A 125,000-nucleotide genomic window follows, 5' to 3' on the forward strand; every position below is an offset into this window, starting at 1 on the left:
TTTGTATACTGAGCATGCAGGAACAAAAACTTCTCTGCTCCCGCAGACGACGCTACGTTTCTGGCGTGTAAACGAGGCGACCTGCTGCTGGTAGAAAAAGATGAGGATTATTCTCCCGAGGCGATCTGGATAAGAGCAACCAACCAACGGACCGATATCGGTGGAATGGTCGGCAGGGAAAAAATAGAGTTTCTGCCGACTCTCACTAAGCCCACTGAAGACATGCTGGTAGAGTTTCTCTTTACTCTTTTTTGTAGGATGGAAGTATGCAGGAGGAAATGTGACAGGTGAATGTGTTTTGTATATCAGATACAAGAGTTCCAACAAAAAAAAAACCCATCATAAACACTATACACACATCAAAACTGAGTGAATGTGAACAATATAGTGTTTTTTTTTATGTATTTACAGAAAGATGAGCAGATAAATGATGGAGATTAGATTGTCTGGTCCATATATACCAAATATATATATATATTTCCTATAGATGCAGTTGTTTTTACACAAAGTAATGATATATTTTCAAAAACAATATAAAAGTATGCATGAAATTATTCAAGACCACGCAACTGTGAGTTTTCCAGCTGTATGCAGCAGTGAATCCATGTGCTTGATGATTCACATGAGCCCCCCTTGTGGCGTAACTGGCGAACTGCCTCTGACCCTTCAGGAGCTGCTGGGTTCAGGATCAAGCAACCCTCGGCCACACAGAACGCCCAGCAGAGAGAAGAAACAGTGGCTCCTGTCTCCCTTAAAGAGTTTGCACTTGAGAACTTCAGGTAATAGCATTTCCTTTGTAGCAGCTGGATTCATAAACAGTTGAACATTGATCTCTAGATTGGATTTAGTGCAAATGAAACAGCATTGCATCTGAGGTCATTTCAACAAAGACAATCATAGAATTGTTTTAACCGTTGACTCACACAGGCCTGCAGGTAAAGACGTGGGCGGCATGGTGCATCTAAAGGGGTCAGGAAGGAGAAACTGTGGATTTGCTCCAGAGAACCTCTCAAGCAGCCGATGATGAGAATCTGGTCAGCAACTCTGAACTCAGCTCCCTGGCTTGTAGCGCCTTCACTGATATCCTTTGGGGAAAAAAAATGCTTTCCTGTTTCAGATGGAGCTGTTTCATGGTTTGTTTCACACAGTTGTTTCATTGGATGACAATGACATTCTTCATCTAGATGAGAGCACAGGGTCCAGGCTGTGTGTAATCTGTTCAGAGTCACGGTGTCTTCAATCAGCTCAAAACTGCACAATATTGTTCATCAAGAAACCGTCTGTATGCAATAGGCAGAGTGAGCATGTGTGATAGAAACCCCAGTCTAGATTTAATACACTGCAAAACTCAAAATCTTACCAAGAATATTAGTCTTATTTGTAGTCAAAACAAATCTCATTATACTTAAAATAAGACTCATCACATTAAAAGTAGCTGGTTTTTAGACACTTTTTACGTCTTTCAAGCATATTTTCACTTGAAATAAGTAGAAAAATAGTGGAGCAAGTTTTTCTTTCTCATTACAAGCACAAAAAAACTTGCTTTTACTGGCAGATTTTTCTACTTATTTCAAGTGAAAATTTGTTTGAAACAAGTGAAAATTATCTAAAATAAGTTCATTTTTAGGTGATGAGTCTTTGTAAGCAGAAAGAAATTAGTTTAGAAATAAGACAAATATTCATGGAAAGATTGTGAGTTTTTGCAGTGTACAGTTTGTGTTTGTCCTTGACCCGTTCTTCCACCTATCCTGAAGTACATGGGCGACTACCCCATCAAACACGCTCGCAGCCCCATGGAGCTGACGGACCAGATCTTTGGTCCGGCCACTCAGCATGAAGAACTGCAGGATGAGATCTACTGTCAGATTATGAGACAGATGACCAGCAACAACAACAGGTGCCTCTTCACTCTGCACATTAGTATTCTGAAGAATTTAAAGAAAAGTCCAAAATATTTGACTCCCCTGTGTGAATACCTCTACTCTCTCTCTCAGGTTGAGCATGGAGCGTGGCTGGCAGCTGATGTGGCTGTGTTCAGGCTTGTTCCTGCCCAGTAAGAATTTGATGAGATACACTCTGCGCTTCTTGGAGTCGAGGCCCAGAGACCGCTGGCTTCCGTCTGCCTGCAGAGGCTGCATGGGATGTACAGGTCAGACAACAGTAAAAAAAAAAAAAATCATAGATCACATGGTGATGTCCTAGGCCTTAAAGGGATAGTTCACCCAAATTCAAATTTCACTCATTAACTGCTCACCCCTCATGTCGACTAAGGGCTGTGAGAATTTTCAGAGTCCCTCCGTGCCTTCTCTGAGTTACGTGGGGGGTCCGATGCAGCAGTATTTGTCCATATAATGGTTGTGACTGGATACCGACTTTCTTCGTCCGAAAAGGACACACCAAAAAACATCCAAATACCTCCACACAGCTATCTGTAATGTCCCTCTTGTATTGAAGCCCCGACAAAAAAATTATATAAGTCTATATTTAAGCTTGTTTGTAGCAGAAGCTCCCAGTGTCTCGGTTCACTGCTCTTCCTGTGTGAGATTTGCACTGACCGGCGGAACAATTTCTCATGTCGGGGCTTCAATATAAGAGGGACATTACAGACGAGCTGTGTGAAGAGGTATTTGGGTGATTTTTGGTGTGTCTTTTTGACGAAGATAAGTTGGTATCCATTCACAACCATTATATGGGACAAATACTGCTGCGCGGGCACCCCCCCCGTAACTCAGAGAAGGCACGGAGGACTCTGAAAATTCTCACAGCCCCTTAGTCGACATGAGGGTGAGTAGATAATGAGTGAAATTTGAATTTTGGGTGAACTTCCCTTTAAAATGCTTCAATTAAATGCACAACTCTTTGATGTTTTCTCCGGTTTTTATATGGCCATCATGCTGTACAAGGTGCAGGGCAATGCAGAGAAAAAAAAGCCAGAAAATAGAAAAGGTATCATGGTCACACACTTACTAGTTGCCACAAAAGAATTTGTATTTCGCACGTTTCAGGTGCTATTGGCACCTGAAGAAGACCTGTGATGGAAACGTTGTGCGAAATAAAAATTATTTTGTGGCAACTAGTAAGTGTGTGTGTAGGCATACCTTTTCTTTTCTCTCCTTCAACAGTAACGTGTTTTTGAATGTGATTCTGTCAGGAGACGTTAAACACCTCAAAACTCTAAGTGGGACTGTGTGATAACAAGTTTGTGCTGCAGGAGATGTAGTCAGACCTGCAACTAATACTGTCACTGCTGGATTCAGTAGCTGGAAAACTGTACAGTGTCTTCCAAAGACTAAATGAACTATTCACCATCATTCATTTTTAATCTTCATTCACCCAGGACCAATATATCCAATATTATAAGTAAAACTAGTATTATGCACTTTTTATGTATGCTAACCCTCTGGACTGTCCTAAATGTGACCCTGATATTCTGCTTAGTACCAGCTTTCATCATCGTCATTATACACACACACACACACTCTTCACAGGTGAAGTTGTCACGTTTGTAAACGTTGAAGCGAAGTGAAAGTATCCTCCGAGACTCAGTCAGTGGATTAATAAGATTTTATCAACCTCAAAGTTAGTTCAATGGCGAGAAAAGATCAAATCATTTCTAGTTTGAATCTCATCAGCAGCCGAATCCCTGATGTAATTGATGTCATGCGTGTAATTTAATGATCGCTGAATTAAACAGCACTGAATATTTCAAAAATGAAAACCATCTCTCTGGATTTATTTGGTTTGAATTTCTCTACCTGAATTATTAAATAGTCCCATTTCCAGTTTTACAATTAGAATTTCAGGTGATGTGTAATATTTAGGGAGTGTATGTAATATTCATTTATCTGAATGCTTTGTGTCCTCAGCAAAAAGCCCAGGAAGCTCCCTCCCCATCCGGTAGAGGTGGACGCCATCCAACAGAAACAGCACCCAGGATTCTTCCATAAAATCCATTTCCCAAATGACACGAGTGATGTAAGACACAACACCCTGCTCTTAACACTGAGACAAGATGTCCAATAGTCTTCAGACTCTCAGTGCTGTTTTATCTCCCTGACAATTGATGATGACACTGATATTAGCTGGCATCACTTCTCTGTGCTCACTAATGGAAGGAGCCTGGAGCTGTTTCTCACTTTGCATTCAGTTTTTTCTTTCTTCTTCTTCTCATTTTCACATCCAGTTCCGGTCACTGTGTTGTTGTTATTAGTGTCTGTCTTTCACAAACACAAGAAAACCCTGTTTCCTATAGTTTTTCACTTGAGGATCTATTTTTTTCCTTTTCCAAATTAAAATAACAATTTAATACTTTGGTACCTTGTTTTTTGATGAGAAGCTCAACACCAATCCCAGATATGCTACACTAATATGAACCTGTAGCCAGCAGCATCTTACTTTACCTTAGCTTAGCTTAGCTTAGCTTAGTTTAGTTTAGTTTAGCTTAGCTTGACTAGAAACAGGGGGAACAGCAGGCCGGTCTCTGAGTCCAGCTCCATGTTTACCACACAGACATGAAAGTAGTGTCAGTTTTCTGCTGGACAGGACAGCAGTGAATGTCCCAAAATATCAAACTATTTGTTGTAAGTTGGACCTGTAGACAATATATTCTGATTTCTTCCTTTCCTGTGTTGTGCAGATAATCGAGGTAACGTCGACCACCACCATGAAAGACCTGTGCGAGAGTGTTGCCGATCAGATCTGTCTGAGCTCACCTGAAGGATACGGCCTGTACCTGAAAACAACAACCAAGGTGGGATTAACTGACAGAAACAGTGTGTGTACAGCATTTTAAGCAACATTTCATAGTGTAGTTTCCATGAATAAAAGGAGTCATCTTCATGTGGAGAAAGAAATAGGTCATGCATTTTGATCTCTCGTTCGTATTTCAGCATCATGATGATTATTTTTTCATTCTTAGATCACAAGCTTGGAGGAGCAGAAATATTTCTTTGACAGTTTAAGGCAGACCTCAGAACCGCCTAAGAGAGGAAAAAGAGTGAAAGAAGGTGCCGCATCTTATCAACACATTCAGTTTTTATGTGTCAGTCCATTTTCATATTCATAATTCAGGTTTTGTTTCCCAGGCAACCAGGTCAATGCTCCCTACCTGGTGATCTATAAGAGGAAGCTCTGGTTTAACGTTAGTCCAGGGAAGGACCATGTGGCGGACCTCACCTTCCACTTTCCACAGGTACAGTGTCACAAACCATCACACTCTGCGTCGTGCTGCTGGATTGTTACTCTGTTACCTCAGACTGGTTGTGATGCACGTCGCCTGCTCTGCTTCTGTGCAGGAGCTGCCTAAGTACCTGCGCGGACACCACCAGTGCACCAAAGAGGACATGATCAACCTGGGCGGGCTGCTGTTCAGATGCAACGTAGATTCAGACAGGACGCAGTTTGTCATGATACCCAGGATGCTGAGTGAGCTGGTTCCTGCAGACCAGATACAAATCATGTCCAAAGAAGAATGGAAGAAGGTAGAGGAGGAAGAAACTGGTTTCGTATGATCTGTATAATAATGGAGAGGGATGAGAGCCGGAGGACTGAGAGTGTTGTTTTTTTCTCCTTCTTGCAGCACATCATCTCCTCCTACAACAAACAAAGCGGCATCACGGTGCAGGAGGCCAAACTTGCCTTCCTGAGGGTCATTTCAAGTTGGCCGACCTTCGGCTGCTCCTTCTTTGAAGTTAAAGTGAGTAACCAGGATGACGTGGAAGAAAAGTTGGCAGGAAACACATTTTGAGCAAACTGTTTTGTCATGTCCACCATGATTTCATTCGCAGCAAACATGTGAACCTAGCTACCCAAACCCAATGCGGATCGTCATCAGCAAGCAAGGTGTCAGTTTAATAGACCCAACAAACAAGGTATGTAAAATCATCTCCTTGGAGAATTCTATTTCACACACACTGTTGTTCTAGTCAAATTTCAGTAGCTTTTTTTTATAGGTAACAAATTATTGATGATTCTTAATCATAACATCAATATTATAGGAGCTGCTGGTCATGCACCCGTTCAGCCGCATCCTGGAGTACCACAGCAGAGGGAACTTCTTCCAGATGACCGTAGGTACTCTGGTGAAGGGCTTCAACTTCGTCTGCGAGTCCACACAGGTGAGGGACCGGTGTTTTTTTTATCCAAACTTTCTTTATTGGTTTTCACAGAACAGTCAGGATCTCAGTTCTTACAAATGACAATGGTTCCAGCACAGGTTAAAGATCCAGTTCTTATTTACCCATATCGGCCCACCCACCCGCCCACCCTGAACCTCACACATTCAATCCATTCACACTCACGACATACATGTGCAAGGCACAAGTTATAAACAAGGAAACAGAAAGTAAATAGATATGATACTAAGGAAAAGCATAGATGCATAGTAATTACATAATGGAGCATGGTTACACACAATGGGGAAAAAAAATAGTGATAATAATAGTAAAATAAATAATTAATTCAATAAATAAAATAAATTTTAAAAAAAGAAAAGAAAAAAAAAAGGGGGGGGGGGGGGACTCAGTTGGTTTCTGCTAAAATAGTCAGTGAGTCAATGTATGTGATAAAGGGCTGCCACATCTTATAGAAACTGCTTGAGGACCCTTTTAGGGAAAGCCTAATTTTCTCCAGTGTGATGCACTGCAGTACGTCCTGAATCCATTTATTATGAGTTGGCGGGGAGGAGTGGGACCATTTTAAAAGAATAAGTCTTCGAGCAAGTAATGTGGTGAATGCAATGATTTTTCCGGGACCGGTGTTTTAAGTTCAGTTTTATATGTTGGTGAAATATTTCTTGTAGAAGAGGCAAATATTTGTTATTCTGTAATATATTATAATATATATGTATATATACTATAATAAATACAGTATTTGATCAGTCTGCCCACAAGTGTTAATGACAACATTTGACAGTGGTGGTTTTGAAATGACATGTTTTCTGACAGTGACATCCATTTCCTCCTGTTTCAGGCCGACACAATGGAGGATCTTCTCAGATCGTACGTCAGCATGTACGAGAGGCAGAAACAGGTGTTTCCACAGAGAAGGAACATGTTCTCCTGATTTATGTGCACTTGGTTGATTTCTTTACATTATTTCATTGTATGCTTTAAATTAGTAAATTGTCCCTAATACAGATTATTTGAGTACTTTTTCTCGCTGAGGTATTTATTGATAACTATTGAAGTAGCAGAAAACCATTTGCGCCATCCGGCTTCATCATTTTGTCATTTCAGATGCACCAGATTAAAACTTGTTTTTTTATGTATTCATACATTTGAATGTAATAAGTAACTATTTTCCTTGCACTAATTCTTATTACACATTTTATTACACACAATCTTGTCACATTCTAACTCAATTTCCAAGTTAACAAAACTTTTTGTTGACTTGTTGATGAAAAATGTTTTCATGTGGCAGTACAATATTAGTTTGTCATGTCATTCGGTGGATTTACAGCATATGCATGTAGCTCCATGTATGATGTGTCTGGCCTAAAGATTTAGAATTTACACTTGAAATACATGTGAAAACATAGGCTATTCAATTGTCATGTATAATAAAAATGTTCATCCGGTTATAATTGCTTAGTATGGACACTTGATACGTGATGATAATCATAATCATTTATTTCTAATGTAGTCTGCTAAACAATGTAAATATGTTCATACATATTTCTGAAAAGGACATGTAGGCCCTGTGCTGTATGTATTTTGGTCTATGTGTACATACAATGTATCATCTAATAAAATACAGTAATTCTAAGTAATGAGCAAAAACAACTTTTGATGTTTGGTATATGATTGGACAGTGGATGATTGGACAGGGGCTGGTGCGTAATGTAACTTAAGTTTTCCAACAGGCACAGTAACTTACTGTTACTGTTTGTAATATTGTGATGTGCAGTTTTACACAGTGGAGCTGTTGCCTTCCCACTGAAATGTTCAGGCAGCCTCAGCAAACAAAGGAATGAGTCCAGTGGAGTGAAAGTGATTTTCACAGCGGCCATTTGACATGTTATGCAGGAACCACACAGGTGTGATTTATAACATGAATTATGGCTGCGCTCCACTTAGCTGTGACTCCTCCAGGTTCTGTAGATACAGCACTGGCATGGCTTACTGAATGGAGCTGTAATTACTGTGCGGATGGTTAAGGAAGGAAGGTTAATCATTTAGATGACAGACAAATGTAGCTAAAACATAAATTGATACTTACATTCATAGTATTGAGATCGGTATTCAGTAACGTGCTGCTGCAGAGACACAGTGAGAGTTCTGATCTAACAGACATATTGTTGCTGATGTGCCTGTCAACTTCCATTAGATCAGCAATGACTCCTTGTAGTTAGGTTTTTGCACTGAATCAGACACTTTTGACTCTGAATAAAGGATGACTAATTGTGTGTTTTCTCACTTGCACTTGAATGTGCTTTCGTCTTGCACTTAAATTTTTTTTTTTCCAACATCCGAACTGTCAGGTTTGTTGTTTTTTGTATAACAAAGGAATCATATTAAGTGCCTCATTCATCATGATTTGAACGTTCAGTTACATCGGACCTACTATCACATACTTTATAGATTTAACAAAATTAAATTTAATAGTATGATTTAGTTGATTTATTATAATGATATAATTGCATAATTATGACGACAAAAGGGTAATATAAAACTGCTTAGAGCATCCATATGATTTGGTATTTGTAATCTCGCACCACATCAAAGTGACTGGATTATTTTTTTGTATTTCACGAAATACTTCTGTAAAACTGTTTATATGTAAAATACAGTCTCCACTTGTGTAGGCTATTCAACTTGCAGAGTTAGAGAGCAATTACCTGCCAAAAAAAAAACCCACTGCCAAATGCTGTATTTTCTGCAAATGTACATCCAATATTTTTTACTGATTTTCTTTCAATTTATTTTCAGACTTTTTGGTTTTCAAAAGACCATTATTGTTGTAGCCCACAGTTGTGTGTCTTATACACAAGCTGGAGGCAGTTTTCAAAATGTCAGCCAACACTCCTGGTTTTCCGTCAGACATCTGATGCTCCAGGAATGTCCTGACTGCTGCTTGGATATCAGGCACCTGTCACCTCTTTCCTCATAACACAACTCCAATTTCATACCTGAAATGACATCACAAACTGTGTGTGCGTGTGTGTAGTAGTGTAATGTCGTAGACTGCTTATACAGCCCTCCTCATTGCCTGTCAAGAAGACTATTGCTGTTACCATGGAAACCATGTGACCAAAAAAATCAGGTTACCATGGGCAGGTGCATATGAGGTGCAGTATGACCGCTTGTGCCTCAGTCTGGTTCCTGATGCAATCTGACTGCAAGTGGAGCAGGGGGTTGACAGACAAAGGAGCCTTTACACACTGCTTTCTATTACTTTGAATGCTCATCTGAACCAATCTAATTACAGTAGAATTAACTTTTCAAATATTAGAGATTAAACATGTTTTCAGTCCTTGGAAATGTCTTCACTCTCAGTGCAGTCTCCGTATTGGTCCATGTAATCTAGTGCAAAACAAATCTGTTATATTTAAAATAAATTGGCAAGGAATGGAAGAATAGGATGTAGGCCAAACAGTTGAATGTTTGGCCTACTCTCTCTGTCTGTTTCTCTCTCTCGCTGTGTGTGTGTGAGTGTGTGTGTGTGTTGTGTTTTGTGTATGCTGCCCTACAAGAAGGCAAAGGCATTTTGATGCACTGCACCAAATTTGGAACAAAAGACCCTATAGCCCAGACCACATAACTATCCTCCCACCTGCGCTCCCCTCCCTGCAACTTGTATTTCAAGACTGAAAAACAGCATCAAGACCACAGCCCTGCCTAACACACACTCTCTCACACACGCTCTCTGTTACACATAGTAACGTAGTGTACACAGTGCAGTAGTCTGATACAATCCAATATTACATTACTTACACACATACACACACGTGTTCATATATGACGATCTATAAATAGACTACACATACCATGCACGAGTGCACACTACTGTATTTAAATATATAAATATAAAAAATAAGCAAATAAATTAATGATATGATATAAATATGACACAATATGTGCACATACATAGCCTATGTATATAGTATATATAGGCCTATATATATTCACATATAATGACATGATATATATAAATTATATATATATAATTTATTAATTATATCATATGTTATTAATTAATTAATTAGTTTATTTTTAACATGTCATTAATTTATGTTTGTTAATTTTTTGACATATACACATATAGCCTATATATATGCATATATGTGCATATATATATATGTATATATATATATATGCATATATATATATATATGTATATATATGTATATATATATGCATATATATATATATATATGTATATATATGTATATATATATATGCATATATGCACATATGCATACATATATGTGTGTGTAGATATACACGTATGTGTATGTATACTATGCATAGTACACATAGCCTACACATATACACATTCACACCGGACACACACACACACACACACACACACACACACACACACACACACACACACACACACACACACACACACAAACATTGGTGTGTGTGTGTGTGTCTCTCTGTTTTCCTACGTGTTCTCCTCAGACAGGAACTTTCGGCCATTTTTTCGGGGTGTTTGTTGTTTTCGCCAAAACAAGAGGCTGCTCTCAGGTCGAAGAGAGTTGCGCTTTCCAGTGAACCTAAGGCTAGTTTGGAGGAGGGTAAAATGATCCCAGATCAGTGTCTGTTTCGGTGTCATGCCATCCCCCATCGTACTGCTAGGTGCGCGCCAGCCTCGCGATAGCCTCGCCTACCAGAATCAAAGCTCCGCTCGCTCACTGGATGCTGACAGCGCGGTGCGGTCATCATGCAAAGGTTACTCTGGAGCCGTCTCGAGTCTCTGAAGAAGCCGCTGCTCCGCACGACCCGCGCGGGTCGCAACATGCGAGACGTCTAGCGACGCACACACGGACTACCCGTCGTTTGTGGCCTTGTCGGCGACAGCAGGTGTCGATGGACGCAAGTTTGGGATTTCCGCGAACGGCAGAGTGAACGCTGGCTCCTCTCGGTGGTAAAGTGGCTTCATGAGTGTCCAAAGTAACAGTGGAAGTGGTGGTGGAAGTTTGGAGGCGACGCCATCTTGGTCGCAGCTCTCCTCGTCCCCAACGATTTCTCAACAACATATAACGGCGACCGCAAAGAGCAAGGAAGGTACATGAGCCCACCAAGTGCTCGGCCGACTCTATTTCTCCCGAAAGTGTGTTGTTTGCAGGACAAGCGGATGGTTTCGGCCGAGTCCAGCCGCCGTCCGTGGAAGTAAAAATGGATGTCAAGTTCACTGATGCCGTGAATTGGAAGCCAAACGTCAGCTGTCAGTTCAGTTGACGGCCAGTCTGAGTAGCAGCGAGCTATCATGTTTGCACAGCGGCGGCGTTAGCTTGTTGTTTTGTTTGTGAGCTCGTCACTCACACGGTTTGTGGCGACTCGTCGACGCGTTACCAGTGTTTTTGTAGCAGTTTGTAACAATCGCCTCCTTCCAGCAGCATCAAGTTGTGTATTAAACAACGCAGCAGTGCATGTATCCATGAATGCATTGTAATGCATTTCCCTGCTGCTGCTGCTGCTGCTGCTGCTGCTGCTGACAACTTGAGGACAGGCCCCGTTTTATGTCACTTTTTGGACAGTTTTGGACCATCTGTCCGTCCACATTGTTCTCTGCGTGCTGTGGAGATGTTATTTGCACCGATGTGGCTGCGCTGCTGCTTGTGATGTGACCAAACACTGTTCATAAGTCGGAGCATTTTGGTCCTAATGTTCCAGCTGGGTGTAGTAGTTTATGTAATAATATACGTATAACCACACGTAGACAGCCACGGTGCTAACAAGTCGTTGAAAGCGTCGTTATAACGACTGTGCGCAGGATCTTGTTTATGAAATCATTTCTTAACTTCACAGTCGTAACACGATCGCAGTAAGAAAGCAGTAATTACGCTGTAATATAAAGCTGTACTATGTAGATTAATTAACCCAAATCACTCTCTGCCCTGTCCTTAGATAACCTCACAAAGGCCTTGTTGTTGTGTGTGCTCTCTGTTTCACTGCACAGGGGTTGTTTCATAATGTCCATTATGCCTTTTAGGGCTTGCCCCTGTGCCAGAAGAAGCTATGTAAAGATGACAGCCAGGAAATGTCCAATAAGGAAACAAACACTTGCAGCAGCCGGCAGGGAGCAGAGGACCTGTGCCTCGTCTCTCCCTGGAAACTGGTTGTCATAGACAGCCGGCGTATACGTTAGCCCGCTGCACGTAACAACAATCACTTCATATGTACTGTTGTGGTGATACACAAGTTGTTAATGGTTTTTCCATTCTGGCATCTGTGAATGTGGCTACACCGAGGAAATGTAAACGTAGAACTGTAAGGCTTTTCTGCGAAGCCTGTAAAACTAAAAGCTGTGTCCTGTTTCAACAGTCTAAGGAGCATTGTTAAACATGTGTAGCATTTAAATTAGACTGAAACACCCTGCTCTATTTTTCACTGACATTGCAGCATGTCAAAAGATTTTTACTTCGGGGACAAAACTCCCAGTGTCCTTATCTCAGATGTTATTGTGTTCTGTCCGCAAGGCCTCCGAGATACGGAGATCCCTAAATGTCAGAGACTAGTTTAGCTCCGTGCAAAGAGGCCATTGTGGCAGCCCTGCTAATGAGAACATGGAGGGGGCCGCTTGAAGATTTCAGTAGTGACAAACTGGCGGACTCGCTACGCCCCGGCCTTGACTCCTCTCCCTCCTGTCTCCCCGGTGGCAGGATGACCTTCCTGCTCAAGTTAGAAATGCAGTGTCACTCATCCAGAAGTGTCTCCCATCATCGGATGAAAGTGCATCTTTTACAGAGCTACCTAACTGCACCTACAGTTAAATCCATTTTCTATTTTTATCCTCTAATCACTCCAATTTTCTCTAATCCTCCCCCAGATACCGTCCTCCGCTCTTTCTCATCCAGCTCATTTTTTTATATTCTTTTCGAGTAATTTTGTTACAGGGATGTTTTCTGCTCTGATTCCTTGTGCTGCTATTTGCTACTGTTTCTTTGAGGACAATATAAATGTGTAACCTTACTCCTCACCCCCCCCCCCCCCCCCTCCTTCTCTCTGCCTCACGCCAGGCCCCATGGAGGAGCTGCACAGTCTGGACCCCAGGAGACAGGAGCTGCTGGAGGCCAGGTTCACAGGAGCTGTCAGTGGCAACACAGTAGGCAGCACTGGGAGCACCAGCGGAGGTGCTAAGGTAACAGCAGCACAGACAAAAGACACCTTTATTTATTCATTCATTCATTTCGGACATGTAAGTTAAATCAGACTTCATCACACATCATCTCAGTTTAAAGCAGAAGTGAGTGATCCGGTCGTTTTCGCTAATGCTGCGTTCGAGGCAGGCTTTTGAAACCGTAAATTACAGCTTCAAGTCACAACTTACGACTTTGTAGCGTTCCAGGCAACCCACTCGTGTTTTTCCGACCTGTTTTACCTGTGAAAGTCACTATAACGGCCACTCGTAACTTCCGACCCGTGAACTCGTACCAGATCGAACTGGTACGACTTCACAGGTCGGAAAAACACGAGTTACGAGTTTCCTTGAACGCACCATAACAGTCCTCGTCCCTACGTCACCACATTCACGGCGTCCCTTGGCTGCACACACAGCCCTGCATGCCGTTCTCTCTCCTCATTGGATAAAAACTGTAGGATACGAGAAAAGTTTTCTCCTCGGCTCAGAGCAGAGGGACTGGGAGACCCGTGTTTCGGTCCAAACACTCTATGTAAGTGATTGCTGTCGGAAGATATAACTATTTAAGACTTATATTAACACAAATATATCACTTACTTCTGCTTTAAGTAATACAGCAACATGGCCCGAAAGGGAAAGCGGCCCCGGTACCCTCAGAATATATTCTCTTCATCAAAACTTTCTCTTTTGACATTCCAACATAACATGATACAACAGCAGATAGTAGTACAGAGCTGCAGTCCAGTTCCAGACAGTCAAAACAGATCACATGTGTGTCTGTACACGTGTCCATATTGGTCCATCTTAAAGGGACAACGAGGAGTTTTGGAAAAGCAAAGCGTTTTCACACTACATTTATGAGCCTCCGCACCGTGAAATTCTTTGACCGGCGCAAGACGGACTCATGTTTTCATTCATCAAGAATTAAAGTCAGAGGTTCGAAGACGATCACATACCGTCGTAGTTCCGACCATAAACGGCGATTCGGCTGCGTTATTCTCATGACCCGCCGCGAAACCGAAAGTAAGGAAACGCTGGTCGGCTCACCCAGCGTTTCCACCACCACTAATAATAACAAAATAACGATAGAGACAAAACGATATATTTATCAAAAATGGGCCCATTAACAAGTGTGGGTAGCGTAGATTCATCCACATTAACATGAGACTTTTTTATTGTCGCGGAATTTTTCGTTCTGCCGATGGAGAAACTCCTCGTTGTCCCTTTAAGTGAGCAACAGCCTCGTCTTCATGTGGTCCAACGGCAGAGATCGATTGCAGTGATTTAATTGATTGGCTGAGATAGTGTGGACGCCCGTTCTTGCCGTTGTTCTTTTATTCATCCCTCTCCGCTTTGAGATGTGTCACACACACACACACACACACACACACACACACACACACACACACACACACTTGACCCAGCAACTATACAGCAACAATACGATATCAACCACAACAATAACAACAACCAGTGTTTCCGTGCTGGCAGCAGTCAAAGAAGCTGTACGCAGGTTGAAGCAGTCTGGAGGGTTGAGTGTTCATAAGTGACTAACTCCAGTGACTAACTCTTGCTTGATAGCTCATAGACGACTATATCGGGGGGGGGGGGGTGTTGAAAGCCGAACCCGCAGGTAGAGGTTCCCATTTTCCTTAAAAGGACTCCTCACTTCCTGGAAATGCTCATGAGATGGAAAAAGGCCAAGTGACACACCTTCTAACTGAAGATCTGGATTCCTATCAGACGTGGCAGACTAGAGGCCTTGCCCCGTAGGCTGTGTTTCATTAGGTCACCACACACACCTGCGCTGACTGACTCTGTTCGTGTTGTGTGTTCAGGTATTTGAATGATTTGCGTGTTGTGTGTGCAGGGTCTGGCCAATGAGTCGTCCAACCACAGCTACGGCAGCCTGGGCTCGTCCAGTGACAAGGAGTCGGAGGTAAAAAACACACAGATGCGGTTTTGCTGCGTCGTCGCCGGCGAAATTAAATTGGACACATTTTATTACACAGGCACAGATACATGTTGTCAGTAGTCAAGTTTTTTTTTTTTTTTTTTTTGCGCTCGTCTCTCTGTCTCTCCCACTACCTCCACCTCTGCCTCTCCTCTCTTCCTAGAACTCTGATTTGAAAAGAGGGAGCTCCCCTGCCTACTCAGTATGTACTTCTTCCTGCTGCTCTTTCCTGCTGAACATCACCACTGAATCCAGCTTTATTAGGTTAAACACAAGGGATTTATGCTTTTTTTTTTTTTTTTTTCCCCGCTCTCTCCTTCCTCTGTTTCATATCGATTTACAGACCCCGGAGAAGAAGCACTCTGAAACGTCCAGAGGGAGGAAAAGGAAAGCTGACACCTATTCAGAGAGCAGTCAAGGTATGACTAATACCTGGCGAAAATCAGTGTAATGCATCATGTATCCCTGCTGGGTTGCATTAAAACCTTTATTCAAATTTCCGTGCAGGTAAAACCTCCACACGTGGGCCCAAGATCAGCGACTACTTTGATGTGAGTTATTCCAACAACCAGTGTTACTACATGTTCTGTCATCTTGAAGCGGTTTTCTTAACATCTGTCGGTTCGTTTTTCTCTCCGTCAACAGTTCCAGGGTGGAAACGGCTCCAGTCCAGTCAGAGGGCTCCCGTCGGCTCGCCGCTCTCCACAGAACTCGCACTCTGCTCCCGGCTCAATTGTAAGTGATTGACAAGCAACAGAAAGGGTTTTTTTTTTTCCAGATGAGTTTTATGCAAATGACGTGGATGTGAGTCTTATGTTCTGTGTGTGTCATCACAGTGTTTAACAAAACCTCTTTGTCCGTAGATCCGGCAGAATAGCTCCTCTCCTACAAGCCTGTGTTTTGGGGAACACAATCCCAAAGCCTCCTCCAGCAAGTTTGTCCAGGTAATATGATGCAAACAGAGAGACACACTCATTTGACACACTGTTTATACATACAGTGAACTCTTATTAATAATACACGGCTGACTGGAACATCTCTGTCTGGCTCGCAGACGGAGTTAACGGGGCTGAAACTGGCTGCTCTGGAGAGCAACAAGAGTCTGGACCTGGAGAAGAAAGAGGGGCGGATAGATGACCTGCTCAGGGTGAGTTGTGTGTTTTCACCAAGTCCTGGATAGGAGGATCACATCTGACGTTATAACTGTGTTGTGTTTTATCATACACAACCAGACTGAACACTCTACCTGTCTTCACCAGGCTAACTGCGACCTGCGGAGACAGATCGACGAACAGCAGAAACTCCTGGAGAAATACAAGGAGAGGCTCAACAAGTGCATCACCATGAGCAAAAAACTGCTGATAGAAAAGGTTTGTGTCCATCTTCACACCAAAGCACGGCCCGTTTAACACCTGAAAGAGGAAAAAACTAACAGCGACGCAGTTGAAACGTTTTTGTGGCTAATGTGTTAACAACACGTAGAAGAACTGAAGCTCACTGCTTATAAAGGGAGTTTAAAAAAAAAAGCAGCGGGTTTAGAATTGCAACTGAAAAGGAGCAACACAGGCATCCTGATAACAAGTCCAATATCTTCTGGTGTTTTAGCTTTGCTTTTGTCCACGACTAATGAAGGGAGAAAGTCTCCTGTGGTTCGTGGAGCTTTGAATCTCTTCCCTCGCCACCTGTTTCCTTTAACTCACCACCACGGAGCTGCTCAGCTCAGCACAGCACAGCACAGCACAGCAGCAGAGTGCTGGTGTTGGGAATTAGTGCAGAATATTCCCTAAACTGTGATTTAATATATCCAGGGCTTTCAGTTTTTGTAATTAAAAAAATAAATATACCTATTACATTTTTATTCTGCACAGGGATCTGCGTTGATCTGCTGTGGCCTGGGTTGTGCCTCGTTTGTGTGAATGAATAAATGTAATGTAAATGGAGCGTACAGGTGAAGGCCTGCGGTGGATGTAATTTGCAAGTTTGACTCCTAAACTAAAATGGATTTCAACTGTTATCTTCCTTCCTTCAGCACTAATCTCCATCATATCTGATCATGTGTGTGTGCGCGTGTGTGTGTTTTGTGCACAGAGCACCCAGGAGAAGCAGTCTTGTCGTGAGAAGAGCATGCAGGATCGCCTCCGTCTCGGTCACTTCACCACCGTCAGACACGGAGCGTCCTACACAGAGCAGTGGACTGACGGATATGCATTCCAGAACCTGATCAAGTGAGAGAGACGGCAGTCGTGCTCGTTTTTTAAATCCTAGATGTTTATATTTTGTATAAGATATTAAATTAGAAACTGTGTTTTTCCTCTTGACATCCAGGAGAAAACATGCAAACACAACACAGTTCCCTTCTATCTCCCATCTGACCCGTCTTCTTCACCCTCCTCTGTCCACAGGCAACAGGAGGGAATCAACCAGCAGAGGGAGGACATAGAGAGACAGAGGAAGCTGCTGGCCAAGAGGAAGCCTCCTAACCCTGCGTCTCCCTCCCTCTCTGTGGCCTCCACCTCCGAACCCAAGCAGCGCAAAACCAAGGTGGTCAACGGCAACGACTCGGACCCCTTCCTCAAGCCCTCCTTGCCCCAGCTGTGAGTTTCCTGGAATAAATACAGACCGTCATCAGTGAAGGATGTAACGGATGTTCAGACTCTATTGTTTTTAGCTATTTTCTTTGTAGTAAACTGACAACTGTGCTCTAACATGAAAGCTTGTAATATATAGAGACTTAATATAGAGACTTGTCATAAAGATGATCCAAATCCCAGGTGTCAGATACACACACTACTTAAAGGGATAGTTCAACATTTTGGCAAATTGGCCCATTGCCGTAATCCCTATAGTTTTAGGAATAGGTTCGTTACCTTTTAATTTTCGGTGCAAGCTATTTTTAGAACGGTGGAGCGTAACATTGTGAGACAGGGTTGTTTTCGAGGTAAATTCACGCAAAATTGCTGATACGCATTCCCGTCGGGGGCAGTTTTTCGGCATTTGCCTTGAAAACAACTCTGTCTCATAACGTTCTGTTATTATCTCATAGCGTGGTGAATGTGCAGGTCACAACTTGTCCACCAGAGCGTTGTGGAGTTGTTGGATTGTGTGTTTGATGAGTTTGATGAGGGAAACCAAGAAACTCCATTAGCCTCCGTAGCGTAGCTCTGAGCAGCTCACGGCTCTGCTCCGCCGTTCTAAAAATAACTTGCACCGACAATTAAAGGTAACAAACCTACTGCTATGACTATAGGGATTATGGCAATGGGCCAATTTGCCAAAATGTTGAACTATCCCTTTAATAACACAGGTTTAAATATAACACTTCCTTTTATCTGTCTGAAATTGTTGGACTTTCACTGTGGGGTGAAGAAGAATTGAATTTATTGTGACAGAGTGTCTGTAGTGCATCACGTTGGCTCCTGCAGGACTTTGACTTTCTCTGTGTTTTGGCAGACTGACCCTCGCCGAGTACCACGAGCAGGAAGAGATCTTCAAGCTCCGTCTGGGACACCTGAAGAAGGTCAGCTGGAAAAATATATACACTTAGTTAATCAGTCAACCAATCTACCAATACATGAATAAAAAGACATTACTAAGCACAAAGGACATTTAATTTACTGAAAGCATGCAAAAGGACATGTTCAAGAAAAGGCTCCAATTCTAAAACGTGATTGACAGCGTGCACCAAAAGTACTGGGTGTTTATTACATAACACTCCGTTTACATCAAAACAGTGAAGGAGTAACTTCAGCTCCCACACTCAGCTTTATTTGTTGACAAAGTGTTTAATTGCATAAATGAGATTCCTTTACACGCATATTTTAACACCAACATAACCGAAATGTAAAAAAATTATGCATTTCATAACGTGTGTGTGTGTGTGTGTGTGTGTGTGTGTGTGTGTGTGTGTGTGTGTGTGTGTGTGTGTGTGTGTGTGTGTGTGTAGGAGGAGGCTGAGATTCAGGCAGAGCTGGAGCGGCTGGAGCGGGTGAGGAACCTCCACATCAGAGAGCTGAAGAGGATAAACAACGAGGACAGCTCGGCGTAAGTCCACTCGCCACACGGCTAGGCCCCCCCAAGTAATGAATGTAAATCCTCAAACATATGACGATGTTAAAGGCACTTCAAACAAGAAACGTTTCATCAGCCCAAGAATGTCTGTTTGATGTCATTTAAATTCGTCGATGTAATTATCCAGAGACAGCAGCACAATCATCCATATTTGCAAATCACTCGTTTGAAAGGCGACGGTAAATTAGTCAGATCAGTTCACCGCATCGAAACGCTGCACATTTTCTCTTCATGTTACGTGATTATACTTATTATTAACATTTCTGTTCTGTTCCTCCGCATGAAGGTTTAAAGACCATCCCACTCTGAATGAGAGGTACCTGCTGCTGCACTTGCTGGGCAGGGGCGGCTTCAGTGAAGTCTATAAGGTGACGTCCGTAACGCTGCGCTGGCTGTTTCCTACTCTCACTCTCTCTGCCTGTGTCCAGTATTTAAAGGCAAATGTGTCTTTTCTTGTCACGCGCAGGCTTTTGACCTGTTTGAGCAGCGTTATGCAGCCGTTAAAATCCACCAACTCAACAAGAACTGGAGAGAGGAGAAGAAGGAGAACTACCACAAGTAGGTCTCATTCACACAGACACATGCAGCTTCAGACAAAGATTTTCTGCAGTAACACACATGTTACATTGACGTTTATTTCCTTCTAGGCATGCATGCAGGGAGTACCGGATACACAAGCAGCTGGACCATCCCAGAATAGTCAAACTGTATGACTACTTCTCCCTGGACACTGACACGTGAGTCACCTCTGACCTCTGACCTCTGACCTCTGCCAGCTGCAGCCCTGCTGGGTCCACATATCCTCAGGTTGTTTATTGCACAGCACAGGGTTAAAACAGCGTTCCTAGCTGCAGTTTGTAACCAGCAAGTCAGAGTCCGGCCTCTGTGAGGGCACCGCTCGGTGAATATTCAAAAAATGCACAAGCTGTAATCTGCCAGGAGGCTCCACGTCAGAGCTGCAAGTGAGAGCAAACATCACAGGGGTGTTATCAGATTGAGAAAGAGCAAATTATAAAGCAAGTGACAGAAAAATGCATGAATCAGCACCAACATGTCCTGACAATGGAAGCTATTTTTAAAGCTGGTACTGTAGTTCAGGGCATGTCTTGCCCACCCAATCAAAAGTTAAGAAAAATCATTTTTTTCTTTTCTTTAACTTCCACTAAAGGGAATGGCAGGATACCATCTCTCACTTGTGATTGGGTGGGCAGCGCTCAGCCCGCCTACTGAACTCACACACACCCCTTCTCATCTTGTTCAGGCACAAACACACACACAGCGCTCTAAATGATACCCGTCCACTGCATGGAGCGTGTGTCACCGAGGGCGGGCGTGGAACGCCAGAATTAGCCCGGTTTTAGCACCATAAGGCGTTACATAAGAACCATCAGGTGTTAAATAAAGCCTGTGGAGGGAGGTATACTGTATAAGTGCATTGATATTAGTGTATTTAATAAACACTGTTGGGATTTATATAACCACCTTATCTTGTAAACATCAACTTGGCTCCGTGGAGTAATGAGTGAAGGCAGCTACTGGTTCAAAGAAAAACTGAAAGATGAGACTTTCAGTCGATTGAGGGAATTATCGTTTCTAAACAAATTGTTTTAATGATTTTACTTCAAATTTTCTTTTATCCTTTTTCATGAATACGAACTGCACTCGTGACCTGTAGGAGTTCAAACACTGCAGTGTTTCCTCTAGGACCCTGAACCACACACACGCACAGTCGCACACACACCAAAGCAATAAGAAAACACATCCATGAAACGTGGGATAATTTGACGTGCAGCGTCAGTCGCCACCGCCGCGTGATATTGTCAACAGACCAGCGTGTAGTGAGAATGTCGGTACTGAAGAACCTTGTTGACGTTGTTTAATGATAAACTGAGCACCGTCCAGTGGATCGAGACTTTTGAGGAAGTTTACAAAGTACCGGTAAACGGTAGATTATTATTGTGCAACTGCTCCGACCTGATTATGAAGTAGTGACGGCGCTAATTAAGGAGCGGCGAGCTGGGACAACTAAATGTATATAGTGGAAACCCTGCACTGATCTCATATGGAGTTAGATGGATTTGTCACCCCCCGTTTATTCTAGTGCAAACTCTTCTCTTTTCATAATTTATTTTGACACTTCATGGATGGATGGATGGATGCTGTGCATGAATTAGCTTCAAGTGTTGGTGAAGCATGTGTGGTAGAAGGGGTGAAGACACTGGTAGTCTCTGTTATTGGTGACCCTATTAACTCTCTATTCAGGGATCAATAAATGATCAGTAGTGTTCTAATCTTGTGTTGACACCAGCTCTGTTCAGTTCATCAGTGTTGTTTCTTGTGTGTAACTGTGTGTGTCCTCTCAGGTTCTGTACAGTGCTGGAGTTCTGTGAAGGCAACGACCTGGACTTCTACCTGAAACAAAACAAGCTGATGTCAGAGAAGGAGGCCCGCTCCATCGTCATGCAGATCGTCAGCGCCCTGCGCTACCTCAACGAGATCAAACCTCCCATCATCCACTACGACCTCAAACCCGGTGGGTCACACACTACTTTCTACCTGAATTATACTTAGTTAAGAGTTCATTATAGGTCATTTAACCTTGTTAACCCGGGGTCAGACGCTCTTGACTCAGTCTTATGGTGTGTTTGTGTGTGTGTGGGGAACAGGTAACATCTTGTTGGTGGATGGCACCGCATGTGGAGAAATCAAAATCACAGACTTTGGCCTGTCAAAGATCATGGATGATGATAACTATGGTGTGGATGGGATGGACCTCACATCACAGGGGGCCGGCACCTACTGGTAAGACACACAGACACACACACGCAATTACTCCCCTCAGACTGACACAGGAGAATCTTCTACCTTGTGCTACTATGAAATGTGTTGTTTGTGTTCTTCAGGTATCTCCCTCCTGAGTGTTTTGTGGTGGGGAAGGAGCCGCCTAAGATTTCCAACAAGGTGGACGTCTGGTCTGTGGGAGTGATCTTCTTCCAGTGCCTCTACGGACGCAAGGTACGACTCGTCACATGACCAATGAGTTTAACAATGTGCACGTCAGCAGAGAGTAAAGATGAACTCATACACAGGTGGATTGTTAGTTAGAGGTGTTGCTTTGATATGTGGAAGGAGCAGTTTGCAGACACCAGCGGTGTGTTTCATAGATGTTTGTGGTGCATCACTGACCATAAAACGGCTGCAGGGCTTTAATGGTGGAAGTGATGGATTGTGGTCCGTTGACTGTCTGTTTGTCTTCTCCAGCCGTTTGGTCACAACCAGTCTCAGCAAGACATTCTCCAGGAAAACACCATCCTTAAAGCCACAGAGGTCCAGTTTCCTGCGAAACCACAGGCTAGCACAGAGGCCAAGGTAACACACACACACACACACACACACACACACACACACACGATTTGACATTATGCTAAAAATGCTTTTGTTCCTATGAAAACTGAAGAAGATGAAGTTGTGTGTAAAAACCTTGCAAATATCTTCTCATGACCTTTAACATTGTCATAGTTGGAGTTAAAGCCCCAGTATGTAACTGATTTGGCTTTTTATTAACAAAAATCAAATATTTCTTTCATAAATCCGTATTTCACTGAAGTGGAATCACAGCTGCATACAAATGAAAGCTTTCTCGTACCTTAGAATGAGTTGTTACAAGTCGTTACAAATACATAAGTGGGCGACGCACCGAACCGAGGCGGCCATGTTGCATCGCCATTTTTTTTACGTTGAGTGGCAGCGTGACCGTAGGTAACCATAGAAACTCAGCGGAGCTGTCGGCTCGTGGAGAAAGTTTTCCAGGTAGCGCCTGTTAAAACTGTCACCACTGTGTAGTGTGAGGAAGGACGGAGGCACTGGTGTTGCATTCAGGTGCAGTCAGGCAGACGGCCGTCGGCAAACCAACCGGATGTCATTTTACTCCACCAGAGAAAGACGGTAAAACGTGGGTCAGGTAAACAATACGTCATCACCATGAAAACATATTGTCAGGCCTGTATTGTTTTGCCTCGTGCTGGCGGACCACTTGTTTACATAGACGCTTGTTTATCCTGTTACAGGCAGCGTGTTGTCTGTCTGACATCTGCCCCATTTCACCTGAATGCAACGTCAAGAATCCGTTCCGATATGCAACCGCACCGCTAGATGGGGGGAATTCCTACATATTATACCTTTAATGTTGGGCAATATGGAGAGATTAACAACATTAAGTAACCACATTGACAGACATGTTTTTGGTTAGAGTCAATTAACAACTGAAACATCAGGTTTCTTCACATTGCTGTGAGCGAATTGCAACATATTGGCTTCATACAGCTGAAGATATTAAAATGATTGTCTCCTCAATCAAAACAATAAACAACAAAGCCATATGTCTCTCAATCCTCTTCAGATGTCGTCAAATGGCTTCACTGTTCAGCATAAATGAGTTGAGACATGTGTGCTGTAAATATAGTTGGTTAATTAAGACACCTGTACACACGATGATTAAAGTATTATTGTTCGAGAGTCTGACAATCCACTGACATGTTGATACATGTTTCACCATCTGAAGCAGCTCTGATTCATTTGCCACCAGATAGATGAAAAGCGCACACACACACACACTCACAGCCTGATGCTCATTTTCTAAAATGTCCTCCTCCGCTCTGCAGGCGTTTATCCGGCGCTGTCTGGCGTACCGCAAGGAGGACCGGTTCGACGTTCACCAGCTGTGCTCGGACTCCTACCTCCTCCCTCACATGAGACGCTCCAACTCCTCCGGCTCCCTGCAGCCGTCCGCCTCCTCTCTGCCCACCTACTGACTGGCTCCCCTCACATGACTGACAGCCTCCTCTGGCCAATCCTCAAGCAGGATTGTTGGAATTGAAGGAAAACATGGACATGGATCTTCTTCTTTTTTTCTTTCCCTGAGCTGTTCCCAAACTGGATAGATTAGCAACAGAAGAGAATGGAAATGGACGGATGGAAGTGAGAGAAGAAGAAGAAGGATGGATTGGTTGGATTCTCCCTCTGAATCTGTTTGTACAGCGTTGTGTCCTTGAACTCGACTGTGTGAAGACAGGAGGAGGGGGGGGAGGAGCCTGAAAAACAGAAGGGAAGTGGAAAGAGAAGCAGGGGAACAGCTCAACACCGTGTGCAGCAGGAAAAGACAACGATGAAGCCAGTGCATCTGTTTATGGACTTTATTAAATCACCCTCTAAGGAGACATTTCAACAGCTACAGGAGCTGCTCTATGTCCTCCATGTCCTCCTGACCACTCCCACCTCTCTTAGCTGCACACACACACACATCACAGTATACACTTTCAGAGTGGCTGAGAATTGTAACATAAAGCCACGGCTGCAGACGACGGGGTGGGGTGTGTGTGTTGTGGTTGTGGTTCAAGTGTCTGTGAATCAAATCCGGACCCTCGGTTTAACCACCGCCTGTGGACTGGAGGCATAAAACAAAGTGACATCTCATGGGGTCTTCTCCCTCGTAGCCCCCCCCACACACACACACACACACACACAACAGGGGCTGACTTCAGCGTCATGATGTAACCTTATAAGGACTTGACTTTAAGAAAAAAAAAACGTCCCAGATGAAATTATCTGGGGTTGATTTGCACTTCCGATCCAGATCATGGTCGTCTGGTCTCACAGATTTGGCATGAAGTACTTAGAGCGTGGGCTCGCCCTGGACTTCTCCGTGGTCAAATCCTCCGTTCGCATTTTTCAATGTGTTGCGAAGCAGTTCAGATCTACACAAAGTGGATGTGTGAATGTGTCTTAATCCATTTTTTTTGTTTTTATTTTTATTTTATTTTTTTGCTGTTCAGGTAAAAGGTTCAAACTGTTTCAAAGGGCAGAGCATATTACAGTACATGTCGTCATAGATGTCCCCATCCACCTGCCTGAAGACAAGCCGGACTGGACTTGAGGGACTTTGGAGCGACCGTCACTGTATCTCAACAGACTCGGGCACAGTATTTAGTGTACATTTCATGTGCGGGCGACATTACTCACTAGCAAATATATAGTAATGAGGCTTCCCCCCCCTTTGCTTCCCAGTGTCTTCACTTTGCTAAGTTTATTTGTGTTTCCCTCTGAAAGCTGTTTCTCAGTTGGCTGCTATAAATGTCGCTTTTAGTTTGGTAACGTGTGAATGGTCCGCCTGGCGTCCGTGCGTACTTGAACTGTGTTTAGAGGAACACTCTCCAGAGCCTCTTCTTTTTTTTCTGAAACGGACACACACTGTGCTGCGACACATTCTTCTGCCACCAAACATCAATGTCCACGTGGGTTCTTTCTTTTTTTTTTTTATTCTTTTGATTTGGTTAACTTTAATGTGAGAGTCCAACAGACATTATATGGAGCAAAAATCCCAGTATGCTGTGTAGTGAGGAACGGTCACACCTGTTCGTGTCAAGTAGAGTTGGGCACGCGCTCCAGGTTTGGCCCTGTGTTGCAGCATGTTTTTACTGCAGCTAGAAAACCCCCCAGTGGATATATCCAAATGTTGTCGTTCTGTAAATAAAAACACTTACCTGTATGTTGTCATGGCATTTGAAGCTCTGTCTCGATAAAAAACGCAGGCGACCAGGACTCACTCGGGCCCAGAGCTCGTCCTCAGAAAGACAGAAAAAAGCGGGGGATGTTGTTGGAAGAAGTCAGATAAAAAGACAAGTGGGAGCCGTTAACAGCGAGCTGTGGGTGTCTCATCTTCCCTCTGAGCTCTCGCCTCCTTTTAGAAGAAGTCTTAATTGATTTTCTATATGTGAAGCTGTTGGGTAAACAAAGACAGTCGTAGCTCCAGTGACATGACAGGTGCATTAAACTGCAGGAAGTAGCTTGTGCTCCCAAATGAAAGCAAGTGATGAAATGCAATGAAAGAGGTGAAGTCTGTTTCCACTTTAATTCAGTTGTACTTTCATCCACTGGACAAACTAACAGTGGAACACACACACACACACCATGTGATTAATGAAGAGCCATGTGTAGACAGATGTAAAGCGCAGCCATTAGTGAGCTACATGTCAGATCACATTAGTGGTGTGGGGGTGCAACGCTACCATATGCAATAAAGATTGCCTTACAAGTCTTAATTCCTGCAGTGTGACCAATATTTCCTGTGGAGAGGTTACGCAACCTCAGCAGCAGCAGCTCCTGACACAAGATGGAGCAGAGGAAGGTGACGAGTCCTGTGTGAAGAGACACTGGAATATTCACGTCATGTGTCCGTGGCTCCACAGGCGCCGCGACTCAGTGTTAATGCAGAGAGAGATCTGATAAAAGCACGTGGCAATCGTTAAACAGGAATTTATTAAAATCTCACTTTCCTGACATCCTGGACTGACAGCATCGTGTATGGAAGACAATTAAACAGACAACATGAATGGGTCTGATTAGTTTTTAACGTAAATATCCAAAATACATAGTGAGGAATAGGCTTTATACACAGCTCCACTACTTCCTGAACTTAAACAAGCTCCTTTATTTCCTGTCTAACATTATTGGACAAACTGATGAATCCAGGTGTGTGTCTGACTCTGACCTCAGTAGTCACAATGGTCAGACACGACTGGATTAATCAGTTTGTCTAATAAGACAGGAAATAAAGGAGCTTGTTTAAGTTCAGGAAGTAGTGGAGCTGTGCATAAAGCCTATTCACAAAAATGTTGGAAATTGTAATTCTCACAATAAAGAAGGAAATTCACAGGTGAAAACATGACCTATGTTGAGGTAATAATTTGAATCTGTGTAGAAGCTGAAAACATGATTAATTTAAATTTACAATATCTAAATATTTCGGCTATATTATAGCCGCCCCCCCCCCCCCCCCCCCCCTCCTTTAAAGATCAAGTGGATTCATTTCAAAACTGGTTTTCCTGGTGTTCATTCACAAGTCCATTTTTGGGGAAGTGAAGCTGAGATGGAAATTTTAAACTTTAACATCAGGAATATTCACTTCTGTTTTGATCAGTTCATCTGACTGAAATTCAAGAGGAAGAACTCTGGGTTTGTTCAAGTTTCAATGTTATCCCAAATTTTGGTTTCTGGAATAAAGCTGAATTTAACTTGAACCTGAGCAACAAATATTTTTAATGCTTTCTCTTCATTAGACAACACAAACAAATTACTTAAAACTGACCCATGATCTTAACTTACTTATAAAACAGAATCCATACTAAACGTTTATTTTCAGGTCAGTTTTATGTATCAGAAGTGGTTCATTTAACACATTAAAGCCTACATTTGAAATTGCAGACAAGTCCTGTCCAGTCTTTCACAGGTGTTTTTCAAATTTATTTCTCAGATATAAATTTTCATATTTTCAGCTAAATTCTGTCACTTGATGGATTTTTAATGTCACTTTTGACTTTTCTCTCCACGTAGTCTGTCCATTTCACACCTGAATTTTGCAGGTGTTAAAATGTTTTTTGCCTTTTTACCCAAATGTTTTTTGGAATCTGTGTGTTAGTGAGTGTTTTTGGTTGGTGTACCTTCTCTTTTTTCCTGTAAGATGATCCTGAAACCAACACCTGCCTCTTTCACCAGTGGGTGGTTAGAATGAAGCCTTTCAGTTTCCATAGAGGAGCTTTACTGTCTCATCACAGCTTTGTCTTCTTCTTAAGTCGTTGATTTGTGACTGTCAAGGAACAGCAACAAACACTGTGTATGAACACACACAGAGGCATCATGTAAAATTTATTTGGCTTTATTGCTCGCACTGTGCATACTGCAGATGTTTTCAGAAACCTCAGTTACAGCGACTCCTTGTGGCTGTTCTGCATCACTACAACTCTCTCACCAACGCACTTCGGCCATGCCAGGAGACGTGCTGTGTATCTAAGACATCTACACCCACTAAATGATCACCCAACAGCAAACACACACACACACACACACACTGCTCAGTAGCTCTTGTCACTGTAAACCTTGTGTCGTCTGGCATGGCCGCCGCGCTGTAACGTTCTCCGTGTGGTAGAGACGGCGTGTACTGTAGAGCTCTGGGTATACATGGAGACATACAAAAAGGGACAGACTAATAATTTCAAAACACAAATGTGGTGCAAAATAATGCAGATTCATTCATTGGGTGGAAACACTCGTACAGAAATTTCAACAAAAATTAATACGTAAATCAAATTAATCTACTGGTCAGGGCGTCTATTGACTAATAATAAGAGATTATATGTTAGGGCTGGACGATTAGAACCAAAATCTATAAGATGATAAATTCATACTCTTCTAGTATTTATTACAACAGTGCATGATCGTCCTCTGTGTCGGCCCACATCTGATATCTTTGTCCTGGTTTATTCCAGTACGACCAGTTAGACGGCTGGTCACTCTGCTGAACTTCCAGTTACAGGTCAGTGGCGGTTGTAGCTATTCTCAGTTTATTTATTAAGGAGTAATGATGGTGGGTTGTCACTGAGTGAATTTGATGCATCATCCAGCCCCATGGGCACACACTGTTTATATAGAAAATCTAAATTGTGAAACAGAGGATTGCCAGATCAGAAAGGGAGGGGGAGGGGGAGGGGGGGGTCCTAAGGTACAGTAGTTCTTTGCCTGGATGTAACTGCGCAAGTGCAAACTACAAACGAAGAGCGCACCTCGTCCTCCTCATACAGTAGCTCCGTGACAATCTGGCAATAAAGACATGTTGGTGAGAGCAGTCTACATCTGTCCTCCAATCTTCATATCCATCCATCCTTCATCGCTCCACACAAGCTTCCTCACTCATAACCGGAGCATGCTGACCTCTGAGCTCTGTGACTGCCTGTCCCTCTTGGCCAAATAAATAGAAAAACACAGAGAAAGACAGACAGGGAGGGAGGGGGGGGGCGAGGGGGGGGTAAGAGAGAAACCGGGTGTGTGTTTTGGTTTGATGGCAAGTGGGGTCTTGTTTTTCCCAGGTTATGACGACGTTAGTGTTGTTTCCGTGGGGGCCGGTGCTTCCGTGGCGTTCGTGGAGGCGGTTTCCGTGGTCGCCGTGGAGTCGGCGGGGTCGGTAGCCGGAGCTGCCGTGACTGTGACCGAGGCGGGAGGGGCGGCGGTGGATGTAGGTAAGAGGGGGGCCACTCCCTGAGGCAGGAGGGGGGGCAGCTGGGAGGGAAGCACTGTGGGGAGAGGGGGGAACGGAGCCAGACCCGGCAGGTTGAGGGGTGGGAGAGCGGCCAGGGACGGGACTGAAAGATAAAACACGTGTTACAGTCACATAACGATGGAATCATTTACCATGCTACATACTTTTAAGGGATAGTAGCATTTTCCAAATAAAAACTGCGTTTTTCCTGCACTTTGAAGGGCTGGAAAAAATTACATTACAGCGAACAATGGAACTGTGTATTTTTTTTCAGGTAAAACCTCTTTTAGGCCGCGAAAATAGGCCATTTCGTTGGGTCTGTTCACAACACTGTATGTTGTAAATCTCTGGGCAGGGCTATGGGCTGGCGTTGCTAACGGGAGGAGTGCAGAGAGTCTTCTACTGCAATTAAAGTACTTAGGGGCTATTTGTAGATCATACAACCCCACTTTAAAAAAAATGCTACTATCCCTTTAACACAGCATAAAGCCTGAATTCATTCATTTATAGAAAGCCTAAGTGGAAGTGGAAGTGAAGCTTGCCATGGGACCTCAATTCAGAAAAAATCTCCATGTAAGTGAACGGAAATCAAAATTTTATTTCGTGACCCGATTTAATTGTGTCATGAGAAAAATATATGACTTTAACCTACTTAAAGGTACATTGTGTAGGAATTACTCCCATCTAGTGGTGCGGTTGTAGATCGCAAGCAACTCAATCGTATTTTTCATGCTGCATTCACATGAAATTGGGCAGACGGCAGACGGACGACAGCCGAGGTAGCCGGAGCGATCAGTGTAACACGAGGCAAAACAATACACCTGACCCACGTTTTACCGGCTTTCTCTCGACTTCTGTGACTAAAATGACATCTGGTTTGTTACCGACGGCCGTCTGCCCGACTGCAGGTGAATGCAGCATCAGTGTAACGCTCCATTCCTCCTCACTGCGTTACCGCGGTGACTTTTCACAGACGCCACCTCCACCTGAGCCGACAGCTCCGGTGTCTCCGCTGAGTTTCCGTGGTTTCCTACCGTCATGCTGCCACTGAACGTAAAAATATGGCGACACCACATGGCAGCAGCTCCGAGCTTACCCGCTCCATGTAGATATGAACGATATGAACGGCTCATTCAGAGCTGAAAGGAACACTTCAGTTTGTTGATGGGGGGGATTACTGATTAATGAAAAACATACTTTTGAACCAAATAATCCATTTTCGTGAATAGATAACAGGAGAACTTACACAATGTCCCTTTAAAACATCGCGTTTCATGCCAAAAAATCTGCAGTTTGTCATAAAACGGCAACAGAAGAATGTATTTTGTATTTTTTCGTCACCTACGCCACCTGTAGTCTTTCTGGTTACGGATTTTGGGGAATTTTGATGTTTTAAACAGGTAGAGGTCATATATTTTTCTCATGACAATTCAATCAGATCACGAAATAAAAGTTTGACTCCCGTTCACTACATTTTTTTCTGAATTGAGGTCCCATGGTGAGCCTTACTTCCTGCTTCCGCTTAGGCTCTCTATATATGTAAGAGCAAATGAATGAATGGAGAATGAGACGATGTAAGCACCTTTCCAACCCACAGTGCATTGTGGGAGAAATTGTTTCGATCACAACTACATTCAAACACTTTTTATAATTATATGCAATGCTGCTTGAAAGTTTGTGAGTCCTCCAAACGTGGTGTCTGTGATTGTGACCAAATAATTCAATGTGGGACTCTCAACTGTCCAGAGAGTGGAAGTCCACACGGCCTCTGGTTTGTCCACATAATCTCTGGCTGAGTTTAAACAGGCAACTCTGTTTTCTTTAGAGTAGACGCTGCCACAATTTACATATCTATTCATTTTTCACTTGATGTGCATTAATCCCAGCTGCTGCCAGAGAGATCTGCATCTCTCTGGAGGTGATGTGTGGGTCGGCCTTTACCTGATTTATTCTTCTTCTGGTGCTTCTGATGCCGAGTTTCCTCCATTTGTAAATGATTTGTCTTACAGATCTGACCAAACCTCTCCTAAGGAATTGATTATTTAATAACTTCAGCACCCACATGAGTCCATTTACCTCCTTGACTTTACCAATGCAGCTGCGGTTCACTTACTTTCGCACATACTCTGATTCCATGTTTCACTTTCTCTGCTGGCTACACCCACTTCCCTCAAAACATTTACATGGAATTGATGAACATAAACCCGTCATTTTGTATATTAAAAAAAGAAAAAAAAGAAAAATCCAAACTACTCCAGGGGTTCACAAACTTTCAGGCAGCATTGTATGTTCTCCATTCATTTACAGCAGTGCTTTAAATATGTTGTGTTACAACGCCTGAAAACAAATCAGTGTGTACTGGTACTTGTCATCATCCTGCAGCCTCTGGTCAAAACAGTGTATAATGAGCGTGACTTGTTTGTTTACCTGTGGTCCCCGGTAAGATGCCGGTGCCTGCTAGCTGCACCGCGCTGAGGTCTGGGAGTGGCAGGTTGAGGTTGGGAAGGTTAGGGAGCGGAGGTAGGCCACCTGGGAGGGGCATCAGACCTACACACAAACACACAATGCCATGGAAGTGCAAACAAATCATTATTCATGCACATGTCTAATCACAGCCATTGTCACTCTGTACATCTGAAGTGAGGTAATGCTGAAACTGAACAGCCCTGTACATGAGGCCGAGCTACAGAATATTCAACTCATTTGACGGTTCGTGGTACAAAACCAGAGGAGACGTGAGAGCTTGTTGGTGGCTGATGGGAAAGAAGTTAATCCATTCTTCCTCTCAAATGTCCTACTCCCTATCCACCTTTTTCCAAATGTCAAAAACGTAAGTGGGTTTTGCTCTTCCAGTGGAATTGAATGTTTACGTTTCCATGGTTTCAGTTCTTTGGATCTTCTGTGGATCTTTTTTTCATTGAAAATATGTAAGACACATGGATCATGACACCAGCTTTTAACAATGGATGTCACACAAATGGACATCCTTTGTTAAAAGCCAGTGTTACTAGATCCATGCATTTACAGCAACTAGTGAAACCATGGAAGCGTAGACATACAATTCCACCAGAAGAGCAAAACCGGCTTACATTTTTGACGTTCGGAAACTTGTGGAAATGTATTTAGCCACATTGTATTTTCTTTGTCATTGTATATGTATTTCCTGTGCTTTTGTATTTTATGTCTGTTTTTTGCTGTTGTTTTTTATATGTAAGGTGACCAGGGTGTTGAGAATGGCGCCAACAAATAAAATGATTTATCATTATTCACTATTTTATTACTAATGGCAACTTGTCCTTAAGAAAACAAACTGAGCCTTGCAGTTGACTCTGACCTTTGTCTTTATTTTCCTACAGGGGTGTGAACACAGCTGTATGAATCTACACACGGAGCTGTAACACCTCTGCCACGTGTTTTGTGCTGCAAGTTCACAGCTGACTGAGCAAACTGATGACGTGGAGGCTGGACTGTCTGAGAAATCACCCACCTGGTAGCGTGGTGGCAGGGTTGAAGTTGGTGGTGGCGGGATTGAGTGGAGTGAGGGGGCTGAGGGCGGGGCTGCTGGAGGAGGGGAGCAGAGGGACCGTGGGCAAACCTGGCAGGAGGAACACAACACACCGGATTAGACAAGAGTATGACGTGGGTAGGGATGGGCATTTCGAATAATTTTCTAACCGAGTATCCTAACCTTGTCGTACCCGGGTAACCGAATACTGTAATAAAAAATAAAATGACGTCATGTCTGACGGACAGAGAGCATTTATGCCCCGGCTGCGCTCTGTCCGTCAGACATGACGTCATTTTATTTTTTATTACAGTATTCGGTTACCCAGGTACGACAAGGTTAGGATACTCGGTTAGAAAATTATTCGAATGCCCATCCCTACCCACGTCATACTCTTGTCTAATCCGGTGTGTTGTGTTCCTCCTGCCAGGTTTGCCCACGGTCCCTCTGCTCCCCTCCTCCACCAGCCCCGCCCTCAGCCCCCTCACTCCACTCAATCCCGCCACCACCAACTTCAACCCTGCCACCACGCTACCAGGGGGTGATTTCTCAGACAGTCCAGCCTCCACGTCATCAGTTTGCTCAGTCAGCTGTGAACTTGCAGCACAAAACACGTGGCAGAGGTGTTACAGCTCCGTGTGTAGATTCATACAGCTGTGTTTCACACCCCTGTAGGGAAAATAAAGACAAAGGTCAAGTCAACTGCAAGGCTCAGTTTGTTTTCTTAAGGACAAGTTGCCATTAGTAATAAAATAGTGAATAATGATAAATCATTTTATTTGTTGGTGCCATTCTCAACACCCTGGTCACCTTACATATAAAAAACAACAGCAAAAAACAGACATAAAATACAAAAGCACAGGAAATACATATACAATGAAAAAGAAAATACAATGTGGCTAAATAAATTTCCACAAGTTTCCGAACGTCAAACATGTAAGCCGGTTTTGCTCTTCTGGTGGAATTGTATGTCTACGCTTCCATGGTTTCACTAGTTGCCATAGTTGCTGTAAATGCATGGATCTAGTAACACTGGCTTTTAACAAAGGATGTCCATTTGTGTGACATCCATTGTTAAAAGCTGGCGTCATGATCCATGTGTCTTACATATTTTCAATGAAAAAAAGATCCACAGAAGATCCAAAGAACTGAAACCATGGAAACGTAAACATCAATTCCACTGGAAGAGCAAAACCCACTTACGTTTTTGACATTTGGAAAAAGGTGGATAGGGAGTAGGACATTTGAGAGGAAGAATGGATTAACTTCTTTCCCAGCAGCCACCAACAAGCTCTCACGTCTCCTCTGGTTTTGTACCACGAACCGTCAAATGAGTTGAATATTCTGTAGCTCGGCCTCATGTACAGGGCTGTTCAGTCTCAGCATTACCTCACTTCAGATGTACAAAGTGACAATGGCTGTGATTAGACATGTGCATGAATAATGATTTGTTTGCACTTCCATGGCATTGTGTGTTTGTGTGTAGGTCTGATGCCCCTCCCAGGTGGCCTACCTCCGCTCCCTAACCTTCCCAACCTCAACCTGCCACTCCCAGACCTCAGCGCGGTGCAGCTAGCAGGCACCGGCATCTTACCGGGGACCACAGGTAAACAAACAGTCACGCTCATTATACACCTGTTGACCAGAGGCTGCAGGATGATGACAAGTACCAGTACACACTGATTTGTTTTCAGGCGTTGTAACACAACATATTTAAAGCACTGCTGTAAATGAATGGAGAACATACAATGCTGCCTGAAAGTTTGTGAACCCTGGAGTAGTTTGGATTTTTCTTTTTTCTTTTTTTTAATATACAAAATGACGGGTTTATGTTCATCAATTCCATGTAAATGTTTGTGGGAAGTGGGTGTAGCCAGCAGAGAAAGTGAAACATGGAATCAGAGTATGTGCGAAAGTAAGTAAACCGCAGCTGCATTGGTAAAGTCAAGTAGGTAAATGGACTCATGTGGGTGCTGAAGTTATTAAATAATCAATTCCTTAGGAGAGGTTTGGTCAGATCTGTAAGACAAATAATTTACAAATGGAGGAAACTCGGCATCAGAAGCACCAGAAGAAGAATAAATCAGGTAAAGGCCGACCCACACATCACCTCCAGAGAGATGCAGATCTCTCTGCAGCAGCTGGGATTAATGCACATCAAGTGAAAAATGAATAGATATGTAAATTGTGGCAGCGTCTACTCTAAAGAAAACAGAGTTGCCTGTTTAAACTCAGCCAGAGATTATGTGGACAAACCAGAGGCCGTGTGGACTTCCACTCTCTGGACAGTTGAGAGTCCCACATTGAATTACTTGGTCACAATCACAGACACCACGTTTGGAGGACTCACAAACTTTCAAGCAGCATTGCATATAATTATAAAAAGTGTTTGAATGTAGTTGTGATCGAAACAATTTCTCCCACAATGCACTGTGGGTTGGAAAGGTGCTTACATCGTCTCATTCTCCATTCATTCATTTGCTCTTACATATATAGAGAGCCTAAGCGGAAGCAGGAAGTAAGGCTCACCATGGGACCTCATTCAGAAAAAATCTCCATGTAGTGAACGGGAGTCAAACTTTTATTTCGTGATCTGATTGAATTGTCATGAGAAAAATATATGACCTCTACTTGTTTAAAACATCAAAATTCCCCAAAATCCGTAACCAGAAAGACTACAGGTGGCGTAGGTGACGAAAAATACAAAATACATTCTTCTGTTGCCGTTTTATGACAAACTGCAGATTTTTTGGCATGAAACGCGATGTTTTAAAGGACATTGTGTAAGTTCTCCTGTTATCTATTCACGAAAATCGATTATTTGGTTCGAAAGTCTGTTTTTCATTAATCAGTAATCCCCCCCATCAACAAATCTGAAGTGTTCCTTTCAGCTCTGAATTTTGCCGTTCATATCATTCATATCTCCATGGAGCGGGTAAGCTCGGTGCTGCTGCCATGTGGTGTCGCCATGTTTTTACGTTCAGTGGCAGCGTGACGGTAGGAAACCACGGAAACTCACCGGAGACACCGGAGCTGTCGGCTCAGGTCGAGGTGCGTCTGTGAAAAGTCACCGCGGTAACGCAGTGAGGAGGAATGGAGCGTTACACTGATGCTGCATTCACCTGCAGTGCGGGCAAGACGGCCGTCGCTAACAAACCAGATGTCATTTTAGTCACAGAAGTTGAGAGAAAGCCGGTAAAACGTGGGTCACGTGTATTGTTTTGCCTCGTGCTGACGGACCACTTGTTTACATAGAGCTTGTTTATGCCGTTACGTGCAGCGGCTGTCGTCCGTCTGCCGTCTGCCCAATTTCATGTGAATGCAGCATGAAAAATACGATTGAGTTGCTTGCGATCTACAACCGCACCACTAGATGGAGTAATTCCTACACAATGTACCTTTAAGTAGGTTAAAGTCATATATTTTTCTCATGACACAATTAAATCGGGTCACGAAATAAAATTTTGATTTCCGTTCACTTACATGGAGATTTTTTCTGAATTGAGGTCCCATGGCAAGCTTCACTTCCACTTCCACTTAGGCTTTCTATAAATGAATGAATTCAGGCTTTATGCTGTGTTAAAGGGATAGTAGCATTTTTTTAAGTGGGGCTGTATGATCTACAAGTACTTTAATTGCAGTAGAAGACTCTCTGCACTCCTCCCGTTAGCAACGCCAGCCCATAGCCCTGCCCAGAGATTTACAACATACAATGTTGTGAACAGACCCAACGAAATGGCCTATTTTCGCGGCCTAAAAGAGGTTTTACCTGAAAAAAAATACACAGTTCCATTGTTCGCTGTAATGTAATTTTTCCAGCCCTTCAAAGTGCAGGAAAAACGCAGTTTTTATTTGGAAATGCTACTATCCCTTAAAAGTATGTAGCATGGTAAATGATTCCATCGTTATGTGACTGTAACACGTGTTTTATCTTTCAGTCCCGTCCCTGGCCGCTCTCCCACCCCTCAACCCTGCCGGGTCTGGCTCCGTTCCCCCCTCTCCCCACAGTGCTTCCCTCCCACCTGCCCCCCCTCCTGCCTCAGGGAGTGGCCCCCCTCTTACCTACATCCACCGCCGCCCCTCCCGCCTCGGTCACAGTCACGGCAGCTCCGGCTACCGACCCCGCCGACTCCACGGCGACCACGGAAACCGCCTCCACGAACGCCACGGAAGCACCGGCCCCCACGGAAACAACACTAACGTCGTCATAACCTGGGAAAAACAAGACCCCACTTGCCATCAAACCAAAACACACACCCGGTTTCTCTCTTACCCCCCCCTCGCCCCCCTCCCTCCCTCCCTGGCTGTCTTTCTCTGTGTTTTCTATTTATTTGGCCAAGAGGGACAGGAAGTCACAGAGCTCAGAGGTCAGATGCTCCGGTTATGAGTGAGGAAGCTTGTGTGGAGCGATGAAGGATGGATGGATATGAAGATTGGAGGACAGATGTAGACTGCTCTCACCAACATGTCTTTATTACCAGATTGTCACGGAGCTACTGTATGAGAGGACGAGGTGCGCTTCTTCGTTTGTAGTTTGCACTTGGCAGTTACATCCAGGCAAAGAACTACTGTACCTTAGGACCCCCCCCGCCCCCCCTCCCTCCCTTTCTGATCTGGCAAGTCCTCTGTTTCACAATTTAGATTTCTATATAAACAGTGTGTGCCATGGGGCGGATGATGCATCAAATTCACTCAGTGACAACCCACCATCATTACGCCTTAATAAATAACTGAGAATAGCTACAACCGCCACTGACCTGTAACTGGAAGTTCAGCAGAGTGACCAGCCGTCTAACTGGTCGTACTGGAATAAACCAGGACAAAGATATCAGATGTGGGGCCGACACAGAGGACGATCATGCACTGTTGTAATAAATACTAGAAGAGTATGAATTTATCATCTTATAGATTTTGGTTCTAATCGTCCAGCCCTAACATATAATCTCTTATTATTAGTCAATAGACGCCCTGACCAGTAGATTAATTTGATTTACGTATTAATTTTTGTTGAAATTTCTGTACGAGTGTTTCCACCCAATGAATGAATCTGCATTATTTTGCACCACATTTGTGTTTTGAAATTATTAGTCTGTCCCTTTTTGTATGTCTCCATGTATACCCAGAGCTCTACAGTACACGCCGTCTCTACCACACGGAGAACGTTACAGCGCGGCGGCCATGCCAGACGACACAAGGTTTACAGTGACAAGAGCTACTGAGCAGTGTGTGTGTGTGTGTGTTTGCTGTTGGGTGATCATTTAGTGGGTGTAGATGTCGATGTAGATACACAGCACGTCTCCTGGCATGGCCGAAGCGCGTTGGTGAGAGAGTTGTAGTGATGCAGAACAGCCACAAGGAGTCGCTGTAACTGAGGTTTCTGCAAACATCTGCAGTATGCACAGTGCGAGCAATAAAGCCAAATAAATTTTACATGATGCCTCTGTGTGTGTTCATACACAGTGTTTGTTGCTGTTCCTTGACAGTCACAAATCAACGACTTAAGAAGAAGACAAAGCTGTGATGAGACAGTAAAGCTCCTCTATGGAAACTGAAAGGCTTCATTCTAACCACCACTGGTGAAAGAGGCAGGTGTTGGTTTCAGGATCATCTTACAGGAAAAAAGAGAAGGTACACCAACCAAAAACACTCACTAACACACAGATTCCAAAAACATTTGGGTAAAAAGGCAAAAAACATTTTCACACCTGCAAAATTCAGGTGTGAAATGGACATACTACGTGGAGAGAAAAGTCAAAAGTGACATTAAAAATCCATCAAGTGACAGAATTTAGCTGAAAATATGAAAATTTATATCTGAGAAATAAATTTGAAAAACACCTGTGAAAGACTGGACAGGACTTGTCTGCAATTTCAAATGTAGGCTTTAATGTGTTAAATGAACCACTTCTGATACATAAAACTGACCTGGAAATAAACGTTTAGTATGGATTCTGTTTTATTAGTAAGTTAAGATCATGGGTCAGTTTTAAGTAATTTTTTTGTGTTGTCTAATGAAGAGAAAGCATTAAAAATATTTGTTGCTCAGGTTCAAGTTAAATTCAGCTTTATTCCAGAAACCAAAATTTGGGATAACATTGAAACTTGAACAAACCCAGAGTTCTTCCTCTTGAATTTCAGTCAGATGAATTGATCAAAACAGAAGTGAATATTCCTGATGTTAAAGTTTAAAATTTCCATCTCAGCTTCACTTCCCCAAAAATGGACTTGTGAATGAACACCAGGAAAACCAGTTTTGAAATGAATCCACTTGATCTTTAAAGGAGGGGGGGGGGGGGGGGGGGGGGGGGGGGGGGGTGGCAGCCAAAGTGAAATATTTAGATATTGTAAATTTAAATTAATCAGGTTTTCAGCTTCTACACAGATTCAAATTATTACCTCAACATAGGAGGTCATGTTTTCACCTGTGAATTTCCTTCTTTATTGTGAGAATTACAATTTCCAACATTTTTGTGAATAGGCTTTATGCACAGCTCCACTACTTCCTGAACGTAAACAAGCTCCTTTATTTCCTGTCTTATTAGACAAACTGATTAATCCAGTCGTGTCTGACCATTGTGACTACTGAGGTCAGAGTCAGACACACCTGGATTCATCAGTTTGTCCAATAATGTTAGACAGGAAATAAAGGAGCTTGTTTAAGTTCAGGAAGTAGTGGAGCTGTGTATAAAGCCTATTCCTCACTATGTATTTTGGATCTTTACGTTAAAAACTAATCAGAGCCATTCATGTTGTTTGTTTAACTGTCTTCCATACATGATGCTGTCAGTCCAGGATGTAAGGAAAGTGAGATTTTAATAAATTCCTGTTTAACGATTGCCACGTGTTTTTATCAGATCTCTCTCTGCATTAACACTGAGTCGCGGCGCCTGTGGAGCCACGGACACATGACGTGAATATTCCAGTGTCTTCACACAGGACTCGTCACCTTCCTCTGCTCCATCTTGTGTCAGGAGCTGCTGCTGATGCTGATGCTGAGGTTGCGTAACCTCTCCACAGGAAATATTGGTCACACTGCAGGAATTAAGACTTGTAAGGCAATCTTTATTGCATATGGTAGCGTTGCACCCCCACACCACTAATGTGATCTGACATGTAGCTCACTAATGGCTGCGCTTTACATCTGTCTACACATGGCTCTTCATTAATCACATGGTGTGTGTGTGTGTGTGTGTGTTCCACTGTTAGTTTGTCCAGTGGATGAAAGTACAACTGAATTAAAGTGGAAACAGACTTCACCTCTTTCATTGCATTTCATCACTTGCTTTCATTTGGGAGCACAAGCTACTTCCTGCAGTTAATGCACCTGTCATGTCACTGGAGCTACGACTGTCTTTGTTTACCCGACAGCTTCACATATAGAAAATCAATTAAGACTTCTTCTAAAAGGAGGCGAGAGCTCAGAGGGAAGATGAGACACCCACAGCTCGCTGTTAACGGCTCCCACTTGTCTTTTTATCTGACTTCTTCCAACAACATCCCCCGCTTTTTTCTGTCTTTCTGAGGACGAGCTCTGGGCCCGAGTGAGTCCTGGTCGCCTGCGTTTTTTTTTGAGACGGAGCTTCAAATGCCATGACAACATACAGGTAAGTGTTTTTATTTACAGAACGACAACATTTGGATATATCCACTGGGGGGTTTTCTAGCTGCAGTAAAAACATGCTGCAACACAGGGCCAAACCTGGAGCGCGTGCCCAACTCTACTTGACACGAACAGGTGTGACCGTTCCTCACTACACAGCATACTGGGATTTTTGCTCCATATAATGTCTGTTGGACTCTCACATTAAGTTAACCAAATCAAAATAATAAAAAAAAAAAAGAAAGAACCCACGTGGACATTGATGTTTGGTGGCAGAAGAATGTGTCGCAGCACAGTGTGTGTCCGTTTCAGAAAAAAAAGAAGAGGCTCTGGAGAGTGTTCCTCTAAACACAGTTCAAGTACGCACGGACGCCAGGCGGACCATTCACACGTTACCAAACTAAAAGCGACATTTATAGCAGCCAACTGAGAAACAGCTTTCAGAGGGAAACACAAATAAACTTAGCAAAGTGAAGACACTGGGAAGCAAAGGGGGGGGAAGCCTCATTACTATATATTTGCTAGTGAGTAATGTCGCCCGCACATGAAATGTACACTAAATACTGTGCCCGAGTCTGTTGAGATACAGTGACGGTCGCTCCAAAGTCCCTCAAGTCCAGTCCGGCTTGTCTTCAGGCAGGTGGATGGGGACATCTATGACGACATGTACTGTAATATGCTCTGCCCTTTGAAACAGTTTGAACCTTTTACCTGAACAGCAAAAAAATAAAATAAAAATAAAACAAAAAAATGGATTAAGACACATTCACACATCCACTTTGTGTAGATCTGAACTGCTTCGCAACACATTGAAAAATGCGAACGGAGGATTTGACCACAGAGAAGTCCAGGGCGAGCCCACGCTCTAAGTACTTCATGCCAAATCTGTGAGACCAGACGACCATGATCCGGATCGGAAGTGCAAATCAACCCCAGATAATTTCATCTGGGACGTTTTTTTTTTCTTCTTAAAGTCAAGTCCTTATAAGGTTACATCATGACGCTGAAGTCAGCCCCTGTTGTGTGTGTGTGTGTGTGTGTGTGTGTGGGGGGCTACGAGGGAGAAGACCCCATGAGATGTCACTTTGTTTTATGCCTCCAGTCCACAGGCGGTGGTTAAACCGAGGGTCCGGATTTGATTCACAGACACTTGAACCACAACCACAACACACACACCCCACCCCGTCGTCTGCAGCCGTGGCTTTATGTTACAATTCTCAGCCACTCTGAAAGTGTATACTGTGATGTGTGTGTGTGTGTGCAGCTAAGAGAGGTGGGAGTGGTCAGGAGGACATGGAGGACATGGAGGACATAGAGCAGCTCCTGTAGCTGTTGAAATGTCTCCTTAGAGGGTGATTTAATAAAGTCCATAAACAGATGCACTGGCTTCATCGTTGTCTTTTCCTGCTGCACACGGTGTTGAGCTGTTCCCCTGCTTCTCTTTCCACTTCCCTTCTGTTTTTCAGGCCGCCCCCCCCCCCTCCTCCTGTCTTCACACAGTCGAGTTCAAGGACACAACGCTGTACAAACAGATTCAGAGGGAGAATCCAACCAATCCATCCTTCTTCTTCTCTCACTTCCATCTGTCCATTTCCATTCTCTTCTGTTGCTAATCTATCCAGTTTGGGAACAGCTCAGGGAAAGAAAAAAAGAAGAAGATCCATGTCCATGTTTTCCTTCAATTCCAACAATCCTGCTTGAGGATTGGCCAGAGGAGGCTGTCAGTCATGTGAGGGGAGCCAGTCAGTAGGTGGGCAGAGAGGAGGCGGAGGGCTGCAGGGAGCCGGAGGAGTTGGAGCGTCTCATGTGAGGGAGGAGGTAGGAGTCCGAGCACAGCTGGTGAACGTCGAACCGGTCCTCCTTGCGGTACGCCAGACAGCGCCGGATAAACGCCTGCAGAGCGGAGGAGGACATTTTAGAAAATGAGCATCAGGCTGTGAGTGTGTGTGTGTGTGCGCGCTTTTCATCTATCTGGTGGCAAATGAACACTCTAAGCTGGTTTTTTTTTCAGTTACACATCAGAGCTGCTTCAGATGGTGAAACATGTATCAACATGTCAGTGGATTGTCAGACTCTCGAACAATAATACTTTAATCATCGTGTGTACAGGTGTCTTAATTAACCAACTATATTTACAGCACACATGTCTCAACTCATTTATGCTGAACAACAGTGAAGCCATTTGACGACATCTTAAGAGGATTGAGAGACATATGGCTTTGTTGTTTATTGTTTTGATTGAGGAGACAATCATTTTAATATCTTCAGCTGCTGTATGAAGCCAATATGTTGCAATTCGCTCACAGCAATGTGAAGAAACCTGATGTTTCAGTTGTTAATTGACTCTAACCAAAAACATGTCTGTCAATGTGGTTACTTAAAGCAGAAGTAAGTGATATATTTGTGTTAATATAAGTCTTAAATAGTTATATCTTCCGACAGCAATCACTTACATAGAGTGTTTGGACTGAAACACGGGTCTCTCAGTCCCTCTGCTCTGCTCTGAGCCGAAGAGAAAACATTTATCGTATCCTACAGTTTTTATCCAATGAGGAGAGAGAACGGCATGCAGGGCTGTGTGTGCAGCCAAGGAACGCCGTGAATGTGGTGACGTAGGGACGAGGACTGTTATGGTGCGTTCAAGGAAACTCGTATTTTTCCGACCGTGAAGTGGTACCAGTTCGATCTGGTACGACTTCACCGGTCGGAAGTTACGAGTGGCCGTTATAGTGACTTTCACCGGTAAAACAGGTCGGAAAAACATGAGTGGGTTGCCTGGAACGCTACAAAGTCGTAAGTTGTGACTTGAAGCTGTAATTTACGATTTCAAAAGCCTGCCTGGAACGCAGCATTAGCGAAAACGACCAGACCACTTACTTCTGCTTTAATGTTGTTAATCTCTCCATATTGCCCAACATTAAAGGTCTAGTATGTAGGAATTCCCCCCATCTAGCGGTGCGGTTGCATATCGGACTCTCTTTTTACTCTCATCGAGTAAAATGACATCCGGTTGGTTTGCCGACGGCCGTCTGCCTGACTGCACCTGAATGCAACATCAGTGCCTCCGTCCTTCCTCACACTACACAGTGGTGACAGTTTTAACAGGCCGAGCCCACAGCTCCGCTGAGTTTCTATGGTTACCTACGGTCACGCTGCCACTCAACGTAAAAAATGGCGATGCAACATGGCCGCCTCGGTTCGGTGCGTCGCCCACTCATGTATTTGTAACGACTTGTAACAACTCATTCTAAGGTACGAGAAAGCTTTCATTTGTATGCAGGTGTGATTCAACTTCAGTGAAATACGGATTTATGAAAGAAATATTAGATTTTTGTTAATAAAAAGCCAAATAAGTTACAAACTGGGGCTTTAACTCCAACTATGACAATGTTTAAGGTCATGAGAAGATATTTGCAAGGTTTTTACACACAACTTCATCTTCTTCAGTTTTCATAGGAACAAAAGCATTTTTAGCATAATGTAAAATCGTGTGTGTGTGTGTGTGTTACCTTGGCCTCTGTGCTAGCCTGTGGTTTCGCAGGAAACTGGACCTCTGTGGCTTTAAGGATGGTGTTTTCCTGGAGAATGTCTTGCTGAGACTGGTTGTGACCAAACGGCTGGAGAAGACAAACAGACAGTCAACGGACCACAATCCATCACTTCCACCATTAAAGCCCTGCAGCCGTTTTATGGTCAGTGATGCACCACAAACATCTATGAAACACACCGCTGGTGTCTGCAAACTGCTCCTTCCACATATCAAAGCAACACCTCTAACTAACAATCCACCTGTGTATGAGTTCATCTTTACTCTCTGCTGACGTGCACATTGTTCAACTCATTGGTCATGTGATGAGTCGTACCTTGCGTCCGTAGAGGCACTGGAAGAAGATCACTCCACAGACCAGACGTCCACCTTGTTGGAAATCTTAGGCGGCTCCTTCCCCACCACAAAACACTCAGGAGGGAGATACCTGAAGAACACAAACAACACATTTCATAGTAGCACAAGGTAGAAGATTCTCCTGTGTCAGTCTGAGGGGAGTAATTGTGTGTGTGTGTCTGTGTGTGTGGGTCTTACCAGTAGGTGCCGGCCCCCTGTGATGTGAGGTCCATCCCATCCACACCATAGTTATCATCATCCATGATCTTCGACAGGCCAAAGTCTGTGATTTTGATTTCTCCACATGCGGTGCCATCCACCAACAAGATGTTACCTGTTCCCCCCACACACACACAAACACAGCATAAGACTGAGTCAAGAGCGTCTGACCCCGGGTTAACAAGGTTAAATGACCTATAATGAACTCTTAACTAAGTATAATTCAGGTAGAAAGTAGTGTGACCCACCGGGTTTGAGGTCGTAGTGGATGATGGGAGGTTTGATCTCGTTGAGGTAGCGCAGGGCGCTGACGATCTGCATGACGATGGAGCGGGCCTCCTTCTCTGACATCAGCTTGTTTTGTTTCAGGTAGAAGTCCAGGTCGTTGCCTTCACAGAACTCCAGCACTGTACAGAACCTGAGAGGACACACACAGTTACACACAAGAAACAACACTGATGAACTGAACAGAGCTGGTGTCAACACAAGATTAGAACACTACTGATCATTTATTGATCCCTGAATAGAGAGTTAATAGGGTCACCAATAACAGAGACTACCAGTGTCTTCACCCCTTCTACCACACATGCTTCACCAACACTTGAAGCTAATTCATGCACAGCATCCATCCATCCATCCATGAAGTGTCAAAATAAATGATGAAAAGAGAAGAGTTTGCACTAGAATAAACGGGGGGTGACAAATCCATCTAACTCCATATGAGATCAGTGCAGGGTTTCCACTATATACATTTAGTTGTCCCAGCTCGCCGCTCCTTAATTAGCGCCGTCACTACTTCATAATCAGGTCGGAGCAGTTGCACAATAATAATCTACCGTTTACCAGTACTTTGTAAACTTCCTCAAAAGTCTCGATCCACTGGACGGTGCTCAGTTTATCATTAAACAACGTCAACAAGGTTCTTCAGTACCGACATTCTCACTACACGCTGGTCTGTCAGTTGACAATATCACGCGGCGGTGGCGACTGACGCTGCACGTCAAATTATCCCACGTGTCATGGATGTGTTTTCTTATTGCTTTGGTGTGTGTGCGTGTGTGTGGTTCAGGGTCCTAGAGGAAACACTGCAGTGTTTGAACTCCTACAGGTCACGAGTGCAGTTCGTATTCATGAAAAAGGATAAACGAAAATTTGAAGTAAAATCATTAAAACAATTTGTTTAGAAACGATAATTCCCTCAATCGACTGAAAGTCTCATCTTTCAGTTTTTCTTTGAACCAGTAGCTGCCTTCACTCATTACTCCACGGAGCCAAGTTGATGTTTACAAGATAAGGTGGTTATATAAATCCCAACAGTGTTTATTAAATACACTAATATCAATGCACTTATACAGTATACCTCCCTCCACAGGCTTTATTTAACACCTGATGGTTCTTATGTAACGCCTTATGGTGCTAAAACCGGGCTAATTCTGGCGTTCCACGCCCGCCCTCGGTGACACACGCTCCATGCAGTGGACGGGTATCATTTAGAGCGCTGTGTGTGTGTTTGTGCCTGAACAAGATGAGAAGGGGTGTGTGTGAGTTCAGTAGGCGGGCTGAGCGCTGCCCACCCAATCACAAGTGAGAGATGGTATCCTGCCATTCCCTTTAGTGGAAGTTAAAGAAAAGAAAAAAATGATTTTTCTTAACTTTTGATTGGGTGGGCAAGACATGCCCTGAACTACCAGCTTTAAAAATAGCTTCCATTGTCAGGACATGTTGGTGCTGATTCATGCATTTTTCTGTCACTTGCTTTATAATTTGCTCTTTCTCAATCTGATAACACCCCTGTGATGTTTGCTCTCACTTGCGGCTCTGACGTGGAGCCTCCTGGCAGATTACAGCTTGTGCATTTTTTGAATATTCACCGAGCGGTGCCCTCACAGAGGCCGGACTCTGACTTGCTGGTTACAAACTGCAGCTAGGAACGCTGTTTTAACCCTGTGCTGTGCAATAAACAACCTGAGGATATGTGGACCCAGCAGGGCTGCAGCTGGCAGAGGCCAGAGGTCAAAGGTCAGAGGTGACTCACGTGTCAGTGTCCAGGGAGAAGTAGTCATACAGTTTGACTATTCTGGGATGGTCCAGCTGCTTGTGTATCCGGTACTCCCTGCATGCATGCCTAGAAGGAAATAAACGTCAATGTAACATGTGTGTTACTGCAGAAAATCTTTGTCTGAAGCTGCATGTGTCTGTGTGAATGAGACCTACTTGTGGTAGTTCTCCTTCTTCTCCTCTCTCCAGTTCTTGTTGAGTTGGTGGATTTTAACGGCTGCATAACGCTGCTCAAACAGGTCAAAAGCCTGCGTGTGACAAGAAAAGACACATTTGCCTTTAAATACTGGACACAGGCAGAGAGAGTGAGAGTAGGGAACAGCCAGCGCAGCGTTACGGACGTCACCTTATAGACTTCACTGAAGCCGCCCCTGCCCAGCAAGTGCAGCAGCAGGTACCTCTCATTCAGAGTGGGATGGTCTTTAAACCTTCATGCGGAGGAACAGAACAGAAATGTTAATAATAAGTATAATCACGTAACATGAAGAGAAAATGTGCAGCGTTTCGATGCGGTGAACTGATCTGACTAATTTACCGTCGCCTTTCAAACGAGTGATTTGCAAATATGGATGATTGTGCTGCTGTCTCTGGATAATTACATCGACGAATTTAAATGACATCAAACAGACGTTCTTGGGCTGATGAAACGTTTCTTGTTTGAAGTGCCTTTAACGTCGTCATATGTTTGAGGATTTACATTCATTACTTGGGGGGACCTAGCCGTGTGGCGAGTGGACTTACGCCGAGCTGTCCTCGTTGTTTATCCTCTTCAGCTCTCTGATGTGGAGGTTCCTCACCCGCTCCAGCCGCTCCAGCTCTGCCTGAATCTCAGCCTCCTCCTACACACACACACACACACACACACGTTATGAAATGCATAATTCTTTTACATTTCGGTTATGTTGGTGTTAAAATATGCGTGTAAAGGAATCTCATTTATGCAATTAAACACTTTGTCAACAAATAAAGCTGAGTGTGGGAGCTGAAGTTACTCCTTCACTGTTTTGATGTAAACGGAGTGTTATGTAATAAACACCCAGTACTTTTGGTGCACGCTGTCAATCACATTTTAGAATTGGAGCCTTTTCTTGAACATGTCCTTTTGCATGCTTTCAGTAAATTAAATGTCCTTTGTGCTTAGTAATGTCTTTTTATTCATGTATTGGTAGATTGGTTGACTGATTAACTAAGTGTATATATTTTTCCAGCTGACCTTCTTCAGGTGGCCCAGACGGAGCTTGAAGATCTCTTCCTGCTCGTGGTACTCGGCGAGGGTCAGTCTGCCAAAACACAGAGAAAGTCAAAGTCCTGCAGGAGCCAACGTGATGCACTACAGACACTCTGTCACAATAAATTCAATTCTTCTTCACCCCACAGTGAAAGTCCAACAATTTCAGACGGATAAAAGGAAGTGTTATATTTAAACCTATGTTATTAAAGGGATAGTTCAACATTTTGGCAAATTGGCCCATTGCCATAATCCCTATAGTCACAGCAGTAGGTTTGTTACCTTTAATTGTCGGTGCAAGTTATTTTTAGAACGGCGGAACAGAGCCGTGAGCTGCTCAGAGCTACGCTACAGAGGCTAATGGAGTTTCTTGGTTTCCCTCATCAAACTCATCAAACACACAATCCAACAACTCCAAAACGCTCTGGTGGACAAGTTGTGACCTGCACATTCACCACGCTATGAGATAATAACAGAACGTTATGAGACAGAGTTGTTTTCAAGGCAAATGCCGAAAAACTGCCCCCGACGGGAATGCGTATCAGCGATTTTGCGTGAATTTACCTCGAAAACAACCCTGTCTCACAATGTTACGCTCCACCGTTCTAAAAATAGCTTGCACCGAAAATTAAAAGGTAACGAACCTATTCCTAAAACTATAGGGATTACGGCAATGGGCCAATTTGCCAAAATGTTGAACGATCCCTTTAAGTAGTGTGTGTATCTGACACCTGGGATTTGGATCATCTTTATGACAAGTCTCTATATTAAGTCTCTATATATTACAAGCTTTCATGTTAGAGCACAGTTGTCAGTTTACTACAAAGAAAATAGCTAAAAACAATAGAGTCTGAACATCCGTTACATCCTTCACTGATGACGGTATGTATTTATTTCAGGAAACTCACAGCTGGGGCAAGGAGGGCTTGAGGAAGGGGTCCGAGTCGTTGCCGTTGACCACCTTGGTTTTGCGCTGCTTGGGTTCAGAGGTGGAGGCCACCGAGAGGGAGGGAGACGCAGGGTTAGGAGGCTTCCTCTTGGCCAGCAGCTTCCTCTGTCTCTCTATGTCCTCCCTCTGCTGGTTGATTCCCTCCTGTTGCCTGTGGACAGAGGAGGGTGAAGAAGACGGGTCAGATGGGAGATAGAAGGGAACTGTGTTGTGTTTGCATGTTTTCTCCTGGATGTCAAGAGGAAAAAACACAGTTTCTAATTGAATATCTTATACAAAATATAAACATCTAGGATTTAAAAACGAGCACGACTGCCGTCTCTCTCACTTGATCAGGTTCTGGAATGCATATCCGTCAGTCCACTGCTCTGTGTAGGACGCTCCGTGTCTGACGGTGGTGAAGTGACCGAGACGGAGGCGATCCTGCATGCTCTTCTCACGACAAGACTGCTTCTCCTGGGTGCTCTGTGCACAAAACACACACGCGCACGCACACATGATCAGATATGATGGAGATTAGTGCTGAAGGAAGGAAGATAACAGTTGAAATCCATTTTAGTTTAGGAGTCAAACTTGCAAATTACATCCACCGCAGGCCTTCACCTGTACGCTCCATTTACATTACATTTATTCATTCACACAAACGAGGCACAACCCAGGCCACAGCAGATCAACGCAGATCCCTGTGCAGAATAAAAATGTAATAGGTATATTTATTTTTTTAATTACAAAAACTGAAAGCCCTGGATATATTAAATCACAGTTTAGGGAATATTCTGCACTAATTCCCAACACCAGCACTCTGCTGCTGTGCTGTGCTGTGCTGTGCCGAGCAGCTCCGTGGTGGTGAGTTAAAGGAAACAGGTGGCGAGGGAAGAGATTCAAAGCTCCACGAACCACAGGAGACTTTCTCCCTTCATTAGTCGTGGACAAAAGCAAAGCTAAAACACCAGAAGATATTGGACTTGTTATCAGGATGCCTGTGTTGCTCCTTTTCAGTTGCAATTCTAAACCTGCTGCTTTTTTTTTAACTCCCTTTATAAGCAGTGAGCTTCAATTCTTCTACGTGTTGTTAACACATTAGCCACAAAAACGTTTCAACTGCGTCGCTGTTAGTTTTTTCCTCTTTCAGGTGTTAAACGGGCCGTGCTTTGGTGTGAAGATGGACACAAACCTTTTCTATCAGCAGTTTTTTGCTCATGGTGATGCACTTGTTGAGCCTCTCCTTGTATTTCTCCAGGAGTTTCTGCTGTTCGTCGATCTGTCTCCGCAGGTCGCAGTTAGCCTGGTAAAGACAGGTAGAGTGTTCAGTCTGGTTGTGTATGATAAAATACAACACAGTTATAACGTCAGATGTGATCCTCCTATCCAGGACTTGGTGAAAACACACAACTCACCCTGAGCAGGTCATCTATCCGCCCCTCTTTCTTCTCCAGGTCCAGACTCTTGTTGCTCTCCAGAGCAGCCAGTTTCAGCCCCGTTAACTCCGTCTGCGAGCCGGACAGAGATGTTCCAGTCAGCCGTGTATTATTAATAAGAGTTCACTGTATGTATAAACAGTGTGTCAAATGAGTGTGTCTCCTGTTTGCATCATGTTACCTGGACAAACTTGCTGGAGGAGGCTTTGGGATTGTGTTCCCCAAAACACAGGCTTGTAGGAGAGGAGCTATTCTGCCGGATCTACGGACAAAGAGGTTTTGTTAAACACTGTGATGACACACACAGAACATAAGACTCACATCCACGTCATTTGCATAAAACTCATCTGGAAAAAAAAAAAACCCTTTCTGTTGCTTGTCAATCACTTACAATTGAGCCGGGAGCAGAGTGCGAGTTCTGTGGAGAGCGGCGAGCCGACGGGAGCCCTCTGACTGGACTGGAGCCGTTTCCACCCTGGAACTGTTGACGGAGAGAAAAACGAACCGACAGATGTTAAGAAAACCGCTTCAAGATGACAGAACATGTAGTAACACTGGTTGTTGGAATAACTCACATCAAAGTAGTCGCTGATCTTGGGCCCACGTGTGGAGGTTTTACCTGCACGGAAATTTGAATAAAGGTTTTAATGCAACCCAGCAGTGATACATGATGCATTACACTGATTTTCGCCAGGTATTAGTCATACCTTGACTGCTCTCTGAATAGGTGTCAGCTTTCCTTTTCCTCCCTCTGGACGTTTCAGAGTGCTTCTTCTCCGGGGTCTGTAAATCGATATGAAACAGAGGAAGGAGAGAGGGGAAAAAAAAAATAAAATAAGCATAAATCCCTTGTGTTTAACCTAATAAAGCTGGATTCAGTGGTGATGTTCAGCAGGAAAGAGCAGCAGGAAGGAGAAGTACATACTGAGTAGGCAGGGGAGCTCCCTCTTTTCAAATCAGAGTTCTAGGAAGAGAGGAGAGGCAGAGGTGGAGGTAGTGGGAGAGACAGAGAGACGAGCGCAAAAAAAAAAAAACATGTATCTGTGCCTGTGTAATAAAATGTGTCCAATTTAATTTCACCGGCGACGACGCAGCAAAACTGCATCTGTGTGTTTTTTACCTCCGACTCCTTGTCACTGGACGAGCCCAGGCTGCCGTAGCTGTGGTTGGACGACTCATTGGCCAGACCCTGCACACACAACACGCAAATCATTCAAATACCTGAACACACAACACGAACAGAGTCAGTCAGCGCAGGTGTGTGTGGTGACCTAATGAAACACAGCCTACGGGGCAAGGCCTCTAGTCTGCCACGTCTGATAGGAATCCAGATCTTCAGTTAGAAGGTGTGTCACTTGGCCTTTTTCCATCTCATGAGCATTTCCAGGAAGTGAGGAGTCCTTTTAAGGAAAATGGGAACCTCTACCTGCGGGTTCGGCTTTCAACACTTGTGCTCAAAAAGTCCCTGTTGCTCACTTAAAGGGACAACGAGGAGTTTCTCCATCGGCAGAACGAAAAATTCCGCGACAATAAAAAAGTCTCATATTAATGTGGATGAATCTCCGCTACCCACACTTGTTAATGGGCCCATTTTCGATAAATATATCGTTTTGTCTCTATCGTTACTTTGTTATTATTAGTGGTGGTGGAAACGCTGGGTGAGCCGACCAGCGTTTCCTTACTTTCGGTTTCGTGGCGAGTCATGAGAATAACGCCGCCGAATCGCCGTTTATGGTCGGAACTACGACGGTATGTGATCGTCTTCCAACCTCTGACTTTAATTCTTGATGAATGAAAACATGAGTCTGTCTTGCGCCGGTCAAAGAATTTCACGGTGCGCGCGGAGGCTCATAAATGTAGTGTGAAAACACTTTTCCAAAACTCCTCGTTGTCCCTTTAAGATGGACCAATATGGACACGTGTACAGACACACATGTGATCTGTTTTGACTGTCTGGACCTGGACTGCAGCTCTGTACTACTATCTGCTGTTGTATCATGTTATGTTGGGATGTCAAAAGAGAAAGTTTTGATGAAGAGAATATATTCTGAGGGTACCGGGGCCGCTTTCCCTTTCGGGCCATGTTGCTGTATTACTTAAACTGAGATGATGTGTGAGGAAGTCTGATTTAACTTACATGTCCGAAATGAATGAATGAATAAATAAAGGTGTCTTTTGTCTGTGCTGCTGTTACCTTAGCACCTCCGCTGGTGCTCCCAGTGCTGCCTACTGTGTTGCCACTGACAGCTCCTGTGAACCTGGCCTCCAGCAGCTCCTGTCTCCTGGGGTCCAGACTGTGCAGCTCCTCCATGGGGCCTGGCGTGAGGCAGAGAGAAGGGGGGGGGGGGGTGAGGAGTAAGGTTACACATTTATATTGTCCTCAAAGAAACAGTAGCAAATAGCAGCACAAGGAATCAGAGCAGAAAACATCCCTGTAACAAAATTACTCGAAAAGAATATAAAAAAATGAGCTGGATGAGAAAGAGCGGAGGACGGTATCTGGGGGAGGATTAGAGAAAATTGGAGTGATTAGAGGATAAAAATAGAAAATGGATTTAACTGTAGGTGCAGTTAGGTAGCTCTGTAAAAGATGCACTTTCATCCGATGATGGGAGACACTTCTGGATGAGTGACACTGCATTTCTAACTTGAGCAGGAAGGTCATCCTGCCACCGGGGAGACAGGAGGGAGAGGAGTCAAGGCCGGGGCGTAGCGAGTCCGCCAGTTTGTCACTACTGAAATCTTCAAGCGGCCCCCTCCATGTTCTCATTAGCAGGGCTGCCACAATGGCCTCTTTGCACGGAGCTAAACTAGTCTCTGACATTTAGGGATCTCCGTATCTCGGAGGCCTTGCGGACAGAACACAATAACATCTGAGATAAGGACACTGGGAGTTTTGTCCCCGAAGTAAAAATCTTTTGACATGCTGCAATGTCAGTGAAAAATAGAGCAGGGTGTTTCAGTCTAATTTAAATGCTACACATGTTTAACAATGCTCCTTAGACTGTTGAAACAGGACACAGCTTTTAGTTTTACAGGCTTCTCAGAAAAGCCTTACAGTTCTACGTTTACATTTCCTCAGTGTGGCCACATTCACAGATGCCAGAATGGAAAAACCATTAACAACTTGTGTATCACCACAACAGTACATATGAAGTGATTGTTGTTACGTGCAGCGGGCTAACGTATACGCCGGCTGTCTATGACAACCAGTTTCCAGGGAGAGACGAGGCACAGGTCCTCTGCTCCCTGCCGGCTGCTGCAAGTGTTTGTTTCCTTATTGGACATTTCCTGGCTGTCATCTTTACATAGCTTCTTCTGGCACAGGGGCAAGCCCTAAAAGGCATAATGGACATTATGAAACAACCCCCTGTGCAGTGAAACAGAGAGCACACACAACAACAAGGCCTTTGTGAGGTTATCTAAGGACAGGGCAGAGAGTGATTTGGGTTAATTAATCTACATAGTACAGCTTTATATTACAGCGTAATTACTGCTTTCTTACTGCGATCGTGTTACGACTGTGAAGTTAAGAAATGATTTCATAAACAAGATCCTGCGCACAGTCGTTATAACGACGCTTTCAACGACTTGTTAGCACCGTGGCTGTCTACGTGTGGTTATACGTATATTATTACATAAACTACTACACCCAGCTGGAACATTAGGACCAAAATGCTCCGACTTATGAACAGTGTTTGGTCACATCACAAGCAGCAGCGCAGCCACATCGGTGCAAATAACATCTCCACAGCACGCAGAGAACAATGTGGACGGACAGATGGTCCAAAACTGTCCAAAAAGTGACATAAAACGGGGCCTGTCCTCAAGTTGTCAGCAGCAGCAGCAGCAGCAGCAGCAGCAGCAGCAGGGAAATGCATTACAATGCATTCATGGATACATGCACTGCTGCGTTGTTTAATACACAACTTGATGCTGCTGGAAGGAGGCGATTGTTACAAACTGCTACAAAAACACTGGTAACGCGTCGACGAGTCGCCACAAACCGTGTGAGTGACGAGCTCACAAACAAAACAACAAGCTAACGCCGCCGCTGTGCAAACATGATAGCTCGCTGCTACTCAGACTGGCCGTCAACTGAACTGACAGCTGACGTTTGGCTTCCAATTCACGGCATCAGTGAACTTGACATCCATTTTTACTTCCACGGACGGCGGCTCGACTCGGCCGAAACCATCCGCTTGTCCTGCAAACAACACACTTTCGGGAGAAATAGAGTCGGCCGAGCACTTGGTGGGCTCATGTACCTTCCTTGCTCTTTGCGGTCGCCGTTATATGTTGTTGAGAAATCGTTGGGGACGAGGAGAGCTGCGACCAAGATGGCGTCGCCTCCAAACTTCCACCACCACTTCCACTGTTACTTTGGACACTCATGAAGCCACTTTACCACCGAGAGGAGCCAGCGTTCACTCTGCCGTTCGCGGAAATCCCAAACTTGCGTCCATCGACACCTGCTGTCGCCGACAAGGCCACAAACGACGGTTAGTCCGTGTGTGCGTCGCTAGACGTCTCGCATGTTGCGACCCGCGCGGGTCGTGCGGAGCAGCGGCTTCTTCAGAGACTCGAGGCGGCTCCAGAGTAACCTTTGCATGATGACCGCACCGCGCTGTCAGCATCCAGTGAGCGAGCGGAGCTTTGATTCTGGTAGGCGAGGCTATCGCGAGGCTGGCGCGCACCTAGCAGTACGATGGGGGATGGCATGACACCGAAACAGACACTGATCTGGGATCATTTTACCCTCCTCCAAACTAGCCTTAGGTTCACTGGAAAGCGCAACTCTCTTCGACCTGAGAGCAGCCTCTTGTTTTGGCGAAAACAACAAACACCCCGAAAAAATGGCCGAAAGTTCCTGTCTGAGGAGAACACGTAGGAAAACAGAGACACACACGCACACACCAATGTTTGTGTGTGTGTGTGTGTGTGTGTGTGTGTGTGTGTGTGTCCGGTGTGTGTGTGTGTGTGTGTGTGTGTGTGTGTGTGTGTGTGTGTGTGTGTGTGTGTGTGTGTGTGTGTGTGTGAATATGTATGCTATGTGTACTATGCATATACATATACATACGTGTATATCTACACGCACATATATGTATGCATATATGCACATATATGCATATATATATATATATATATATATATATATATATATATATATATATATATATATATATATATATATATATATATATATATATGCATATATATATATATATATGTGTATATGTCAAAAAATTAACAAACATAAATTAATGACATGTTAAAAATAAACAAATTAATTAATTAATAACATATGATATAATGAATAAATTATATATATATAATTTATATATATCATATGTCATTATATGTGAATATATATAGGCCTATATACTATATAGATAGGCTATGTATGTGCACATATTGTGTCATATTTATATCATATCATTAATTTATTTGCTTATTTTTGATATTTATATATTTAAATACAGTAGTGTGCACTCGTGCATGGTATGTGTAGCCTATTTATAGATCGTCATATATGAACACGTGTGTGTATGTGTGTAAGTAATGTAATATTGGATTGTATCAGACTACTGCACTGTGTACACTACGTTACTATGTGTAACAGAGAGCGTGTGTGAGAGAGTGTGTGTTAGGCAGGGCTGTGGTCTTGATGCTGTTTTTCAGTCTTGAAATACAAGTTGCAGGGAGGGGAGCGCAGGTGGGAGGATAGTTATGTGGTCTGGGCTATAGGGTCTTTTGTTCCAAATTTGGTGCAGTGCATCAAAATGCCTTTGCCTTCTTGTAGGGCAGCATACACAAAACACAACACACACACACACTCACACACACACACAGCGAGAGAGAGAAACAGACAGAGAGAGTAGGCCAAACATTCAACTGTTTGGCCTACATCCTATTCTTCCATTCCTTGCCAATTTATTTTAAATATAACAGATTTGTTTTGCACTAGATTACATGTACCAATACGGAGACTGCACTGAGAGTGAAGACATTTCCAAGGACTGAAAACATGTTTAATCTCTAATATTTGAAAAGTTAATTCTACTGTAATTAGATTGGTTCAGATGAGCATTCAAAGTAATAGAAAGCAGAGTGTAAAGGCTCCTTTGTCTGTCAACCCCCTGCTCCACTTGCAGTCAGATTGCATCAGGAACCAGACTGAGGCACAAGCGGTCATACTGCACCTCATATGCACCTGCCCATGGTAACCTGATTTTTTTGGTCACATGGTTTCCATGGTAACAGCAATAGTCTTCTTGACAGGCAATGAGGAGGGCTGTATAAGCAGTCTACGACATTACACTACTACACACACGCACACACAGTTTGTGATGTCATTTCAGGTATGAAATTGGAGTTGTGTTATGAGGAAAGAGGTGACAGGTGCCTGATATCCAAGCAGCAGTCAGGACATTCCTGGAGCATCAGATGTCTGACGGAAAACCAGGAGTGTTGGCTGACATTTTGAAAACTGCCTCCAGCTTGTGTATAAGACACACAACTGTGGGCTACAACAATAATGGTCTTTTGAAAACCAAAAAGTTTGAAAATAAATTGAAAGAAAATCGGTAAAAATATTGGATGTACATTTGCAGAAAATACAGCATTTGGCAGTGGGGGTTTTTTTTGGCAGGTAATTGCTCTCTAACTCTGCAAGTTGAATAGCCTACACAAGTGGAGACTGTATTTTACATATAAACAGTTTTACAGAAGTATTTCGTGAAATACAAAAAAATAATCCAGTCACTTTGATGTGGTGCGAGATTACAAATACCAAATCATATGGATGCTCTAAGCAGTTTTATATTACCCTTTTGTCGTCATAATTATGCAATTATATCATTATAATAAATCAACTAAATCATACTATTAAATTTAATTTTGTTAAATCTAAAAAGTATGTGAAAGTAGTAGGTCCTATGTAACTGAACGTTCAAATCATGATGAATGAGGCACTTAATATGATTCCTTTGTTATACAAAAAACAACAACCCAAAAACCTGACAGTTCGGATGTTGGAAAAAAAAAATTTAAGTGCAAGACGAAAGCACATTCAAGTGCAAGTGAGAAAACACACAATTAGTCATCCTTTATTCAGAGTCAAAAGTGTCTGATTCAGTGCAAAAACCTAACTACAAGGAGTCATTGCTGATCTAATGGAAGTTGACAGGCACATCAGCAACAATATGTCTGTTAGATCAGAACTCTCACTGTGTCTCTGCAGCAGCACGTTACTGAATGCCGATTTCAATACTATGAATGTAAGTATCAATTTATGTTTTAGCTACATTTGTCTGTCATCTAAATGATTAACCTTCCTTCCTTAACCGTCCTCACAGTAATTACAGCTCCATTCAGTAAGCCACGCCAGTACTGTATCTACAGAACCTGGAGGAGTCACAGCTAAGTGGAGCGCAGCCATAATTCATGTTATAAATCACACCTGTGTGGTTCCTGCATAACATGTCAAATGGCCGCTGTGAAAATCACTTTCACTCCACTGGACTCATTCCTTTGTTTGCTGAGGCTGCCTGAACATTTCAGTGGGAAGGCAACAGCTCCACTGTGTAAAACTGCACATCACAATATTACAAACAGTAACAGTAAGTTACTGTGCCTGTTGGAAAACTTAAGTTACATTACGCACCAGCCCCTGTCAATCATCCACTGTCCAATCATATACCAAACATCAAAAGTAGTTTTTGCTCATTACTTAGAATTACTGTATTTTATTAGATGATACATTGTATGTACACATAGACCAAAATACATACAGCACAGGGCCTACATGTCCTTTTCAGAAATATGTATGAACATATTTACATTGTTTAGCAGACTACATTAGAAATCAATGATTATGATTATCATCACGTATCAAGTGTCCATACTAAGCAATTATAACCGGATGAACATTTTTATTATACATGACAATTGAATAGCCTATGTTCTCACATGTATTTCAAGTGTAAATTCTAAATCTTTAGGCCAGACACATCATACATGGAGCTACATGCATATGCTGTAAATCCACCGAATGACATGACAAACTAATATTGTACTGCCACATGAAAACATTTTTCATCAACAAGTCAACAAAAAGTTTTGTTACCTCGGAAATTGAGTTAGAATGTGACAAGATTGTGTGTAATAAAATGTGTAATAAGAATTAGTGCAAGGAAAATAGTTACTTATTACATTCAAATGTATGAATACATAAAAAACAAGTTTTAATCTGGTGCATCTGAAATGACAAAATGATGAAGCCGGATGGCGCAAATGGTTTTCTGCTACTGCAATAGTTATCAATAAATACCTCAGCGAGAAAAAGTACTCAAATAATCTGTATTAGGGACAATTTACTAATTTAAAGCATACAATGAAATAATGTAAAGAAATCAACCAAGTGCACATAAATCAGGAGAACATGTTCCTTCTCTGTGGAAACACCTGTTTCTGCCTCTCGTACATGCTGACGTACGATCTGAGAAGATCCTCCATTGTGTCGGCCTGAAACAGGAGGAAATGGATGTCACTGTCAGAAAACATGTCATTTCAAAACCACCACTGTCAAATGTTGTCATTAACACTTGTGGGCAGACTGATCAAATACTGTATTTATTATAGTATATATACATATATATTATAATATATTACAGAATAACAAATATTTGCCTCTTCTACAAGAAATATTTCACCAACATATAAAACTGAACTTAAAACACCGGTCCCGGAAAAATCATTGCATTCACCACATTACTTGCTCGAAGACTTATTCTTTTAAAATGGTCCCACTCCTCCCTGCCAACTCATAATAAATGGATTCAGGACGTACTGCAGTGCATCACACTGGAGAAAATTAGGCTTTCCCTAAAAGGGTCCTCAAGCAGTTTCTATAAGATGTGGCAGCCCTTTATCACATATACATTGACTCACTGACTATTGTAGCAGAAACCAACTGAGCCCCCCCCCCTTTTTTTTTTTTCTTTCTTTTTTTTAAATGTATTTTATTTATTGAATTAATTATTTATTTTACTATTATTATCACTATTTTTTTTTTCCCCATTGTGTGTAACCATGCTCCATTATGTAATTACTATGCATCTATGCTTTTCCTTAGTATCATATCTATTTACTTTCTGTTTCCTTGTTTATAACTTGTGTGTATGTCGTGAGTGTGAATGGATTGAATGTGTGAGGTTCAGGGTGGGCGGGTGGGTGGGCCGATATGGGTAAATAAGAACTGGATCTTTAACCTGTGCTGGAACCATTGTCATTTGTAAGAACTGAGATCCTGACTGTTCTGTGAAAACCAATAAAGAAAGTTTGGATAAAAAAAACACCGGCCCCTCACCTGTGTGGACTCGCAGACGAAGTTGAAGCCCTTCACCAGAGTACCTACGGTCATCTGGAAGAAGTTCCCTCTGCTGTGGTACTCCAGGATGCGGCTGAACGGGTGCATGACCAGCAGCTCCTATAATATTGATGTTATGATTAAGAATCATCAATAATTTGTTACCTATAAAAAAAAGCTACTGAAATTTGACTAGAACAACAGTGTGTGTGAAATTACATACCTTGTTTGTTGGGTCTATTAAACTGACACCTTGCTTGCTGATGACGATCCGCATTGGGTTTGGGTAGCTAGGTTCACATGTTTGCTGCGAATGAAATCATGGATGACATGACAAAACAGTTTGCTCAAAATGTGTTTCCTGCCAACTTTTCTTCCACGTCGTCCTGGTTACTCACTTTAACTTCAAAGAAGGAGCAGCCGAAGGTCGGCCAACTTGAAATGACCCTCAGGAAGGCAAGTTTGGCCTCCTGCACCGTGATGCCGCTTTGTTTGTTGTAGGAGGAGATGATGTGCTGCAAGAAGGAGAAAAAACAACACTTTCAGTCCTCCGGCTCTCATCCCTCTCTATTATTATACAGATCATACGAAACCAGTTTCTTCCTCCTCTACCTTCTTCCACTCTTCTTTGGACATGATTTGTGTCTGGTCTGCAGGAACCAGCTCACTCAGCATCCTGGGTATCATGACAAACTGCGTCCTGTCTGAATCTACGTTGCATCTGAACAGCAGCCCGCCCAGGTTGATCATGTCCTCTTTGGTGCACTGGTGGTGTCCGCGCAGGTACTTAGGCAGCTCCTACACAGAAGCAGAGCAGACGACGTGCATCACAACCAGTCTGAGGTAACAGAGTAACAATCCAGCAGCACAACGCAGAGTGTGATGGTTTGTGACACTGTACCTGTGGAAAGTGGAAGGTGAGGTCCGCCACATGGTCCTTCCCTGGACTAACGTTAAACCAGAGCTTCCTCTTATAGATCACCAGGTAGGGAGCATTGACCTGGTTGCCTGGGAAACAAAACCTGAATTATGAATATGAAAATGGACTGACACATAAAAACTGAATGTGTTGATAAGATGCGGCACCTTCTTTCACTCTTTTTCCTCTCTTAGGCGGTTCTGAGGTCTGCCTTAAACTGTCAAAGAAATATTTCTGCTCCTCCAAGCTTGTGATCTAAGAATGAAAAAATAATCATCATGATGCTGAAATACGAACGAGAGATCAAAATGCATGACCTATTTCTTTCTCCACATGAAGATGACTCCTTTTATTCATGGAAACTACACTATGAAATGTTGCTTAAAATGCTGCACACACACTGTTCCTGTCAGTTAATCCCACCTTGGTTGTTGTTTTCAGGTACAGGCCGTATCCTTCAGGTGAGCTCAGACAGATCTGATCGGCAACACTCTCGCACAGGTCTTTCATGGTGGTGGTCGACGTTACCTCGATTATCTGCACAACACAGGAAAGGAAGAAATCAGAATATATTGTCTACAGGTCCAACTTACAACAAATAGTTTGATATTTTGGGACATTCACTGACACTACTTTCATGTCTGTGTGGTAAACATGGAGCTGGACTCAGAGACCGGCCTGCTGTTCCCCCTGTTTCTAGTCAAGCTAAACTAAACTAAACTAAGCTAAGCTAAGGTAAAGTGAGATGCTGCTGGCTACAGGTTCATATTAGTGTAGCATATCTGGGATTGGTGTTGAGCTTCTCATCAAAAAACAAGGTACCAAAGTATTAAATTGTTATTTTAATTTGGAAAAGGAAAAAAATAGATCCTCAAGTTAACTAAACTATAGGAAACAGGGTTTTCTTGTGTTTGTGAAAGACAGACACTAATAACAACAACACAGTGACCGGAACTGGATGTGAAAATGAGAAGAAGAAGAAAAAAAAAAACTGAATGCAAAGTGAGAAACAGCTCCAGGCTCCTTCCATTAGTGAGCACAGAGAAGTGATGCCAGCTAATATCAGTGTCATCATCAATTGTCAGGGAGATAAAACAGCACTGAGAGTCTGGAGACTAATGGACATCTTGTCTCAGTGTTAAGAGCAGGGTGTTGTGTCTTACATCACTCGTGTCATTTGGGAAATGGATTTTATGGAAGATCCTGGTGCTGTTCTGTTGGATGGCGTCCACCTCTACCGGATGGGGAGGGAGCTTCCTGGGCTTTTTGCTGAGGACACAAAGCATTCAGATAAATGAATATTACATACACTCCCTAAAATATTACACATCACCTGAAATTCTAATTGTAAAACTGGAAATGGACTATTTAATATTTCAGGTAGAGAAATTCAATCCAAATAAATCCAGAGAGATGGTTTTCATTTTGAAATATTCCAGTGCTGTTAATTCAGCGATCATTAAATTACACGCATGACATCAATTACATCAGGGATTCGGCTGCTGATGAGGTTCAAACTAGAAATGATTTGATTCTTTTCTCGCCCATTGAACTAACTTTGAGGTTGATAAAATCATATTAATCCACTGACTGACTGTGTCTCGGAGGATACTTTCACTTCGCTTCAACGTTTAAAACGTGACAACTTCACCTGTGAAGAGTGTGTGTGTGTGTATAATGACGATGATGAAAGCTGGTACTAAGCAGAATTATCAGGGTCACATTTAGGACAGTCCAGAGGGTTAGCATACATAAAAAGTGCATAATACTAGTTTTTACTTATAATATTGGATATATTGGTCCTGGGTGAATGAAGATTAAAAATGAATGATGGTGAATAGTTCATTTAGTCTTTGGAGACACTGTACAGTTTTCCAGCTACTGAATCCACAGTGATAGTATTAGTTGCAGGTCTGACTACATCTCCTGCAGCACAAACTTGTTATCACACAGTCCCACTTAGAGTTTTGAGGTGTTTAACGTCTCCTGACAGAATCACATTCAAAAACACGTTACTGTTGAAGGAGAGAAAAGAAAAGGTATGCCTACACACGCTTACTAGTTGCCACAAAATAATTTTTATTTCGCACAACGTTTCCATCACAGGTCTTCTTCAGGTGCCAATAGCACCTGAAACGTGCGAAATAAAAATTCTTTTGTGGCAACTAGTAAGTGTGTGACCATACCTTTTCTATTTTCTGGCTTTTTTTTTCTGCATTGCCCTGCACCTTGTACAGCGTGATGGCCATATAAAAACCTTCTTTTTCTCAAAAAGTGAAGCTACTGTTGAAGGAGAAAACATCAAAGAGTTTGTGCATTTAATTGAAGCATTTTAAAGGGATAGTTCACCCAAAATTCAAATTTCACTCATTATCTACTCACCCTCATGTCGACTAAGGGCTGTGAGAATTTTCAGAGTCCTCCGTGCCTTCTCTGAGTTACGGGGGGGGTTGTCCGCGCAGCAGTATTTGTCCATATAATGGTTGTCAATGGATACCAACTTTCTTCGTCCAAAAAGACACACCAAAAATCATCCAAATACATCCATACTGCTGGTCTGTAATGTCCCTCTTATATTGAAGCCCCGACATGAGAAATTGTTCCGCCGGTCAGTGCAAATAACACGAGATTTGCACTGACACAGGAAGAGTAGTGAACTGAGACACTGGGAGCTTCTGCAACAAACAAGCTTAAAATATAGACTTATTTAATTTTTTTGTCGGGGCTTCAATACAAGAGGGACATTACAGATGAGCTGTGTGGAGGTATTTGGATGTTTTTTGGTGTGTCTTTTTGGACGAAGAAAGTCGGTATCCATTCACAACCATTATATGGACAAATACTGCTGCACGGCCCCCCCCCCCCCCCGTAACTCAGAGAAGGCATGGAGGACTCTGAAAATTCTCACAGCTCTTAGTTGACATGAGCGTGAGTAGATAATGAGTGAAATTTGAATTTTGGGTGAACTATCCCTTTAAGGCCTAGGACATCACCATGTGATCTATGATTTTTTTTTTTTTACTGTTGTCTGACCTGTACATCCCATGCAGCCTCTGCAGGCAGACGGAAGCCAGCAGGTCTCTGGGCCTCGACTCCAAGAAGCGCAGAGTGTATCTCATCAAATTCTTACTGGGCAGGAACAAGCCTGAACACAGCCACATCAGCTGCCAGCCACGCTCCATGCTCAACCTGAGAGAGAGAGTAGAGGTATTCACACAGGGGAGTCAAATATTTTGGACTTTTCTTTAAATTCTTCAGAATACTAATGTGCAGAGTGAAGAGGCACCTGTTGTTGTTGCTGGTCATCTGTCTCATAATCTGACAGTAGATCTCATCCTGCAGTTCTTCATGCTGAGTGGCCGGACCAAAGATCTGGTCCGTCAGCTCCATGGGGCTGCGAGCGTGTTTGATGGGGTAGTCGCCCATGTACTTCAGGATAGGTGGAAGAACGGGTCAAGGACAAACACAAACTGTACACTGCAAAAACTCACAATCTTTCCATGAATATTTGTCTTATTTCTAAACTAATCTCTTTCTGCTTACATAAGACTCATCACCTAAAAATGAACTTATTTTAGATAATTTCCACTTGTTTCAAACAAATTTTCACTTGAAATAAGTAGAAAAATCTGCCAGTAAAAGCAAGTTTTTTTGTGCTTGTAATGAGAAAGAAAAACTTGCTCCACTATTTTTCTACTTATTTCAAGTGAAAATATGCTTGAAAGACATAAAAAGTGTCTAAAAACCAGCTACTTTTAATGTGATGAGTCTTATTTTAAGTATAATGAGATTTGTTTTGACTACAAATAAGACTAATATTCTTGGTAAGATTTTGAGTTTTGCAGTGTATTAAATCTAGACTGGGGTTTCTATCACACATGCTCACTCTGCCTATTGCATACAGACGGTTTCTTGATGAACAATATTGTGCAGTTTTGAGCTGATTGAAGACACCGTGACTCTGAACAGATTACACATCAGCCTGGACCCTGTGCTCTCATCTAGATGAAGAATTTAATTGTCATCCAATGAAACAACTGTGTGAAACAAACCATGAAACAGCTCCATCTGAAACAGGAAAGAATTTTTTTTCCTCAAAGGATATCAGTGAAGGCGCTACAAGCCAGGGAGCTGAGTTCAGAGTTGCTGACCAGATTCTTCATCATCGGCTGCTTGAGAGGTTCTCTGGAGCAAATCCACAGTTTCTCCTTCCTGACCCCTTTAGATGCGCCATGCCAGCCCACGTCTTTACCTGCAGGCCTGTGTGAGTCAACGGTTAAAACAATTCTATGATTGTCTTTGTTGAAATGACCTCAGATGCAATGCTGTTTCATTTGCACTAAATCCGAATCTAGAGATCAATGTTCAACTGTTTATGAATCCAGCTGCTACAAAGGAAATGCTATTACCTGAAGTTCTCAAGTGCAAACTCTTTAAGGGAGACAGGGGCCACTGTTTCTTCTCTCTGCTGGGCGTTCTGTGTGGCCGAGGGTCTGCTTGATCCTGAACCCAGCAGCTCCTGAAGGGTCAGAGGCAGTTCGCCAGTTACGCCACAAGGGGGGCTCATGTGAATCATCATGCACATGGATTCACTGCTGCATACAGCTGGAAAACTCACAGTTGCGTGGTCTTGAATAATTTCATGCATACTTTTATATTGTTTTTGAAAATATATCATTACTTTGTGTAAAAACAACTGCATCTATAGGAAATTATATATATATATTTGGTGTATATATGGACCAGACAATCTAATCTCCATCATTTACCTGCTCATCTTTCTGTAAATACATTTTAAAAAAAAACACTATATTGTTCACATTCACTCAGTTTTGATGTGTGTATAGTGTTTATGATGGGGTTTTTTTTGTTGGAACTCTTGTATCTGATATACAAAACACATTCACCTGTCACATTTCCTCCTGCATACTGTACTTCCATCCTACAAAAAAGAGTAAAGAGAAACTCTACCAGCATGTCTTCAGTGGGCTTAGTGAGAGTTGGCAGAAACTCTATTTTTTCCCTGCCGACCATTCCACCGATATCGGTCCGTTGGTTGGTTGCTCTTATCCAGATCGCCTCGGGAGAATAATCCTCATCTTTTTCTACCAGCAGCAGGTCGCCTCGTTTACACGCCAGAAACGTAGCGTCGTCTGCGGGAGCAGAGAAGTTTTTGTTCCTGCATGCTCAGTATACAAAAGATGGTGTTTATGAGATCTGATACTCTGTGAACTCGCACCTTGTTTACCGGTGTCCTGCAGAGCCACTGCGTACACAGAGTGCTGTCTCAGTCCTTCCAGGTTATACTCTATTAGTGCAGCCATGTCCTCTGCTTCACCACACTTCAGAACATACTGTCCTTGGACTGTGACCAAAGTCACTGATTGGTCACTGAAAATGCTGCCACCGGACAAAGTCAGTCAATCAGTTTTATTTATACAATTAACAATTCAAAATGCTTTTCAGGGGAGTACATTTGTATAAATGAGAAACTATCCATACCTCGTCTTGTCGGTTTTCTTCACCTCTAGGTAAGAAAGCTCAAGAAGTCTCTTTTCTCTTCCATCCATGAAGAAGATGCCGCTCCAGTTGACTGCCACAAAAAACCTGCTTTTGGGCAAAGGAGGTCCTGTGGACAGATGTGGGAGAACCAGAGGTTCAGGGTGATGGTCTTTCACTTCTCAAACTCTAATTGGAAATCTGAGTTTATACACAGGTACTTTAGGAATCAAACACAAAAACAGCCGCACATACATATTCCACACATGTAGTTCATGACAATAAGTAATTAGGGATAATTTCAGATGTGTAAACAATAATTACAAAGCATTCATACCAATAAAGAGAAATATGGCCATCCAGAAGCCCCTGCCCTGTGTACTGAGGACATTTGGAAATGAAGCTGGGTGTTGACTGACCTGACATCATTGTAACTTCGTAAAACTTGGAGAAGTGGAGCGGCCATTTCTGTCGGCCGATGTCCACCAGCTCTGCTTTGACAATTTCTGTCTTCAGCCTCCCTTTGACCTCTGGATCCTGCATGAGATGGACATTCAGTACACATCTTTAGCTGCCTCACCTTCACTGCGTTCATATGACACGGACGAATTACAAAGTTTCAGACTCTTTTCGGCCCTTTTGTTTGACCGCATGGCTCCGTACCTGTGAAAGCGCTGTGCTGATGAGTTCGATCCATTTGTTCATAGATTTGCTCTCTATGAGCGGGGTGGCGATGCACTCCTCCACCACCCTCTGGACGTTCTCTCTGCTGTATGCAGAGCCAAACCTGGTGTAGTAGTGCTTTGTCGCCAGCTCGACGTATTCATCTTGCTGCAATGTGAAATACATGTTGATTAGATCTACTTCATATTGGTTTATTTCGTTTTGCTGTTTTGGGTTGGAAATGGATATCCTTTAAAAAGATGGACCAGGAACCAGCGATATCTACAAGGTAGTGACGGATACTAACTATGATGAACAGGGGAAATGTTCAAGAACAAGTTCGGAACAAGACTCATTAAGTTCATTTTCTGTAGCTCCAGAAACAAGCTGTAAACACTTCACTCTCATATTTCCTCCATGTTGGCAGACAGTTGCTCATCTACACATCCAATAGATAAGGAGCAGCATTAGCATTCATTTGGAGTTATATTTCTCACCACCTGTTAAACTTTTCATTTTATTTTTAGCGTTGTGCTGAGAGGGAAAACATCTGTCTCCTGCTAAATGTTCCACTGTGTTTGTTGCAAACATTGTCGATTTGTAATTTAAATAGGAGCTGCTCGTGTACAGAGGGATTATCAGAGCTGTTCACACTGAAAACAGCTGCCTACAGCTGTTGGAAACAACGCTGAGGACAGTGAAAGACACAGAAAACAGCAAAGTTATAGGACAATAAACAAAACAATGATGATAAAAAAAGAGAAGGTGATAATTCTCAGTTCGTCATTGTCAGTGATTGTGTTCTCATTACACATAATTAATTTGACCCATGGTTGACAAAAAAAAAAATAGATTGATTATGGCAGCTTTAAGGTTCAAATTGCACAAATAAAAAAATTAATTACTGTACCCATGAGCCACTGCTCAGATTTACCATTCACTTTTTCTGACCTCAGCTAACCTGCTAAATTCATTTAAAATGCTTATTGGCACAGTTAGATTAGATTTAACATAATCCAGTAGACTCTTTAGAGCTGCAGCTTCACCATTTAGAAATGTTTCTATAACCGGAAGTAGTACCAGCTTTGTAGCCTACTTTCACTAACTATTTTAAAATGAAATGAGAGCAAGACAGAATTTATTGTGTTTGACTCCCCGCTGTCATTGGGGGATGAACCCATCCTCGGGCCAATCTCCTCAAATACGCTCAACTCTGTGAAAAGTCTGGGAGTGCACCTCGATAACTCTTCTAAATTTAGAAAACAAATTTCATCTGTGGTCAGCTCAAGCTTCTTCCAATTGAGATTAATAAGCAAAATAAAAGCCTACATTCCCCCGGGTGACTTAGAGAAAGTGGTGCATGCCTTTATTACAAACCGGCTGGACTACTGCAATGCCCTGTATGTGGGCCTAGACCAGTCCTCTATCCAGCGTCTCCAGCTAGTCCAAAATGCGGCCGCTCGCCTTTTAACAAGTACTAGGAAAACCGAGCACATAACCCCAGTGTTAAGGTCTCTCCACTGGCTTCCTGTTTGCCAGAGGATACATTTTAAAATGTTATTGTTGACCTTCAAAGCCATGAATGGCTTGGCTCCCCTTTATTTAGGTGACCTGCTTGTTCCCCACACTCTATGTAGAACATCACGGTCAGCTGACCAATTCCTCCTCAGCATACCGAAGTCAAGACTAAAAACAAGAAGCGATCGAGCTTTTACGGTCGCCGCTCCTAAACTTTGGAATAGCCTACCATTCCCAATCAGAACAGCTCCAAATTTAGTACATTTTAAATCTCTATTGAAAACCCACCTCTTCTCCCTGGCTTTTAACCCTTGACCGATTGTTTTATCATTACAGTTTTATTGTATGTTGTGCTTTTATTCAATGTTTTATTCAATGTTTATTTTATTTTATTGTGCTTTTATTATTGTGTTTTTATCTGATGTTTAAACTGTAATTGAAATTGTTTTAATTGTAAAGCACTTTGGTTCAAGGTGCTATATAAATAATAAACTTGACCTTGACCTAACTAACTAATTTACCCATATACAGTAAATGGTCAAATGTTTTCACAAGTAAACTGAACTGTTTCACTGCTTTAGGCCTCACCTTCTCACTGACGTACTCCGCCGACTTGATTCCCTTAATGAACTGCTTGTAGATCAGATCTGTGCTGTTTGGGTCCAGTGAGCAGTCATGCCACGGTGTGAACAGCTCCTTGCGGATAGAGAGACTCCAGGGGGCGTCCTTCTCCTGTTTGCCCTGGCGCTTCATCTCTTGCTCACACTGAGATACTGCATCCAACACGTGCTTCCCACAGCTGCCCAGAGACCACATCTGGAGGTGAAAAAACCAACAAGATTCAAATGAATGTGGCTTTCCACAATCATTTCACTACTTACTATCAGTTCTGCATTTTTTTTAAGTGCAGGAGTAAAGCTGACCTTTTCATAGAGGCTGATGTACAGGGAGAATCCATACATGTCTTTGAGATCCAGCTTGTCAGCCACAGTTTGACAGATTTCTGCAGAAGTGCTGGCTGAGTCCAGATGTAGACTGACTGTACGGTCGTCCGTCAGAATCACAGACTTCTCTATGGGCTTCTTAGTCTTTGCAGCCTGTCAGCAGAGAGAAAGATGAGACTGGATTGAAATCAAGGAAAACGACCTAATAAGCAGTGAATCTCCCTGCTTTCTGCAGTGAGGGATTCTGCTCTTTTGTCACAACACTTGAAAATCAGATTTTCAATGATCACAGGCAATGCAACAATGAACCTGACTGGGAAATGACTGTCAGTGCCGAGCAGAGGAGATACTGACAGACAAAACATCATAACAAAACCAAAATAGTTTCAGGTATTTTCTTACCTCTAGTTCTATCCAACAAGGCAACTCTTTTCTTTCTCCATTGTCTACTGTACGATGCAGGCGCTCCACACAATATGCAGCATAAACTCTTGGCCCTCTGTGGAGAAAACCCTCCAAATACTGTGGAGCGGAGTGGAAAAGAAAAGGGTAAACATGGCTGTTTGTATATGTACATCATGAAACATACAGGCCCTGTTTTTTTTCTACAACTGATAAACAGATTAACATAACAGTGATTCTCCTATTCGTCCATACACCAGGGGGCGGGGCCTCCTGCATGAAGCACCAGTGTTTTTCAGCATCTCAAAACACCAGAGTCTTCACTACTGGGTAAGCTGCTGCAGACTGACCTTCATGAAGTGGTCTGTTGGAGGGAAGATCCCCAGACAGATGGAGAGCAGGGTCCAACCAAGTACACGACTCTTTCTGTTCTTGTTGTTTACCAGCTGCTTGCAGATCTGACAGTAGATCTCATCACTAGTAAGAACAATGAGTGATTCACAAAGTGTGGAAGAAGTGGTAGAAGGTATTTACAGACAAATTAAAGTGAACGTACAGAGAAATACTGGAATAAAACAATAAAAATGTTTCAAAGCTACATTCAAACACTTTATTTACAATAATAAACATTTTAGCATAGCTTCTTTTTAATGTTTTCAAGTGTTTTTGTGTTTTCTCTCTAACACAAATATATCTCCCCTGTACACACACATTGCATAATGTGCAACTGTGTACAATGACATAGCGTTTTACCGTATGTCTCGCCTGGATAGACCGTATCCTGTGATGATGTGCACTTTCTCCAGGGCTGAAAGAGGCCGATCCAGCGTCGGACCTTCTCCAATCAAAATGTCCTCATCTTCTGTCAAGTTCTCAGGCTGTTAACATGACGACAATGAGAAGGATTAGCGTACAACACACAGGCGGAATAATAACACACCGTAGCAACGTTGGTGCTGACCTCCTCTGGGATCGCAGACGCTCTTCTGTTTCCACCTCCGTGCTTTTTCTTGTTCTTCCTCAGTATTTTCTGTCAGTTGAGACATGATGATTAGAGGGAAGACTGATGACTCATATTTGACTTTCAAGCTGATCTTATGATATGATATTATGCAGCAGCTGTTTGCAGTGAAACTAGGAGAGCGTATTTGGTTCGCTACTATACTGAAGCACTGGATCTCTGCAAGTAGCTTTTAATGGTGCTAATTTTAAGGGGGGACACTACAGGTGAATAGGGTAAAAAAAAGTTTAACTAACAGATATCACCATGAAACATCCCAAGTTTATCACTTACATTAAGACAAAACATTTTTGTATTACAAGTTTTGTCAAATTTTATGTTTAAATGAGGCAATATCTAATAAAATATGCACTAATTTGCATACATTTCCAGAACCAAAATCTGAAAAATGAATAAAGCCCTTTTCAAAATTCTTGTTTTATTTTGTTGACACATTAGAGTCAGACGTTTTTACAGAGGGGATCTTGGATATCTCTTTTTATCACTCTGTAAATGAGAAAATACTGTCATCACCAGCGCTAAAAAAAATCTAATTTCGCCATGTTTTTAGGAATAAAATGTTGTATAAATCAGGCTTTGAATGATATATCAACAATCCCCTCTGTAAAAACCTATAGACAGGAACAAAACTGGAAGGTTTGGTGTCTGTAGGTGAATGAAAGTGATCAGTGAATGAAAAAACAGTGTTTTTGCCTGTAGTGTCTCGCCTTAATGCTACTCTGAAGGGTTTCTACCTAATAAGACACAAACATTTAGATAAAGGCAAAAACACTCATTGAATTTAAATGTTCAGCACAGATTTATTACTTATCATGGCATCTATTGTTAATCAACTTTAATCCTGAGGCAGCGAAATGTGTGTAATTGTCTTTTCTGACTCTTTACCTGGTCAAGTCCCACCAGGTTGCTCAGCCTCCTGCCTTGCTTTTGAGGCAGCAGACGAAACATAGTGCTGGACGCTTGAGACACTGTATCCAGAGACTTTGGCTCTGGTAGGTCCTCCATGAACCGCAGAATAATCCACCACACAGTCAGACATGCCTGTGGGGAGAACGAGCGGAGAGGAACTTGTGAGATAGAAGGTGTTGGAGGTGACGGTGAGAAGAGAGCTGCCTGTCCTCTTACCAGCGCATCGCCCTCATCGTCATGTTGCAGAAGGGGCTGCTTGAGTCTCTGGGTGATGTGCGCATGAGTAGCGTTGCCCTGGAAGTTCAAGCTGCTGAACCTGGAGAATGAATACACGCTGGTGTCGCCATCAAACTCGTCCTCCTCTTCTTCATCTTCATCTTCATCTTCCCGCAATGAGGTAGGGGTGCTTGACTTTGGGACCATGATTTCTGAATTGGAGCTTGAGTTGAAAAAAGAGGTTTCCTCTACTGGTTCTGGTGTGATCTGCCTCTTCTTGATAGTATAAAACAAACAACATAGATTAGCTGAGTAAAGTAAAAATAGGCCTATTATATATATTTTAGGATTTTTTTTATATATATTCTTTTAATCAATAATGGCGCAGATTAAAAAACAGAAGTATCATCTAACCCTGAAGTCTAATTCTGCTTTTTGTTCCACCACTTCCACAACAGGCGGCAGATCAAACGAGTTCTCCTCTGAATCATGTTCAGACAGTGGCTCGGGCTCCGACTCGGGCTCCGACTCGGGCTCCGACTCCTTGTTGGACTGTGAGTCGAGTCCTTGCAGTCCCCTCTGAAGCGCCAAGGCTATTTGCTCCTGCTCTTCTCTCCTCAGCTGTGAAGTGGCCTGTGGTGAGTTTGTGAGGTGAGAGAAAGACCCAGAGAAAAAGTGTTCATTTTTATTCAGAATACACCTCTTTCTTGACATTCATCACTGCAAGGCGTTTCTCGTTTCAGCGCTCACATCATTCATCATCTTCTGAGCTGCCTTTCTGGCCAGCAGTCCTCTGGTGTGGGCCTGCAGCAGTATGGCCGCCTGTCTCTTCCGCTTGAAGCTCCTTCTCATCAAGTGGCGTCGCACCTGCAGTTAATCAGCACTCATTCATTATCTTATCATGAATCTTTTTGTGATGCAAATCAACTTAATGAAAAAGTTGTTTTCTCTGGAAGAAAAAGCAGAACGGGTGTAACATACATTTAATATAATTTAATAATTTAATATTTAAGAAAATATTAGTAATATTGATTTCAATAAAAGAAAAAGCAAATATAAAATGCATTTAAACATGTGGAATGCATCGGAAAGGAATCATTTTTAATTATTATTAATCTTTAACGAGTTCCCATGAATTGTAATAAATGTAAAGTATATTACATGCATACTACAATATCTACTACATTGAAAAATGTCATATGTTCACTCTAAGTCAGTGCCCAGAGTACATGCCTGTGTCTGTATGGTGACTGCTGCTGCTCTCTGTTGTTGAAACAGTAACCGCTGCTTCCGACCGCGGATCTTTGATACCAGCCGGTCAAAGCCACGCATGTGCTAGATGGAGCAAGAGTGAAAACAATGACAAAGGTCAACTGACCTGAGATACTGTAAGTCTCTTATGAGTTATGACAGATGAACATGTTGTGTTTAATGTAACATTGTGAAGCATCAATCACTTTTCTTTCCTTCACCTTTCTTGCCTTGTGAGCTCTCCAGTGCTTCTGCAGCACCACAACAGCTGCCCGCTTCTTCAGAAAAGACTTCCTAGAAAAGAGGTTCAACAAAGCCTTTAAGGAATAAACAACCACATATGCCACTAATGACAAATCATTTTCGGTTTTATGATCTCATTTCCTCTCGACTCATCTCAGAAACTGCACCTGTCTTTGTGTCCAAGCATGACCCTCTGGATCACCACGGCTACCCTGCTGAGCTCTTGCTCCCTCAGTCGTTCCAGGATGGCGTCATGGGCATCCTGCAGCAACATGATAAAAGACTAATTCATATTTCTTGATTTGTGAAGGAAAATCCTGACAATCGGATGTCATAATGTTCCAGGATTAAGTCATCCAAGGCTCATAAGCAGCGACATGATCAAAGTCAGCTGCAGCGCAGAGTAATAACTGAACAGTGCATAAATCACAAAAAGAGAGAACGTAATGTCAACAACAGATGTTAGAATCTGCTCTGCTTCATAACGCTGATATTTCTTCACAGTGCCAGTGAATACTGTTTCAGCAGTGACGATCTGCTGAGTCATTACATCTTTCGAACATGGTTTGAGTTATACGTTTTCTTCACCTTCAGGAAAATCTTGGTGCTGCCTATTTTCCACTCATCCTCCCCTGTAATCACCGTCTTGCAGATGGCTTCACAACAGGCAGCAGCTTTCTCCTGCAGAAACAATAAAGTCTTTATCTGAGTGCTGAAACAAGTCTAACAACAGTCCAAATTCCTCCACGGTAAAAGACAGGAGGAAGTTATCAATCTGGCCATCACAGTGTCGCCATCCTGTAGCAATAACCCATTAAATTCCACAAATATGACAGATACATATTATGAAACATTCATGTCACGTGTGATCATCAACGAGGCGACATAACGACTAACTCTTTTGGGGTCACAGACGGTCGTCTTCAGCAGCACTCGGTAGCGCTTCAGGAATTCCTTAAATGTGTGGCGAACTGGGAATCCCAGTTTCCTGATGCAGATGGTGTCCATCATGCCGGAGTATCTGAGCTGACGCATGCACAGCTCTCTGTCGAACACCTGCAGGAGAAATGATTAAAGAGGCTGTGAATATTAAACCTGTGCATTCACAGCAGCAGCACCACTGCTTCAAGTCAACCACCTGCATCACTAACGCTGCTTATTATTTCAAAGAGGAGATATCAGAGGTGGGAGAAAGTCCCTATGTTGCAAGTCCAAGTAGAGTCTCAAGTCTTTGCTCTCAAGTCTCGAGTAGAGTCTCAAGTCTTTGCTCTCAAGTCCCAAGTCAAGTCCAAGTCCTAAGATTTTTGTTTCGAGTCCCAACCAAGTCCTAAGATTTTAGTTTCGAGTCCCAACCAAGTCCTAAGATTTTTTTTCGAGTCCCAACCAAGTCCAAAGATTTTTGTTTCGAGTCCCAAACAAATCGATTATAATTAATGATACATAAAGATCATGACCACGCCTCAATTGTTAAGTTGTTATTATGCTATTTAAAATTGACGTAGGCCTACAGTAACACGCCAGAAATCTTGCGTGATCGAATGTGATCTAACGTAGCTTCTCTGTTGATGCTAGCCATCAAAGATACTCTATTAAACCGTCTTTGGTAGCCATGGAGCTTTAGCCACGCTGGTTTGTTATGCTACGTGTTCTGCAGTCAGATCGCTTATTTATTGGTTACATTCAATTTCACATCACATTCCGCGGAGCCGGTGACTCAGGATTGTCGAGTTCCCCCACACACAAGCCGACTTTTGATCCAAACGGTCACGATTATCGGAGCCGACAATTGTAAATATTGAACATGTTTAATATTTACGATTGTCGGCGCCGACCGTTTTACGAGCCGATTGTCGGGAGAATTTAAATCTTAAAACACCACAATCCAGAACCAGAATCTCATAAATTAATCTTAAAAGCCTAAGATAATTGGGCGACTTTTGTCTTTGGTCTGAAGGGGGAAAATCGGGGCAAAATCAGCCAGATTATCTTTATGTGTGTGGTAGGCTTTGGTGTGTTGGCATTAATTATACAGCCAAGACTGATAACAGGAGTGGGTTCCATATAGAACGTCTCTGACTGGCTGCTACAGTATAACATTGATGTGATTATTTTAATATTTGTGCTTGCTTCATGTGACTTGACTTGAATTCAAGTCAAGAGGGTTAAGTCCAAGTAGAGTCTCAAGTCTTTGCTCTCAAGTCCAAGTAGAGTCTCAAGTCTTTGGCATCAAGTCCCAAGCGAGTCCAAGTCTTTTTTTGATTTGATCAAGCAAGTCTTAAGTCATCAAAATCGGGACTCGAGTCCAAGTCAAGTCTCAAGTCCCGAGTCCAAGTCCACACCTCTGGGAGATATACAACTTCATCTAAATCTCTGGTTCAAACCAGACATGGTGAAGCAGCATTTAGCTGTGATGTTGCACACAACTGGAACAAACTACCAGCAGAACTGAGATCAGCCCCAATTGTGAGCACTTTTAAATCCAAGTTAAAAACATTTCTCTTTTCATGTGCTTATAGCTGAGCTCTTTTTAAGAACTTTAAACTTTATCTATTTTCTTTTCTTTTACTTTTTTATTCTTCTTTGCACCTGCTTTTAACTCTGTGTTTTTTGTTTTTATGCTGTTCTTTAAAAAAAAAAAGTTTTGTCTCTTGTGCTGTAAAGCACATTGAGTTGCCTTGGTATGAAACCCGCTATATAAATAAAGATGCCTTGCGTTGCCTAAACATCATGCTAATGTGGCAGCGCTAACATGCCATGTTTGCTTATTATTTAGCATGAGGTTTGACAATTAGCATTTAACAACAAGTGAGGCCTGAATGTAATTAGTTTTACAGATATTTGGTCATGAAAAGTTAAGGGGGGCAGGTCCCAATATTTAAGTTCATCCTGGGGACAGCATGAATGTGTTCCAGATTTGATCAATTCATCCAATAACTGTGACCACAAAAGAGAATTAAATCATGGTGACAGTCAAGGACAGCCATAAGGATTCCTCTCTGGGTGGCATAATATCAACCTGTTGGTTGTGCAATAGGAAACACAGGATTATAGTGGTAGAAGTAGCGTTCATCCTCTGGGACCACAGGTGTATAGATTTCATGGTGATCAATCTGAGATTTTTTAAAATCCAGACTGTAATTTGTGAAGTGATGGACTGACTGATACTGTATCACTAGAGTCTACTATGGGTAAAAAAAAAGAAAAAAAGTCAATAAATATTTACTACCGTTAACTTCAAAGGGTGACTGAAGCCTTGCTGCCATTACACCAACATTGTACTTTACACTGGTGTTTACAGATTATACCCCAGGAAATGTCTTCTATTGGTTTATGACACACAACAGGAAGATTGTGTTGTTTATTCAGTGCGAGGGCAGATGGTGAGAGGATGATTGGAAAATGTACTTTATCGTCCTCAATTGCAGGCGTAACCATAGCGACATTATCACTGTTTCAGGAAACAACAGGATTCAAATCTTAATTTGTGTGCAGAGGCTATACAGTCCTTGCTGCAGCCGGCCCCGGTTCGATTCCCGAATCTGGTGGCCCTTTGCTGCAAGTCTTTCCCCCTCTCTCTGCCTCCCCGTTTCCTGTCTCTCTCAACTAGCCTATCAAAGCCCCAAAAAAAGGACATCTAAATTTGTATGAGTCTTCTTTCACATTTAAAGGGACAACAAGGAGTTTCTATTTGGTTATAAAAAAGTCTCATATTAATGTGGATGAATCTACGTTACCCACACTTGTTAATGGGCCCATTTTCGATAAATATATTGTTTTGTCTCTATCGTTATTTTGTTATTATTAGTGGTGGCGGAAATGCTGGTCGAGCCGACCAGCATTTCTTTACTTGCGGTTTCACGGCGAGTCATGAGAATAACGCAGCCGAATCGCCGTTTCGGAACTACGATGGTATGTGATCGTCTTCGAACCTCTATGACTTTAATTCTTGATGAATGAAAACATGAGTCCGTCTTGCGCCGGTCAAAGAATTTCACGGTGCGCGCGGAGGCTCATAAATGTAGTGTGAAAACGCTTCGCTTTTCCAAAACTCCTTGTTGTCCCTTTAATCAGGTTTATCTCCATCTAATTTGTTTATTGTACGTAATCGCCAGTAAACCTATAATACAATAATAAGCTTAAATTTAACCATGTGATACAGTTCAGTTTAAAAATGTTAAACATAACCAGCACTGTGCGTTACTGTGCAATAGCCACACTGCAGTGGTTGCTCTTCTGTCACTCACCTCAGACTGCTTGTCATTGTTGGGTTTGAAGCAGCGGATGAAGAAGGGCTGGCAGGCAGACAGGGCCTTCATCAGGGAGTCCAGAGACTGACGGAACTGGCCGCTCAGCGTCGGTATCTGTTTACGTTTGTCAGCCTGGGCCTGCACGGATGACAGAGAGAAGACCAAACCTCAGCATGGACAAGCAGCAGCACAGTGACAACTCTGACACCAGCGCATATCCACTGTATCCCACAGTGGACAGGAAATAAATCTTGAATTACATCTTAAAATGTGGTTTTCTGTATGAAAACATTTGAAACAGGTAAAATAACTTTCCCGTTTACATGATAGTTTCATTTGAGAAAAGAAGACATAGCAACGTGAAACTGAATGAGATTCATACTGTACCCGTAGAGAGCTCTTGGGTGTCATGATGACCCTCTTGTTCTTCGCCATCTTCACCCCATTGTTTGAAAGCTCTCCCTGAAATATCTGATGAAGCAGCTTATTGTTGGACATTTCAACCGCCTTGATCATGTCAAAACTGACGGCGTCTCTGTTCTTTTCCAGGAACCCTTGACAAAAAGAAAAGAAACATAACTGAGCATCTGACGGCACAGTGTTCAGTCTTTAGTCGGGGCAAAGTGCAAGTCGTCAGCGTACCACTGGACTCATAGTAGACCACGCCTGCAAAGTGCCGGATCCCAAAGTTTGTGTCGTATTCTCCCTTTGAGGCGACGTAGGCCTTGTCTCCACCGTGCTGCTGGTTCATCTTGTTCAGCATGGTGATATCTGAGCCCTGCAACCCAACACGTTTCAGTCAGAAGAGTTTACAGGAGAAAGGATAGACCGACACATGTGAAAACAAAGCAACAACGCCACAACCTTTGGGAAATGGCTCTCCTCGTCGATCAGAGCCAGCAGGTTGCAGGGTTTCCCCGCCAGGAGCTCCAGGATGTTCTGATTGTTGCTGAAGTTGATGTTATTCCACACCACGCCCTGTTTCAGGTACTCCTCCTGCTCCAGCTTGAAGATGTGACTCACAAAGAACTGCTGGAGCTTCTCATTGGCAAAGTTAATGCACAGCTGCTCAAAACTGTGAAACAACAAGTTGATATTTGTTGAGATTAAAGCAGTTGAGCTGTGGAGATGTGATACACTCAGAGTGTGAAGAAGAAGTGTCCTCACCTGTTACTGGTGAAGTTCTCAAAGCCAAAGATGTCGAGCAGGCCGATGGACAGGTAGGAGGACTTGGGCCGCTGAGCTAAGTTCTTATAGATGACACTGTTGATTTTCTCAACGATCCATATGAACAGCTTGTTGTAGATCGCCTAAGAGTTGGAAACAGTTCATAGCTGAGGTGGGGGATTTTTTTTTTTTTTTTTACAATATTTTTTATTGATTTTTAACTTTTACAAGAAAAGGATGGATACATAATATGGTCCACAGGAATGAAAAGCAAAACAAGTAGACAAATAATAATAATAATAAAAAAAAACAACAACAACAACAACAACCGTCAGCTCAGATCTATATAATTAGGGTTTACAGTAAAAAAAAATATATACAGTATGAGCATTCAAGAAAATCCCTGCAACATTATACAAGAGACACCAGGCTCTACATACTTCAAATAGGGTTCCCAAACTTTATGGAATTGGTCTTTCAGATACATTAGACCAATACATTTGCAGTTTTGGACATGACCAGAAACAGTGAGTTAGGGTACCAATTTCAATCTTGCATTTAAGGCAAGTGGGTGAGAGAGTCGGATTGAAATAATGTCTACGGTTGGGAGATATGTGCATTCTGTGTATAACTTTTACAGTAACTGCATTGCTTGGGCACGATTACAAACTGAAATTGACTTAGCATATTTCCAGACATTCTTCCATTCTTCATCATCAATTATGATATTTAGCTCCTTCTCCCACGTGCCTTTAAGCTTCTGCAACTTATTTGGGGTCGTGAGATACATAGCTTTATACAGTAAACTTACAGATATCTCTCTCCCATAGTGCCTTATCTGCAAATAATGAAAAAAGTCACATCTGGGGATAGAATATTTGAGGTGGGGGATTAACTGTAGTCTTGTGAATGGTTGCCTCTGATTCCTGGATCTTGTGCGGTTGGAATACTTCCTTATCGAGTGTAATACAGCAATTGACATTTATAAGGTATGAGCTCTTTAATCTAGGGTCAGCATCCAATAAGGAAATGATAACATGTTGATTTATTGTCAGTAGCTGGGTTTCATTACCTTGACGAAGGCGTCTCTGCAGTCGGCGGCCTGGTCAGAGCTCAGGGGTTTGGTCACCCTCTCCTTGTTGGTCATGAAGCTCCGGTGGGTCAGACTGGTGGACAGACCAGACTTCTCTACCTGCACAGAGCAGACACACCAACAAAACTATTTAATGTTGTTTACCGCTGAAGAAGTTAATACCGGTAGATGACAGATGAAGAGACCGACCTCCAGGAGAGACGCCGCCATGTTGAAATGTTCCGACTTGCTGACAGCACTGGTTTCCAGGTTGTCTTGAGTGGTGGCTGATGGGGACAGAAGATTAGGATCAATAATAATCAATTATAGTTCATTTTGTTAGAGAACTCAACCAAGAAATGATATCATAATGAGAGTTTTATCTTAAACTAAAGTGTATTTGGATGAGTGGTAGAAATGCAATTCAGCAATGTACAATTTTGAGGTACTTCATTAATTTTTTTTTATTTTACTTTTTATTTTTCCATTAATTTTGAATTAATATATATACAGCTCTGGAAAAAAGACTACTCCACAATTTTCTTAATAAATCAGCTCCTCTACAGCCGTTTATATCAACACAAGCGTCACCTCAGCTACCTAATGAGGCACTGATCAGGTGACCAACTGAACCAAGTCATATTTAATGAAGAAGATAATAAAAAACACTGCTGCCATTAAAAAATGGGTGTTATTCCTCCAATGTTGATTTCTGGACTCTTCCCAAGTGTTGTTTTAAATGAATAACTTGTTTTCTTTGCATTATTATTATTTCAGGTCTGAAGTCACTGCATCTTTTTTGTTATTTTGACTGGTTGCCATTTTCTGCAAATAAATATATATATATATTTCAAATGTGAGAGAAATGTTGTCAGTAGTTTATAGAATAAAACAAAAAATGTTAATTTTACTCAAACAAATGCCTGTAAATAGTAAAACCAGAGAAACTGATCATTTTGAAGTGGTCTCTTAATTTTTTCCAGAGCTGTATACATATAAATATATTTTTTATCTATATTTTTTTTTACATATAATCTATATTTACATTTCATTCTAAAGCCCTAGACTGAGCATCATACTGATACTGTGTATTAGTACCATGTCCTTTTACTGAATTCAGATGTGTGACCCCTGAGGTTCAGAGCAGAGGAACCTGAGGTGATGCTCTGCTGTTGTAGCTCATCCACTTCAGTCTTCATTGTGTTAGTGAACAAAAGATGTTTTTTTTTTCTTTACAACAGAGTGGTTATCTGAGTTATTGTACATCCCTCCAGTGTGGCTGCTCACCTCTGACCTCTCTTATCAACAAGGTCTTTCTGTCCTCAGAGCCAATGATCTCTAGATGAGTTCTTTCTCAGTAAAACTCAGTTGGAGCTTTTGTGGGTGATCTCAACATATTTAAAGCGAACATATTAACTGAGGCTTTGACCTGTATTCACATAGTTAGGTGAATTTCAGTGGTGATTGGCTGAGCAGGTAGCACAGGTGCCCAGTAGGTAGGTGTACTACTACTCCACTACACTTCACTTTTTACTCCATTACACAGATGTAACAGTTGGGTTGTGTACTTTATCATTATATACAAGACCTCTGCAGAGCTTGTAAAACACAGCCCATTACAACACACATTAAGCCCCTCCCCCCTCCACAACCAGCTGCAACTCAGACATTCTGCTGATACATTAATACATTACCAATTCATGTATAAATGAATTGCAATATAACAATTATAGGAGCCATTTTTAGTATGGTTTACTGCTAATAATTAACTTGAACATGTTGTAGATGTATTTTACATTGTGGAGGCTGATTACTTCCTCCAGTACTACTTAAACTTTTTGAATAAATGAAATAATTAACTGAATTTTACTGAAATAAAACATACATGCAAACAATAATAAAAAAAAATGCACATGCTGACCCTCGAAGCAGACGTTTCCCAGGTGTAACATGGCTGCCAGCAGCTTGAGGATTTCCTGGCGCTGGGTTTCTGAGAAGGTCAGGATTTTCATGGCCGAGCAAATGCGGCTGTAGTCTTTGGCATCGTCCCTGCCGTCACAAACGATACAGTCGCCCTGCGGCAGATGAAGGGGGAATTATTAACAGTATGAACAGGATATGTTAATTTGTTCAATGTGACAAAAAGGAGCTATACTGACAGTTATTTTAATACCTGAGTAAGAAATGTGTATTCCTGTGTGTTCCCAAGCCTCAGAGCTTTTCTCTCCTCTGCCGTGATGCCTGCCAGCATGCAGTAGAAGATGTGGTAGTTTCTCTCCTCCACTGCCTGAGGTGGTGGATTAAGAATGAAATGTTATATTAATTAATTATTATTATTATTATTATTATTATTATTATTATTATTATTATTATTATTATTATTATTATTATTATTATTATTATTATATTCAGAGATGGACAGAGTACTCGACCCCAGTACTTGAGTAAGAGTACAAATACTACTAGTCAAAATTTACTCCGTTACAAGTAAAAGTAGCTCAGTCGACATGTTACTTGAGTAAGAGTAAAAAAGTACTTGCTTTTAAAGGTACTTAAGTATCCAAAAGTACATGCTTTTAAATTTACTTTAAGTAAAAGTAAGAGTAAGAGTACATTTCTTATTTTTCACATCAATGAATTACTATATATTTTTTCTAAATTAATTTAAGGACCTTTTAACTCTTGTTTCTGAGAATTAACTCTTTGAAACCAGCTGCACTGATGTGCTGCTTTTAGAACCACAATGTTATAAATCTGCAGAAACACAAATAAAATGAATGGGATCATAAGAGGACAGCAATTGTCATTTTCACGTTTTACACCCCCCCCCCCCCCCCCCCCCCCTCACTGGATGACGTATTTCCGCTTTTACATAGATCCCAGTGGCGTGCACTGTGATAGGTTTCCTTCTTTAACAAACACAGCTTGTGTCCAATAGTATTTTAGAAAAAAAAAAAGAGCAGACCTGAAAGTAATGAGTACTTTTCAGCCTTTCTAGAAATTAACTCGAGTAAAAGTAAAAATATTCATCTTGGAAATGTATTCAAGTAAGAGTAATAAGTACCAAAGAAATCTAATACTCAAGTAAATTGACTCTGTTACTGTCCACCACTGGTTATATTATAAACTGAAGGTGCTTGAAAGAGATCATCTCTGTCAAATGAGTGAACACGGTCAATGGGCCGGTGAGAATCTGCTGCCCTTGTTGACACTGATAGCCTGTTTATATAACATGGTCTGCTATAGATAATGTTTTTACAAGTTTACAGTAAAGATCGGCCCTGTGGACAGATAAAAGGGAGGTTTGTTTGGACAGAGCTGCCTCACCTGATGGCACACACGAGACTTCTCCAGAAGATACTGCTCCACACGAGCTCCCTCGATCACTCCGTCCTTATTGAAGAATATCTCCAGGTATTTACCAAAGCGACTGGAGTTGTCGTTGCGGATGGTTTTAGCATTCCCAAAAGCTGAAATAGGACAGGACAGAGATCAGTACATGTGTGTCAAATAAATGTCTTTGTTTCTATTGTATGTATATATGGGGCGTTTATGGAATAGGATACTAGGATTAAATCGTAACAGCATTGCAAGAAAAATCTTTGAGTAGGACACCGACACTCTGACTAATGAGACATGGGATAGGGACATATATGACATCTTGCTGAGAGCTGGATATGAAGACCGTTATTATAACAAAGAGAAAGTTGAGATTAATGTATTAAAAGACATTATTTTTCAACAAAATAAAGATAGATGGGCATTAGATATTTGGGGTAAACCAAAGCTGTGTACTTACTGTGAAATAAAACAGGTATTTGGTCCAGAAAACTATGTTTTGTATAATTTGTCTAAAAAGAAAAGATCCCTGTGTGCTCAATTGAGAGCTGGTATATATGTTGGCACAGCAGAAGATGATAGAATTTGTAATTTATGTGACATCCAAGAGGTGGAGAATGAAATTCATTTTGTGTTCTACTGTCCTTTCTGACTCTATAAGACAAAAATTGTTTAGTAACGGAGATCCAAATAATGAATTTGTGTGGTTAGACGAAGGTAAAACATCTTTTTCATTTGAATATTTTAGCATTTTCTTTATTTCTTCAAAAGGCTTGGGCAACGAGATGAAGAGCGATATGTAGTTGAATACTGAAAGTAATCTGAAATTATTTATTTATGTCACACCTGTGTGGCAGGTAACACCAACAGGGAGGTTGTTATTGTGTCTTGTAATCTCATATGGGATGGGCCACAGTGGTGGCATGACACGAAAATAAAAAATTCCCTTCATTCATTCATTCATTCATTCATTCATTGTATGGGCTCATTTCTGAGTGTGTTTTCTCTACATTTCAGTACAGTCTCACCTTCTAGTATTGGGTTGGACTCGAGGATCTGTTGTTCAGTCCTCTGCTCAGACAGCTCCCCGCTGATAGCTACCAGGTACTGCAGGATCAGCTTAGTGCTCTCCGTCTTCCCTGCTCCTGACTCCCCGCTGAGATGAAAGCACAGTGAATGATTTATAGTGATTGAAAGGTAACGTCCAACATCATTCCCTAACCCGGGGAGGCGGGCTACAGTTAAAGAGGCACATCCTGACTGCCTGAATGAGATATTCCTTCCTGACCTGATGATGCAGCACTGGTTCCTGAGGTGGCGTGTCATGTTGAAGTAGCAGGACTCAGCGATGGCGAAGATGTGCGGCGGGAGCTCCCCGAGCTTTCTACCATGGTACAGCCTCACCTGAAGGACGTCAGAGCAGACACATGAAGCACAGCACGGCCAGAGATTCAGCTGCTGCTCGTATGACTCAAGTTAATTCAAGCAGGTCTCACCTGGTCAGCTGAATATAGAGGAAAGTCCTGATACGGGTTCACCGCAACCAGAACAGAGCCTGTGTAGGTCTAAAAACACAACACTGAAGTTAAAAGACTGAATCAATAAATAAAAAAAAGACTGGTTAAAATCTGTCTGCTTTTAATTTATTCCCTATTCTATCTGGATGTGCCGTTAGTTTTGTTTTTATGACTCTGGCTGTGAAATATAGGTCTCTGAGATGGGCAAAGTGAGTATAAGACACCTTTAACACATTAAAATGCAATATGTTCAGGTTATAATGTCTTAGGTAAGAGTGAAAGTCATTTCAGAAAAACATTATCTTAACCCCAAAGGTCCATTAACCATTTTCTCTCCAGAGATTTCAACTGCATCTCTCAGCATTGCCCATCTAATGGGGTTTCAGCCACATGCTCCAATGATTGAAGATAAATCACAACACAACAAATAAGATAAGAAATTTTAGTTCAAGGTAAATGATGGTATAAATAAAAACTGAGGTCTCTAAAGCAGGAGAAGCTCTAAAAAATGATTCCGACTTTAAATTTCATGTAAGAAATGGCAGCAAAGGGGAATTGTGGACAAGAAGACAAGATTTAGATGAATAAAAGATAAAGCTGCTGCACATCTTCTGGGCAGAGAGGCAAAAATAAATGCTCCCATGTGACTGCAGAGGGGCTGCAGTCATTCTGAAAGCAAGACAGATGAAGTTAAATATGAGCTCCTTTTGGCCACATCACCAAAAAATACAGAGCTGCTTTCGGGTTGTGTGGCAGCCAGCAGCAAAAAAAACAAAAACAAAAGAATACATCTCACAAAATATGAGAAAACTCTTGATGCAAATGTCGAAAAGTTCTATGACAGGACAGAAAACCGCACAGCAAAGACCTGGATTTAAAATATCTCAGAACTTTAAAAAATGATCTGCAAGGAGAGCCGAGTGAGAATCCCTAAATCAAGAACAGACAGACTCTTTGCTGTAACAAAAAAAAAAAAAACATTTGCAAGCTGTGATATTTGCCAAACAGATGGTCAATGAGCACTGAGAAATGTGCCAACACTTTTGTGCACACCTCATTTATTTTTGATTTGTCTCTTTTTATAAATTGGTGAAATAAAAAGTAGTGGATCAGAGCGAGGGTATTTCGGTGTGCCTCACGTAGATGAGTCCTTGTTTGTGTCGGAGCAGCAGGTTTCTCAGCAGACCGGCCTCGGTCATGTCCACCAGCTTGATCATGTCGTCCACACCCTCCACTGACGTAGGGTGCATGATCTTGAGAGAAGCTTCCTGCTCCGGGGACAGACTCTGCTCCTAGGACAGGACAAGTTGTTCAGACCAGAAATAAAATCAGTGTTGATCCCAGACTCAAGCTGTTACTTTGATGCTCAGTACAAACAAGGCAGCAGAAGGCCTTTACCTTTCCCTCATCGTCCACCAGTAACCGCCGACCACTTGGTGTTACTTTGACCCTGGCACCGATGGGCACCCCGACATCCGAGTCCACCCACACCCACTCCCCCTGAAACATGAACATACAATTTTTAATAAAACCACTTCGTTTTTCTTTACATTGTCTTTGAGGATACAGGATTTACGATGGGATTACTTTTATTAGTTTACAGTATTTCCTTGAACAGACAGCTACTCAGGGCAACGTGACATTCGTTCCAGGAACAAATACATAACTTGGGGATTTCTGGTTAGTAATATTCTGATCAATACAAAGACAATCCTTGTAAAATCCACAGCAGGTACCGAGGGACTTCTCTTCAGCCTTACCTTTCTCAGCATCACCGATTTTCAGCTTTCTTACTGCCTAAACACAGAAATCCATATGAGTTGTAGTTTCCATCACAAAAGAGGGAATGACTCACAATGACACTTTTTTTGCTCATCAGCATTGTAACATTATAAATTATTCTTATAAAAATAACACTTTTCTCTTAATTGGCTGGGTTCACTCAACCGGTGCGACTGGTTAAGGTGAACAAAGGTCACACGAAAAATAAATAAATAAATAAATAAAAATATTTGATGTAACATCGACAAAACAGTTAAGAGATCAGTCAAACAAACCTTTTAACAGTGATCTTCATTCATTCCAGTCTCTTCCAGTCTTGACGTCGCCTTCTTGCTCCTGGCTCGGTGTGAAGGAGGAAACACTGATCTGCTCCAACCAACACTCTGATTTTATGGCACTTTGAACTTTGAACTGAATGGGAAGAGAAACTGATCAACACGCAAGGTGAATATCTGTCTTCTCATTGTGGGAGTGTCTTCTTGGCCCCACTGGTTATAATAACATGATTATTTATAATAATCATGTAAGTATAATTTAAGTATTAGGTTATCTGTAGTGCTGGGAAAAATCTATATTACAAGTCCTCTAGAGAAGCTTGATATGTGCTGTCAGTGTTAGACTTGTTGATCAGAAATGATTCTGAAACTAGTTTCGAGCATAATCAGCACATCCACATGTATTAATCAACATTTTACATAAATGACCTTGGGTGAGTCAGTCATTGGCTGTTGTAATATTCATATTCAGCCTTTGGACCCTGGCTGTCAGGCTGAGGAGACACTGCGGAGCATCCCGCAGACTCTCACTGCAATAAAGATGGAAATGCAAGATTGAATCAAGAAAGGACCAGATTTACTCCCTGAGAGACTTAATCATCTCTGTGTGGCCCTTATCATTTAAGCCAAGGTCTGTGTAATATACCATAGGGGTTCCTTAGTTGCGGATCAGTCAGTAAATGAACTATAATAACATTTTCCACACTGCAAATTTCTCTTCTGTGACGGTTAAAAATTGGACTTGAAACCACAAAGGGAAACCTTCCTAACAGGAAAATGTGAGTTATCTGTGCCACTATAAAATTAAAGTCATTAGGCTGTAAGAGTTTAAAGTCAAAACGGTGCACGTGGCTGAGCTGGGAGTCGCCGCTGCTCGCTCACTTGCGTCAGTGTGTTGGGCACTGATAAGGAATTCCCTCAGACACCCAACGCTTCATCACTCCTGCTGCATCGCTATCGGTGACGTCCTGCAGCTAAGTCAGTCCAGCAGCACTGGCTCTGGTGATGAAGAGTGGTGATGATGATAATCAATGAGACTGGATACAGAGATTAACTTCTTAACGGCCTCTTCAGGTTGTTGCCTTCATCCACCACTGATCTGACTCATCCTTAATCACACACTGAATTTTGATGACAGTTTTTTGTGACAGTGTAACATTAAAAAGACATAGAATTAACACATTTTTCTCCATAAATGAAAAGTTGAGTTTGTAAGCAAAATATTAAACAGTTTGATTCAGTACACTCGAGATACAGATGGTTGTTTTAAAGAAAATGAGAATGAACGAATTTGAGAAACCCTGAATACCGACAGATTATCCACTTAATTCAACAGTAAAAATGGAGCAATTCTATGTCCACGTGATGAACTCATGAATTTTAATTGTTTACACCCGTCCTGCTCAACTGGAGCTTTATTGTCATTCTTCTATTTATATACACAGAGCCGGCCCAAGGCATAAGCAAACTAAGAACCTGCTTGGGGCCCCCTGACTATGGTGGTGGGGGTGGGGGGGGGGGGGGCAAAAGGGCAAGTAACTTTTTTAAATTGTAGTGCGTAACTTTTGTTGATCCTTAGAGAAACACTGCGTAATTACAAAAAACTCTAATTATTGTTGCATTTCAAATTGTTGTTGCAGTATATTTAAAACCAAAACATTTAAAGAGCAGATGATGTGTTTACAGTAAATGCATTGTCTGTTGATTTATTTTGTTACTTTTAGTCGACCTAGGTGACATTCAGTATCCCAGTATATCAATTTGAAAATTAAATGTAAATCAACTCCAGGCTGCACTTTTAGCTGAATTTGGCACCATTTCAGAATAAAAACCATAGATGGGTAAAAACCTGCCAGGATATGATGATCCGAGTAAAAAAAAAATAGTATTATTGGCAGTAATAGAGGGCACCAAAATAAAGATTTAGTGTAGGGCCCCATGGAGGCTTGGGCTGGCCCTGTATATACAGCGTACACTGTAGAACGAAATGTTGTTACATGTGGTCTAAGGTGCAAGACCTGTGCAAAGACACAGGTGTTGTGCAGAGAGCCACTGCTCTCCAGCTGCTGGGGGGAAACATCTGGCTCTTCAGCAGCTGGCTTATAGCTAAGTGTCTGTGTTATGTGGAGCTGGACAGGAGGAGAAATACCACATCCTCAAGCATGAGGACAAAAAGCTTGACCTAGTACCATTTCACTGAACGTGACACATACGGCACGTGGATTAAGGAGGTGGAGTCACCAGCTGTGACATAACTCACAGGCCCAATCAACGATACGCTCTTACACTGGGTTACAGGTGATTATTACTAGACACTCCTTGGTAATAAATGAACACACTATCTGTGTTTATACAAGCTATCAACCACACAGAAGGGCAGAGCCACAGATGAGTTCGCTGCAAGTCATCAGTAGCAGGGGTCACTCACTGATTTGGGTATGGTTAACTTATGATGCGTATTCCCCGCCTCATCTTCAGGGACTACACTGCCCCCACTAGAGTTTACTTACACTAAAGCTGCTGCCAAGAGAAAAATAAATCCACAATCTGAGTCAATATTTTCCCAGTGTGTGTTTTTATTTACCTAGAGATAAAGGCAACTGCCTGTTGCTGTGTATACTGGCTAAGCAGGGGACAAATGCACTTTTGAGTATTGACCAGAAAGGGAGTTACAGTAGTAGACAGTATACTTGACTTTACTAGACTCATAGACAAAGGTGGACTCTTTTTTTTTCATCCCTAATCACAAAAAGACACATTTAAACAGTACAACTACTTTCTGGTTTAAAAATACATTTAAAGCTCATGTCACATTCCCTTTGTTCATGTAACACAAAAATAAGAAGTATTAGCTGGTTATCTTTCAAAAATAATCTGGCAGACAAGAATTAAAACAAATAATTGTGCAGATGTAGCAGCTAATTTCTATGAGCACATGGCACTATTCGATCAGAATCAGACTAAAGAGGCGTACTGACCGACTCCGGTAAAGCAAAGGTGGAAACCACATCTGTTTTTTTTAAATGTGCAGCTGCACTGAAAATATGTCCAAAGTTTGTTAGATTTAAAGTAAGGCTGAAAAATCACAGACGTTATTAATGAGGTTTAGGCATTTTAAATAATGGACAAACAGTTGGAAGCACTTGAACCAACATAAAATTAATGAGGATCTTAAGGCCACAGCCCATTTTCAGCAGCAAGTCACATTCAAGTCATTCCTATGTTTTAAATTAAAAACAAAAACAATGAGTTGATAAATGATTTCTTGGCCTCATTCGCACAATTCAGCTTAGACCAGAAACATGTGTCAGTTCCTCCATGACCTCCTCATTTTAAGAATTTAAATCAAAGTTGTCTGGGAGCTCGACTGTGACATGAAGGGCCTGAAGCGACCGTCCATGTGTCAAACAACCCAGAGAATCACTAAAGAAAACTCCTCCAGCTTAAAACACTATAAATACACTCTGGCAATTATAAAAACTCCTGGGTGACACATGGCCGGTGCTATTTTGTTCCTATGTTACTATACTTGTTCTGTGAAACCTTTTACTTTCCTATTGCTGCTACATGAGAAGTGTTTTAGCTCGGCTGTGATCACCACAGGTTACATCACAATCACCACACCCAAACATAGGCCAGTTAGTTAAATACTCTAGTATGGATTTTCACTATCGTTTGCAAACTCAAGCTAACCAGGAAACCAGGTATTCATATTAAACTGAAAACAGTTATCTAAAAAATAAGTTTTCACACATTAGACTGTGTAACAATTATATCACATTAAAACTGACCTCATTAGGTCAATAAATCAACAGCAAAATAAAACTGATTGCTGCCTTAGTTGTTTCACAGTCAGACCTGAGGCCACATTCAGTTTGAAATCCACACTGGGTTCAATAAAAACTGCAAAGTCTGTTCATGAGTGGCTTCATTAAGGCCTAAATTGATTATATTTTATAATTAAGTTTAATTTGATAGTTTTAACCACATTTTTGCTTTAAACCACTTACTACGAAATCCATACATGTGATTTAGCTTATTTAGCTAGTAATGGTAGAGCAACCAATACAGCCCTGATTGCTGTGATGGATAAATGTTGACTGTATTTAATGTCAGTGAATAAAAGAAAAACTGGGAGGTCAGACTTTCACAGCAAATCAAAGAAATACTGGAGAATGAGCAGCAGTTGTGTATGTATGGGGTTTTTTTTTGTAGTAAGTGGCTAAAACATGAAAAATCACTGTAGAGATCCTAGATCAGCCTCAGCAGGATTTACAAATGAAATCTGACCCTGATCTGATCAGTGACGTCCTGCATACCACACTAACACTACATGTCAAGTCTATCGCTTAACAAAAGAAAAATGTGCAATTCCAGATTTCCCTACATAAGTGTTTGTGTGCTCATGTCAGTATTTATGATGCGGTGTCGTCAGGCCTCTTGAGCACTGCGCTGTATTTCATGGGAGCGCCGTCGGCTTTGAGCTGCACCTCCACCAATGTGAAGATGGAAATGACCTGTAGAGGAAACAACAGATGATGAACATGGCAGCAAACACTGACGCATTCAAACCTGCTGATAACAATCACAAAACACAGCTAGCTAGTCAAATTAGCAACCTTAGCTTGAGTCCTAATGATTTCCTGTTGTGTTTTTTTTTTTATCTTGCAATGCATTTACATTTTCTTCGTTTATCCTGGGGTGCACGGTGGCTCTGTGGGAACACCCTCAATTTCATTGTACCTTGTGCAATGACAATAAAGGCTCTATCTATTTTAAGAACAATCAAAGGTCTGATTCTTAGAGTATAATACATGGGTAGTTTAATAGAGATGTTTATCTGTGCCCAATAATTTCCATGTATTATCAAACCAATGATTAAAGAATTGGGTTTTATTATTACAGGACTACCATATCTGGGATCATCACCCACTACAAAACCCTTCCATCTCTCTGCATTTTCATTTCTACTTCTATTTTTGATTTCATTTCCAGCGGTTGTTTCTCTCACCTGCTCCACTGGAGCCATCTCTGCGTCCTCTGGTATCCAGACCAGAGTCAGCTCTGATTTCTTCCCCACCTTACGATGGTGAAATGAGTTCAGGCCCGCGACAGACTGAAGGTGGAAACAGACGGGTTCAAACGAGATTGTCACTCTGAACTAACATTGCTCTGTCAACTTGTTGGACGGTTTCGTTTCATACTGTCGACCATCGCCTTCACCTCCTCGACAGTTTTCTCAGAGTGAGAGACTTATTTTTTAGTAAATTAAGTCAAATTTCGGAAGATGAACTGCTATGATGCACTGAAAGCCAATAACATCTCTTATTATGTTACCTGCATGAGTTTGGGTTTTCAGATCATAAAAGGATACATTTCAAATCCCTAAACTACATTATAAAGAAAATGTATGCACATGTTTATATATAACTATAACTGAACTTGCTTTCTGCAAACCTAGTTCTGTCTCTGAAAAACTTAAAAGCAGTACTGGTATGTACAAATGTATACATTTATAACTTTGTGAGGGGCAGCTGACCTTGCAGTAGATGCGTTTCTGCACTCCGTAGCGGAGAACCAGCACATCAAAGGACTGATCCAACACTCCCATCACCATGGCCTCAGAGTCCAGGGGGCCGCACTCCTGTGGAGAACAGACTTTTGAGTTACATTACAGGCATCAGGCTGGATTTCTGGACACACTTTCTTTAGCTGAGCAGACTGGACAAGCTCCAACTGCATCCTCACCCAGTGTCAGAGCCATAACAAAGAATTTTTTAAATGAAGAAACTATGGATACAGCAGAAATGTATGTTTTCATGTTGTTTTCTGGTTACTCACCTTTACAAACACTCCAAAGAAGAGCTCAGAGCTGAGCTCCTGCACTCTCTTGGACACCGTCTTCTTGTCGTTACAGTGTGATGCCTGTTTTTGGACTTGTTTTGTTGACAGCCCGAGGTGAGGCCCACACTCTGTATGCAAGCAATGAGTGGACAGGCATGAACATAACGAGCATGAGCCACAACACATAAATAATTCACACCGATTTTTGACACATATGGTGGGAGCAGACAAGAGTGCAGAAACAACGGCAGAGGAAACAGGACGAACAAAACATCAACATCAGGTCTGAGGCTGCTCTGTTCTTCTCTGCATTAAAAACAAGTTGTGTCCTGCAACAGTCAAATCATTGTTGGTAACAAACAACATGTTCTGTTTTTCATTTCAGTGTGTGTGTGTCTACAAGAGCCTCTTTATAAAGAGGGTACTCACTGAGGGAAGAAGCCAGCAGCCGGTGCACAACGATGTCAGCGTAGCGTCTGATGGGCGACGTGAAGTGTGTGTAGAAGGGAACGTTGAGGGCGTAGTGCTTAAAAAGTGCCTCGTCTGTCACTTCACCTGTGCAGAAGTACAACGCCATCTGGAAAACACCAACAACCCAGGTTAAGTATGGAAACTCATCCAATATATAACTGTATATATTCTAGGAATTAATTATCATCAGTATATAAATACTAAAATTTGACGTTAAAGGGCCAGTGTGTGGGATTTAGTGCCATCTAGAGGTGAGACTGCGGATTGCAACTAACTAAATAACACTACGCTTGGTGTGGAGGAGAACTATGGAGGCCTTAAGGTGCCAAAAAGTGAGGAAAGTTCTCTACAACAATTGTTAGTTTGTCATTTCAGGGCTACTGTAGAATTATAGCAGCAACCCAACACCTATGTAGATATGAGGGGCTTGTTGTAAGACAACAAAAACAGAAGAGTTAAGTTTCAGGTGATAATACACCAGTGAAAACACAATTGTTATATCCTATTCCATTTGTGCCATAGATCGCTGTAAATACTACACACTGGTCCTTTAAAGTTTGTAAATCTCTCAATCCCACACAGCTTAAAGCTTCAGGAAAACACTACACTAAGTGGACCAAGCTACTAACCTGCATGGGTCTGGAGCACATGTGGGTGAGGACTTCTTTCCTGGCACTGGAGTACTCATCATCACCAATTGTAGTGTTGAGACTCTTCTGCAAGTTGGACACAAGGAGGAAAAACAGTATTTCAATCATTATACTTTCAGTTATGCATTTACACGACTTTGAATACGGCAGTAAAAGGTTTCTTCAATTACTGGGAAATGAAAATGTTCACATAAACCACAAAAAAAAAAGTATGGCTGAGAGGTTCCACTAAAACCTCAACTACTGGTTTTCATCTCCTCTCTGTGATCATACTAAAGCTGGCAAACATTAGGAGAAGCAACTGAAACCGTATCACATTGACAATTTAAATGTTAAACGTAATAAATTGTTGAATTAATTTGCTTGAAGACAGTCTTAAAGCTCAGCAGAGTGAACACAACACTTGCGCCTTTTAATATTTGGATTCAGGGCAAAACAGACAGTTTGGACACTGGACTATGTCTTCATTATGGGTACTGACATGCAACGCTCCTGCAGACGACAGGTCGATGTTGATACCCAACTGGTCACACAGCTCCTGCAGCTCGTCCACCATCTTGGTTTTTGGTGGAGGGTGACGTCTGAGCAGGGCCAGCTGAGGGAATTTGCGGTAGATGTGGTTGGCGGTGGCGATGTTAGCCAGCAGCATGAACTCCTCCACCAACCTAGAAAACAGAGTTATGGGCGGTGGTGAAATGGCCAGAGGATGAAAATAAGGAATGGGAACAGAGGAAGCCTGATATTTGCTCACTCCAGATTGATCGAAAAACACAGGTCAGTAACACCTCTGCTTTGTTAAATACGTGTTCATTTGGGAAGAGAAAAGCTACAGATACATGTACATGTGAGGAGGGTTTGTTACTCACTTGTTACTGTCTCTGTACTGGTAAATATAGCAGCCTTGAGGCATCATCGTCTCTTTGTCCAGAGTGAAAGACAGTTTCAACTGAAAAAAGAAAACACACAATTCATGTAGAGAAAATAATGTTAAAAATCTAAAAACTGAACAATCTGAGTTAAGTTGGCTGCTAGATTTTTTCATTTGGTCACCTCAAGCAAGCTTGTTTAATCTCTTTCAGTCCACTGTTAAGTTTTCTTTGATAATTGTGAATTTGTTTGAACACTGCACGCTGCACAGAATTAGTTTCCCACGTCCTATTTCTTAACCGTGACAGGAAACTTAACCTAAACCAGATGAACAGAGATCATAAAAAATATGAAACAGAAGATGAGCTAAAATGAAAATTACAAATCCACTCTACTCTGTGTCACATTATTGCAATACGTTACAATGACAGACAATTGTGTGATTAAATCGGAGACAATTCACTTGATTTCAGGCCACATTTTATATATTTTACTAATGACTAAATGACAGTTTTCCTACTTAGATTCTTCCAATAATAAACTTTTCCTTTAGTTCATCACAGCCCCCTAAAATTTTAACTGAAATGAGGAAGTCTTTTCTTATAAGACAAGTTATGAAAATTCCAAACTTTTCCAGATCCACACATGATTACATTTGGATTTGTTGATTGGATAAGAGTTATGGATCATCGCTTTCTGACATTTCTGTCATGCACCACTGTACATTGCTTACATAAGACAGGCAGCACAAAATCAACAATTACCAGACATGTGGGACTCACCTGGTCCAGTCTGAGCGCTCCACCTGAGAAGCGCTGAGCTCGAAGGTTCTTGGCAATAGAGTGCAGGTTGAGCACGGCCTGGTGGATCTCATCAATGGGATGCACGGGGTCCACGGGCGGCAGCTCCTCAGCTGAGAACATCTTCTCGGGGGCCTTGATCATGCTCTGAGCGTGGTCGTAACTCAGCTTCACACAGGAGCGGATCACTGAGCGGCCAAACCACTCGCTCAGAATCTGCAGGGCCGGGGCAAATCGAGTGACATCCGATGAAACGAATCGGAAAAACAGAGAATACGGCATCAATTTCAGCTCAATCAATCATCCGTCAGTTACTGCTCTTCTGACAGGTCCATGAATTTTTAATGATCGTACCTTCCCCTCGGGTGTGATTTTCCAAATGACTGAGAAAGTGAGTCTGTCTGTGAGCGGGTTGAGACTGCACAGCTCCTCACAGAGCAGCCGAGGTAACATAGGAATCACCTGGACGATGAGGAAATATATGAAAAAGATGAGTACTCCATCACACCACAACATCTGTATGTTCAACTAGCGGGTTGAAACATGAACACATATGAAGCAGACCATTATTTCTGAAAACAGTGTTAGGGAGTATTCACCTTTTGAACCATGTACACGCTGGTTGCTCTTTGGCTAGCAACGGCATCCAGAGTGTTGTTCTCCTCCACAAAATAACTCACATCAGCAATGTGGACTCCAACCTCAAAGTTGCCTGTGATGAAAATATTTATTAGTGAAAAATGCTGTAACCAATACCTCCTTAAAAGGATAGTTCAACATTTTGGCAAATTGGGCCATTGCAAAACTCAGGTAAATTCATGCAAAACGGCTGATGCGCCCTCCCGTCAGAGGCAGTTTTTCAGCAAGCAGTCTCTGAATTTCCCTCTAAAACAACTCTGTCTGGTAACGTTCCATTATTATCTCATAGCGTGGTGAATGGTCACAACTTGTCCACCAGAGCGTTGTGGAGTTGTTGGATTGTGTATTTGATGAGTTTGATGAGGGAAACCAAGAAATCCCATTAGCCTCCATAGCGTAGCTCTGAGCAGCTCACGGCTCTGCTCCACTGTTCTAAAAATAGCTTGCACCGACAATTAAAGGTAACGAACCTACTGCTATGACTATAGGGATTATGGCAAATGGGCCAATTTGGCAAAATGTTGAACTATCCCTTTAAACATCATCAACATCATCGTCATCAGGCTGCGGTTCTTACCATCTGGGAGTTGTTTACATGACAGGGCATCGTCAAGATCTCTGGCCGTCGCTGGATCGATAGTGAAGATACACTCATTCCTGCATGATATAAAACAGGACTCTGTTAATGATAGGAATATTTGGCCTGAATTTATAAACTCGTATCAATAGTCTGGTTGTACACTATAAATAAATGTGTAAATATCTTCACCTCAGGTCCTTCCTCTGGCTCATCTCCTCGGGGGGGATGGTCCACGGCAGGTTCTTGGGGAGGCAGTCCAACACCTCATCAGAGAACTCAGAAAAATCGACATCGTACTCAGTGAGGATGCCCTCCGTCTCCGGCTCGATTTCCCCAGCCTGACCCAGGGTCTTGGCAAGTCGACTGGAGGGGGGGGGGGGGGGGGGGGGGGGGGGGGCAATTAGAGGCAATCAGGACAGTTGTCGAACTGGAGTCATACTGTTAACTGTACTGTGCGTCTATACACACCCTTCTGCAAAGTTGTTGTCAGCTGGCCAGTCCGTGATGCGACAGATGAACAGGGTGCTGGCGTAGTCCCCTGGGCGGGAAGTGAAGTCTTCGGGACAGTCGGGCAGGGGGACGTTGATCCGTGGGACCCGGTGGTCCACGGGGGAGAACATGGCAAAGGGCTTGTCTGGTAGGAACTTCAGGAAGCCTGTCGCAGCTCTGGAGTGTTTCCTCTCAACGATGTACACCACCTTTAATTTATTAGAAGAATGACCCGTTAAGTTATGGCCAAAAACATGTTTCGTTAACATTGACCTTTAACTTTAATCAACAACATCTAATCACTTCGTCCTTGAGTCCAAGTGAACATACTGCCAAACGTTAGGTATTGCAACAACATAATTGCTTCTGAACATAGCTAGCCACTTTATTATAAGTCACTTAATGTTCTTAGTGGTAGCACTGAGTGGTTACACTTTATATTAACTATGCAAGTCAGAGTCAGAGTCATTTATTTGCCATTTGCAGAAAATCTGCATGGGAAAGCACTTGCGAGAGGACAGGACTATAAAACAGACATAGGTGATAAAACAGTAAGTTACATAAAACCTAAAATAAGGTAAGTTAAGATAGAAGGACACTGCCCCCAGATATAGGCGCCGTAGACATCTCAGTAGAAATACAATGTGGAAAACATTCATCCTAACAAAAATAAAAGAAGAAGACAGAGCTTCTTAGAAGTGCACAGTGGAGGTATCCATGTTTCAGCACCTCTTTCAATAGAAAAATAAAAATAAAAATAATAATAATAATAATGATAAAGATAATAATAGTAGTTAAAAGCTTCTATTTGACCCCGAGTCTGGTTGCTTTTCCTCTGTGCTGCAAGCCGTCCGCCTGGCCATGTGCATTTGTTTACAACAAAGCCGGCAAAAAATCAACACATGGAGCAGTGTCTGCCTGCTCTGCAATCCTGAGTTGGTTTGTTTTTTCTGTCTAGGATGAATACAAAATAAATGAATAAATAAAAAAGGAGAGGAGAGGAGAAGAAAAGGTTGAAAGGCAGAAAGAGTGACAGAAAAGCAGGAAGCTCACTTTAGCAGTCTTTTGCAGTATTTCACCATTGGGCCGTGGGGCTGGGGGGTCCTCCAGTTGCCCCCCTGTTTTCAGATGAGAGGAAACATGAAGATGGAATAGCTGATGTATTATTCTTATTTTCTCTGTACATGGACACTCATCAGAAAAATAAATAAACATCCCAATACAGTGTTTATATTGCCCAATAACAAGTATTCCGGACCCCACACCTTGTGTATTTCCTGAGATTTATGATTTATTCACTATGTCTTCCTGTGTCAGTGAGGGCGGTTTTCTAAAATGTGCTGCAAACCTCACCTTGCTCAGTACAGTGGTCCTCCACAATGACATCAGGCTTAGCAGCATGCTCTGCTTTCTTTTGCATCTTTTGTACCATGTGCTCTTTCTGGGCCTCGGACTCACTGGCACCTTCACAGTCAGTATCTGACCTCACAACCTGGACACACAAAAACATCAATCACACGCTGTCTGATCATTACTGGTGTGTTTTACTGTGTCATACTTAAATTACACTAGACAGAGATAAGCATGTCTATTTTACCTTCCACTGCTCCTGAGGTAGGACTTGCACCACCACAACGTCTCCATTCAGTGCTCTGTTGCGAGATACAATCCCATCCAGGAATATATCCCACGTGTCATCCTGCAAACACACATGAGGTCATTCATTTGCTTTCTTTGTTATTTTTGACCTAAACATTTCAAAATGGTTGTTAAGGTGATTGTTAATATACTGAATTCATATCCCATGCCACAAATGTATTCACCAAGTGATACACAGCGTTTTTACAGACAGGATGTTGAGGGAAGAAATCATGATATGTCAAATTTATAATCAAATCAAGATACTAAAAAACTTACAGGAGATGGGATGAAAGCTTCATGGTACTTCTTAGGGTTGATTCTTAGTTGTCCCTGCAGAGAAAATATGCAGACTATGACAGTGAACTTGACCTTAAACAAGATAACCTCAAGGCTAAATGATTGAGGTATACAGCTGCCGCAGGCTTCAACCCTACTCATATCAATTCACTGCTAATTTACTTGAAACAACAAGGACATCAATATGGGTCCTGTTTTGAAAAGCTGACCCTGAACCTTTATTTAAACTCTGTCCCAAAGTCAAATTCAAAGTTCTATATATTTACGAAGGTTTGACAGTGTGTGTTAAGATACGTAAAGCTTATTTTAAAGGGACAACAAGGAGTTTCTATTTGGTTATAAAAAAGTCTCACGTTAATGTGGATGAATCTACGCTACCCACACTTGTTAATGGGCCCATTTTCGATAAATATATCGTTCTGTCTCTATCGTTATTTTGTTATTATTAGTGGTGGCGGAAATGCTGGTCGAGCCGACCAGCATTTCTTTACTTGCGGTTTCACGGCGAGTCATGAGAATAACACCACCGAATCGCCGTTTATGGTCGGAACTACGACGGTATGTGAACCTCTTTGAACCTCTGACTTGAATTCTTAATGAATGAAAACATGAGTCTGTCTTGCGCCGGTCAAATAATTTCACGGTGCGCGCGGAGGCTCATAAATGTAGTGTGAAAACGCTTCGCTTTTCCAAAACTCCTCGTTGTTCCTTTAACGTTTCATACAATTACATTACAGCAGTAAGTATTCCACCTTGTAAGAACTATGAACATGGAAAAGGCTGGGAAGAACAGAGGTTAAAAAGGACACAAGATACAGAGCGTCATGATCCAGTTTGCCATTGATAAATTTATAATTACATATGAAAGTGAAGTGAATACTCAATAAGCATGTCTATATACAGTATATATAGTACCTGGATGAGCTCTCCTCTTTTAAGGCCATGGGAAACCTCCTCAGATGTCATGTAGGGTTCAAACACTTGCTTCCTCGGCCCCCTGCCGCCTTTGTTCTTACGCTTGTCAGCAGGAGAATTGGTAGTTGAGGCTGGGAAAGAAAAAACTTGTGGATTTACTCTCTCATAGTGCATTGCATGTATTAAGCACATTATCATGAATACAATCTTGTCTATACCTGCTGAGAATTAATATCTCAAAACTAACCTACAATTTACCTCGAGGCTGCTGCATTTTTTTGTCTTTACCATGAGGAGACATGGGCCTTGACAACTGAATGTCAACCTTAGTCCCTTCTCTGCTTTTCTCCTCCTCTGGATGCTTTGGCAGATTCTTTTTCTTCGATTTGGCCGCCTTGTCTTGATCCTGTCCACTTGCACCGGCTTTCTTTGGAGACTGGGGACGACCGACTAACATGTCGGCCCCCTTTGAGTCCTTGTTTTTCTTCTGCTGCTTCTGGGATTTATTCATTTCATTAGGCGCTAAGCCGGCGAGCTCCTCTCCAGACTCTACGTCTCCATCGTGGCTGGTGGCGGTGTCCCTCCTCTGTCCCCGTCGCTGCCTGTCAGGCATACCTTGCTTCCTTTCACAGTCCTGGAGAGTGTTGCGGCTGCTTAGTTTCTCCATGTACAAGGACAGTGAAGTTTCCTCCGCTTTATTTCTCAAGGAAGAGGGGGAGAAGTCACTGGAATCAGAGAAATCATTAGGCACTTGGTCCCGTTTTCGCTGTGGTATGTTCAGCCTGTCACTCTGGGCTTTGAGCAGCGTGCTTGGCCCATTTCCCTCCCTTTGACATGACAAGTCCTTGGCATATTGTTCCAGATACAGACTGAACTTGCTGCTGCGGTGCTGGCTGAGAAGTCTGGCATAGGCATCTTTCTGAGGAGGAGTGCTTGACTGATTCTGGCTGCGCTTCGGCTCTCGACTCTGATTAGCCTTCTTGGACTGCCGAGGAGAATCCATATGGCAACCTTTACTAGATGCAGCCTGTAAAAGAGACAGTCATACTCCATGAGTGTTGACATTAGGATCTGAAATAATGAACATAACTTTCAGACCAGCTGGCTGTAACTGAGCATCAATGCATATAATTCAGTACAGTCATAAATGAGAAGAAAAAGAAGAAAGGCTCAACATCTGAAATTAATCTGGTGAGATGAAAGCAGCTCTTCAGCAGCTGGCATGTTGCTGACTACTCCACTCACCTTACATCATCTAGATTAGTCACAAACACAAACAAACGTGACTGAAAGTTAACCACGTTTGTGTTAGCTAAGTCTTAATTCTGTGGTATTGAAATAACGCGACAGAACAAACGCTTTATTATATATTTGTTATCCTGTTTTGTTTAGGGCTCAACCACCTCAGATTGCCTTTATCTCAGCTAACAGCTAACAGCTACCTAACGTTACAGATGTTAGCATTAGCTGGCAACTTACAACGCCAAGTGTTGGTTTAACGTTAAATAACTACCTGTACGTAACACAGACCACAACCCTGACCACGACAAACCACTCCACAGTACACGGACAGGCTGTCAAACGCCAAGTGTCACACATTACCTCACTTACCCCGGTGGAAGTTGTGTAACTTAGCTGTCGCTCAGAGCTAAATGCTAGCCCACTAACTGCTGCGTTCACTTCCTCCGTTGTCAAGAATGGCTACAGTGATGATGCGTTTGGGTGCTGTGGGAAATGTTGCAATGGGTCGACTCGACAGTAGCTACAGAAACGGCCCGGTGGGAGAAAAGATTATTTACAGTTTGTCATATATTAATCATACAATACGCATTGTTTTGTTGTATTTCTGTTTGTTTTTCTTTTTTGCCGTCTGTGCAGTATTCTCCTGTCCTTTTTTTTTTTTTTTTTAGCCTAGGTAGCCCAGTGTGATTCTTTTAGACGGCACATATTTACCAGTGTTGTTGTCAGTTCCAGTGCTCACTGTGGATGGAGCAGCTGTTCGTCTCCTCTGAAGAATCCTTTGTTATAGAGTCTATATGGTAGAAACACCGGGCTGAGCTGGTGTGGACTGTTAGGGGCCACAAGCAACCTTTAGAGGGCAGCAATGACCAAATATTTCATTTATTTGCCCATCTACTGAAGTTGTGTGTGTGTGTGTGTGTGTGTGTGTGTGTGTGTGTGTGTGTGTGTGTGTGTGTGTGTGTGTGTGTGTGTGTGTGTGTGTGTGTGTGTGTGTGTGTGTGTGTGTCAGTTATGCAAACATACAGATGTTACTGGTTCAAATTTGCGGACTTCACGCGTGGTCCACGCGAGACGGCACAAGACTCACGCATTTTTTTTCTTTGGCGAGACAAGAGGTTTTAATGAAAAGCCTCAATGTGCCAAAACAACCGCCAGGTGGCATCTGTGAGAACGGAGGACGACAGGCGGATGACTCAGTGATCTGTGCAGTAATCCACAGCTTAAACTCTAGGCTATTAAACTAGAACTAACTACTGTATACACTGCCTAAATCACAGAAACTATTGTAATATGATAAAGCCTGTCTTGCTTTATGACTTGATGATTATGTATCACATATCGCCGCGATTAGGAGTGGCGCTGTTTGTAAATGACCTTTAATATGAGCATAGTATTTTTATAAATGTGTTTTTATGTTTACTTAGTAACATTCTTTAAAGCCAGGCTTTTATTTTTTATACATTAAGCAGACGGATATTCAGGGCTTTTATTTTGAAAGCGTCTCGCTGAGACCTCGTACATATCCGGGGCTTCGGAGTTTACCGGCAGAAGGAAATGTGTGTCTGCATGACTCTGCAAGGCTAAAAGAGTGTCTTCAATGCTAAAAGCAAGCAAAGTGTGCCTAACTCACATGGAACGCCCTAGCACCTGGCTAATAAGGGGCACAAGGTTTGTTTTGTTACCATTTCATGCTATATTTATGTCCGGCTCGAGTTTGGTTGCCGTGGATATTTTCATGCATAAAGCGTATTGTGGTTAGCGGTAGCTACTATTAGCATCGGCGAGCTGCCGTGTCGGTCTGTATTGAAGTGAGATGAAGCTATAAGCTAACTCGTAGGTTGTTTTGGTAATGCAACAGGACGTATTTTGTCTGTTTTATATAAGGTCTGCTAAGGTTAAAAACTGTTTATTGGGTTAAAAACGAACGGTTAAAAATGCTAATTTCATGTCAAATATTGTTTTATATTGCACTCTATGTGAGGTTGTCTTTCAGTTAAAATGTGAATTTTCCCTCATGACTGTAACATCAATCGTAGCAGTTAAAATATATATTTAAATTCATGGAGTAAAACCTGTGAGTCTACAATAAGTTTATTAGATAAAAGGTCAACTTACATGATTGTTATGTGATAAGGGCAGTTAAAGGGTAATTTCAAGTAAGAGTAAAGGTAACTGTATTTTGTTTTCTTCTTTTCATAGCTCTTACGGTGTGTTTGCATTGAATACGGTCCAAGGAATAAAACATTGTGAACCATCAGTTTGAGAGTCCGACCATCATTTAGCCGGGGATGCTACAGTAAGAGCTTCACCTCATCCGTCACATCACGCCGCTGACCAAGGACAACTGTAGAGGGACCTGATGTGATGGTCAAGGATTGTGGTACCTGCTCACAACATGGAAGCATCAGTAAAGACGCCTCCAGACGACAGAGACTCCGAACAGATGAAGGATAAGGATACTGAAGAGGAGGATCTCCGTCGCTCTGGTCGCCTACGGAATCCCACGGAAAAGATGCTTGCATTTCATGAGGAGGAGGCCCACAAAAAGGAGAAAAGGTTGACTCACATTTATGAACAATGGAAGATCCAGGCACGTAAGGCTAGAGAACAGTTAAAGTTAAACATTCCTGAAAGTGACATTGCAACTCTTATAGACACACTAGAAGAAGGAAAAAACTGTGTTATAAACCTGTACATAGACATCAGAGCTCACCTCACTCCATCTAATGAGACAAGACGTTGTATTGATGCCTGTGAGGCAGTTACAAGGGACATTGTTAAAATTGCTCTTGAAAGGATATCAGGCATAGATGGAGAATTTGATAGTGAAGCTGTAAGGCAACGTCTTCATGAGCTTCTTAACAGAGACTACGCTCGCTCCATCTACGGATCCACAGCTTCACCTCCAAGTCAACACTCAAGTAAAGGTTCCAGTCAACACTCTGTCATAGCAGCAAAAAGAGCAGACGCTGCAGCAGAATTAGCAGCAAAGGAAGCAGAGTATGAAGTGTTATTGAAGGAGGAGAAACAAAAAGAAAAGATGCAAGTCTTAGAACGTGAGTTGGAAAGATTAAAGGCAGAGAAGGACATTAAAGCTGCACGAGCTAGGTTCACAACTTATGATCAGGAAGTAAAGCAGGAAGCAAGTGTTCATTCTGTAGATCAGATGAGAACGAGAGAACATCAGTTTGTGTATCCTCCTCCTTCAGCTCTCATACAGCAGCCCACTGATATCACAGTGACAGCATCACCTGCAAGGACAGATGTAAGTTATCTGGCTCAGGCAGTCCAAGATAGCATAGCTCTGAACAGGCTCCCAATGCCAGAACCGTCTGTATTTACTGGTGACCCTATCCAGTTCATTGAGTGGAAGGCTTCCTTCACATCCCTCATAGACAAAAAGAACATTGCTTCAGCTGACAAATTACATTATTTGAAAAAATATGTAGGAGGTCCAGCTCGAAAGACACTTGATGGCATATTTTATAGAAATGATGATGACGCCTACAAAGATGGATGGAACCGTCTCAACCACAGGTATGGTCAGCCGTTTGTTATACAAAAGGCATTCAGGGAAAAACTAACAAACTGGCCAAAGGTCCATCCAAGAGATGCTGAGGGACTTAGAGCATTCGCTGATTTCTTACACTCATGTCTGGAAGCCATGCCTTACGTTAAAGGTCTGAACATTTTGAACGATTGTGAAGAAAACCAGAAATTGGTTCAAAAGCTACCTGATTGGGCAGCATCACAGTGGAACCGCAAAGTCACTCAAGTCATGAGAGTTGACCAGGAGTTTCCCAGCTTCCAAGAGTTTGTCTTCTTCATTGTAATGGAGGCAGAAATTGCATGTAATCCTATTACTTCATTCCACGCTCTCCACTCATCAGAGGCTAACTCATCACGTCATCTGAAAGAAAAGAAATGTAAATCCAGTGTTTATCACACACAGACAGTTACAGAGAATGAAACACAAGGACAGTTAAGAACAGGTTTAAAGCCACCATGTGTGTTTTGTCAAGACAGTAAACATCAACTTCATCGCTGTCCTGAGTTTAAAGGGAAAGCTCTGGAGGAACGACGGAAATATGTGAAAGAAAAGAAGCTTTGCTATGGCTGCTTGAGGACGGGCCATAACGCCAAGGACTGCCGCAATAGACATTCATGCGACAAATGTAAAGCAAGACATCCTACGCTTCTCCATGATGACACCTACACCAAGGCCAAGCCCACGTCAGTCTCAAATCAAAGTAACACAGAGGAAACAGCAACCACATTGGCTCTCAGTGTGGCAACTAAGGAGCCATCTACCAACACTTCAATGATAGTGCCAGTGTGGGTTTCTTCTGTCAGCAATCCAGGTACGGAAAGACTTGTTTATGCGCTGCTTGATACCCAAAGCGATACAGTCTTCATTGACCAAGAAGTCAGCAATAGTTTACAGACTGAAACTCATCCTGTAAGACTGAAACTAACAACCATGACAGGAAAGGATGCATTAATGCATAGTCAAAGAGTGTCAGGTTTGAGAGTGAGAGGTTACTGCTCTGCTATCCACATTGATCTCCCCCCTGCTTACACCAAGGACTGTATACCAGTGAATCGAACACACATTCCTACCTGTGACACGGCACGGAACTGGAATCATCTCATCAAAATAGCAGATGAAATCCCACCACAGCTGGAATGTGAAGTCGGTCTGCTGATCGGCTACAATTGCTCAAGGGCACTGGCACCACGGCAGGTAATCCTTGGAGGAGATAGCGAACCATATGCAGTTCAGACGGATTTGGGGTGGAGTATCGTAGGCTGTTCACCTCACCACGACTCACCAAGCATCACCAACATGTGTCACAGAGTTTCAGTCAGAGAGCTTCCTCCAGTGACCCCAGCTGAGGCACTCAGGGTTCTCGAGTCTGACTTTAAAGATGCCAATAAGGACGGAAAGACTGTGTCTCAGGATGACATCCGCTTCCTGGATGTGTTAAAGGAAGGGATCAAGAGGAACATTCATGGACATTACGAGATGCCACTCCCCTTTAAAGAGAGACCCTATCTCCCTGACAACAAACAACTGGCGATGGTACGGCTCAGTCACCTTAAAAGAAAGCTGGCGAAGGATGACAAGTACAAAGAACATTATGTGAAGTTTATGGATGAAATCATCATAAGAGACTTACAGAGACACGCGTATCCAGAGGAGTTAAAGTTGCTCAGTAAGGTAACTCAACTTCCCTCTCAGAGTAAACTGTTTCAGATGGATGCTTTTCTTGATCAGGATGGACTCCTCAAGGTGGGAGGAAGACTGAAAAATGCATCACTCCCTACCTCACTGAAGCATCCAGTGATCATACCAAAGAGTCATCCCATCACCAAGGCAATAATTGCTCACTGTCACGAGAAAGTCCAACATCAAGGAAAAGGCTTGACTATTAATGAGATCAGATCAAATGGATTCTGGATTCCAGGAATCAACAGAGCTGTGGCAACGCATCTGCATCAATGTGTTACATGTCGAAAACTCAGAAGATTCACAGAGGAGCAGCGAATGGCAGATTTGCCGTCTGAGCGTGTGGATCCATCACCACCTTTCACCTATTGTGGAATGGATTGTTTTGGTCCGTTTTTCACCAAACAAGGACGCAAGGTACAAAAGAGATACGGACTGCTTTTCACCTGCCTTTGCTGTCGAGCTATCCACATTGAAATGTTAGACGACATGTCGACAGATGCTTTCATAAATGGACTTCGTTGTTTCATTGCAATAAGAGGAGCAGTACGTGACATAAAATGTGACCAAGGAACGAACTTCGTTGGAGCTAAAAATGAACTGAATGAAGCTCTCAAGCAATTGGATGCTGATCGTCTGACTACGTTTTTGGCTGAGAAACAGTGTGACTTCAGCATGAACGCTCCGCATGCAAGCCATGCTGGAGGCGTATGGGAGAGACAGATCCGAACGGTGAGGAATGTTCTTCGTTTAACTCTTTCACCCTCATCAGGCAGGCTGGACGATGCCTCTCTACGGACATTCTTTTATGAGGCAGCAGCTATTGTGAACAGTCGTCCACTCACCGTTGACAACTTAAATGATCCAGATAGTCCAGAGCCGCTAACGCCCAATCACCTACTCACCATGAAACCCACTGCAGCCTTACCACCTCCTGGCAGATTCATCAGAGAGGATATGTATGCTCGTAAGAGGTGGCGCCGTGTTCAGTACCTTGCAGAGCAGTTCTGGGGCCGGTGGAGAAGAGAGTATGTGTACAACATCGCCACCAGACAACGCTGGCATACTCCAAGGAGAAACCTCAAAGTCGGTGACATTGTGATGGAAAAGACAGAAGATCAACCTCGCAACGAGTGGAAATTGGCTAAAGTTGTAGAGACAGTGACTGATAAAGATGGACTAGTGAGGAGAGTGAAGATTCGTGTTGGAGACCAGAAGATGGGAAAGGAGGGACAGCGTTCTGGCAAGCCATCCATCGTTGAACGTCCAGTGCAGAAGCTGATCCTGCTCCTAGAGACTGTTTAATCACCCCCTTCACTCCACAACCTATCCTTTACAGTATGAAGAGTTTATGGACATTTTTGACTCAAGCACTAAGGGTTAAAGGTCACATGGTTTAGAAATCATTCATGCTTTACATCTAATAAGGGGATGAAAAACCAGTAATGATTTGGTGGGAGTGTAAATGACCTTTAATATGAGCATAGTATTTTTATAAATGTGTTTTTATGTTTACTTAGTAACATTCTTTAAAGCCAGGCTTTTATTTTTTATACATTAAGCAGACGGATATTCAGGGCTTTTATTTTGAAAGCGTCTCGCTGAGACCTCGTACATATCCGGGGCTTCGGAGTTTACCGGCAGAAGGAAATGTGTGTCTGCATGACTCTGCAAGGCTAAAAGAGTGTCTTCAATGCTAAAAGCAAGCAAAGTGTGCCTAACTCACATGGAACGCCCTAGCACCTGGCTAATAAGGGGCACAAGGTTTGTTTTGTTACCATTTCATGCTATATTTATGTCCGGCTCGAGTTTGGTTGCCGTGGATATTTTCATGCATAAAGCGTATTGTGGTTAGCGGTAGCTACTATTAGCATCGGCGAGCTGCCGTGTCGGTCTGTATTGAAGTGAGATGAAGCTATAAGCTAACTCGTAGGTTGTTTTGGTAATGCAACAGGACGTATTTTGTCTGTTTTATATAAGGTCTGCTAAGGTTAAAAACTGTTTATTGGGTTAAAAACGAACGGTTAAAAATGCTAATTTCATGTCAAATATTGTTTTATATTGCACTCTATGTGAGGTTGTCTTTCAGTTAAAATGTGAATTTTCCCTCATGACTGTAACATCAATCGTAGCAGTTAAAATATATATTTAAATTCATGGAGTAAAACCTGTGAGTCTACAATAAGTTTATTAGATAAAAGGTCAACTTACATGATTGTTATGTGATAAAGGCAGTTAAAGGGTAATTTCAAGTAAGAGTAAAGGTAACTGTATTTTGTTTTCTTCTTTTCATAGCTCTTACGGTGTGTTTGCATTGAATACGGTCCAAGGAATAAAACATTGTGAACCATCAGTTTGAGAGTCCGACCATCATTTAGCCGGGGATGCTACACTGTTCATGATACAGAATACAAGAGGATGAAAGGAGAACTAGCTGCAGACAGTAAATAATATAGTAGCCTAGTTTTTCAATGACAAAATGTAACGACGGCAGCTACAGTAGACTATAGCCCACGTCTCACTCTCTTTTTTCGGTCATCTGTCTCGTCATCTCCAAAATGTGTTTTTAAAATGAGCCAACTACAGTACTGTGCAGTAGTGCCGCAGATTTCTCACTCCGCACCTTGTTTGAGAGTGCAGCTGGATGATTTCTTGTGAATGAACGGGTCTGTGTCACTTTGGGGCTGGGCGATAAAACATAGGATAAATAACTTTCCCTCGATAGAAGACGCGGCCGATACAAAGTGACACCGTCAGCCATGCAGCCGGCCTGGACTTTTTATTTTTAATTATGAAGGATCATCTGCGCAAGGCAAAGATGATAGCATCAACAAAACACGGCGTAACACACGCGGCTGTATGGGACAGGCTTTTATTTAATTCAGAACAAACCGCTTAGCAAAAATGGAAAATATAGTCTATAATAATTAATTGATCTGTTGTTTGGCCACTGTTTGAAAATAACCCGAATTATGAGCAAATAATCTGATCCAGAACAGCAGTCATAATCAGACTTCTTCTAAATAAACCTAAACATTAAATAACTGGGTCAGGTCGGACCATGGGGTTATTTTTTCTCTTCTTCTTCACAGGAGAAAATGAGGTGCGCTGCGCTCACGGACGCGTTGATGTTTTGTGATTTATCTGCTGCCTTGACTCTGCCCTTTATACATGTGCGTTCAGATTAACAATAAGACAAGCCATGTGTGACCAGGGGAAGTGGGAGGAGGTGATTAAGACCAGGTGTGTCTGATTCCAATCTCTCACACCAGTAGGAGCTGTGTTGCCAGACAGCAAGGTGCTGGGAGCTTTGTTTGCTTGTGTGCAGAAAAGCCACGAAAAAGGGGTATGTACAGCAGGATACTTGAATTGCATTAAAATAATCTAATAGGGATTTAAACATTGTTTTATGCAACCACAGTGACGGAGGCCTATCGCACCGTCAGGCAGAGAACAGAGCAAACGGCAGGTCACAATCAATCAGGGTAATGATGTTTTTTAAATGTTTGTTTAAATGCTTGTAACCCTGTTTACGTGAATTCTCAGAGAGTAACTTATATTTTGTCATTCCAGGAGATTGGTGCATGGTGTTGTCAGCCGTTGTTTTAGTTTGGATTTCTTTGATTTTATTGATTTTATTTACTGACTTTTAACCTAAGCCAAAGCATTCTTTGTAGTGGTTGATTTATAGAAAGACAGAGACTGGGCATATGAAGCTTTTACTCGCATGGTTTTATTAGTGTGTTTTAATTGCATGAAGTGTCCTCCTTATTTTATTTTCATATTGCCCAGTTGAATTGTTCTGTCCTCCACCTACAGTACTGAATGTGATCTCTATTGACATTAAAAAAAGGAAAGTGTTACTCTCTAACAGTTGTCTTAATTATTATGGGCCTTACCAAGTGGTTCTAACTACTACATTTTGGCGTTGTCGGCAGGATCCATGTAGCACTAGGGGTGGGTCCATGGATTCCTAATGTGTGGCAGCCTGCGCGGAAGCACGAGGACGTGCTTGTGAAAAGAGGGGGAGAGATGTGACAGTGGTGGTCCTGTCACTATGCCTCCAATTGATCATGTGCCCTGGCTAGTTGGCCAAGGGGATGTCCCTTTGGGTGACTGGCAAGCGCGCATGACTATTACCCGGGAGGTGTGGGTTCAATCCTCGCCCGGGCCCTCTTCACCTTGCCACACATGGTTGAGTTTATTGAGTTTTAGCTGCTCAATCTCATTGTTTCAAAGAAAAGGGATTGATTTTTATAACGAAATGAAACGAAAACAATATTATATTGATACATTGTTGTAAAAAAAATCCAAAAGAAACGAAAATGAACTAAAGAAAATAACTTTCACACACACACATTAAAACAGTGCGATTGGTTGAAAGCTGATAATTAGCCATGTGCTTATAAGCTGATTGGCCGAAACCAAGAACAAAGCCGCGTGAATGGCCAATCGCCATGTGTTAACATTTCCATATTCCGCACATTCTGTGACAAACTGTAAACTGTTTTCTTGTCTGTAACAACATCTATTGCACGTCTGTCCGTCCTGGGTGAGGGATCCCTCCTCTGTTGCTCACCCTGAGGTTTCTCCTGTTTTTCCCTGTTAAAAGGGTTTCCATGGAGTTTTTCCTCAGTCGATGTGAGGGTCTAAGGACAGAGGATGTTGCTACGATGCCATGTAAAGCCCTTTGAGACAAACTGTTTGTAAAAACGGGCTATACAAATAAAATTGCCTTGCCTTGCCTTGCCTTAACGGCCGACATGTAAATCAGCTGTTTCGATGGGCGTTATATGAATAGAGATGTTAATGTGGTACTTTGCACATAGGCTATTTTCTGTAACTGGAAGAAAAACAGCCAGCTGGAAGAATGTGTTGCCTAAATCTTTTACTGTGTGGGAGATCTCCACCAACGTAGCCGGGGAGAAAGTGATCAAAAGTTGTATTGTGTGTTTAATGCAATAATAATATGACCTAACAACAGATGAATTCGTACATAAACAGGTCCTAAATTATGAAATGTCATAGTTTTGAAGTTTAGAGGCAAAACAGGTTTTATTGTCAGTAGTCGCTGGAGGGACGATTGATACAGCTGTTTCAAATGTCCCTCACGCCACCGTGCGTAGTGATTGTGGTCACACTGCGCGATCAATATCTGTATATAAATCACCAAATTAATAGCCTAACTGTTTTGCAATGAACAACAACCGATTTGAATGAACAACATGTATTTTTAATAAACACCACATATTTTTAATGTTCGTGTTTATGACGTGAATCAACAGATATTCAGCAAAGTGAGGGGAAAATGCCGAGGGAAAAATGACAATATGTTCAACTGTGTATCCATAAACATGACTTAGGACAGGGAAATAAGTAAATTAAATGAAAATGCAGTTGTCCAACAACTCGTACAAAAGAAGAAAGGCGAGTTTAATCGAAATGCGGATCTTGACAATTGCGCACGGGACAAAAATATTTATTTGACCTATTTATATTGTGAGAAATTATGTGACATTTTGGCAATAACAAGTACACTAGTATGTTGTCCGATATGCTTCATAAAAACGAGAGTAATGTCAGTAGTTTCTGTTTAAAACATGCTGTTTCAACCGTCCCTCCTCTGCGCAGATGATCCTTCATAATTAAAAATAAAAAGTCCAGGCCGGCTGCATGGCTGACGGTGTCACCACTCTCATTATCACTGGCTGTTTGTGTTGTCTGTCAAAAAATGGATGAATTAAACCTATAGACTTTGTATCGGCCGCGTCTTCTATCGAGGGAAAGTTATTTATCCTATGTTTTATCGCCCAGCCCCAAAGTGACACAGACCCGTTCATTCACAAGAAATCATCCAGCTGCACTCTCAAACAAGGTGCGGAGTGAGAAATCTGCGGCACTACTGCACAGTACTGTAGTTGGCTCATTTTAAAAACACATTTTGGAGATGACGAGACAGATGACCGAAAAAAGAGAGTGAGACGTGGGCTATAGTCTACTGTAGCTGCCGTCGTTACATTTTGTCATTGAAAAACTAGGCTACTATATTATTTACTGTCTGCAGCTAGTTCTCCTTTCATCCTCTTGTATTCTGTATCATGAACAGCGCCACTCCTAATCGCGGCTATCAGGCTGTCAGCATTGTCCCCAAAACGTCTGAGCAGTATTTAGTACGGTGCTGCCACCTAGAGGAAAACAGTTGTGGTGAAAAGTCACGCGATCACGCGATCCTGCAGTGCAGGAAAAACCCCGCAATTTTGAACCAGTAACATCTGTACTGATGAGGAGGATAAGAAGAAAGTAAATCACTAAAGCAAACATTCAGACATTCAGTCAGAGAGTTAGTGTGTATTATCTTCTTTTTCCTGCTTTCCTGACAAGCTGATTTCACACCTGTCGGTTTACACTTACATCCCTTGCACAGCAGAAGACAACTCCTCCAAATGCACTAGGCTACACGTTTTTCTACTTTTTTTTGAGACACAGGCAACTATTCAGACATTAAGAGGATATAAATCATTAAACACACATAATTGCATACACATGCATGACAGTTGCCTTGTGAAAGTAAAGTATTTCAAATGATCTATGAGAGAACATATTATGTCTTAGCAGGTGTAGGTCATCTCGTGTCATGAGCTTGTGACCCTGTAGTTGGATTCATTCATAATATCACATCACTTCCTGACACTTTAATAAGCCCACAGCCACTTACACTGTCTCTATTGTAGCCGTGCTCTTTGTAAAATGGAGATGACATGATGAGGCTTTAACTGGGTTAAATTATGATTTAATTGAGCTGCACCTACTGTTACAGTATTAGACTGTATAGTGCCTGTGTCTGGTTAAGAGAGTGCTTTTAAAAAAAGACAGTTAGTGTAGAAACCAGGTGAGGATCTGAGCACTGGGCACCAATATGTTTTATGACAGAAATAGGAGGAAGATTATTTTGACCTGCATGTCTTTGGTCTATGATAGGAGGATTTTTTCCACCTGCATTGGTTGATAAATTCTTCTGCCTTTGGCAGATGACTTAGGGTCGGAAAATTAACGCAGTTACAGTTTTCAGCAGCCTTTTTCATCTTCATCTGGCAGCTGCAATTGACGTGTCAGCCAGAACATTGGAATTAAACCTGTTTTTCACCTCCACAAAACTGGATTATTGGCCACAGATTTGGTTTGGACGAGCAACAGAGCTGGAACTTCTTTGCAACAAAATGAAGCTTTAAAAAAAAAAATCACGTCACGCTTTTTTCTTATTTTGACATTTTATCACATACAGTAATTCACCACCTTCTTCTCTTTGACAACTTTCTGGCTCGTCTAAGCTGAACTGGACTGAAGCTGGATCGAAATTTAGAGACATAACAGGTCATTTCCATCATCGAACCTGACATCAAACAGGTTGGTAACCATATGTTTCAGTAAGCAGACTCTAGCTCTGTGTGAGCTGTGTGAGAATATTTCCCACAGACAGAGGTTTGATACAGCTGAGACACATTAGCACTTCTACTGACATGAAGATCAGATGCTGTTCAGACAGAAAACTACATGTGAAGGGAGCACCACAATTCATACCTTCAAATATACAAATTACCCCAGTGTGTTAAGGATCAAGGCGCTCAATATAATTTTACATTTTCAGCGTCTGAAAATCAGCTTCTGTTTTCCTCACTGCAAAAAACCCATTCACACATTAAAGGGTTGGTTATTGGTGCCTTTCCATTTCCTCTTAAGTTAGTGTTTGACTGTAGATCTTTGGGAAAAAACAAAACAACAAACAACAACTCAACCTTGAAAGTACAACATCATAAACTTTCCTTACATAAAACATCCATTGAGCCCCGTTCACTTTCTGGCAGCTTTCAACTTCTCTTCTTTTTTAGTTCAGATTCTCTCTGCATGGGTGCAGTGTGTGTGTGTGTGTGTGTGTGTGTGTGTGTGTGTGTGTGTGTGTGTGTGTGTGTGTGTGTGTGTGTGTGTGTGTGTGTGTGTGTCCTTATGACATTTTTTTCCCTTCCTTTGCCATGTTGTGGGGTTATCTACAGGAACCTCTGGGACGACAGATAGCGTGGGTAGAGCAGCCTCTACCACTATAGCGGTTGTACAGACCCAAGTTGTAAAGCATGCAGATGAAGCAGCAAATAACTATCAAATATTAATGAGGCCAGGGGAGGCAGTGCAGCTTGTAGGGAAGATGAAATAGAGGGGGCAGTAGCAGTCTGTCCCCTTTCCTCTGATGCTCCCTCTCCCATTGGTACTTTCTTCTCATCTCATTCACATCCACGACTGAATATGAAAATGAATCAAAGTGTTTGTAGTAATATGTGATTTAAAAGCACTTTCTTGTCAGTAGTATTTGTTATTAGTATCTGTCTGTCTTTTACTTGTCAAACTATGACGGTGAATGGTGAGTGTGTGAATGTAAATGTGTGTGACAGGTGTAAACTGCAGGTGTGGTTGGACATCCTATAGCGAACAGATTGGTGAGGTCTCTGCCGGTCGTCACCTTCCACTGCCATGGCAACGGCCTGCGAGTCACCCCGGGCGAGCTGCACACCGCAACGCCCATTTACACTCTGGGGCTGACTCCTCAGCATCGGAGAATGTCAGAGTCGATTTTCATGATCAACAACAGATGGACTGGACTAGTATCTGAACACAGGCAGCACCGACCGGAGAGCGCACTCTGTTATTTGTTCACTGTGAGTGAGAGTGGGATGTGACATGGAAATGACAGCTCACCTTTCTGGCTTCCATTGTCCACATTTATATGTATGAATCATGTTTGTATAACTGTGTCTGTAGCCAAAGGTATGTTGATACCATACACTTCCCACAGCTCTTTGTGTGCTGCTGGTTTGTGTCTGTTAAACTTTAGACTTTGTGATATACAATATGGTGCTTCAGGCTCAGTGGCAGCAGTTTAGAATTTAAAAAAAAAACTGCTGTTGCCTCCCAGATTCATAAAGAAATTACTTCACCAGTCTGGTGTTGAAGGATCGCAAACCCAGGGCTCCTCGCTCAGCATCACTGATGCCCATGTTGCTGAATGGGAACAAATCTCTGCAGCCAGATTCCGAAAATTTAAGGGAAAGTCATCCATAAAGTGGCGGCCACATACTTTTGGCCGTGAAGCATGCTTATAAATGTATAGGCTATTTTGTTCCACTGTATTACAGTGTGTTTAGTCTAATTGCCAAGTTGCTTCTCCATCTTTATAACTGGGTGCCCTTTGCCACTGCTGCCACCACATTGTTCCTCGTGCCTTTGGTTTGGAGCTGTTTTTATGAGCTGGAGCCTTGGTTCCATTCAAGAAACACTTGACGAAGCATTGAAGCTTTGAAACATCAGTTGTGGTGAAGGACAACTCCTGCTTCAAAGATACGACAAGATGCCCCCATTGACAGTGACAATGCATAAAGTCAGGACCAAACTCACTGATGCAGTTGTGGGCACATCAGCCCATAGAAAATCTATTGGACTGAGCTAGGGGTGATTTGAAGTATATATTCTTACTATATGTACGTATGATATAAGCTCATTCTTTTGAACAGAATTCACGGGTGTCTTTTCTCTCCAGCATTATATATCAGACAGACTATGTCCTTCTGTCTGTTTTATGTGTTTTCAACAAAATTAGACCAACTTCTCCTACTACTTTGAGCTGAGACAACCCAACCAGCTGAGCCAGATGACTGACCACCCTGAGTCTGGTTGTGCTTAAAGCAGAAGTAAGCGATCCGGTCATTTTGGCTAATGCTGCGTTCCAGGCAGGCTTTTGAAACCATAAATTACAGCTTCAAGTCACAACTTACGACTTTGTAGCGTTCCAGGCAACCCACTTGTGTTTTTCCGACCTGTTTTACCTGTGAAAGTCACTATAACGGCCAACTTCCGACCCATGAACTCATACCAGATTGAACTGGTACGACTTCACAGGTCGGAAAAACATGAGTTACGAGTTTCCTTGAACGCACCATAACAGTCCTCGTCCCTACGTCACCACATTCACGGCGTCCCTTGGCTGCACACACAGCCCTGCATGCCGTTCTCTCTCCTCATTGGATAAAAACTGTAGGATACGATAAATGTTTTCTCCTCGGCTCAGAGCAGAGCAGAGGGACTGGGAGACCCGTGTTTCGGTCCAAACACTCTATGTAAGTGATTGCTGTCGGAAGATATAACTATTTAAGACTTATATTAACACAAATATATCACTTACTTCTGCTTTAAGGTTTCTGCATCTTAAAAAAAACAGTTCTTTTCCGTGCCACTGTTGCCAGGTGCTTGCTCTTGGGGGCAAGGCAGATTTGTTTGTACAGCACATTTCATACACTAGGGCATTTCAGTGCTTAACAAACCAATGAACTATAAAACATAAAGGGTATAATTTACAATGAAGGGGTAAAGATATGGTAAAATGAACTACTTACAATACAGTACAGTTAGTAATTCACCATTAAAAATGACAAGAGTGCACAGTACAAGTGGTGCAAAGATAAAGTGCCTTAAGACAACTTCTGTTGGGAATTGGTGCTGTATAGCTAAATTGGCTTGGCTTGAGAATAACACTGTATTTTCTGGATATTCAAGGAACTGACACACAACTCTGATTGGCTGTGACAGCAACAACTGGTCACAATAAGAATGTCAATCAGTGATGAGACATAACCAGTGAAGATGGTGGTGGAGTGCCTCATTATAAACAGAGACAAAGCAGCAACGCAGCAATTTGTCAGACCAAAGACTAAGACTGAAACATTTCATGATATGTTTCGTGTCAGTTTATGAATCAAACAGCAACAAGCAGCAGCTTGTCAGAAAGCACTGATTCTCTAGTTTGACCTGTCGTCTCTATAGCTCCAAAGATGTCTGAGTTTTGATGCTCTCAAGACAGTTTGTTATTTGGGATTTCTGTGCTCCCATGGGCTTTGGCGCACTCTCCAGATTTTACACCTCATGTTCATCTTATCTTTTGCTCGAGCACCACTCGGCTCGTGAAATCATTGCACAATGTTTTCTGTGAAGCGAAGCAACTGTGACTAAAGAGGTTTTGTCCACGGGGGTTAGTGATTTGATCCCTGGCGCTCATTGCCCACAAATCAGTGTCCTTGATGAAGAGACTGCACTTCCTTACTTCAATGTCATGAATCGACGAATGAGAGGACAATTAAAAGGAAATGTCAAGTGCTTTCTTTTTCTTCTGATAAAATAGAAAAGTGCTATTGAAATGCCATCCACTTGCCTTAGCTTGTGTGTAAGGCACAGGTGGGAGTACCGGTAAGTGCAACTTACAAGCAAATCTCAGCCTTCAAGTTTCAAGTCTCAGGAATCCAGCAGGTCAAGTCATTACTTAGATCAAACAAGAGAAGCCTCTAAGTAAATCACTTAGTTTCACCTTCAACATTAACAAAAGCTACTTCAGCTGCTTACACCTCATACATCTTGTCGATATTTGCACATTGTGTGGCAACGTCGAGTCCAGATCTGTGACTGCAGCTGCCTAATGTTATTATTAATATTTTTAGTCATTAATTGTGTTTTTACTGCTGTCTGTTTGGCAGCATGTGGAACTGGAATTAATTGCACCCCAAGATTTCAGTGTATTGGCCAAGGCAGATTAAATTCCTGAATTTAAAACAGGTATATTGCAGAGATTTATATTCTCAACCAAAAATAACTAAATATTTATTTCTATAGTTCCCATTATACAATATATTTAGAGCCCTCCTGCCTGTTTTTAAAACCCCACACCTCCAGAAAGAGACTTTATGCTGAAATGTGTAGCCTGTACTGAATCAGTCGACTTATCTAAAAATCATACATACTGTAGGAAGTCTCATGTAAATCAATATAGGCCTAATACAAATTATTATACCTGGGTCTCAAGTCATAAACACCAAGTCAAACTCAAGTCTTTAACTAATGTTTGTCAAATGAGTCTCAATTCCTCAAATTTATGACTCATGTCTGACTGGAACAGGCCAAGTGGCTCAAGTCCTCCCTCTGCTTTGTGGAGATTAGCTGTGTCACAAGGGAGGTGGAGCAGGCAGGTGCACCCCAGAGAAAAGAATTGCATTGTGGGAAATGTACAATTTAAAGTTGTGTTGTTTTTATTTGAGACAAAAGAGATCTCAGCATCTACTGCTTGAAATGAGGGTTTTTTTTATGTGTGATTTTGTTCAACAGTCGCAGGCTTATCATTTTGTGTCCACACACCTTTAGTATAAATTAACACAGGAACACATGTAATACAACAGTGTGTGTGTGTGTGTGTGTGTGTGTGTGTGTGTGTGTGTGTCTTATTCTATTTTCTATCCAATCCAATCACCAGGCTGCCTCTCCATCCTCTTCACTGAAACATCTTCATCACCACCTCCACCCTCGCATTTGTTCCTGCGGGCGCTACTTTCAGCACCGGACAGCTCCTGTCGTTTCCCACGCTCCGCCCACCTCCGGCAGACAGGCAGTGAGAAACAACCACACACGCCGCTGGGCGACACTTCAAGTGGCCTATTAGGGTCTTATTGGGAGGGACGGAACTTCAGGAACAATTTGCTACGTCCCTCGTCATCCTACTCGTCTCACATGGATTTCTCCGAGGAGGAGTAAGAAGAAGAAAAAAAAAGAAGACACGGTGAGCACTCGGTTCTCACGCCGCTGCCTGTGAATGGATTGCGGACCGATCAGGAGTCAGTGTTGTTTTGTCACGAGTTAAAGGACTGGGCAGGTGTTTGGATCAGATGCTGGTGTTGTGAAGAAACAGGGAGAAAGAAAGTCTCGGGTAAAACGATGCGCTGGATGAGAAGTGGGAATCTGTCATCGCTCTCAGCTTGATGGTGATGATGATGGGTGTGAGATCCAGGGCTTTCCGTGGTGTGAGGCGTTAGAGAGTGGCTTTGGTTATGCTCGCCACACTTTGCCAACTGTCCACGGTGTGATCCCTGCGCCTGTGAAGAGGAACCATGGCTCTCCTGGTGGTCCCGCTGCTCCTGCACACCGGGCTCGTCCTGGGATCCAACTACGGCTACGTGGAGTGGTCCGACAATGACAGAGACGACAAGAACCCGCCGGTCTTCAGCACCCAAAACATCAACAACAGGGAGCCGCCCCACCACCACCACCACCACCTCCACCCGACCTACTCCTCGCTGCCATCCACCGAGCGCGCCGTGGTGGCGCACAAAATCGAGGAGGATCTGCCCAGGGTGGTGACGGCTTTCCTGCACACCGGGAACTCCTCGGCGCTGAGGCAGGTCAACTGTTCCCGGAGGTACGAGCTGAGCAGCCTGCGAGGCGGCCTGCACGTCGCCTCGCACTACTCCCTGCACAGCATCCTGGACACCGTAGCGCACGCCACAAACTTCCTCAACATGATCCTTCAGGCCAACAGGTCCCGGGAGCAGACCCTGAGCAGGGACATCCACTGGTACCACGCGCTGGTGCAGAGCATCCTCGAGGGGGATCCCAAGATCCACAGGGCTGTGGTGACCTTCCACACCACGGACGCGCCGAAGCCGGGGCCCCACGTTTTCCTCCAGGCGACCAGAACCGAGAAGGAGGTGGTGCTGCAGGACCTGTCCAGCACCGCGCACCGCCGCCTGGGGAGCCGGGGCCCGGAGGCAGACTGGTTTAATGAGTTTAGGGACGGGAGGAGACCGCACTCGCACAGAAGAGTCCCGGAGGCGTGGGGCGCCAAGAGTGGAAGTTACGTTTTGGACAAAAACCAGATCAAGTGGTCTGCGCCCTATCTGGAGTGTGAGCACGGGGCGTTTGTGCCTTATTGGCTTCTCACCTTGTCTGCAGGCTTCTACGGACTCAAGAGCAACTCTGCACCAGAGTTCAGGTGAGAGGGAGTGAATATTTCAGTCATTCTCTGTCAGAAACAGGTTTACATATTTAATGTATTAAGGTATTCCATAGTTTTTACACCTGAAAACTTCCCAAAGGGAGGTTAAGTCCATCAATCAATTTTAGACCTCGAAGGCCATTGAGGCTAAACCCTCATTTCCAATGACGTCGAGAGCACATAAAAATCAAAACAACAATCACATAACAGTTGCGTTAATCATAATAATACAAATCAAACAGCAGTCAAAGCACGATCACGCATTATTAACAATTTTAGGATTATTTTTGAAGCAGTTACATTCAGAAGCGTGCATATTTATTTTTAAACTGGCCCAGGGTAACAAATGAGTTCATTTTCTGAGCTTGTTGTAGAGTGTTCCAGGTGTGAGCAGCAGAAAAACTGAATGCAGTTCTACCGACAGCTGAGTCTGTCCGGGGAACCTGGAGGGTTTTTAAATAATCATTTGAGCGTGTTGGGTAAATTTAAGATGGCCAGTTCAATAAATTACTAAGGTATGGTGATGTGATGAAGACTTTATAGATAAAAAGGTATATGTATCTCTCTTCTGATTGATAAAGGTGCCCATCCTACTTTCTTATACAGTGTGCAGTGATGGGTGGAATTAAAATCCATCATTAAAAAACACTCCAGCCATTAACAAAGTCAACTATTAGCTACAGCTATTGAAAGTACCTCATATTGATTGACAGTAATGCACTGAGACTTTATGTAAATATGAAACCTGCTGAACTGAAGCCTGAATGCAAGAAGCAGATGGTGTAAAAGCCGCTTCACAGACACAGGTAGACCTTTCTCATTTAATATGCTCGCCTGTCAAAGCACAGCTGTGCCTCTCCACGGCTGTATCCCGCAATCTAATGAACAACTGCAGGCTTTACTGTAGCTATACACAGTTGTGTTTGGTGGTGGATGAACTGATACCAGCTGGCTTTTGTGTGTGTCTCTGACAGTGTGTGTGTGTGTGTGTGTGTGTGTGTGTGTGTGTGTGTGTGTGTGTGTGTGTGTGTGTATAAAATGCAGCATTAAAACACCCAAGGATCTCATATTTCAAGGCTCCAGTCCAAGAAGGTCCCAAAAAGATCAATTAAATCATGAATAAACAATGTAGGATCAACAGCTGCAGGATGGGGCCACTCTCAGGTACACTTAACTCTCACATCAGTCTAGAGCTGGATCACACAAGATGTTCAGTGGTATCACATAACCTCTGTAGTAAATCTCAGAAAAGAGATTTCCTCCTGACACCATCGCTTTGTCAACTGCTTGAGAAATAAACTCCACTTCAAACAATCTCATAAATCATTGTACTTACGCCTCGGGTGAAAATGTTTAGTAAAAATCTACCTTAGCTGCCACTGCTGCACAAATAGGACAAAAATGAATATGTATGACGTTTTATCTGGAGGAACAGACCTGAGTGTTGCTCAGAGGTTTACAGGCAGCAGCCGTGCGAGCGATTTGGGCCTGTGGTTGGCAAGCATCCACACACACTGTGGCTGTGTCCCTGAGCAAAGTGCTGCATCACTACCTGCTCCAGGGACAGTCACAGTATCTATATATCTTTGTATGATGAGGATGAGTGTGGAGTTACCGCAGAAGCCGTTCGATCAGGATCATTTTGGTTCTCAGTTTTTAGCTTGCTCAGGAATCCAACAGACATTTATTGCAGCAGCTCAGGAACTAAGTCTCTCTGATGGAGAGCAGCTTCAGTAACAACTCACAAACTCAGCCTGTGATGTTCTGTTCATCATAAATGACTTACTGCCTGTCTGGTCTGTCTGAAACCATCGACGCATCATCATCACTGTCTAACAAGTTGAGAGAAATGGCAGCTCTGTGCGTGTCAGATGCCTTAAGGCGAATGATATTGTTGACCGTCATTAAAGTAATCTAGCAAATGGATTCATAATTAATTATTAAACCAGTCAAGTTGGGCCAAAGAAGTTTTAATTTAGTATTTTAAAGAGTGGTGACATTTTAAAGTTGACAGAGTGGTGATAGAGAGGCACTTTAATTTGTGCATTAAATCTCATGAGAACAGAGCGGGTCCATAAATACAGTATAAATATATATGCTTGTTAACAGAATCCTTGACTAAAAATTAAAAGGTGATTTGCTGCACAGCTTTCAGCTATATCATGTGGTTTTTACCAGTGGTTGGAATTTGCTCACTTGTGGATCCATGCAGGCTTAGCAGCTGTTGTGATTATGTTCACAGCACTCTTAGTTGGCTCAAAGGTGTGAAAGCTCATTTTAACCTTGGGCAGTGGAGTTGAACAAGTTCAATTTCAAATTCAAACTTCCTAACTTTTTTTTTCACATATCAGACTGTAAAAAAGTTCTAAAGGTTCAATGGATGATGATTCAACACATCCATGTCCAAAGCAGCACAGCAAACTCTGTCCACCGCTGAAGCCAGTGTAACCTACAGTTGAAAGTCAGAATCCAGTAAGTGGCATCGTTTTGTGACATCAGAATTTGCTTTCATGCTAAAATAAGATTCGACACTTGGTTGTGAATTCAGCAGAGGGAGCTGAGGAAGAAGTCAAGTTGGAGCGGCATAGTGTATGGTGGTAATTCAAGACCAGCAAGTCAGCATGAAAGATGCACTCTCTAATTGAGTGTACAGATTGCCTGCAACTACACAACCCGATGCATGCTGCTTTTCCGCCTCGTTGTGCTTCCCGTAATACAAGTTGTGGGCTGCAACTTTTCTGTGGTTATTCCCACTCATCTCCTGCCTGTGATGACATTGCTAAAAATAGGAAGTTGGTTGGCTCTGGACAGAAAAGCGTAAGCTAGTGTAGATGATAGAATCAGTTCCACCATGTTGTACTCCTTCCACCTCAAAGCAACCTCTTTCTCATCTCTTTCCTCCTTTTTCTGACCGCCTTTCCAGGCCAGGCTGAGAGGAGAACGAAGAGCGACCTCTCTTTTCAAAAAGTGAGGGCCTCTAAATTTAAATGACAGTTACAGATTTGAAGCATGATCATGAAATAAGAAAGGGGGATTAGATCTGTCAGCTTGAAGCAAGCTTAAAGGTGTGAAAAGATCCATTTAGGGGAAGAAAAATCACACTTAGCCTCCATCAGCTTCATATTAAGACTGGATTTTACAGTATAACACAAAAGAGCATATAGCACGTTGTCAAGTTGAGTCAGTTGAAGTTAATACTAATGCTATCTAATTGGATCTGTGGATTTTTCTGGAGAAAAAGATGACAAGGAGTCAGGGATTCAGGCAGGTTCAGTGGTCGTTGATTCAGAAGTCGGGTCAAAACCAGAGAATCTGAACTCTGAACCTGTCAGGCCAAACTCAGGGAATGAGGAACACAGAACACAGACACACACACACACACACACACACACACACACACACAGGGAAACACTCAAAGGAAGGCAAAGATGCTGGGTCGCTTACGACTACTCGACAGAACAATCTGGCGCAAGAGGAATGGGGAGAAGAGTTTATATACATGAGGGAGACAACGAGACACAGGTGAAACACATTAGGGCGGGGAGCACAATCACAAGAGACTTGACAGGAACACGGGAGTAAAGCAAGAGACAAGAGAACTAAACTACAACAGAGACTTGACAAATCATGGCAATGTATAGCTACATCTGGAGAGTAAGGTAAAGGGAGTCTGTTTCTGTCTGTGATGTGTCATAAAAGTAGTCAAAAAGATAAAAGTCAAATGTATGAGATCCAAGTCTGTATTCAGACTTACTAGGTCAGAATTAATGGTGTAGCAAATGGAGGGATGGATGGATAAAATAAATTATGAAAAGAAAAAAAAACTTGAGAACCCATAATGATTTAAACCAATCAAGTCAGATTTTATTTGGCAGATATGGGCCTCCATACGAGCTAATGGGAGGATTAATTACAACATCAGCCTTGCGCTACAGGGACAGGAAGAACAGGCTCTTTCACTACCAGACTTGAGATATGGCCTTGCATTTGTCTCTGCAATTTCTCCCCAATTCAGGCAATGACTGAATATTACACCAAATGTCACTTAAACAGGCAGCTGTAGAAGAAACCATTACGTTTTCCATTATTTTTTGACATTGGATGATGAACACTCCTACATTTAGACACAACATATTAGAGATTACTGGCAACACCAGTAATATTTTCATAGTTTTTAAAATTTTGTGTTGCCTTACATGAGTCTCAGATCCCAACATCTATTATATCTCTCTGCTAACTGCTTTCAATAGATACCAAGCCTTGACCTAAACACACCGGAGCAGACACACAAATGCACATTCTATCACTCACAGGTATCAACACGTTTTCCTCCCTCCCTCCCTCCCTCTCTTTCTGTCTGGTGGCTGCAGAAGAGTAGGTGGCCAAAGCCTTTCCCATGGTTGTTTGTTCCACCTCCCAGCAGGCAGATGGAGGTAACGGGTGTCAGGATCATCCAATCGCCACAAAACCATGAGGGAGGGAGAGACACAGGGAGAGAGAGATTTTGCATGTGAATGTACAGCTGGCACACCGACAAAACAGGCAGGAGAGGGAATAAATCAAAGAAGCCCAAATATGCTTTATGTGTCTGTGTAAAGACCAGCGGCATGGAGAGAGGTGTGCGTCGGGTTTGGTGTTTCACAGTGGGGTGAATGGCAGCGGCTGAAGTGAACTTAGCTCCACAGGAGGACAGTTTTCCTCTGCTGCTGTATTGCAGTCACATCCCTGAGCAGTAGTAGTAGTAAGCGGAATGTTTGTGTTAATATAAGTCTTAAATAGTTATATCTTCCGATGGCAATCACTTATATAGAGTGTTTGGTCTGAAACACGGGTCTGTCAGTCACTCTGCTCT

General features: G+C 42.4%; 5 protein-coding genes and 1 pseudogene across 6 annotated transcripts in view; 2 read left to right on the plus strand and 4 right to left on the minus strand.

Annotated features, from left to right (window-relative positions):
• The first annotated feature begins 10,669 nt into the window (after positions 1–10,669).
• LOC311000189 (serine/threonine-protein kinase tousled-like 1-B) lies at positions 10,670–25,863 on the plus strand. The gene is made up of 22 exons (XM_083990836.1): positions 10,670–11,231; positions 13,187–13,308; positions 15,179–15,247; positions 15,426–15,464; positions 15,606–15,681; positions 15,770–15,813; positions 15,908–15,997; positions 16,126–16,206; positions 16,317–16,409; positions 16,522–16,632; positions 17,351–17,487; positions 17,665–17,856; positions 18,713–18,779; positions 19,206–19,303; positions 19,617–19,698; positions 19,797–19,888; positions 19,978–20,067; positions 21,694–21,863; positions 21,997–22,132; positions 22,234–22,345; positions 22,592–22,699; positions 23,992–25,863. The coding sequence occupies exons 1-22, from the start codon at positions 11,105–11,107 to the stop codon at positions 24,139–24,141; spliced, it is 2,286 nt and encodes a 761-aa protein (XP_083846962.1). The 5' UTR covers positions 10,670–11,104; the 3' UTR covers positions 24,142–25,863.
• Positions 25,864–28,024: 2,161 nt separating this feature from the next.
• Positions 28,025–33,177, minus strand: LOC311000620 (uncharacterized protein; the record flags this gene model as incomplete). Its single annotated transcript, XM_083991360.1, has 4 exons — positions 28,025–29,520; positions 31,845–31,964; positions 32,905–33,012; positions 33,165–33,177. 4 exons carry the CDS (start codon positions 33,175–33,177, stop codon positions 29,249–29,251), a joined length of 513 nt encoding a protein of 170 aa, XP_083847486.1. The 3' UTR covers positions 28,025–29,248.
• Positions 33,178–40,775: 7,598 nt separating this feature from the next.
• LOC311000825 (serine/threonine-protein kinase tousled-like 1-B) lies at positions 40,776–54,894 on the minus strand (annotated as a pseudogene). Its single transcript, XR_014596487.1, has 22 exons — positions 54,546–54,894; positions 52,472–52,593; positions 51,398–51,466; positions 51,203–51,241; positions 50,985–51,060; positions 50,853–50,896; positions 50,669–50,758; positions 50,459–50,539; positions 50,257–50,349; positions 50,034–50,144; positions 49,188–49,324; positions 48,819–49,010; positions 47,896–47,962; positions 47,424–47,521; positions 47,029–47,110; positions 46,839–46,930; positions 46,660–46,749; positions 44,873–45,042; positions 44,604–44,739; positions 44,386–44,496; positions 44,032–44,139; positions 40,776–42,415 (listed from the first exon to the last, which is right to left on the minus strand). The product of XR_014596487.1 is annotated as a serine/threonine-protein kinase tousled-like 1-B (transcript).
• Positions 54,895–58,710: 3,816 nt separating this feature from the next.
• On the minus strand, positions 58,711–85,839 carry LOC311000621 (unconventional myosin-VIIa-like; the record flags this gene model as incomplete). Its single annotated transcript, XM_083991361.1, has 47 exons — positions 85,714–85,839; positions 84,554–84,622; positions 84,346–84,461; positions 84,086–84,213; positions 83,046–83,188; positions 81,892–82,005; positions 81,640–81,793; positions 79,929–80,005; positions 79,719–79,838; positions 78,647–78,789; positions 78,344–78,554; positions 78,122–78,257; positions 77,867–78,033; positions 77,477–77,617; positions 74,130–74,288; positions 73,821–73,913; positions 73,400–73,494; positions 73,211–73,283; positions 72,972–73,073; positions 72,489–72,605; positions 72,153–72,371; positions 71,739–72,014; positions 71,499–71,654; positions 70,554–70,622; positions 70,346–70,470; positions 69,943–70,069; positions 69,593–69,712; positions 69,170–69,343; positions 68,835–69,062; positions 66,729–66,896; positions 66,485–66,602; positions 66,069–66,195; positions 65,806–65,957; positions 65,538–65,719; positions 64,976–65,085; positions 64,672–64,826; positions 63,853–64,006; positions 63,600–63,755; positions 61,730–61,835; positions 60,990–61,103; positions 60,734–60,821; positions 60,549–60,655; positions 60,260–60,445; positions 60,046–60,162; positions 59,871–59,954; positions 59,648–59,767; positions 58,711–58,803 (listed from the first exon to the last, which is right to left on the minus strand). Exons 1-47 carry the CDS (start codon positions 85,822–85,824, stop codon positions 58,711–58,713), a joined length of 6,300 nt encoding a protein of 2,099 aa, XP_083847487.1. The 5' UTR covers positions 85,825–85,839.
• A 3,359-nt stretch (positions 85,840–89,198) lies between these two features.
• On the minus strand, positions 89,199–101,517 carry dis3l2 (DIS3 like 3'-5' exoribonuclease 2). The gene is made up of 21 exons (XM_083992155.1): positions 101,427–101,517; positions 100,083–100,851; positions 99,825–99,955; positions 98,889–98,942; positions 98,569–98,670; positions 98,325–98,463; positions 98,025–98,089; positions 96,951–97,180; positions 96,672–96,845; positions 96,480–96,559; positions 95,863–95,975; positions 95,618–95,725; positions 95,246–95,479; positions 94,463–94,542; positions 94,078–94,261; positions 93,576–93,662; positions 92,905–93,052; positions 92,473–92,603; positions 92,171–92,275; positions 91,643–91,747; positions 89,199–91,148 (listed from the first exon to the last, which is right to left on the minus strand). The coding sequence occupies exons 2-21, from the start codon at positions 100,825–100,827 to the stop codon at positions 91,047–91,049; spliced, it is 3,117 nt and encodes a 1,038-aa protein (XP_083848281.1). The 5' UTR covers positions 100,828–100,851; positions 101,427–101,517; the 3' UTR covers positions 89,199–91,046.
• A 17,747-nt stretch (positions 101,518–119,264) lies between these two features.
• The window catches only part of gpr158b (G protein-coupled receptor 158b), a gene marked incomplete at both ends in the record, with an annotated part of 79,768 nt that continues 74,032 nt past the window's right edge, over positions 119,265–125,000 (plus strand). Inside the window, one exon of the mRNA XM_083992154.1 lies at positions 119,265–120,145. Coding sequence (XP_083848280.1) covers positions 119,265–120,145 — 881 coding nt within the window. The remainder of the gene's footprint in view (positions 120,146–125,000) is intronic.

Source organism: Trachurus trachurus, assembly GCF_905171665.1.
Source record: "Trachurus trachurus genome assembly, chromosome: 17".
Taxonomy (NCBI): Eukaryota; Metazoa; Chordata; class Actinopteri; order Carangiformes; family Carangidae; genus Trachurus; species Trachurus trachurus.

Excerpts from the sequence above, each read along its gene's own strand:
- dis3l2 (XM_083992155.1), bottom strand. The coding sequence starts at position 100,827 with ATGGATTCTCCTCGGCAGTCCAAGAAGGCTAATCAGAGTCGAGAGCCG. Across the intron at positions 97,181-98,024 it reads TACTGCAAAAGACTGCTAAA|GTGGTGTACATCGTTGAGAG; the intron begins GTGAGCTTCCTG and ends AATAAATTAAAG. Across the intron at positions 92,276-92,472 it reads TCTTTGGAGTGTTTGTAAAG|GAGTGCGGCCCCCTGGACTC; the intron begins GTGAGTAACCAG and ends TGTTCTCCACAG.
- LOC311000189 (XM_083990836.1), top strand. The coding sequence starts at position 11,105 with ATGAGTGTCCAAAGTAACAGTGGAAGTGGTGGTGGAAGTTTGGAGGCG. Across the intron at positions 19,699-19,796 it reads GCTTCAGTGAAGTCTATAAG|GCTTTTGACCTGTTTGAGCA; the intron begins GTGACGTCCGTA and ends TGTCACGCGCAG. Across the intron at positions 20,068-21,693 it reads TTCTCCCTGGACACTGACAC|GTTCTGTACAGTGCTGGAGT; the intron begins GTGAGTCACCTC and ends GTGTCCTCTCAG.